At 44.3% G+C, this 117,993-nt stretch overlaps 3 protein-coding genes and 2 long non-coding RNA genes across 13 annotated transcripts; 2 read left to right on the top strand and 3 right to left on the bottom strand.

The window, feature by feature from the left end:
• Positions 1 to 1,558: 1,558 nt before the first annotated feature.
• LOC110499885 lies at positions 1,559 to 3,240 on the bottom strand. Its single transcript, XR_002470035.2, has 2 exons — positions 2,923 to 3,240; positions 1,559 to 2,743 (listed from the first exon to the last, which is right to left on the bottom strand). It is a non-coding gene; the product is annotated as an uncharacterized LOC110499885 (long non-coding RNA).
• A 10,904-nt stretch (positions 3,241 to 14,144) lies between these two features.
• On the top strand, positions 14,145 to 42,795 carry LOC110499883 (inosine-5'-monophosphate dehydrogenase 1b). Of its 8 annotated transcripts, none has more exons than XM_036957139.1 (15): positions 14,145 to 15,138; positions 22,237 to 22,335; positions 22,483 to 22,563; positions 29,265 to 29,313; positions 32,648 to 32,749; positions 33,711 to 33,785; positions 33,925 to 34,219; positions 34,411 to 34,610; positions 35,213 to 35,303; positions 35,480 to 35,575; positions 36,231 to 36,374; positions 37,742 to 37,886; positions 39,225 to 39,368; positions 39,469 to 39,552; positions 40,807 to 42,795. In XM_036957139.1, the coding sequence occupies exons 1-15, from the start codon at positions 14,900 to 14,902 to the stop codon at positions 40,826 to 40,828; spliced, it is 1,866 nt and encodes a 621-aa protein (XP_036813034.1). In that variant the 5' UTR covers positions 14,145 to 14,899; the 3' UTR covers positions 40,829 to 42,795. The 8 variants fall into 8 exon arrangements, with proteins under 8 accessions (XP_036813034.1, XP_036813035.1, XP_036813039.1 ...); XM_036957142.1 differs by lacking the exon at positions 14,145 to 15,138 and adding an exon at positions 19,549 to 19,832; XM_036957143.1 differs by lacking the exon at positions 14,145 to 15,138 and adding an exon at positions 19,561 to 19,842.
• Positions 42,796 to 43,192: 397 nt separating this feature from the next.
• Positions 43,193 to 101,801, bottom strand: LOC110499878 (proline-rich transmembrane protein 4). Its single transcript, XM_036957138.1, has 3 exons — positions 101,632 to 101,801; positions 87,569 to 89,062; positions 43,193 to 46,135 (listed from the first exon to the last, which is right to left on the bottom strand). Exons 2-3 carry the CDS (start codon positions 88,956 to 88,958, stop codon positions 44,076 to 44,078), a joined length of 3,450 nt encoding a protein of 1,149 aa, XP_036813033.1. The 5' UTR covers positions 88,959 to 89,062; positions 101,632 to 101,801; the 3' UTR covers positions 43,193 to 44,075.
• LOC118942894 lies at positions 60,009 to 60,988 on the bottom strand. The gene is made up of 4 exons (XR_005038541.1): positions 60,588 to 60,988; positions 60,487 to 60,534; positions 60,135 to 60,182; positions 60,009 to 60,038 (listed from the first exon to the last, which is right to left on the bottom strand). It is a non-coding gene; the product is annotated as an uncharacterized LOC118942894 (long non-coding RNA).
• A 10,181-nt stretch (positions 101,802 to 111,982) lies between the features above and the next one.
• On the top strand, positions 111,983 to 116,235 carry LOC110499880. 2 transcript variants are annotated; one of them, XM_036957136.1, is made up of 3 exons: positions 111,983 to 112,485; positions 113,384 to 114,048; positions 115,459 to 116,235. In XM_036957136.1, exons 1-3 carry the CDS (start codon positions 112,460 to 112,462, stop codon positions 115,818 to 115,820), a joined length of 1,053 nt encoding a protein of 350 aa, XP_036813031.1. In that variant the 5' UTR covers positions 111,983 to 112,459; the 3' UTR covers positions 115,821 to 116,235. The 2 variants fall into 2 exon arrangements, with proteins under 2 accessions (XP_036813031.1, XP_036813032.1); XM_036957137.1 differs by having other exon boundaries at positions 111,989 to 112,560.
• Positions 116,236 to 117,993: the final 1,758 nt, after the last annotated feature.

Here is a 117,993-nt window from a genome sequence, read left to right as displayed (position 1 = left end):
GGTGTATACTTTGGTTTCAAAGTAGATTTGTTTAAGACTGCCAAGAAACACTCTGTGACCCTGATTTAGCCCACTGCAGTAAAAGGTTAACATGGGCAACATGGGCATGGGAGGCTCACAGGGATATTGGTATCCACAGTACTCCATCAATTATCAATTATTTATTTTTTACATGAATGCACTGCAATTTTTAAATATTTGTTTTATTGAACCTTTATTTAAGTTGGCAAGTCAGATAAGAACAAATTCTTATTTACAATGACGGCCTACACCGGCCAAACCCGGGCGACGCTGGGCTAATTGTGCGCCACCCAATGGGACTCCCAATCACGGCCGGTTGTGATACAGCCTGGATTCGATCCACGGTGTCTGTAGTGACGCCTTAAGCACTAAGATGCAATGCCTTAGACCGCTGCGCTACTCGGCAAAAACTGTACAATGTGTGTAGAATTGCAGGATATTAGCTTTCAAGTTGGAACAACAAACAATCTCTCTGCCCCATGATAAAATGCATTGAACTGCAGGAAATTAGCTAGAAAACTGCTAAATGTTCTCTCCGATGCCAGTAAGTGGGCCTTTAAAATGTTCCATCACAAGGCATGAGACTTGGTTCGTCCAGCCATGTACAACACTGGAGTTGTGTTCTGATTATCAGGGGGGTCCCTTACAAATTTTCTGTCACAAAAGGGTTCCACGGCCCCAAAAAGTTTGAGAACCCGTTATGCCGAGATGCAGGCTGAACAGATATCAACATTATTTTGTCCCCATGTCAATAGATTTTGTAAACAGCAGGGGAAACACAGAGGTTGATTAGGGGGATAGCGATAATGGACTGGAGACTGGCCTGTAGGACTTCCATCATGTGGAACCTAAGTCACAGCCTTGCTGGCATGAACAACATGTTTTTGAGTGGGTGTATGATGGGGTGTTATTCTATGTATGTTGTGTCAATTGATAGTATGTATTTATGTGGAATCAGCATCACTCTTTAATTGTCCAAGTCAAATTTCCCCTCTGGGACAATGAAGTATATCAAATCAAATTATATGCAAGATGAGAGAGAGCAACTTACATCTTAGATGCAAGGACATAGTACAAAATGATGTGGCTAGTAGCAACAGTGGCTAATAGCCTGGCATAAAAGCATCGCATTTCAGTCAACAGTAGCATTGTATAATAGCCTCAGTGGCTAAAAAGGCCAACCTAAGGACTATACTGATTCTGAGTGATGTAAAGGCCTACATCATTACAGAAGTTGGTCGATACAAAACTGATACAAAACTTTCAGTTGAACATTGAGAATAGTTAGACATCTACTTTGTCATGTTTTCTCATCATTTTGCATTTTCAGTTCATTTGCTTTATTCTGTTTCCTGTGATGGAAAACACCTGTAGCCTATACTATGCCCTAGTTTATGCTGTGTGATCAATGAAGCAGGTTACTCATGTTACTGTATATTTGAAAGCAAAGCTATGTAAGGATATGGCATCCGGCTTGGTTTCTCCTGCATCTTCATTCATTCATACAAAAAAAAGGGAGTGGTCAAAAAACAAGCAATAGTGTCTATTCATTTTATTGACAATAGCCTATAAAAGTGTTTATTCTTTACAACTTTCTTTATGACACAATATTACAGTGCATGATGAAGAGTCAATTAGTGCATAATGTAGCCCTTTTTCTTTTACACATGATGTGATCTTCAATATACAACAAATAGCCTACACGATATAGGCAAATACCATGTATACAGATTAGTACATTTTTGTTATTTAGCAGACGCTCCCATCCAGAGCGATTTAGCGTTTGCTAAATTAAGTAACTTGCTCAAGTGAACAGACATATTTTTCCCCCTAGTCAGCTCGGGGATTCAAACCTGCGATCTTTCAGTTACTGCCCCAACGCTCTACCTGCTGCCCTACCAAGTATTAGTATAGTATAGAGTGGATATAACTACATAGTAATACCTGTCAATATGACCTAATACTTTAGTAATAGCCTACTATAAACATCAACTAGGGTGTTCTTCAAATGTGCAAAACAAATTAAACAACTCATCAAATCCGTAGTGACCTGTATAAATCAAACCCCACTGCGCACCGACGTCAGTTCGACGTCTAGTTCTAAATTGCACAATTCAACAAACAAAAAATATCACAATGTCATTGGATTCAGGTTAAAAAAAGAGACAGAGTGCCCATACGTTGATGACTTTTTACAAATCCAATCCACGCTCATTCAACGTCATCACATAGATTTTTCGGGGGTTGAAATGACGTGGAACCAGCGCTGATTCAGCCAGTTTCTGCACAATGGGAGTGGGACACCAACTAGTGAAACTGAAAGCGAACCATGATGAAAGGCTCAATAATGTTTTGTAAAAATCTGTGTACACATTGTACTGTGCAAGCAGTCATTTACAAACGAAAACATAACATAAACCAAGCCTGTTCGTGTTAATTCCACTCCACATGACGTCCTCATCATCATTCAATGCGTTTGGTACTCCCTGAACCTCTCGAATGGGTTGAAGACATCCGTATGTCAGTACTGCTGTCCAACTGTAAATAATCTGCAGGATCCGCGTCTTGGACATACATGAGACCACCAAATGAATCCACCATTCCCATCAGCGCTGCGAGGACAGTGAACGCTGTCCCGATAAAAAACATCTTCAAGACGTCTGTCATCATAGCTTCTCCAGTTAAATGGACGTGGTCTTGGGTTGAACAACCGCAGCGTCACCTTCACAAACAGAAATTATATTAATTACATGTGTTTTGTTGTTTGTACTCTTTTCCATGTATTTTCCTAAACGTATAATAAATTACTATTACATAACCGGGAACGCAACCACACATTAACCGCGTGGTGTGAAAGTAGACTACCAAACGGAACGCTGCCAGAAACTGTTGAGTACTTACAATATGCCTGACGATTTTAAACTTCAACTTGTGCAGAGTAGTAGAACTCTCGCCCCAAGATTGGCGTGGAAGACAGACTTTCCTTGCTAATGACGACACGGGATTTAGATATTCCTCAAGTTTTCTTTAAAACGCTTTGAAAACAGTCGAGGGAAATAAATTACCCCCCTCTTGATATCACACGGCAATGTCGCAATGTCATGATGCATCGCAGCGCTCTCTTGCTTCAAGGCTTGTGTGTACTGACATCATCAAATCGTTGGGAATTTCCAATTCTTGATACATAGGCCTGCTAATGATTTAATGTGAGTCTCTTTCACAGATAACTCACGCAAGATGGCAGAAAAGGCTACTGAAGTCTGATTGTCTGATTGTTATCATCTATGCATAGTCACTTTAATAACTCTACCTACCTGTGTGATAAGACAAGTGCTCTACATATTTTATATTTAGCCTATTCCCATCCCGTCAATAAATAAAATGGCATAGCAGTTAAGGATATAACCACCCTAGACTGTAGTTGTTTGACAATCCACTCAATAAGTAGCTCTGGGAAGTTAGGAGTTGTTGCACAATGCATTCTAACCCACAGTTCTGAGACACATTTTGCTTTAGGCTATTTTCTGTGTGCGTCAAAGAGAGTGATTACACATACATTAATAGGTTCAGCTTCATACTCTGTGGTTTACTTGTACAGTACTATTAATTAACATAAACCCACACCCTCCTCTACCCCTTGAGTGACCTTTTGGCTTTCATATATAATCAGACCGATGTACACTGAAAAGGGAACTTCCACATTAGGCTGATGATTTGGGTACTAGTTTCACCCAGCAAATTTCACATTTTAAGCTTCAGCTTTCTGTAGAATCAGTGAATCAACCAATGAGTCAGTATTGTTGTAGGCCTATTGTGGCCTGTCTCCTGCTATTTGCGGTCAGTCAGTCATACACTCTCATGTTTCCCCAAGGACTTGACATTGACCACAGGAAGCAAATGGATGGAAATTCACTGAGATGCTAAAGGCACTCTGGGTAAAAGTTAACCAAGGATGGGACTTACTGGTTAAATAAAGGTTAAATAAACAAATAATATTCTGAATAATAGCATATCAATTATTTGACTTGGCTTTTTTAAGGTCCCTCTTCAGGTCCATTTTTAAATTGGTGACATTGTTTTGTTTCTGGTTGATTCAAGGTTGTTTCCATGTAATTTAAACAACAAAACATTTAAATTGCTGATGTTGAGTCAATGTGTAAAATTGATTGGATTTGCAAAAAGTAATCAAAATAAAATACGTTTTCCCTTTTTTTCAACCTGTCCAATGACATGGTGACATTTTTTGTTGATTTCAAGTTGAATTCACGTTAGTTCACAACTCAACCAAATGTAAATAAAAACTAGATGTTGAAATGACGTGCCCCTGTCTATCCGTAAAAAAATGAATACAAATTGTGCTGTCTGGTTTGCTTAATATAAGGAATTAGACTTTAGACTTTTAAGTAGTATTTTACTGGGTTACTTTCATTTTTACTTGAGTCATTTCCTATTAAGGTATCTTTAATTTGATATTTTATTCAAGTATGACAATTGGGTACTTTTTCCACGACTGGGCAATCCCCACCAGACATAATATAATGCAGATGACACAACAGTGGCCTGATCACCGACAACAATGAAACAGCCTATAGAGAGGAGGTCAGAGACATGGTCGTGTGGTGCCATGACAACAACCTCTCCCTCAACGTGATCAAGACAAAGGAGATGATTGTGGACAACAGGAAAAAGAGGACCAAGCACGCCCCCATTCTCAACGACGGGGCTGTAGTAGAGCAGGTTGATAGCTTCAAGGTCTTGGTGTCCACATCACCAACAAATTAACAAGCACACCAAGACAGTCGTGAAGAGGGCATGACAAAACCTATTCCCCCTCAGGAGACTGAAGATTTAGCATGGGTCCTCAGATCCTCTAAAGGTTCTACAGCTGCACCATCGAGAGCATCCTGACTGGTTGCATCACTGCCTGCTATAGCAACTGTACGGCCCAGTACATCACTGAGGCAAAGCTTCCTGCCATCCAGGACATCTATACCAGGTGGTGTCAGAGGAAGGCCCTAAAAATTGTCAAAGACCCCAGCCACCCTAGTCATAGACTGTTCTCTCTGCTACCGGTACCGGAGAGCCAAGTCTAGGTCCAAGAGGCTTCTAAACAGCTTCTACCCCTAATCCATAAGACTCCTGAACATCTAATCAAATGGCCACCCAGACTATTTGCATTGTCGCCCCCCCTCCCCCCCCCCCCCCCCTCTTTACACCTCTGCTACTCTCTGTTGTTATCATCTATGCAAAGTCACTTTAATAACTCTAACTACATGTACATATTACCTCAACTAACCGGTGCCCCCACACATTGACTACCCTGTATATATTCTCACTATTGTTATTTTCATGCTGCTCTTTAATTTCTTGTTACTTTTTCTTATTCTTATTTTTTTTCTTTAAACAGTATTGTTGGTTCGGGGCTCGTAAGTAAGCTTTTCACTGTAAGGTCTACTACCTGTTGTATTTGGAGCGCATGTGACAAAAAAATAAAAAAAAATAAAAATGATTTCGATTTGACTGGGGAATGCCCAATGATTAGTAGCTTGTCCTCAGAAGGAATGTGTGGAGGAAATCACAGGGGAAATTGCATTAAAAGTCCATGACCACTAGATGGCGATGATTAACAGTATAACACCATGGGACCAACCTGGGCCCTTTATAAGCGTCTCAGTGTATTAGGGAAAGGGGAATACCTAGTCAGCTGTACAACTGAACGCATTCAACCGAAGTGTGTCTTCTGCATTTAACCCAACCCCTCTGAATGAGAGAGGTTCGGGGGCTTCCTTAATCGACATCCATAGGAGTGCTGGTGTAGGATCAGGTTCCTCTATCCATGTAATCTTATTCATTGTGATCTAAAAGTCTAAACTGATCCTAAATCAGCACTCCTACTCTGAGACACTTGAAACAAGGGGCTCTTATACACCTACCTGTGCCATCTGGTAGAGAGTGTCAAGATGTGAAATGCAGTGCAACATCAGACCAGGGTCTATATTTAACAATGCCTCAGAGTACGAATGATGATCAAGTATCACTTTTGTCTTTCAGGTCACAGTGGATCAGCTTATTATGGACAGGGGTAGAGGACCTGCCCCTAGATCCACACTCCAGCTCTGAGACTCTTGATAAATACTGGCACAGGGGTGTCAAAGTCATTTTTACTCAGATTACTATATTTCTGTTCCAGCTAATGCCATTAGGGGAATAAAGATGCACATTGGGGTAAAACGATGACAACCTAATGTCTGTGCGGTACAAAATAACCCACTGTAACACAATATACATTAACGCAGTAACTCAATGAAAAATAAAATCCCCAACAACACATTTTAAATACTGTATTCAATGAGGCTATATTGCAGGGGAGGTTGGTGGGAGGAACGGGCTGGAATGGAGTCAAACTTGTGGTTTCCATATATTTGATGTTTTTGATACTGTTCCATTTATTCTATTCCAGCCATTACAATGAGCCCATCCTCCTATATCTCCTCCCACCAGCTGTCACGCACTGACCTTAGAGAGACTTTTTATTTCTCTATTTGGTTAGGTCAGGGTGTGATGTGGGGTGGGCATTCTAGGTTTCTTTATTTCTATGTTTTGGCCAGGTATGGTTCTCAATCAGGGACAGCTGTCTATCATTGTCTGATTGGGAATCATACTTAGGTAGCCCTTTTTCCCTCCTTTCAGTGTGGGTAGTTAACTTTGTTTGAGGCACTTAGCACTGTTGAGCTTCATGGTCTTGTTGGCGACATTTATCTTAAATAAAAATAAATGTACGCTCACCACACTGCACCTTGGTCCTCTTCTTCAGATGCCCGTGACACCAGCCTCCTCTGGTGGAGAGATGATGGCCACAAGATGGTGGGCCATATTCAATACCCAACATTAGACAAATCATGGTCAAAGCCGCAAACATGAGGCTCAAGCAGTGAGTGTTTGGACAAAATGTTTGCGTCTCATGGCGATCCAGCGTACCAGTACTTGCATTGAGTTTAAAATTGGAGGGCTGCACCTCTGTGTACTTTTGCTACACAACGTCATTTTGCTTATCTACTTGTAGTTCTTGCATTGCATGCATATGTAAATTGGGCTTTGAGAGATGTGAAGTCCAACAAATAGGATTATGTCTAGAATAAAAGAGAAGAAAGTGAATTTGACAAAGTAGCCTAGTGTTGGCCTAGGGAGTGTTCTGTGAAGAGAGAGCACTGTTCTAACAAAGTGGCTGAATGTGACATGAGTTAGGCAGGGGGACTCTGTATTCAGGTCATCTGATGGAGGATGTCCTCAGTCTACACACACACACACAGGGCTCTGTTGTCGGGCTCGGTCATCGCTGGGTTGAGGAGTCTTGTGCCCGACGTTTGTCTTAGTTCTGCTCAATGAGTGTCCACACAAAGACTGGTCTCATACATTGAGTATACAAAACATTAAGAACACCCGCTCTTTCCATGACATAGACTGACCAGGTGAATCCAGGTGAAAACGATGATCCCTTATTGATGTCACTATACTACTTCAATCAGTCTAGATGAATGGGACAAGACAGGTCAAATCAGGTCAATTGAGACAATTGAGACATGTATTGTGTGTGTGGCATTCAGAGGGTGAATGGGCAAAACAAAAGATTTCAGTGCCTTTAAACGGGGTATGGTAGTAGGTGCCAGGTGCACCGGTTTGTGTCAAGAACTGCAATGCTGCTGGGTTTTTCACACTCAACAGTTTCTTGTGTGTATCAAGAATGGTCCACCACCTAAAGGACACCCAGCCAACTTGACACAACTGTGGGAAGCATTTGAGTCAACATGGGCCAGCATCCATGTAGAATGCTTTCCACACCTTGTAGAGTCCATGCCTGGATGAACTGAGGCTGTTCTGAGGACAAAAGGGATGGTGCAACTCAATATTAGGAAGGTGTTCTTAATGTTTTGTATACTCAGTGTAGAGTGGACGTAACAGTAAATGTAAATCTGGGGCACTCAAATTAGTATGAGATGTTACGTTTGGTATGGTTACATAAGACAGAAGGTTAATAACCTTTTACCGCAGTGGGCTAAATCAGGGTCACACACAGTGACATACACTTTGAAACAAAAGTATACACCTCACACACATGGATATGGGCTTAAGAAAAAGAAGACACCTGTACCATGTCAGATATAGAGTTGACATTTTGAGTTTGCATCCCAATATGACACTTTATATACATCACCGTCACGCCTATTCCCGCTAATCCCCTCTGGCGTTCGACGTCGCCAGTTTATTAACCACCGGTCCTGGCAACCATCATTACGCACACCTGTGCTTCATCATGAGGCACACCTGGACTCCATTACCTCACTTATTACCTCCCCTTTATCTGGCACTCCATTAGGTTCTTTCCCCAGGCAGTATTGTTTCTGTGTTTCATGTCAATACACTATTCCTATGTTGTATAGTTATTTGTTATATTAAACTTACCACCTGCACCTGCTTCTCGACTCCCAGAGTTTGTTTCTACAGCATTAGTGGATTCCGGTGACGTGTTGAACTTTACTGACCAGACTCTTGCCTCCTCTCTTAACATCACCTCATACCTGCTCTCCTCTCCTTTCCATGTTCAAGCCCTCAATAATCGGCCATTAGGTCCCGGGACCATCACACACATCACCGAACCACTCACCCTCACTGTGGAGTCCATCCATCAGGAGAACATTCCCTTCACCACCAGCTCACAAGATCATCCTCGGCCTCCCTTGGTTTCAAAGCCATAACCCCACCATCTCATGGTTGAGGATGAAAATCATGGACTGGGCACCCGAATGCCGAATGGCCTGCTTTCCCATCCCCTTTGGTTCCACGTCAGTTGAGAGTCCTGTGGTTGCCCTTCAGCCCAACATCCCGAAGGTATACCAGGACCTGGGGAAGGTATTTTCCTAAATCTGCTCCACCTGTCTCCCTCCTCATTGCCCCTGGGACTTTGCCATCAACCTGCTTGCAGGCTCTGCGCCCCCACCCAGACGCATCTACCCTCTGTCGGTGGCTGAAACCAAGGCCATGGAGGAGCACATCCATAAGGTGCTCCAACAAGGTTTCATCCACATGTCCACTTCTGCAGGCTTCTTCTTCATGGCCAAGAAGGTTGGAGGGTTACGCCCGTGTATTGATTACAAGAGGACTCAATGACATCACCACCAAGTACCATTACCCTCTCCCATCGGTGCCATCGAACAGCTCCGTGTGGCCCGGTTCTTTACCAAATTGGACCTGTGGAGTGCATACAATCTCATCCGCATCCGGGAGGGGGATGAATGGAAGACAGCTTTTAGCACGATGTCTGGTCACTACGAGTACTTGGTGATGCCATTTGGCTTAGCCAATGCTCCGTCAGTGTTCCAGGCATTCATCAATGAGGTGTTCCGGGATATGCTAAGACGCCATGTGGTTGTGTATATCAACGGCATCCTGGCTACCTTGGAGGATCACATCACTCACGTCCAAGTATTCCTGGAACGCCTCCTGGCTAACCACCTGTTTGTCAAGGCTGAGAAGTACCAGTTTCATCAGGAGGCTGTCTCCTTCCTAGACTACCAAATCAGCCTGCAAGGAGTGAAGATGGACGTCAAGAAGGTAGATGCAGTCAGGTTATGGCCAGTCCCAACCACAATAAACGGGTTACAACGTTTTTTGTGGTTTGCGAAGTTCTAACGCCGTTTCCTCAGGAGCTTTAGCTCCATCGCCGCTCCTCTCTCCTCAAGGGTGGTCCCCAAAGGTTGGTGTGGAGTCCCGGTGTACTACCCACCGGCCTTCTTTAGCTCCATCGTCGCTCCTCTCTCCTCAAGGGTGGTCCCCAAAGGTTGGTGTGGAGTCCCGGTGTACTACCCACCGGTCTTCTTTAGCTCCATCTCCATCTCCTCTCTCCCCAAGGGTGGTCCCCAAAGGTTGGTGTGGAGTCCCGGTGTACTACCCACCGGTCTTCTTTAGCTCCATCTCCATCTCCTCTCTCCTCAAGGGTGGTCCCCAAAGGTTGGTGTGGAGTCCCGGTGTACTACCCACCGGTCTTCTTTAGCTCCATCTCCATCTCCTCTCTCCCCAAGGGTGGTCCCCAAAGGTTGGTGTGGAGTCCCGGTGTACTACCCACCGGTCTTCTTTAGCTCCATCTCCATCTCCTCTCTCCTCAAGGGTGGTCCCCAAAGGTTGGTGTGGAGTCCCGGTGTACTACCCACCGGTCTTCTTTAGCTCCATCTCCATCTCCTCTCTCCTCAAGGGTGGTCCCCAAAGGTTGGTGTGGAGTCCCGGTGTACTACCCACCGGTCTTCTTTAGCTCCATCTCCATCTCCTCTCTCCTCAAGGGTGGTCCCCAAAGGTTGGTGTGGAGTCCCGGTGTACTACCCACCGGCCTTCTTTAGCTCCATCGCCGCTCCTCTCTCCTCAAGGGTGGTCCCCAAAGGTTGGTGTGGAGTCCCGGTGTACTACCCACCGGTCTTCTTTAGCTCCATCTCCATCTCCTCTCTCCTCAAGGGTGGTCCCCAAAGGTTGGTGTGGAGTCCCGGTGTACTACCCACCGGTCTTCTTTAGCTCCATCTCCATCTCCTCTCTCCTCAAGGGTGGTCCCCAAAGGTTGGTGTGGAGTCCCGGTGTACTACCCACCGGTCTTCTTTAGCTCCATCGCCGCTCCTCTCTCCTCAAGGGTGGTCCCCAAAGGTTGGTGTGGAGTCCCGGTGTACTACCCACCGGTCTTCTTTAGCTCCATCTCCATCTCCTCTCTCCTCAAGGGTGGTCCCCAAAGGTTGGTGTGGAGTCCCGGTGTACTACCCACCGGTCTTCTTTAGCTCCATCTCCATCTCCTCTCTCCTCAAGGGTGGTCCCCAAAGGTTGGTGTGGAGTCCCGGTGTACTACCCACCGGCCTTCTTTAGCTCCATCGCCGCTCCTCTCTCCTCAAGGGTGGTCCCCAAAGGTTGGTGTGGAGTCCCGGTGTACTACCCACCGGTCCTGGCAACCATCATTACGCGCACCTGTGCTTCATCATGAGGCACACCTGGACTCCATTACCTCACTTATTACCTCCCCTTTATCTGGCACTCCATTAGGTTCTTTCCCCAGGCAGTATTGCTTGTGTTTCATGTCAAGATGCTACTCCTGTGTTGTATCTGCTTCTCGACTGCCAGCGTCTACATTACAATCACAGAAGACTGAAATATAACAAAACTGTTTGACATAGAAAACACTGGATTTTTGTTGTAATTAAAAAATAATAATAATAATGAATTATAATTAATAACATTCCACCCATGAGACCAAAGAGGGTGCTTTTGATCACTGACTGCAGGAAAGGGGTACGGCCAACACCACCTTTCCACATTTGCACATGAGACCCATTATCATTATGGTAATCCAGTGCATGCATGGGGGGGGGGGGGGGGTAAACAACACAGAGGAGCACATCTGAACTTGAATTGACACACATATCACATAGATAGCAGTGTGTGATTACCACAAAAGTTTAGAGTAACAAGCGTGCTGATCTCACGCTAGGCTTCGGCTCCAGTGTTAACCTAGCTGTGAAAAGAGGGTTCCATGGAGAGGTTGACTGGGGGGGGGGGTTGACAGCACGGACGAGGATGGGGCGTTGCTATGCTCTCCATGGGCAGCATAAGAGGATTTTCCGTCCTCGAGTCTGAGCAACTGTCACAAACACTCAGTCACCTGTTCCTGACCCCTTTCAGACACCAGGTCTCGAGTGGGAGAAAGGGGTGATGGGGAGATACCTCTTTCTCAGTGGTACCTATTTCTTTCCCTTTCTCTTTCTCAGCCTCTTCCTCTGACATTGTTTTTTAAAAATGAAGAGAAGAGCCCATTTAAGAGATGTTTTCCCCATTGCAACTTTCTGTCAACATATACAGTGCATTCAGAAAGTATTAAGACCCCTAGAATTTTTCCACATTTTGTTACGTTACAGCCTTATTCTAAATGGATTAAATCATTTTTTCCCTAATCAATCTACACACAATACCCCATAATGTCAAAGCGAAAACAGGTTTTAGAAATGTTTGTAAATTTATAAAGAATAAAAAACAGAAATACCTTATCTAGAATACATAAGTATTCATACCCTTTGCTATAAGACTCAATATTGAGCTCAGGTGCATCATTTTTCCATTGATAATCCTTGAGATGTTTCTACAACTTGATTGGAGTCCACCTGTGGTATATTAAATAGATTGGACATGATCTGGACAGGCACACACCTGTATATATAAGGTCTCACAGTTGACAGGGCATATCAGAGCAAATACCAAGCCATGAAATCGAAGGAATTGTCCGCAGAGCTCCGAGACAGGATTGTGTCAAGGCACAGATCTGGGGGAGGATAGCAAAAAATGTCTGCAGCGTTGAAGGTCCCCAAGAACACAGTGGCCTTCGTCCTTCTTAAATGGAAGAGGTTTGGAACCACCAAGACTCTTCCTAGAGCTGGCCACCTGGCCAAACTGACCAATTGGGGGAGAAGTGCCTTTGTCAGGGAGATGACCAAGAACCCGATGGTCACTCTGACAGAGCTCCAGAGTTCCTCTGTGGAGATAGGAGAACCTTCCAGAAAGACAACCATCTCTGTAGCACTCCACCAATCAGGCCTTTATGGACAGAAGCCACTCCTCAGTAAAAGGCACATGGAGTTTGCCAAAAGGCACCTAAAGACTCTCAGACCATGAGAAACAAGATTCTCTGGTCTGAAGAAATTAAGATTGAACTCTTTGGCCTGAATGCCAAGCTTCGCGTCTGGAGGAAACCTGGCACCATCCCTACAGTGAAGCATGGTGGTGGCAGCATCATGCTGTGGGGATGTTTTTTAGCGGGAGGGACTGGGTGACTAGTCAGGATCGAGGGAAAAATGAATGCAAAGTACAGAGAGATCCTTGATGAAAACCTGCTCCAGACCGCAGACTGAGGCGAAGGTTTACCTTCCAACAGGACAATGACCCTAAGCACATAGCCAAGACAACACAGGAGTAGCTTCGGGACAAGTCTCTGAATTTCCTTGAGTGGCCCAGCCAGAGCCCGGACTTGAACCCAATGTAACATCTCTGGAGAGACCTGAAAAAAGCTGTGCAGCGACACTCCCCATCCAACCTGACAGATCTTGAGAGGATCTGCAGAGAAGAATGGGAGAAACTCTCTAAATACAGGTTTGCCAAGCTTGTAGCGTCATACCCAAGAAGACTCGAGGGAGTTTGCTTCAACAAAGTACTGAGTAAAGAGTCTGAATACTTATGTAAATGTGATCATTCCATTTCTATTAGCAAACATTTCTAAAATGCTGTTTTTGCTTTGCAATTATGGGGTATTGTGTGTAGATTGATGAGGGGGAGAAATGTGAATCCATTTCAGAATAAGGCTGTAACGTAATAAAATGTGGAAAAAGTCAAGGGGTCTGAATATTTTCTGAATGCACGGTATAGGCCTACTATACAGTATTCATTATGTGGGGCCCATGCCGGAATTGAACCCACTACCTTGGTTGTTGCTATAGCTAGCTCCATGCTCCAGTCAAATGAGGCTTTAACATACTATTTTGTAAGCTTGTAAAACACTGTCTGGAAGATGTTAAGAGTGCAGGCCTCAAACTGTCCTATATAAAGGTACATCCATCCACACACAGTTTTTGGGAGCAGAATGGTTTGTACTGTGCATATACTGTAGATTGTACTGAACATTTGAGGCGTATTTCAGGAGCTATGTAAGAAGCTGTCACCCTTGTGTTAGCTACACTCTCTCCTGTGGTGCAGTGTGAGCACTGTTTGTACCTCCCTGAACCTGTCTGTGCCCAAGGCAAGCCAGGCATCCTCCTCAAGGCCATACTTTGGTACTATCTCAAGCAGTTTGTGGAATTCTTTTATATTACTGTGGGTTTGTCCCACGGCCACACACACACACACACATTTGCAACAGTGCTAGTCTGTTTGGAGTATGTTTAAGTGCCCTCTCTGCCTCCTGCATGTATCTCCTGCCCACTGTATTCTAATTCCCCAATCCTCTTTGTGAAAGCGACGTGTGCCACTGACAGGAAACAGGGGTAAGCTGTACGCAGAGAGATTCATAGAGCAGCACTCGACTGGACAAAAACACACTGAGTATCCCATTCTGCTTCTCCTCTATCCCTGCAGGCATTCTCTTTCTTTCTTTCTTTCTTTCCACCTCTCCCTCCCTCTATTAGTCTGGACCCTTTCTCTCTGCCATCTCACTCCTCCCATTCCCACCACAATCTCCCTTCAGGTCAGTGAGCATTAGTTCTCCCACAGGGGCAAGGGGAACGTTGGGACGGCAACGACACCACGACGACAAGCCTCTCCGGCATCATTTCCACGACGACGCCATCTCGGCAGGAGCATTACCACGGTGACACCCTCTCCTGACACGCCTAGCGGACACTGTGGGTTGGTTTGCAGGTGCACTCTGCGCAGAGACGGGGGAGGGAGGGACATAACTATCTTCTTTCTGTCTCTCTATCTCTCTCTCTCTCTCTCATATCTCTCTGAGTATTTTTGTATCTGACCTGGGATTCGACAACAAAGTTGACGGTAAAGACAACACTGGAGCTATGAGACCAAGATAAGAATGTGTTGAACCAGAGAACGTGTTATGTCTCTCACAAGTAGCTCTGTTTTTCCAACTCAGGTCCTCAGCGACTTTGACTCGTCTGGTTGGTTGGCTGAGATCGTTCTAATTCGTTCTGTTCTGTGGGAATTGTTTTGAGCTGGTAGGTCGGTTCAGGAACACCCAGTCCCTACGTGACTTGAGTCCACTTGAGGGACGTCACCGACAGAAGGGTCAGAGGGCGACGGTGAGGTCACCGACCAGAGTGAGAAACTGGAGCAAGAGAGCTTGGCAATTGGACCCAACATGGAGGGGTACGGCTACGAACACTTTGGGGTGGATGGAGAGCGGGACAGCCACCAGATGGACTACCGGAGGATCGTAGGGGACACAGAGCTACCCCGTCCCAGCTCCAACCCCTCACCCCAAGACGCGGAGCACCTCTTCCGCCTCAGCCCCCATGGGCATGGGCATGGGCACGGGCATGAGACTGCCGCACAGCGATACAGCGCCACCCGCATCCAAGCTGGCTTTGGCCCCGAGAGGTGAGTCGGGCAAAGCAAGATTATGGTTAAAGCTGTACTAGAGTATTACTTAGTGAAATAAACTGGCATCCATTTGAAAAGAACAACATATTAGTGAAGGGCCAGGCAAAAAATATTTTTAGATAATTGCTGAAATGTAGAATAGTTTACTAGCGTAGCAACTCTGGAGCTGACTCATGTTGAAATCCAACCTGAGTTAGAGTTGCACCACAGGGCACCTAATTGGGGAGGACGGGCTCATGGTATTGGCTTGAGCCAATGGTATCAAATATATCAAACACATGGTTTTAATGTGTCTAATGCCATTCCATTTACTCCCTTCCAGCCATTATTATGAGCTGTCCTGCCCTCAGCACCTTCCTGTGAGTTTCACCCCGTTTTGCCCTCGGAACAGTCTCAATTGGTCGGGGCATGGACAAGGTGTCAAAAGCGTTCCAAAGGGAAGCTGGCCCATGTTGACTCCAATGCTTCCCACAGTCAAGTTGGTTGGATGTCCTTTGTGTGGTGGACCATTCTTGATACACACGGGAAACTGTTGAGCATGAAAAACCCAGCAGCGTTGCACTTCTTGAGACACTCAAACCGGTGGCCTCGCACCTACTAGCATACCCTGTTCAAAAGTACTTAAATATTTTGTCGTGCCCATTCACCCTCTGAATGGCACACACACACAATCAATGTCTTAATGCTTAGAAATCCTTATTTAACCTGTCTCCTCCCATTCAACTACACTGATTGAAGTGGATGTAATAAGTGACATCAATAAGGGATCATAGCTTTCACCTGGATTCACCTGGTCAGCCCGTCGTGGAAAGAGCAGGTGTTTCTAATTTGTTGTACACTCAGTGTATATTTGACTAATGAGCATTCAAGCTGTAGCATTAGTTCCTCCCACTTCTTTTGACTACTTTTCATTACTCTGCTTTCACCATGGTTACAATATGTAAATACAGCCCATTGAGTAGTATAAGTTTACACTGCCACATAGCCCTGTGTTTAGCCTGGCTTGTAAATAACCTTGAAGTTAAATCTCCTTGTTAGCCCATAATGAAGCTCTAGGACGCCTGTGTCTTATATGGTTTATGGCAAGTCATTCTGAGGGCGGCCCCTAAACACATTGAAAAGCTATGATTCAGTGGCGTACTCTGATGCCAAAACAACAGAAACTGCCTCAAGGCTATTTTTGGAGTGGCAGGTCCCCCTTATGCCTTGCAGCTAGGGCAGCAGGTGGAGAGCTTAATGGGATCGGGTTTGAATCAATGCTTGAAATAGCCACCGGTGTGCATAGAGGAATCTCTTAGCCATATTGTGGGTGACCCACATTTAAAGCAATGAACTCATGCACAGACACAGTACCCGCCAGATCACCTTGGTACTTGTCAAGGCTGGGAAGGCCCCCTGTGCTTTGCTTAGTACTGGAAGAGGGGCTCCTGGAATAGTGCCACACAGGGAGTAGGCCAAGGGACAATATACAGTGGGGCAAAAAAGTATTTAGTCAGCCACCAATTGTGCAAGTTCTCCCACTTAAAAAGATGAGAGAGGCCTGTAATTTTCATCATAGGTACACTTCAACTATGACAGACAAAATGAGAAAAAATCCAGAAAATCACATTGTAGGATTTTTAATGAATTTATTAGCAAATGATGGTGGAAAATAAGTATTTGGTCAATAACAAAAGTTTATCTCAATACTTTGTTATATACCCTTTATTGGCAATGACAGAGGTCAAACGTTTTCTGTAAGTCTTCACAAGGTTTTCACACACTGTTGCTGGTATTTTGGCCCATTCCTCCATGCAGATCTCCTCTAGAGCAGTGATGTTTTGGGGCTGTTCAAGGACTTTCAATTCCCTCCAAAGATTTTCTATGGGGTTGAGATCTGGAGACTGGCTAGGCCACTCCAGGACCTTGAAATTCTTCTTACGAAGCCAGTCCTTCGTTGCCCGGGCGGTGTGTTTGGGATCATTGTCATTCTGAAAGACCCAGCCGCGTTTCATCTTCAATGCCCTTGCTGATGGAAGGTTTTCACTCAAAATCTCATAATACATGGCCTCATTCATTCTTTCCTTTACACGGATCAGTCGTCCTGGTCCCTTTGCAGAAAAACAGCCCTAAAGCATGATGTTTCCACCCCCATGCTTCACAGTAGGTATGGTGTTCTTTGGATGCAACTCAGCATTCTTTGTCCTCCAAACACGACGAGTTGAGTTTTTACCAAAAAGTTATATTTTGGTTTCATCTGACCATATGACATTCTCCCAATCTTCTTCTGGATCATCCAAATGCTCTCTAGCAAACTTCAGACGGGCCTAAGCATGTACTGGCTTAAGCAGGGGGACACGTCTGGCACTGCAGGATTTGAGTCCCTGGCGGCGTAGTGTGTTACTGATGGTAGGCTTTGTTACTTTGGTCCCAGCTCTCTGCAGGTCATTCACTAGGTTCCCCCGTGTGGTTCTGGGATTTTTGCTCACCGTTCTTGTGATCATTTTGACCCCACGGGGTGAGATCGAGGGAGATTATCAGTGGTTTTGTATGTCTTCCATTTCCTAATAATTGCTCCCACAGTTGATTTCTTCAAACCAAGCTGCTTACCTATTGCAGATTCAGTCTTCCCAGTCTGGTGCAGGTCTACAATTTTGTTTCTGGTGTCCTTTGACAGCTCTTTGGTCTTGGCCATAGTGGAGTTTGGAGTGTGACTGTTTGAGGTTGTGGACAGGTGTCTTTTATACTGATAACAAGTTCTAACAGGTGCCATTAATACGAGGTAACGAGTGCAGGACAGAGGAGCCTCTTAAAGAAGAAGTTACAGGTCTGTGAGAGCCAGAAATCTTGCTTGTTTGTAGGTGACCAAATACTTATTTCCCACCATAATTTGCAAATAAATTCATAAAAAATCACAATGTGATTTTCTGGATTTTTTTTCTCATTTTGTCTGTCATAGTTGAAGTGTACCTATGATGAAAATTACAGGCCTCTCTCAACTTTTTAAGTGGGAGAACTTGCATAATTGGTGGCTGACTAAATACTTTTTTGCCCCACTGTACATCCATTCCCATGATAAATGTACTTGGGGCGAATTCTGTTTTAAGTTAATGCAGGGTGGATCACTAGTCACCATTACAAATGCATTTGGTTTTATTTGCTCTGAATATCTGTGTGTTGGTTGAGTGCACACAGCTACAGCAGTACCACACAATTTCATGCACAGGATCAAGAGTGCATGGGTTAGAATTCCACACTCTCCAGGAAACGATGGTGAGAAGGAAGAACAAAACTTGCTTTATTGCGACATTGCTTGCGTGATGGTAGGTTGCAATTGTCTCAGTGAACACTGTCAGCCACTGATGGTATTGACAGCAATGTGCTGTCCATCCTTCTTTTACAAAAGTGTGTGCGTGTGAGGGTGGTCTACTTCATCTGCCTGTGTATGTCTGTGTACGTGTGTGTGTCTGTGCTCCTCTTCCCAACCCTGAACCATCACAGACATGGGAGAGTGTGGAACTGTTCGGTACGCAATGCTTGTGGATTCACAGGTCAACATACAGTACAATAGGCCAAGCCTAAAAAATTCAGTCTGATTCTCCCAAATCCGTCAGCTTGAATGCCAATGGTCTATTGACTTTTGTGCTTTTATTATCTGAATGGTCTCGACAGATGATAAAGGACGGGGCCATTCTCTCTTTCTGTTTTAAACAGTCTGTCCTGCATTTGAAAGTGAAAGTCATAGGCCATGATATATAAGATAAGAAGGAGAAAATGAGGTCAAATTCCATCAACCTGTAGCCTCATCTACTGTAAATGTGTAAAATGTGATCTAGGCTATTTAAGGAGGTATGTAGCCTGGCTGGCTCTACTGGTCAGTTGAGGTCAATCTAGACTAGAAAATGCCACTGTCATCCGTATAATTGGTTACTAGTAACTGGTTGCATGTGACTTGTAAATCTGACAGTGGTGCTGTTCAGTTAATACCACCAAACGTTGCACCTCACTGAACCATCTGAGAATAGTTGATTTGTGGGTTTTGTCAAAATACAAAAGTCACTTTCGATTGATAAGTAGATAAGCATTATAAAAGTTGATTTCTACACATTTTAATGATTTAAGATTCTTGTTGATCCTGATAATAGAAGCCCAAGGCCTAATATTCCAAAAACGGATGGTAGGAGAGCCTGCTGTTTATGTGGTTATATGTGGGTTATAAAATGATAATATGTGGACATTGGCACTGCCAGACTATAGTGCCAATTTCCCTGTAGAATAAATGCATGATTTTCTCCTCCAAAAGATGTATGGTCTGCACTCTGCAGTGCAGATAATAGGTATATTACATAAATTACAAGGACATCATCTCACTAACCTGTAAAGTCTGTGATTGAGTTGAGACGTTTACCCTCACGTTTCCAAATTCAATGAGTGCCCCACGTGGGAGGAGAGGGGATGTGACGCTTCCATTTTCGACGCTTCAGCGAACATATTCTTCTTCATAACGCGAATACACTGTAGCAGCGACAGGCAATCAAATTTGGACCAGCCTCGCATCATCACTTGAGTTTGTAGTAGGGGAATTCATTGTGGGTTGGTTACCTCCACAATAGAGAAAGCACACATTGTTTCCGCTCATTTTGGACTTGCTAGCTAGCTACAGCTGGAAAGTTCGCATTTCCGAACACCTTCAACGTGGTCAGCTTCAAGAGGTAGAAAACGGGCTGGAATTTATTTTTTTGTCACATTTTCTTAACGTAACTGTAAGTAAGACTAAGAACGTGGTGAGGTGGCTAATTGCATAGAATACAGAGCATCTTCAGCAATGAGTTGAAACATGTTAGTTAGCTTGCTAGCCGGCTACCGCTAGCTGACACATGCTCCTGCTGAATAACGCACTGATCATTTTGACCTGCGTGGCAAGAAAATAGATGGCTAATTTATAGTGCAGCTTTGGTGATAAAATACATTGCAAACGATATGTTAAATACATAATATGATGGATGGAAATCTATAAATACTTAGGCTGTGGACAGTTGGCTAGATTCGTCATTAATCGTTAATATAGCCATGTTTTGTTCTCCCTGCATGCATTTTGTGCTCAAGGCATTGTAACCATTGTTAGGTGCTCAGCTGTACAGTAGCCGGTTAACGTTAGGAAGTGCTAGCTAGCTACGGTATTGACAAGCATTGCTCACGGTTGCCTTTCAGCAGCTATCCAGAACACTGTAGGTAGTCTGGATAAATATGTGCTTGAAGGAAACGTTTTGCTGAACAGATCATTGTTTAACATGACTTATTAGCTCATAGTGTCGCTTGATGGCTGTTTTGTTCGCATGGACAGCCACCACAAGCAATAAAGATGTGCTCTATTTTCCTGGTGTTTATTGTGTATATATACATGAAAAAATGTAAAGCAACGTGTTTTATTTAAACATGTAGCTAACATTAGTGCTTCTGCTATTTTAGGCATGGATATTTACACAACCGTGCGTGCATGAAAGGGTTAATTTCGTGAGGCTTTATTTTGCCAGCATGCCCCCTCTAATAGAAAGGTTTCTTATACATGTTAGTGGGTCATCCACATTTTGAAAACGCATAGTCGTTAGTGCGCAGCGATCTGTGTTTGTGAGGTAGGTTTGGTTTCAGTTTGACTATTAAAAAAAAGTCATGATTTCGGGTTCGATAATAACAACACAATGAAACAGTGAATAAAATGTCCATGATGGTAGTGACTATGATTACTGCTTATCTCTTAACCATTTATTCACATTATTTTACTTCAATACAATATTTCAGTTCTGAATATTACATTTGTTTTATTTGATGACTTTCATTTCAAGTCATCTCATCTCTATAGAACTGCTGTCTGACAAAATCAGACAGTTTACTTCAATGTAAACAAGGCATACTTTTTTGACTGCTGAATAACAACAATCAATTTCAGGTAGAGATACTTTGTGTATGTGGACACACCTTCAAGTTAGTGGATTCGGCTATTTTAGCCACACCCGTTGTTGAGAGGTGTATACAATCGAGCACACAGCCATGCAATCTCAAAAGTTAGTTACATTTCTGCCTTGCTAGAGCTGCCCCGGTCATCTGTAAGTGCTGTTATTGTGAAGTGGAAACGTCTGGGGGCAAAACCGGATCAGCCACGAAGTGGTAGGCCATACAAGAACACAAAGCAGGAGTGCTGAAGCGCATAGTGTGTAAAAATGCTGTCTTCGGTTGCAACACTCACTACCAAGTTCCAAACTACCTCTGGAAGCAACGTCAGCACAAGAACGGTTCGTCGGGAGCTTCATGAAATGGGTTTCCATGGCCGAGTAGCCGCACACAAGCATATGATCACCATGCTCAATGTTAAGCGTCAGCGGTGTAAAGCTCGCTGCCATTGGACTCTGGAATGATGAATCATGCTTCACCATCTGGCAGTCCGATGGACGAATCTGGGTTTGGCGAATGCCAGGAGAACGCTACCTTCCTGAATGTATAGTGCCAACTGTTACGTTTGGAGGATGAATAATGGTCTGGGGCTGTTTTTCATGAGTGGAGGCTGTTGTAGCAGCAATGTGTGCGTATTAATGCCCATGATTTTGGAATGAGATGTTTGACGAGCAGGTGTCCACATACTTTTGGTCGTGTAGTGTACCTCGTGAAGCAACTGCTCTCCTTTCAATCAAGCTTTCTTGTCTCTTTAATATAACAAGCTAAAAGAAACACAGATGGACAAGTAGGCATGCAATGGATTATGGTCATTATATGTAAATACCACATTTTCCATGCTAAACTATGTAGAATATTGGCCTTTTGGAAACTACAACTCCCTACTACATCGAGCAGTTCGGGCTTGATATCATTTGTCTCTAGAGAAACTGCACAATATGCGCATTGATATCACAGAAAAAACCTGAACGAAATGCCTTGTTTAAAAAAAACAACTGGGTTTCGGGTTAATCACTCAGCACTAATAGTCATTCACAGGCGCAAAGCGTCGTCACCTTTTAACCCTTCATCTATTGATAGCTAGTTATATTTGAAAATGCATCTGATGTTACATTTTAAACGATGTCTACAATCTAATGCCTGCTTGTCATCCTTTTCATTTGACAGCATGGCTGATTACCTGATCAGTGGTGGTACGGGCTATGTCCCAGAAGACGGACTCTCCGCACAACAGCTTTTCTCCGTTGGAGACGGCCTCACCTACAAGTAAGTTTAGTTCAACCACAATACAAATGCCAAATAGAACCGTATTGTGCAAGTACGCTCTCGAACTGTCCAAACCTAAGCGCAAGCGATGATGGACAATATGCGGGCGGCGCTTTGTAATGATGGCCAACACGTTTTGAATCGCAGATCTGCTCAACAACAGTCTGTTGTCGCTGATGGTCAAACGGCAGAAGAGCTATGCTCTAAAGGCGACGGGTTGACTTACAAGTGAGTAAAACGGTTGACTTTTCAACCATTTTGACACTATATACACTATACTGTAAAAACCTATTGTCTCCAAACGATGAGTTCATATAGGGGAAGCAAATGATTGTCCCATTAAAAATAGATTTGAATCAATAAAGTACCTTGTTGATGAATTTGGCAGAAGTAAACACCACATTCGTCACCAATTGTATTATTTAAATTTTTAGCTGGCTGAGAAAAACACTGATCTGTACAGATGAATGAGTAGGACAGGGGTGGTGGGGGTTGATTGTTTATTAACCTGATCTGTACAGATGAATGAGTAGGACAGGGGTGGTGGGGGATGATTGTTTATTAACCTGATCTGTACAGATGAATGAGTAGGACAGGGGTGGTGGGGGATGATTGTTTATTAACCTGATCTGTACAGATGAATGAGTAGGACAGGGGTGGTGGGGGATGATTGTTTATTAACCTGATCTGTACAGATGAATGAGTAGGACAGGGGTGGTGGGGGTTGATTGTTTATTAACCTGATCTGTACAGATGAATGAGTAGGACAGGGGTGGTGGGGGATGATTGTTTATTAACCTGATCTGTACAGATGAATGAGTAGGACAGGGGTGGTGGGGGTTGATTGTTTATTAACCTGATCTGTACAGATGAATGAGTAGGACAGGGGTGGTGGGGGTTGATTGTTTATTAACCTGATCTGTACAGATGAATGAGTAGGACAGGGGTGGTGGGGGATGATTGTTTATTAACCTGATCTGTACAGATGAATGAGTAGGACAGGGGTGGTGGGGGATGATTGTTTATTAACCTGATCTGTACAGATGAATGAGTAGGACAGGGGTGGTGGGGGATGATTGTTTATTAACCTGATCTGTACAGATGAATGAGTAGGACAGGGGTGGTGGGGGTTGATTGTTTATTAACCTGATCTGTACAGATGAATGAGTAGGACAGGGGTGGTGGGGGATGATTGTTTATTAACCTGATCTGTACAGATGAATGAGTAGGACAGGGGTGGTGGGGGATGATTGTTTATTAACCTGATCTGTACAGATGAATGAGTAGGACAGGGGTGGTGGGGGATGATTGCTTATTAACCTGATCTGTACAGATGAATGAGTAGGACAGGGGTGGTGGGGGTTGATTGCTTATTAACCTGATCTGTACTATAGGATGATATTTGCTTCCGGTAATGATATGACTGCATCTTGAACTGCTCTGAAGAATCATAGTGCATGAACTGCTATTTGATTCTTTGAGACATTCAATCACTATCTAATCTATCTAGTAATGACATCTGACTGCACTCATATCCTAAGGCCCTTTCTTTATCTGCTCATTTCATATTCACTTGTTTTTACTTTCACTGAATAACCCTCAATTCACTTTCACTCTGTTTAAAACTAACTTGATTTCAACAAGCGAAGCATTGGGCTGCCCCAATATGGCAGACGGTCATTGCATTGGTATGTTGCCACAGCAAGCTACTTCATTAATTTCACCCCTTTGCCCAAGACTGTTGCCCAAAATTCTTTGCATCGTTTTGCTTCTTGAACATACCTCTGGCTAGAGGACTTGACAAAAATGACTAACTGCTATATAAATGCTTCCAACACCTACTTGTTAAAATAGAGTAACATTCACGTCCTTGTGTTGATGTTGTAGCCTATGTCTTCTGACTATATGTGGCTCTGTCCCAAATGGTACCCTGTCCCCTACAAAGTGCATTACTTTTGACCATAGGGAATAGGGTGCCATTTAGTACGGAACCTATGTTACAGATTAAATGGATACCGTAGGGCCTCCCAAGTGGTGCAGCAGTGCTCTGTCGAGCCGGGCGCTTGCAAGCTGACACGGTAGCCAGTTGGACGGTCTTTCCTCCGACTCATTGGTGCAGCTGGCTTCCGGGTTAAGCGAGCAGTGTGTCAAGAAGCAGTGCGGCTTGGCAGGGTCGTGTTTGAGGACGCATGGCTCTTGACCTTCGCCTAAACAGAGTCCGTAGGGGAGTTGCAGCAATCGTACAAGACTCTAACTACCAATGGAATATCATGAAATTGGGGAGAAAAAAGGGGGTAAAAGTTGAAAAAATATATATATTAAATGGATATACCCTGTTCATTCTAAACCGATTATGTGGCGTTTGTGAGACAAACAATATTTAGACAACAAGCAGGTACAACTCAACCATTTTGTTTCTTACAGTTTAACACTAATTGCTGCTGTAAGTTGCTCTGGATAAGAACGTCTGCTAAATGACTAAATGTTATGGTTCAGACTTAACAACATCCACACAATAAGTGTATTCACTATTTACATTACACATTTGAATGGAGAGTTAGACCTAGTTCACAGGGGTTAATTGATTAGGCAGTGTGTGTGATACCGGCGAGTCCCTCCACTCCTTAATGAAGCACGTCCTGCTTAAAGGCAAGGCAGAGCACATGACTAGCCCGAGGTACTGTCATGTGAGCGTCTCGGGGGACGACATCAGAGGAAGTCTGGGCCCGTATTTCCTGTATCATACAGCTGTCTCCACCATGGCAACCACAGACCACTGCCTCACAAACATGGCAACCACAGACAACTGCCTCACAAACATGGCAACCACAGACCACTGCCTCACAAACATGGCAACCACAGACCACTGCCTCACAAACATGGCAACCACAGACCACTGCCTCACAAACATGGCAACCACAGACCACTGCCTCACAAACATGGCAACCACAGACCACTGCCTCACAAACATGGCGACAGTGGCTCAATCTCAATTCATCTTTCCCTATCTCCTCGGCTCCTTTTTAACCCTATTAAAGGAGAGGGTCTAAAGTCACTCCCCTCTGACTTTCTTCTCCAATGTATTTTGAGAGGGAGGCGGGGAGACGGGACGCAAGGAATCAAAGGCAAGATAAATTGAGAAAGATCCAGTGAGAACACATCTGGCTAAGGCCTACTGGCTTTGAGGTGTTTGCTTACCTGTTGCTGCTGTAATCTGGAAGGCTTACTGTCCACACAAACACGCTGGAGCTGAATATACGCTCCCTTATGAAAGTGTTCGCCAGGGTGAGCTGAGATGTTCTGTCAGGGTCTCAAGACCATTTCACCAAGCTGAATCAGGGTGAGCTGAGATGCTCTGTCAGGGTCTCAAGGCCATTTCACCAAGCTGGATCAGGGTGAGCTGAGATGCTCTGTCAGGGTCTCAAGACCATTTCACCAAGCTGGATCAGGGTGAGCTGAGATGCTCTGTCAGGGTCTCAAGACCATTTCACCAAGCTGGACCAGGGTGAGCTGAGATGTTCTGTCAGGGTCTCAAGACCATTTCACCAAGCTGGATCAGGGTGAGCTGAGATGCTCTGTCAGGGTCTCAAGACCATTTCACCAAGCTGGATCAGGGTGAGCTGAGATGCTCTGTCAGGGTCTCAAGGCCATTTCACCAAGCTGGATCAATATTCTTTCAGCAACTCAACATTTTCTAGTACAGCAGACGATTCTGCTGCATGTTATTATCATATATTACCCCTGTCATAAAGTATTCATCAATGCAGTCATTTTCTGTCAATGGCTTCATGGGAGGATTCCATGATGATGTCTTATGATCACAGCCACCTAATCATCCTCGGCTTCTAATTAGCCCCATTCAAGCCCCCTCATCTCTCCAACGCAATTCTCCCCCGGGACATTGGTGTAGAAGACAATGTATTCTCAATCCACTTACGTGGCAAAGGGACGAGAAATGAAAAGATTACAATCGTGACATAATTCTACATGTGCAGTGCACTGCCGTTGCAGAAGTGTAGAACCACGTTATGAAGTAGTGCTATCCAGGCTTGTGTCAAATTGTCTGCATGAAATGAAGATGAATCAAGTCGCACCCAGCATTACTAGGGCCCGAAGCGGTTTTAATAACAGAACTGTCAGGCAATAGATATTTATACATTAATAGTATGCAAGACTAGACAGGTAAGTGCACTCTAAATCAGACCTACCCACTTTCTCTACTTAGTGGCTGAAGGGTCATAATAATGTCTAACTCGGGCAGTTTGTGGTTGTCTACAGCACTTGTGTGGCCGAAATGGCATCATGCATTTGTCCACATTCAACATTCGAATGCACACCATATTGAAAGGTAGCCAGTGTTGTCTTTGGTATTTAAAACCCTAATGTGTCACGTGTGCCAAGTCACACTCTAGTTAGTTCTTCTCGAATGCCGTATATAATTATTTACTCCTGTGGACAAAACATACATTTGAACCTGGACAAAAAACAATTTCATTGCTTTTAGGTGTGCCATCTCCACAAGGTAAGTCCTAATCTAGGTCTTACTCATCAAGATCCCATTTTCCACATATTTTCTGTTGCATTCTGGGTCAACCTGGCCACTTAACTTCTTAGTGATCCCTTCGCACGCCAATCCGTTAACGGGATTGATTTGACAAAACCCAGTGAAATAGCAGCGCGCCAAATTCAAAAACAGAAATACTCATAACAATTCATGAATCATACAAGTGTTATAGATCGGTTCAAAGATGAACTTCTTGTTAATCCAGCCACAGTGTCAGATTTCAAAAAGGCTTTACGGCGAAAGAAAACCATGCTATTATTTGAGGACAGCACCCCATCAAACAAACACATGAAAATCACATTTCAGCCCGCCAGGCGCGACACAAAAGTCAGAAATAACGATATAATTCATGCCTTACCTTTGAAGATCTTCTTCTGTTGGCACTCCAATATGTCCATTAAACATCACAAATGGCCCGTTTGTTCGATAAATTCTGTCGTTATATCTCCAAAATATCCATTTATTTGGCGCGTTTGATCCAGAAAAACACCGGTTCCAACTCACACATGACTACAAAGTATCTAATATAGTTACCTGTAAATTTGATCCAAACATTTAAAACAACTTTCCTAATCCAACTTTAGGTATTTTTAAATGTAAATAATCAAAATTTAAGACGGGATAAACTGTGTTCAATACCGGACGAAAACACAGTGGAGCGAGTTTTCGGGTCGCGCGCCCCAACCACAACAGTACACTAGACTTGACCCTCGTTCTGAACAGCCCTACTCCTTCATTTCTCAAAGGAAAAACATCAACCAATTTCTAAAGGCTGACATCTAGTGGAAGCGATAGGAACTTCAAGCAAGTGTCTTAGAAATGTAGATCCACATAGAAAACCCATTGAAACGAGAGACATCAACGTTTTTTCCTGGATGGTTTGTCCTCGGGGTATCGTCTGCCAAATAAGTTATGTTATACTCACAGACATAATTTTAACAGTGTTAGAAACTTTAGAGTGTTTTCTATATGCATATCCTAGCTTCTTGGCCTGAGTAACAGGCAGTTTACTTTGGGCACGTTTTTCATCCGGATGTCAAAATACTGCCCCCTAGCCTTAAGAAGTTTTAAGTATAGGTTACAGGTTAAACCTAAGTGACCACTGTAACTTGTATTCTGTAATGGAAATTGGTGGCAAATCCAAAAACTCGAAATAAATGAAATGGCTACTTATCAACTGATCCAGTGACACCTTTTACCATTTGGCTCATGCTGGTTAGGGGTAGGTCTGGCTATTGCGAGCTGATCCAGAATCAGCTGAGTTTTGTGGTTTCCTTAAATACTGGCAGATGTTTTCCCCTCTGCCTCCCTGTCCCAGACTGTGTTGATGTTTGTGAGGTGTCTGGCGGTTGCAGCCGGACCCCTCCCTGTCCCGTTTGGTAGACATATTTTAGGCCCCATCTCTTCACCCACACAGGCGGAGGAGAGAGAGGAATGGTCTGATGGATGATAAAGGCCAGGGGGCCATTCTCTCTCTTTCTCTCTCTCTTTCTCTCTCTCTCTCTCTCTGTTTTTGTTTCTCTCGCTCGTTCCTCCCGTTCTATCTGATTTAGAGCCCATTCTCTCCTGCACTCCTCCCTCTTATTATGGTATTCACTTTTTCCCAATCTCTCTCTGTAAGACTCACTTATTCGTCTCTCCCTCTCTGTCCAGTCTGTCTGTTTTCACACCCATCTGCCAAACCACCAGATCCACCCATCTGAAAAACACACATCATCCTTCTTTTTCCCTCTGTCTCATGCTCTCTACCGCTCTCTCTCTGCCTGCCATTGTGTTCATACAGTCTAAGAAATGAAGTTGAACCCCATATGCTTTTGTCAAGCACTGGACGAACAGGGTGAGACAGTGTTTCTCTTTAGACTAGAGTACAAGGCAAAGGGAAGGGGCAGCTTGATCAGCGATCACTAGAGGGCGAACTTATGAACGTACAATTTTTGGGATCAAGACATTTTCTATTAGTTCTTAACGCAAACTCACTTGTAGTTTTAGTTTATTCAAATTTATACAACAGGCAACTTTCGGGTCAGACTCCTCAACCATTGCGAGCACTAGTTTCCCCTATGTCGTTACCAGGCTCGGTCGAAGAAGCAGTTCTAGGGGCTAATTTGCACATATTCCCCTTTTGGCTTTCAACACTTCCTGCTTTGGACCCAACTCCAACATGGTGGAGGTACTTGTAAACGTTGAAATTGGGTGGGGTGAGGGGTTTATAATAGGCCACTTCTGACCCACTGTCACCAGTTGGCTGGCAGTTGCATTGCACTGCACTATGAATATTGTAGTCCTCTTGTCTTAAGCCATCTTTCTTTAGCCATGACTACCTGTGAACCTTGACTCCTGACCTCTTGCTCTGTCTGTCTTTCAGCGACTTCCTGATTCTGCCGGGCTTCATTGATTTTGCCTCGGACGATGTGGTGAGTAGTCCTCTCTTCTCTGACTGTCAAGACCTTCCAGAAAGCTAAGACAATTCAATATAGGTTTTGAGCTACAGGCTACCCTTCGACCTAGCTTCAGCCTACTGTTCTGTTCATGGGCTCAATTCCACTTTGTTCTGAGACCCTCTTCCCTAGCCCATTCCTCTTAAGTGTTCAGAGTAATGGGGTAGAGTAATGGGGTAGAGTAATGGGTAGGTTACAAGCCATACGTTGAAGGCTGCTCTTAGCCTGTTGAACTGGTTAGTGTCCTCCAGTTTTACATTTTTTTTTCATATAACCTTTATATAACTAGGCAAGTCAGTTAAGAACAAATTCTTATTTACAATGATGGCCTACCTGGGAACAGTGGGTTAACTGCCTTGTTCAGGGGCAGAACTACTAAATAAAAAACAACCCATTTTTACCTTGTCAGCTCAGGGATTCGATACAGCAACCTTTCGGTTACTGGCCCAACGCTCTAACCACTAGCCCAATGCTCTAACCACTAGGCTACCTGCTGGTTACTGGCCCAACACTCTAACCACTAGGCTACCTGCTGGTTACTGGCCCAACGCTCTAACCACTAGGCTACCTGCTGGTTACTAGCCCAACGCTCTAACCACTAGGCTACCTGCTGGTTACTGGCCCAGTGCTCTAACCACTAGGCTACCTGCTCGTTACTGGCCCAACGCTCTAACCACTAGGCTACCTGCTGGTTACTGACCCAACGCTCTAACCACTAGGCTACCTGCTGGTTACTGGCCCAACGCTCTAACCACTAGGCTACCTGCTGGTTACTGGCCCTATGCTCTAACCACTAGGCTACCTGCTGGTTACTGGCCCAACGCTCTAACCACTAGGCTACCTGCTGGTTACTGGCCCAACGCTCTAACCACTAGGCTACCTGCTGGTTACTGGCCCAACGCTCTAACCACTAGGCTACCTGCTGGTTACTGGCCCAACGCTCTAACCACTAGGCTACCTGCTGGTTACTGGCCCAACGCTCTAACCACTAGGCTACCTGCTGGTTACTGGCCCTACGCTCTAACCACTAGGCTACCTGCTGGTTACTGGCCCTACGCTCTAACCACTAGGCCGTCCCAGACTGGTTCTTCCAGATCTCTGAAAACTACAAGGATAATGACTATGGGTGCACCAAGTGGGAGCAGTATTGCTTCCTACACATTCCTTATTATTTCAGCAGACACTCCTTGCCAGAGCCACTTCTGAAACCAAAGCCTCTTTACAGTATGCTGTGTCCACACAGATGCACAAAACAACCCTCTGCATTCAAAGCCAAAACCTCATTCTGTAATTGCAGATTTTCCAAAAATAATTTTTACTCCCAGCTTCTTTCGTCATCCCTAACCTCCTAGCCACCCTATTTTTTACCAAGATGGCCTCCCACGCCTGGTCTCTCTGTCTCTCTCTCTCTGTTTACGGTTGTGCCTGGTTGGTTGGTTGCTCACTCTTCTCTCAGGGGATGATGTGAGCGTTAATCTCAGGCTTTATGTGAAATCCCCCTGCTCTTCTCTCTCGTCCATCAGGAGTTTTTAATCTAATTGATATCTCTAATCTCCTTTTTTGTCCAGACTAGAACACAGCCCTTACTGCTGTGGAAGGTGCCTGTCTGCGTTGTTGCCGTGGCGTTGTGGGTAGTCTCCGTAGGGTTGTAACCTGGCCTATTTTCTTGACGGTGGAGTCAGTCTCTGGTAACTTGGACGAGCCTGTGTTTCTGTCTCAACTGTGAATACAGTCAAAGTTCATGCGATAATACTTGTTTAGACTAGTTTAAAATAGACCCCCCCCCCCACCCTCTTCCACACAGGGATGTTTTATAAGTGTGAGGTGGGCTTCTGTCTGGTGTTTCAATGGGGAAATTATTGCTGGTCACACCATGTGCAGAGGTGGTCTCTCCATTTTAAAGGTTAGCCCTTTGTAGAATTTGGCAGGGTGGTGCAGTTGAGCTAACAAAATGGCTGCCAGTGTCCAGTCTTTTTCTTCACCCCCCCCATTTCAGAAACACAATAGTTGGTATGGTAGTTTATATTTGCCAAAGATAAGGGAGGGAAGCTCTTAACGTCATAAAATGCACACTCTGGTTTTCTCATGGGTGAGGAATGCCATGTTTTCCCTCCCAGCTGAGAAGACTGTGGAAGTGGCCGTGATTGTTTTATTTTATAAAAGGGAACTTTCCCAGTGTGTTGGCAGATAGTTTCTAACAAGGTCACACAGCCTGATTGTGCAAAACATCTCCAGAAAGACTTGGGTCCCCTCAGTCACATGCATCAGTTTAGTCAAAGCAACATCGGTCTTGTCTCTCTGATGACAGATTAAAAAGAAATATATATTTTTATTTTATTTAACTAGGCAAGTCAGTTAAGAACAAATTATTATTTACAATGACTGCCTAGCCTGGCCGAACCCAGACGTTGCTGGGCCAATTGTGCGCCGCCCTATGGGACTCCCAATCACTGCCGGATGTGATGCAGCTGCGCCATTCGGGAGCCCATATAAAATGTAGCACCTGATAATTTACATTTAGGCCAGATGGCGATGTCTGCTTTCCAGTTGCATGTTCTTTACTTGCTGTTGCAACTCTCGTCTGAGACTTTGAGACTCATCGTCCAGTCAGCCATGGAAAGCATGCTTCTGATCCTTGACCAAAAGCTGCCATTTTCCTTAGGCCAATCCACAGGACAAACTTGCTTGTTGGAGCATGTCTGCCCCCTAGTGGACAACTGAGAAAGCAACAAGCAAGGATGGTCAAGGTTCTCTTTTCTTCATGAAGTAAATGACTTACCCTCTGTATTAGAAATGAATAATATTGAGTATATTTCCTGTGTGGACATTTACACTCACTGCAACAGATTGTAATACCTCAAATGGGCTGACCAATCAGTGCTCCTGCATAGTGGCTAACCGGGCTATCTGCATTGTGTCCCACTCTTTTACACTACTGCTACTCTCTGTTCATCATATATGCATAGTAACTTTAACCATATCTACATGTACATACTACCTCAATCAGCCTGACTAACTGGTGTCTGTATGTAGCCTCGCTACTGTATATAGCCTCACTACTGTATATAGCCTGTCTTTTTACTGTTTTATAACTTTACCTACCAATTGTTCACCTAATACCTTTTTTGCACTATTGGTTAGAGCTTGTAAGTATGCATTTCACTGTAAGGTCTACTACACCTGTTGTATTCAGCACACGTGACAAATTAACTTTGATTTGATTTAATATCATCTAGTGTGCTGAGTGACTGATTTCCTGAACATGTTGTGGGTTATTGAGCCAAGATGTCCTCCTTACTTTCTCCACCAGGACCTGACCTCTGCCCTGACCAGGAAGATCACCCTGAAGACGCCTCTCATCTCCTCCCCCATGGACACAGTCACAGAGTCATCGATGGCCATCGCCATGGCGGTGAGACCTTGCAGCCTGACATGCGAGCCAGTAAAAAATATATGTGTGTCCTCTATGCTAGAAATTACTGTGCGCTTTCCACATCTGCCCCAATCGAAGTGTTTTGTGTTGCTGGGGGGAAACGTACCATAAACAGTATTCCTTCTCCCAAAAGGGTTTTGTGTTGCTGGGGGGGAACATACCATAAACAGTATTCCTTCTCCCAAAAGGGTTTTGTGTTGCTGGGGGGAAACGTACCATAAACAGTATTCCGTCTCCCAAAAGGGTTTTGTGTTGCTGGGGGGAAACGTACCATAAACAGTATTCCTTCTCCCAAAAGGGTTTTGTGTTGCTGGGGGGAAACGTACCATAAACAGTATTCCGTCTCCCAAAAGGGTTTTGTGTTGCTGGGGGGAAACGTACCATAAACAGTATTCTGGCTCTCAAAAGGGTTTTGTGTTGCTGGGGGGAAACGTACCATAAACAGTATTCCTTCTCTCAAAAGGGTTTTGTGTTGCTGGGGGGAAACGTACCATAAACAGTATTCCTTCTCCCAAAAGGGTTTTGTGTTGCTGGGGGGAAACGTACCATAAACAGTATTCCTTCTCCCAAAAGGGTTTTGTGTTGCTGGGGGGAAACGTACCATAAACAGTATTCCTTCTCCCAAAAGGGTTTTGTGTTGCTGGGGGGAAACGTACCATAAACAGTATTCTGGCTCTCAAAAGGGTTTTGTGTTGCTGGGGGGAAACGTACCATAAACAGTATTCCTTCTCCCAAAAGGGTTTTGTGTTGCTGGGGGGAAACGTACCATAAACAGTATTCCTTCTCCCAAAAGGGTTTTGTGTTGCTGGGGGGAAACGTACCATAAACAGTATTCCTTCTCCAAAAAGGGTTTTGTGTTGCTGGGGGGAAACGTACCATAAACAGTATTCCTTCTCCCAAAAGGGTTTTTTATTTGTCGGGTGTTTTTTAATGCCTTTAGCTCATGGGAGGCATCGGCCTCATCCATCACAACTGCACCCCTGAATTCCAAGCCAACGAGGTCCGCAAGGTTAAGGTGAGACCCCATAAACGCCTATGAAAGCATTTACCCTGTAGTTAATGACTTGCATCATTTTATATTGATTGGTATTAAATGGGTTGCAGTGCATCTATAGACACAATGGTTTATTAACAGATATTTGTTGTTTGTCCAGAGGTTTGAGCAGGGCTTCATCACAGACCCTCTTGTAATGAGCCCGCGTCACACGGTGGGGGACGTGTTCGAGGCCAAGACTCGCCACGGCTTCTCTGGCATCCCTGTCACCGAGACTGGCAAGATGGGCAGCAAGCTGGTGGGCATCATCACCTCCAGAGACATCGACTTCCTCTCCGAGAAGGACCACAGCCGACCACTGGAGGAGGCCATGACTAAGCGGGAGGAGCTAGTGGTGGCTCCAGCCGGTGTCACGCTGAAAGAGGCTAACGACATTCTACAGCGGAGCAAAAAAGGTGAGCCAGTCGGTCCTTCTAGGAGTCTATTGTGGCCTGTTTTCTGGTACATTGTTCTATTGTATCATCCTCAACTTATTATTGATTAGATTGTCTTTGGTTTGCTGTACGAGGTCATTTATGAACTGTTTGAGGTTAGATGGCAGAATTACAAAGTCTCTTCGCTCTCTCTTCCCCCCCACCCCCACCAGGCAAGCTGCCCATCGTGAACGACAGTGATGAGCTGGTATCCATCATCGCCAGGACAGACTTGAAGAAGAACAGGGACTACCCCCTGGCCTCCAAAGACTCTCGCAAACAGCTGCTGTGCGGAGCCGCCATCGGCACCAGGGACGACGACAAGTACAGACTGGACCTACTGATGCAGGCTGGGGTCGACGTGGTCGTACTGGTGGGTTTGAGGTTGGGGTTATGGTTATGGTTAGGATCCAGATGGGGTTTAGATTACGGTAGATGGGAGGGTTGGGTTAGGGGTTGATCATACAGTTTTGGTGGACATGGTGGTTAGGGGTGATCAGGCTGGTCATACAGTTGTTTTTTTTTTTTTTGAATTTTACCCCTTTTTCTCCCCAATTTCATGGTATCCAATTGTTTAGTAGCTACTATCTTGTCTCATCGCTACAACTCCCGTACGGGCTCGGGAGAGACAAAGGTTGAAAGTCATGCGCCACAAGAGTCGCTGGTGCGCGATGAGACAAGGATTTCCCTACCGGCCAAACCCTCCGGACGACGCTAGGCCAATTGTGCGTCGCCCCATGGACCTCCTGGTCGCGGCCGGTTACGACAGAGCCTGGACGCGAACCCAGAGTCTCTGGTGGCACAGCTGGCGCTGCAGTACAGCGCCCTTAACCACTGCGCCACCCGGGAGGCCCCGGTCATACAGTTTTGGTGGACATGGTGGTTAGGGGCGAGTTACGGTTGGGTTTCAGGTCTAAATGGCAGTAGACCGTGGCACTGCAGTGCAGACATGACTTGTTTTCTCTGTTTCTGCAGGATTCCTCACAAGGCAACTCTGTGTATCAGGTCAACATGATCAACTACATCAAACAGAAGTACAGCGAGCTGCAGGTGGTGGGAGGGAACGGTGAGAGAGTGGAGCGCTGGGACAGGATTTATCACTATATGACACTTCCAGCCATCCAGTTTCAGATCTTTGAGAGGCTATCAAGATCGGTCTTGGGGGGGAAAATACATTAGACACTTACACACTAAACCTTTCTTTTCCTGCCTTCTGATGATGTTGTGTTTTGTCTCTTGTAGTGGTGACGGCAGCCCAGGCCAAGAACCTGATTGATGCAGGAGTGGACGCTCTGAGAGTGGGCATGGGCTGTGGCTCCATCTGTATCACCCAGGAAGGTAGTGACCCCACCCCCTGATACTATCAACCTTACAGGATCAATTCACATCTGAATGCAGGAGAGGACTGTTGCTGGTTTTATATTTCAACCCACTTGCGGAATTGAAATGGAATTGACCCAACCCAGAATGCTACACATTGCGTGCGATTTGGAATTGTAGTATTACGTCTAAATGTTATGATATATGAGTGTAGTGATGTTAAATAGAAATGTGATAATTCGCATAGGATTCTCTACCCATAGCAGCTGGCTTTGGATCAGTTCTAATGTATAGGTCAACCGCTGAAGCTACACAGCAAAACTGGAGAAGGATCAGAGCAGCGAGTAACCAACCAAGATGCTACGCTGGTTGCTAGTCTCTGTCGCCGTGGTGATTTATGAAGGCTCTGCTCTTGGTTACCGTGGCGACGACTTTCTCCACAGCATTACGTTCAGCAAATAATGGCAAACGTTTTTCAAGCGCAAAACAAACATCCTTATTGGAAGAACATATTCAATCTGTTTATTTTTTAACTGAACACCTTGATTCTGATATTACTTCTGTAAAAAAATACATCCATCCATCGGGCCCAACCGAACACCGCCTGACTACACCGGTCATAGGATATGTTACCATGGTAAGGTGACGCATTTCCTGTCTCCGTCTCCCGTAGTGATGGCGTGCGGGCGGCCTCAGGGCACCTCGGTGTATAAGGTGGCAGAGTATGCTAGACGTTTCGGTGTGCCAGTCATCGCAGACGGTGGCATTCAGACCGTGGGTCACGTGGTCAAGGCTCTCTCACTCGGGGCATCCACAGGTACCTTTCATTCACTTGTTAATTCATGCGTTCACTCTTTCATAGTCATTCATTCTCTTTCATTGTCATGCATTCATTATCATTCACTCTTCTGTTGTCACTTATTCACCCATTCATTCATTCATTCATTCATTCATTAGCTTAATCCTCCATTAACCCCTTTTATAGCATGCACTAGGTCAATGTGGTTCATTTCATAGGCTAAAATAGGTGTATAGCAGGGCTGTCCAATGTCGGTCCTGGAGGGCCCAAACACTTCTGGTTTTCATCCTCGCCTTCTAATCAGGGACTAATTCAGACCTGGGACACCAAGTGAGTGCAATTAACTACCAGGTAGAACCAGAAACCAGAAGTTTTTCAGACCTTCAGGAACAGAATTGAACAGCCCAGGTCTATAGTATTACAGTATCTTGATGTCTTTGGGCTAGTTTTCTGTTTCCCACTGTTGATCTCACGTCTATTCCTCTAATCCACTGTTGATCTCACGTCTATTCCTCTAATCCACTGTTGATCTTACGTCTATTCCTCTAATCCACTGTTGATCTCACGTCTATTCTTCTAATCCACTGTTGATCTCATGTCTATTCCTCTAATCCACTGTTGATCTCACGTCTATTCTTCTAATCCACTGTTGATCTCATGTCTATTCCTCTAATCCACTGTTGATCTCATGTCTATTCCTCTAATCCACTGTTGATCTCATGTCTATTCCTCTAATCCACTGTTGATCCCACGTCTATTCCTCTAATCCACTGTTGATCTCACGTCTATTCCTCTAATCCACTGTTGATCTAACGTCTATTCCTCTAATCCACTGTTGATCTCACGTCTATTCCTCTAATCCACTGTTGATCTCACGTCTATTCTTCTAATCCACTGTTGATCTCACGTCTATTCCTCTAATCCACTGTTGATCTCACGTCTATTCTTCTAATCCACTGTTGATCTCACGTCTATTCTTCTAATCCACTGTTGATCTCATGTCTATTCCTCTAATCCACTGTTGATCTCACGTCTATTCCTCTAATCCACTGTTGATCTCACGTCTATTCCTCTAATCCACTGTTGATCTCACGTCTATTCTTCTAATCCACTGTTGATCTCACGTCTATTCCTCTAATCCACTGTTGATCTCACGTCTATTCTTCTAATCCACTGTTGATCTCACGCCAATTCCTCTAATCCACTGTTGATCTCATGTCTATTCCTCTAATTCATTCAAAGCTGATTGATGGTAATCAAAGCTAATGTAAAGCCAATGTGAAGCTAATCGATGTAACAAAAACTAGCCGTACAGACAATTAGTTGGATAAATGCTTACCAACCAATGACCTTGGTTGGTTATGACCTCTTCCGCCCCTCCCCAGTGATGATGGGCTCGTTGCTAGCGGCGACCACGGAGGCTCCGGGGGAGTACTTCTTCTCGGACGGCGTGCGGCTGAAGAAGTACCGCGGCATGGGCTCTCTGGACGCCATGGAGAAGAGCACCAGCAGCCAGAAACGCTACTTCAGGTAGGGAGGACATCACACACTAGAGCTGCAGCCCAAATCACATCCTATTCCCTGGCCTGTATAGTGCACTACTTCTGACCAGGGGCCATAGGGAATAGGGTGCCATTTGGGACTAACTCTTGATCAGACACTACTAGAATTCATAGGAGGGTTGGAATGAAGACCAGGTAAACAAAGTTGTTGCACATCAACAGTTGCTGTTAATCGCTGTTGAATGAAATTAATATTTTATGTCTGATTATATACATGTATTTTATTGGTTTGTCCTTCATTCAGACGGTTCACATTGTAATACAATATATGACAAATGTCATTTTCTCAAAACAAATGATGCCAACTTTCCTGGGTTTAAGCTGCTCTCATTTGAGAATTTCGCTGTCCATCAGCAGTGTCTAACCCATCTGTGTTCTGACTGGCTGATTCTACAGCAGTGTCTAAACCGTCTCTGTGTTCTGACTGGCTGATTCCACAGCAGTGTCTAACCCATCTGTGTTCTGACTAGCTGATTCCACAGCAGTGTCTAACCCATCTGTGTTCTGACTAGCTGATTCCACAGCAGTGTCTAACCCGTCTCTGTGTTCTGACTGGCTGATTCCACAGCAGTGTCTAACCCATCTGTGTTCTGACTAGCTGATTCCACAGCAGTGTCTAACCCGTCTCTGTGTTCTGACTGGCTGATTCCACAGCAGTGTCTAACCCGACTCTGTGTTCTGACTGGCTGATTCCACAGCAGTGTCTAACCCGTCTGTGTTCTGACTGACTGATTCCACAGCAGTGTCTAACCCATCTGTGTTCTGACTGGCTGATTCCACAGCAGTGTCTAACCCGTCTCTGTGTTCTGACTGGCTGATTCCACAGCAGTGTCTAACCCGTCTCTGTGTTCTGACTGGCTGATTCCATAGCAGTGTCTAACCCGTCTCTGTGTTCTGACTGGCTGATTCCACAGCAGTGTCTAACCCGTCTCTGTGTTCTGACTGATTCCACAGCAGTGTCTAACCCGTCTCTGTGTTCTGACTGGCTGATTCCACAGCAGTGTCTAACCCGTCTCTGTGTTCTGACTGGCTGATTCCACAGCAGTGTCTAACCCGTCTCTGTGTTCTGACTGGCTGATTCCACAGCAGTGTCTAACCCGTCTCTGTGTTCTGACTAGCTGATTCCACAGCAGTGTCTAACCCGTCTCTGTGTTCTGACTGGCTGAATCCACAGCAGTGTCTAACCCGTCTCTGTGTTCTGACTGGCTGATTCTACAGCAGTGTCTAACCCGTCTCTGTGTTCTGACTGGCTGATTCTACAGCAGTGTCTAACCCGTCTCTGTGTTCTGACTGGCTGATTCTACAGTGAAGGGGACAAGGTGAAGGTGGCTCAGGGTGTGTCCGGCTCTGTTCAGGACAAGGGCTCCATCCACAAGTTTATCCCCTACCTGATCGCTGGCATCCAACATGGCTGTCAGGACATCGGCGCCAAGAGTCTCTCTGTTCTACGGTGAGTTGTGTGTGAGGTAGAGGGGACCAGTGTGTGTGATCTCTGATAGTAGTGTGTGTGTGTGACTGAGTGATCTCTGATATTGTGTTGTTTTCCACAGCTCCATGATGTACTCTGGAGAGCTGAAGTTTGAGAAGAGGACCACGTCTGCTCAGGTGGAAGGAGGAGTCCATGGGCTTCACTCGTACGTTGGACTCTGTCTCCCCCCCCACACACACACACACACACACACACACAGTGGAATTGAAATGTGTGTGTAGCAGTAGATAGCCATGACTTTTCTACGACTGATAGTGTTGCCTCTTTCTCAGACATCAGTCCTCTTTCTCTGTCTTTCACCATAGATGTTCTGTTGTTCCATGTAAGTACACGTACATAGACCTGTGAAGTGAAGGGTGTGTCCTAGTGGTGGGCCCCACATCTCCATTTGCATGTAGAACAACTCTCCCCTTGTTTCTAAATTGAAAGGCTAAGTTTGATTTTGTTGATTTAAATGATCCAGGTGGGAAATGTAAATCTTACCTTTAGATAAGTGCTTCCCATCTTGATGTTTGAATCTGGCAGTTAGCCTATAAGGACGGCTAATATGGCGATGTGACGTTCCCCTTCAGACTATTATCTTGTTAGTGGGAGGAGGGGTGCTCGCCATTACGTATTTCATCTTTGAATGGGGATGAATTATGGGAAGCTTTGTCTCCTCTCTCTGTCCACTAGCCTCCTTCCATCCTCTCCTTCCCCAGTTATCCATAGGGCAGATAACCCTGTAATAAGTATACTGGCAAGATGATGGGGGATTGAATGGGATTTGTCAATCTTTGTTTTATAATTGAATCAGTATCTTATTGCTTAGACAGATTGATAGCTGATGCAGTAAGAAAGGGTCATTGATAAGTTCTATCCGGTTGTTTTAGGGCAGGTAATAGGAGTTATTTTGTGTGTTTTAGGGCAGGTGATAGAACAATTCCTATGTGTTTTAGGGCAGGTGATAGGAATTGTTCTGTGTGTTTTAGAGCAGGTAATAGGAATTGTTTCATGTGTTTAAGGGCAGGTAATAGGAATTGTTCTGTGTGTTTTAGGGCAGGTAATAGGAATTGTTCTGTGTGTTTTAGGGCAGGTAATAGGAATTGTTCTGTGTGTTTTAGAGCAGGTAATAGGAATTGTTCTGTGTGTTTTAGGGCAGGTAATAGGAATTGTTCTGTGTGTTTTAGAGCAGGTAATAGGAATTGTTCTGTGTGTTTTAGGGCAGGTAATAGGAATTGTTCTGTGTGTTTTAGGGCAGGTAATAGGAATTGTTCTGTGTGTTTTAGGGCAGGTAATAGGAATTGTTCTGTGTGTTTTAGAGCAGGTGATAGGAATTGTTTTGTGTGGTTATATTATTGATTATCGTTAACTGATTGATGGTATCATTGTGTTTTCACGATGCCCTCTCTCTCTGCAGTTACGAGAAACGACTTTACTGATGGAGGGGCCAGAAAGAAGCGGACTAGGGCCGCCCCCGACGCCCCCACCCCCGTTGTGACCAAACGTAACCGCCACATCTGACACCCACCTCATCACTCTCCCTGCCGACTCCCCACACACCCCACGGGAGAGGTCTGGGGGGGAACACCTGCAAAACAAACACCATCACCTGGGAAACATAGGATTTTGCACTTACGAAGCGGAACATCAGGGTTTTCACCATAACCCCCTCCCAGAATACCGGTCCCCTTGGTGTGTGTGAGAGCGTGTTGAAGGAAGTATTTGATTGTGTGTGTGTGTGAGAGAGAGAGAGAGTGTGTGAGGATAAACTCAGTGAAGAAGGTGCTGTTATGCTATCTTCCTCTTCCTGGTGAAACTGAGAGAGCCATGCTGTCACCCCTCTGTATTCCCTGGGATCTGCTCGTACCGACACCTCCATCAGAAGCCACAAACATCCCAATCAAACTATATATATATATATGTGGAAAAACACTTGTCTTGCTACTCTGTGTGCAAGTGTATTGTGGCAATCCTCCTTTATCTATGTAGTTAGCTCTGTTTATGCAGAAATATGTTAACTGCTTTGAGAAAAGTAGATTGTTCTGTTAAACTTTTGACTGTGATTTAACTGACAGACTCATTGGCTGGGACTCTAGACTAGGTGACGTTCCCTCGCCGTAGTGGCCATGTCATACCCCCCTTAGTCGACGTGAACCAATAAACTAGTGGCCTATCACAGTGCCGGTAAACAATGGGTAATACGATAATCTTTTAGACTGGAAGGAAACGAGTTTCAAGAAAAATTGTTTGATTTAAAAGCTGTAAAGCAGGGTTCCCCAACTGGCATCCCCCGTGCCAAATTTGACCCACGTTGTTTCATTTGCCCCCGCCCCCACAGTAAATAAATAAATAATTATTATGCTTGGAACAAAAGAGTGTAAAAACACCAGTTAATCAGAACCAAGTGATTTTAATTTGGGATATCTGTTCCCAAGTATTCCTACAGATAATACAGAGATGTCATCGTATACAAAATGTAAGCAGGGTTTGAAATTATTGTTTAAGTTATATTATATCTGTTTGGACCTCCTGCGGTCAATTTGCAGTCTACAAATGATTTGTAATTATGTTCCGGCCCCTGCCCATCCACCCAAGAAATCGTCCCGTGGCTGAATCTAGTTGACGATCTCTGCTGAAGAAAGTCCCAGGGGCTCGAAGGAGCATGAAGGGTTTTGATATGTAGGCTTTTTAGTTTTTTAAAGCCTCAACATGGCTCTATTTATATTCCGCTTTTTTCTAATTCCCTACATACTGCCAAATGTATCAACATGCTCTCTGTTACACTGTAGTGTTATTAATACTAAAAGCCCAAATTTAAAGCTACGAATCGCCAGCAATGTAGTCCCTCGCTCCACCCCTGTCCCAGATTGTGGCACCAATTGCTAGCAGCTTTGACCTGCTCTGATTACCAGAGATATGCCTTGAAATGGGGGTTGTCACGACGGAAAGTCTTAAATTCCCGTAAGAACTGTGTTGTATGTGCATGGCGCTATACATCCTCCTCACCCCCTTTCTCACTGAGATACCGTATCTATATCATTCAGCTTGTGTAGGAATAGATTTTCTAACGTTTTTCGTAAACTGTTCTTTTTGCCAGATGTTTTTTTTAGGATGTCTCGAAGCTGTAGGAGTGACTTTCTTTCCGTTTTGTGCTAATGTACTTTGCCCTACCGGGACCTCACTTGACTATCAGTACTCTTACAGTTGACATGAATATTAAGTAAATATGTACATGAAGATGTATGGAGAATTATATACCTGTATCCTGTTTGAAATGGTTGTTTGCAGTCTCCCACCTTTAGTTATGAGAATCTCCACTGACTATGAAACAGGCCTTGTTTACAATGGGATTACAACAGAAACCGGTCCCTAATGCTGTAAAACAATAAAAGTCCAAATATGTTGATTTGTGGGTTGTTATTAAGGCTGGGAATTCCCAGGGACCTCAGGATACAATATATTATCACGATACTTGTGTGCTGATACGATATGTATTACGATTCTATATGTATTGTGATTCAATGTTCCAAACATATTTCTCACCATGTGTCTGCTGCAGAGGGACAAGAGTCATGAGTTTTGGTCAGTCGTGGAAGTAAAATTGTTGGATACAAACTGTCTACCTAATTTAAAAAGATGGAGATCAAACTATGAAGTAAAAATACTGGTGTTTTGGGGCATGTACAGCCAACTGGTGCAAAAATAATATTGCATTGTCAAATATAACATCCCCAAATGTAACTATAGAAGATACCTGAACTACATGACCTGAAACTTGGTGAAAACAAAACATGCACACTTAATTGTTGACATTTCTCTTTATTTAATCATGTTTTGAGTAAAATATTTTTTAAACATTAATAAAATATCAAGCGGCTTCATATAAAATGTACTGTGTGTCAGTCCGAAGTTAAAGCACAATAGTATCGGTGCTATCCTACCAGTATAGTTCACTGCTGCTCCGCTACAATGTTGCCTTTAGTTCAAATCAAGCTTTCCTTTATTGGATGGATCTTAAAGCACATCTCTAACATGTCTAATTCTTCATGTAGAGGCTCACAAACACAATATATTTGACTGAATTGAAACAACTTGGCATTGAATAACAATTTTACACTATGAAAATGTAAAGTACAGTCCCGTGTAGCTCAGTTGGTAGAGCATGGTGCTGGCAACACCAGGGTTTGATTCCAACAGAGGACCAGTATGGAGAAGGAAAAAAAGTATGAGAATGTATGCACTCACAATCTGGATAAGAGTATGCTAAAATATTAAAACAAGATTTCAGTAGTCGTTTATTAAGTGCTTATTTCAATCACAGTATTATTTATTTGAATGCAAAACGTTTTGTACAAATGTATTTTGCTTTCCTGTGCCCCTCTTGAAATGCACAGGAAAACGCAACTTTTATTAACGTATCAAACTTCATCATTCAATAGCAAATGTGGAAAAAAATGTCACAAATTTCCCCTTGGCATGTGGCACTTAAGACTCTTGTCAACATTCTGAAACAAACCCTCAGTTCATTTACGCACTGTTTTACCTTTCTTGACAATGAAGGCTAGCCTGATGAATCAAACCGCTCGTTGCTCCTTACAGATCGTGACGCCATCTTGAATCCTTCTTCACAACACCTTATTTCAGTCCAGTCCTCAGTCTTTAGCCCTTGACTGTTGAGAGCTCTGCCTACAGGTCAATTGTCTCACTGCAGATGCTCATCGCATCAATCTGTCTGCAGACATTGATGAACTCCTCTTGTACGGACCGGTCCGCTTCAGACTCTAGGTCAAGACTCTCCTGTGAGGCTGACCCCAGTGTGCGATAGTATCTCTGCATGTGTGAGCCCTGGTGGCTGGAGGCTGTAATGCGGCTTGAGCTGCCGCCTAGGGATGGGGGTTGGGCGTGCCCCTCTGGGCTGGAACAGAGGACCAGAGAGGACCCCCCTAATGAGGGTCTGTACAGGGAGCAGGAGGAGGAACTTCCCCTCCAGCGTTCTGGGGAAGAGGAGTTGGAGGACAGGGAGGGAGATGGTGGAGCACCCAGGATGGTGTCGCCTGCCATAGGTCGGTTTGGTAGAGGGGTTGGGGGAGGAGGGGCCATCTCCACGCAGGAGGTCGTCCGGTACAGGCCTGGGTCAGCTGAGAGGGTCTCTCGAAGCACCTGGCCACTATTGGGCAGGGTGGACGTGGAGTAGGGGATGTTGAGTGACAGGTCACTGCAGCAAAAGGGTATGGACGGTCTGAAGAGGCTTATGGGAAAGAGGTCCTCGCTGAAGAGTGCCTCATCAATACTACGGCGCAGGTTGATGGGCGATGGCGGCCGCAGGTCAGCCGTGGAGTCGCTGGTGAAGGAGGAACCCCCGGACGCCTCTCCACCACACCTGTCCTCGGGCTTGCTGGAGCCAGGCAGATCCAAATTCAGGTCCAGGTCTCTGTAAGCCAAGGCCCGGTTGCTGTGGTACAGGAGATCCAGGCCGTTCAAGCTGCTGCCTAGCCTTTCATCCATCAGCGTGTAGAGGGGTAGGCACTCTGTCTCCCCGTGCCCAATGTCGCAGATGGCCAGCTTCTCCTGCTGGCTCAGGGTCCACTGGTAGGTTCCCGGCATAATGGGCGACTTAATCGCCAGCAGCTCCGTCCAGCAGCTTCCAGGCTGGGGAAGGTGGTCAGAGCAGTAGATTGGCTGGGCCACCACCAGAGCTAGGGTGAGACAAACTCCGGCCTCACAAACCCTGCAGCTGAGCTGGAAGGTCCACCAAGGCCAGGGGCGGAACACATCTGCTCCTCCGGCGAGCCCCAGAGAGTGGAGCATGGCGTACAGCTGCAGCCCGGCGCATGCCAGGCAGAACAGAGCTGAAAGGCACACTGTCGCAGCCGCACGGTCCCAGTCCCTGCTCTCTGCGAACGGACAGCGGTTGTATCGCTCAGCTGGCGTGGGCGAGGTGTTATTCAGGTGGTAAATGTGCTTTGAGTCCGCCCGTACGTAGCAGAAAAACACAAAATAGGCGACCGATAGAAAAGAAACCAGCGCCACAAACGTTCCCCGGGAGATGAGCGAGATGAAGAGGCAGAAGGGTGCCCTCCTCTGGTAGAGCCTCAGCAGTGCTACAGGACCAAAAGCTGCTGCGAAGTGCAGCAACACCAGACAGGCCAGGAAACAGGGTCTCTGGAAGGCTGAGTAGGATAGCTGCATCCTGGAGCGCATAGAGAGGAGCAGGAAGACCAGGCCGAAGGCTGCAGTCAGGCAGGGGAACGGGGCTTCGTAGAGCAGCAGGGAGGCCTCGGTGGAGGGCAGCCGGTCCTGGTGGCCGTATGCATCGTAGAGGAGGGAGAAAGCCCTGGTACACCCTGCAGCCAGGAGGAAGACGCTGACCAGGGCGAAGTAGCCACAGCCGGAAGGGCAGTGCAGGGGCAGGCACAGCAGGTTGAGCGCCGAGGCCAGGGTCACCATGGCGAAGATGGAGCCCAGACCGTACACGTGTGCATCCCAGGCTAATCCCCAGGCGGCCATGGCGCTGTTCCAATCAGAATGCAGGGATACGAACATGGGCCGGGCCGGAATCAGGAAGGGGTTATTTGATTGGTTGGTGGAGGGGGTGTTAGCGGTGGGGAGGACGTCAGAGGTGGTGGGCGGTGCCCAGGTGTTGGAGATGTTGCAGATTCCCGAATGTTCCTGATTGCAGTCTGGGAGGTAGGTGGTTTCACTACCCGTTGGGTCGGACAGCCAGTCTTCAGGATCAGGAAGGGGACCTGAAAAAAACATGGGAAAATATAGAATTTCAATTTAGATTCCATAAAATGTTTATCGTTTCCTAAAAAGCCATTTGTCATGAGGTTTGACATGTGAAATCCACCTGTGGCCATCTGACCGTCCCAAATATACAGTGCATTGCGAAAGTATTCGGCCCCCTTGAACTTTGCAACCTTTTGCCACATTTCAGGCTTCAAACATAAAGATAAAACTGTATTTTTTTGTGAAGAATCAACAACAAGTGGGACACAATCATGAAGTGGAACGACATTTATTGGATATTTCAAACTTTTTTAACAAATCAAAAACTGAAAAATTGTGCGTGCAAAATTATTCAGCCCCCTTAAGTTAATACTTTGTAGCGCCACCTTTTGCTGCGATTACAGCTGTAAGTCGCTTGGGGTATGTCTCTATCAGTTTTGCACATCGAGAGACTGACATTTTTTCCCATTCCTCCTTGCAAAACAGCTCGAGCTCAGTGAGGTTGGATGGAGAGCATTTGTGAACAGCAGTTTTCAGTTCTTTCCACAGATTCTCGATTGGATTCAGGTCTGGACTTTGACTTGGCCATTCTAACACCTGGATATGTTTATTTTTGAACCATTCCATTGTAGATTTTGCTTTATGTTTTGGATCATTGTCTTGTTGGAAGACAAGTCTTTTGCAGACACCATCAGGTTTTCTTCCAAAATGGTCCTGTATTTGGCTCCATCCATCTTCCCATCAATTTTAACCATCTTCCCTGTCCCTGCTGAAGAAAAGCAGGCCCAAACCATGATGCTGCCACCACCATGTTTGACAGTGGGGATGGTGTGTTCAGGGTGTTGCGCTGTGTTGCTTTTACGCCAAACATAACGTCTTGCATTGTTGCCAAAAAGTTAAATTTTGGTTTCATCTGACCAGAGCACCTTCTTCCACATGTTTGGTGTGTCTCCCAGGTGGCTTGTGGCAAACTTTAAATGACACTTTTTATGGATATCTTTAAGAAATGGCTTTCTTCTTGCCACTCTTCCATAAAGGCCAGATTTGTGCAATATACGACTGATTGTTGTCCTATGGACAGAGTCTCCCACCTCAGCTGTAGATCTCTGCAGTTCATCCAGAGTGATCATGGGCCTCTTGGCTGCATCTCTGATCAGTCTTCTCCTTGTATGAGCTGAAAGTTGAGGGACGGCCAGGTCTTGGTAGATTTGCAGTGGTCTGATACTCCTTCCATTTCAATATTATCGCTTGCACAGTGCTCCTTGGGATGTTTAAAGCTTGGGAAATCTTTTTGTATCCAAATCCGGCTTTAAACTTCTTCACAACAGTATCTCGGACCTGCCTGGTGTGTTAATTGTTCTTCATGATGCTCTCTGCGCTTTTAACGGACCTCTGAGACTATCACAGTGCAGGTGCATTTATACGGAGACTTGATTACACACAGGTGGATTGTATTTATCATCATTAGTCATTTAGGTCAACATTGGATCATTCAGAGATCCTCACTGAACTTCTGGAGAGAGTTTGCTGCACTGAAAGTAAAGGGGCTGAATAATTTTGCACGCCCAATTTTTCAGTTTTTGATTTGTTAAAAAAGTTTGAAATATCCAATAAATGTCATTCCACTTCATGATTGTGTCCCACTTGTTGTTGATTCTTCACAAAAAAATACAGTTTTATATATTTATGTTTGAAGCCTGAAATGTGGCAAAAGGTCGCAAAGTTCAAGGGGGCCGAATACTTTCGCAATGCACTGTAGATCAATGCTGCACAGCCAAATCGTCCTCAGGAAGCTGTTTTCTGATAACAGCATAGTAATACAATTTACCAGCAGAGGGCAACACCCAAGAGAGTCCATCCTAAACAGGCACACATGAGAATACACAATGTTTACTCAACATTCGAGCCTAGACACTAATGGGCTGAGGGCCAAGTCTGTGAAAGCATGTGGGCTGAGGGCCAAGTCTGTGAAAGCATGTGGGCTGAGCGCCAAGTCAATGCATGTAGGTAAGGTCAATGCATGTATACTGGTAAGATCAATATATGGAAGATGACTTGGATGTGTTTACCTAGTAGTCATTACACACAAACAAATGCATCACGGATGGGCACCAGCGACAGTTTCCCTCGCACGGATTTAGGCTCTTCCTTTTCAAAGCGAGCTTTACAGACTTCGACAGCCAACATCTTACATGACGTCCATAATAGCCATTAGCCAAAGCATTATCCTCAATCAATGCCACTTCAGTAAAACAGATCAGCTAGGACATCAAACAGACCAGCGGGTACCCATTTATTTCCATGCTTCTCCTCACTCTTCCTATTGAAGATGTGAAAACAGGCCGAAACAGGCCGAATTACATCTTGTATCCAGACACAGACACACAGCCTCATCAGTCATTCAAGCCCAGCCCTATCAGATATAATATACAGGAGGTTGGTGGCACCTTAATGTGGGAGGACAGGCTCGTGGTAAAGGCTGGAGCAGAATCAATGGGATGGTATCATTCTGTTTGCTCCGTTCCAGACATTATTATTATGAGCCGTCCTCCCACCAGGCTCCTTATTGGGCTACAGAGACGGAGACAAACGAGCAGGATATCCTGGTATACAGGGAGGTACTAGCAGTTACAGAGCTGCGTGATTTGTAGGCTGCTAGATGTAGAGTACCTTGTGACTCTGTGAAACGTCTGTCTGTGATAGTGGTGTGAAGTGGACTGTGGGTTGGATTTGATTAAAATAAGGATGCTTTTGAATATTGTATAATACAGCCCAGGCATTTGTCAAATGGTCTCAAAATGTGGTCTGTATGGTACTAAAATGCAGTTTGGATGATAAAGACGTGTGGCAAAATGAGATACGTCATGTCTGTTGGCACATTGATTGCATGTTGGTATGCAACCTCGATTTATGTACAAACTTCTGTACCACAAAACTAAGTAATGTATTTATACATTTAAGTTGTCCCTTTTCTCTTGTGATATATGAGACCCTAGCTCCTCTGATTGTGTTGTATGGTAGCTGTCTGTTTCCCCACCCCGTCTCAGTCCCAGACCCGTAATGGACTGTTTTGTTTGTGACGTCTCTTCTATACTGGTCCTGTTTCCTCCCTCGAAGACCATTCTTCTTTTTCTCTCTCTCTCTCTCTGACACACACGCTCTCTCTTCCTCTCATAACCTCTACCCCATCTTTGTGTGTGTCTCTCTCTTCCTCCCGCATTGCCCCTTCTCTCTCTCCCTGTCTAAATACACTGCCTGGCAATTGAGCTCTAATGTGAACAGCTTTGGGTATGGTGTGCATGCATGTGGCCCTGCAATCATATTGAGGATGCTGAAACACAAAACCCAGTGCCCTTTTCTCAGTTTAATGCAAGAGTGCTTCCTGTTAACATGGTGTGTTGTAGAAAGGTTGTCATTAAGACTGTATTCTCCACCTCCCATCAGCCTCGCCGGTCCCTCTCATTCGCCGACCAAAGAAACCTCTCCACTCTATTCAGGAAGCCCAAACCACAACACGGACCCCTGAACATTTCTATCAAAGCCTGACTCGAGTGGCTGATCCTTTTAAAGAGGGGCTTCAACATAAACCTCAGCGCTGTCCTGCAGAGTACTGATTGTCTTCTTTTGACACTCGTTTTGTCTTCATTCCGTGCTCAGCCACCGACTCCCGAGATTCGGTGTGAGTTGATGACGGACCCGTCAAGCTCTGGGAAATATGAACCTGAATGAGCGATCTGTCTCGCGGCACGACGTCACCATTTTTATTTAACCTCTGACAGACGGTTACGAGACGGGCGACTGTGGCTTTAATCATGGCACTAATGCTGTGAAATACTGACTGCCAATGTTTTAAGAGGCTTTGTTTTTCCCTGATGCAGGGTTTTTTAATTAGGTCCGTTGAATCTTTAATGGGCAGAAATGAAAAGTGTTTAAAGAGGTTCCTCCGTGCATCGTTCCATGATGTTTCTCTATCTCTCTCTAGTCCCCTGTAGGATATAGTATACCCTAGCACAACATGGCTATTGATACATTCCCTTTAGGTTTTGCACAGTTGCACATTTAATGAGTGTCCGTTCAGCTGAATATATAGCAGACTCTGCAGTTACAACAGTCTTGTATTCGTCTAAAATCCACTGAGGTGAATCAGCACACTAACAGCTCTGACACAGCTTATTACTCAACTAATCTGGAGGGTGAAATGAACAATAAATTGTATTTGTTCTGACAGGGTTAGAATTACACTGGCTGCCAGGGGTTCTGGGCACTCCCATAACAAATCAGTGCCCCTCCCCAAAAGCAATAACATGGCACCCCCATAGAATATTAATGTTGCTTCAGCCCACTATTTTTCAGCCACTTGTATGAGTCAGTAACTCATTGGAACCATCCCTGATGATGACACCTACAGACAGTAGTTAAATTGTAATAATGTTATGATAAGAGGTGGTGCCTGATATGTTCCTTATCTGTCACTAAAAGATTCCTTTTGAAGATGGCTATTACTACAGGAGAGACGAGAAGTAGTGTCCTAACAATAATGATGTAATATTGTCATACCAGACACCCTGTCTGCACAGTGTGGGAGATGTGGGCAGAGTTTCACACAAACAGGAAGTGCCAGGCGAGACAACTGCCACAGATAAGGGTGGTCATGTTGTGGCAGGCCAGTCGCTTGTTCCACCCGTTTGTTTACTTTCCTGGGCGATGCCCTAGCTGCCCCGCGGGCACAGTGGAAAACGTGACTGGGGTTTCTGGACTAGAGCCAAAGGTTCCTGCCTGTCTCGCTCGGGTCAATTAATCGCCCATCGGAGCGTCCAGCGAGTCAGCCAGTCCGCCGTCCTGGATACCCGCCCCCGTTGGAATGTGGCCGTGTGACGGGGACAGCGAAGTCCGGTCCGTTCCATCGCGTGTTGCTGCCTAGTTATAGTCTACATTCCACTTGTGACAAAACCCCTCAGGTTTACAGTCAGTCACATATATGGATGTCATATTATTGCCCGGATTCAATGCCAACAGCGTGCGTACGTGCGTATGTATGTATGTAGACACTATAGTCAATAACAAGCTACTTTACAATATAGCTTGGACAGAGATGTTTGTAGATGGTTAGAAAATAGAGAAAAAGAAGGAAATTCCAACTCATCAGGTGCAGGACAGAAGAACGTATTCAAGAAAAAGATGACCTGACAAAGATCCAACTCGGATCGAACATACTGTAAGGTTCCCATAGTTCAACAGAAGTTGAGCGATTAGTATCAGACTTACGTCAGAGGTTATGCCTTAAATGCCCAATGCATCTGTTTTTATCTCAATATCAAATCATTTATGGGCAACAATTAAGTACCTTGTTGTTATTTTTTTCAATTCAAATTGTAAAAAAAAATATAAAAAATAGCTTCTTAGCAAAGACACATTTCTCAAGCAAGAATTTTGCTAGGACTATGGTTGTGGTCTGAGTGAGGGGCCTAAGCTTTATGGGAGGGATATGGAACCTCAAAACTAGCTGTTATTGGCAGAGAGGTTTAAAACTCTCTTTGTTATTGGTCAATGGGCGGCAGGTAGCCTCAAGGTTAGTGTTGGGCCAGTAACCGAATGGTCGCTTGTTCGAGTACCGGAGCCGACAAGGAGAAAAGTCTGTTGCTGTGCCCTTGATACTTAACTCTAATTGCTCCAGGGGCACTGGCCGTGACCCTGGCCGTGACCCTGGCCGTGACCCCACTCTCTGTGGGTGTCTCAGGGAGAGTTGGGATATGCAAGAAACACATTCCCATTATACACTTGTGTGTAACAGGACAAATATAAGCACCCCCAAATTATTATTAACTATTGGCTGTCGCCAGGCAGTCCAAAACTCCATCCCACCTGAACAGGCAGAAATCACAGCCAGTCTTGTCAAACAGCTCTTACGTTAATACGGCATTATCGGCATTTTCACAATTTGACACTATTATTCCAACCTCGTAGTGTGGAAATACAGGTAACTGCCAAAATAAATGAACCACCAACATAAAGTGTCATAATAGGGTGTTGGGCCACCACGAGGCACCTGAACACCTTCAATGTGCCTTGGCAAGTTGGCGTAGATTCTACAAGTGTCTGGAACTCTATAGGAGGGATGCGACACCATTCTTCTACGAGATATTCTATAATTTGGTGTTTTGTTGATGGTGGTGGAAAACACTGTCTCAGGCGCCGCTCTAGAATCTCCCATAAGTGTTCCATTGGTTGAGATCTGGTGACTGAGACAGCCAGGGCATATGGTTTACATCGTTTTCATGCTCATCAAACCATTCAGTGACCACTCGTGCCCTGTGGATGGGGGCTCCACTCCCATCAGGATAGACATGATTCACCATAGGTTGAAGGTGATCACTCAGAATGGCTGTGTATTAATTGACATTTACCTTGCCCTCTAAGGGATCGAGTGGACCTAAACCATGCACCCCACAGAGCCACCAGAACCTTCATTTACTCAAGGGTTTCCGTTATTTTGGCAGTTACCTGTATATATAAAACACAGGTAAATCACGTTTTTGACAGCACTGGGCCTTTAATACTCTTAATATGCCCCCCTTTTATTGATTTTCATCACATCAACTGATAGGTAAATTAGAACATCAGTGGTCATGAAGGAAATAGGAGGAAAGGACCCAGTTGAAGACTATTTGTTCCAGGATCCCAGTGTAAACCTTGACACCTGACTGCAGAACTCAACTCCCACCGACATCCTCCCCTCCATCTTTCTAATTGGTCTCCTGTTGTCCCCACGTCAGGAAAATCCAAGGCTTCATTTAGCTTTCATCTGTTTTCCTTCACTTTCAATTTCACTGTCCTCAGAAAGGCAATTCAGCCGGAACGAGTGTCGGAGGAGCTGTCATGCACATTGAAGAGGAGAGAATTGTATTTTGTGGCAAAATGGGTTGAGTGGAAAGATCTGATATGATCCCAAAACTCCTTTACATCAACAGACCCTGGCCTGCTACAGTCCTACATAGGAACATGTTATGGACTGATTTGATATTTGACTTGCATGATAAGGAGGCAGTAAATTCTCTCTCTCACACACACAAGCCTCTGTGGTGTCACGTCATCTGCAGTAGCACATTTAACTAGTCTATTTTTGCTATTTGGCTGAATAGGTCTGCTATTTCTGGGCAGTAATGTGGGTTACATCTGCTGCGGAGAAGTGGGTTTCAAATGAACCTCTTAATTATCACATGATTAATGAATCATTACTGACCATCCACCAGATGTTTCTACTTCCTCTCTACCTGAGATGTTCTTCTGAAAAGGGTTGCTACTAATCAAAAGAAGAGAGGGAGAGAGGTCCTTAGCTAGACTCCGGCTGGTAAATGTTCAACAACACGATTCCAACCAACAGTCACCTCCCTTTGTAGGCAATTAGAGACTGTAGGAAGGGCTGAGGGAAATGTTTCTGCCTGGCTGCTGTGACTCTCAGACAGATTGTAACAGTAATAGGCTGCTTTGCTCTTCAAACTGACAGTGTGTTGAGCTAGATTGGGGAAGTAAGTAAGCGAGGAGTGATTGGAGGGCTTGTGATGTATTCAAGTGTGTGTGTGTGTGTGTGTTTCTAAGGGTGTGTGCGTGCCTATCTTTGTGTGTCCAGTATTGTATTTGTGTTTGTGTGATGTTAAGTGCGATCCAGTTACCTGTGATCAGTGGCTTTGACGTTGTCGTCGTAATGACTCCTGGTGGTATTTGTATTTATTATGAATCCCCATTAGTTCCTGCTAAGGCAGCAGCTACTCTTCCTGGGGTTTATTATGGATCCCCATTAGTTCCTGCTAAGGCAGCAGCTACTCTTCCTGGGGTTTATTATGGATCCCCATTAGATCCTGCTAAGGCAGCAGCTACTCTTCCGGGGGTTTATTATGGATCCCCATTAGTTCCTGCTAAGGCAGCAGCTACTCTTCCGGGGGTTTATTATGAATCCCCATTAGTTCCTGCTAAGGCAGCAACTACTCTTCCTGGGGTTTATTATGGATCCCCATTAGTTCCTGCTAAGGCAGCAGCTACTCTTCCTGGGGTTTATTATGGATCCCCATTAGTTCCTGCTAAAGCAGCAGCTACTCTTCCTGGGGTTTATTATGGATCCCCATTAGTTCCTGCTAAGGCAGCAGCTACTCTTCCTGGGGTTTATTATGGATCCCCATTAGTTCCTGCTAAGGCAGCAGCTACTCTTCCTGGGGTTTATTATGAATCCCCATTAGTTCCTGCTAAGGCAGCAGCTACTCTTCCTGGGGTTTATTATGAATCCCCATTAGTTCCTGCTAAGGCAGCAGCTACTCTTCCTGGGGTTTATTATGAATCCCCATTAGTTCCTGCTAAAGCAGCAGCTACTCTTCCTGGGGTTTATTATGAATCCCCATTAGTTCCAGCCAAGGCAGCAGCTACTCTTCCTGGGGTTTATTGTGGATCCCCATTAGTTCCTGCTAAGGCAGCAGCTACTCTTCCTGGGGTTTATTATGGATCCCCATTAGTTCCTGCTAAGGCAGCAGCTACTCTTCCTGGGGTTTATTATGGATCCTCATTAGTTCCTGCCAAGGCAGCAGCTACTCTTCCTGGGGTTTATTATATTATGGATCCCCATTAGTTCCTGCTAAGGCAGCAGCTACTCTTCCTGGGGTTTATTATGGATCCCCATTAGTTCATGCTAAGGCAGCAGCTACTCTTCCTGGGGTTTATTATGAATCCCCATTAGTTCCTGCCAAGGCAGCAGCTACTCTTCCTGGGGTTTATTGTGGATCCCCATTAGTTTTTATTTATTTATTTATTTAACCTTTATTTAACCAGGTAGGCAAGTTGAGAACAAGTTCTCATTTACAATTGCGACCTGGCCAAGATAAAGCAAAGCAGTTCGACAGATACAACGACACAGAGTTACACATGGAGTAAAACAAACATACAGTCAATAATACAGTATAAACAAGTCTATATACAATGTGAGCAAATGAGGTGAGAAGGGAGGTAAAGGCAAAAAAGGCCATGGTGGCAAGGTAAATACAATATAGCAAGTAAAACACTGGAATGGTAGTTTTGCAATGGAAAAATGTGGAAAGTAGAAATACAAATAATGGGGTGCAAAGGAGCAAAATAAATAAATAAATTAAATACAGTTGGGAAAGAGGTAGTTGTTTGGGCTAAATTATAGGTGGGCTATGTACAGTTCCTGCTAAGGCAGCAGCTACTCTTCCGGGGGTTTATTATGAATCCCCATTAGTTCCTGCTAAGGCAGCAGATACTCTTCCTGGGGTTTATTATGGATCCCCATTAGTTCCTGCTAAGGCAGCAGCTACTCTTCCTGGGGTTTATTATGGATCCCCATTAGTTCCTGCCAAGGCAGCAGCTACTCTTCCTGGGGTTTATTATAGATCCCCATTAGTTCCTGCTAAGGCAGCAGCTACTCTTCCTGGGGTTTATTATGGATCCCCATTAGTTCCTGCCAAGGCAGCAGCTACTCTTCCTGGGGTTTATTATAGATCCCCATTAGTTCCTGCTAAGGCAGCAGCTACTCTTCCTGGGGTTTATTATGGATCCCCATTAGTTCCTGCTAAAGCAGCAGCTACTCTTCCTGGGGTTTATTATGGATCCCCATTAGTTCCTGCTAAAGCAGCAGCTACTCTTCCTGGGGTTTATTATGGATCCCCATTAGTTCCTGCTAAGGCAGCAGCTACTCTTCCTGGGGTCCAGCAAAATTAAGGCAGTTATACAATTTTTAAAACATTATAATTCATTCATAGCAGATTTCACAACACACTAAGTGTGTGCCCTCAGGCCCCTACTCCACCACCACATATCTACAACACAAAATCCATGTGTACGTGTGCGTATGTTATCGTGTCTGTATGCATTGTGTCTGTGCCTATGTTTGTGCTGCTTCACAGTCCCCATTAGGTATATTTCGACCTGTTTTTAAATCTGATTCTACTGCTGCATTAGTTACCTGATGTGGAATACAGTTCCATGTTGTCATGGCTCCATGTAATACTGTGCACCTCCCATAGTCTGTTCTGGACTTGGGGACTGTAAAGAGACCTGTGGTGTCATGTCTTGTGCATAGATGTCTGAGCTGTGTGCTAGTCGTTTGAACAGACAGCTCTGTGTTTTCAACATGTCAATACATCTAACAAAGTAGTGATAAAGTCTGTCCTCCACTTTGAGCCAGGAGAGATTGACATGCATATTATTAATGTTTGCTCTCTGTGTACATCCAAGGGCCAGACTTGCTGCCCTGTTCAGAGCCAATTGTAATTTTCCTAAGTCCCTCCTTGTGGCACCTGACCACACGACTGAACAGTAGTCCAGGTCGACCAGACTAGGGCCTGTAGGATCTGTCTTGTTGATAGTGTTGTTAAGAAAGTAGAGCAGCACTTTATTTTACGGACAGACCTCTCCCCATCTTAGCTACTGTTGTATCAATATGTTTAGACCATGACAGTATACAATCCAGAGTTACTCCAAGCAGTTTAGTCACCTCAACTTGCTCAATTTCCACATGATTTATTACAATATTTAGTTGAGGTTTAGGGTTTAGTGAATGATTTGTCCAGAATACAATGCTTTTAGCTTTTGAAATGTAAAGGACTAACTCATTCCTGTGGTGTCCTCGGTACAGGATCCACCCCATCTTCATCCCCATCGTGCCACTCCTCATCAGGAACCACTGAGGTGATAGAGTTACGCAATTCAAACTCCGAGACAATAAAAACAACATACTGTAGAGTAAAGTACTGCACATGACTTAAATCACGACCGCTCTGAGATCGTTAGAGCAACACAGATTACGGGAATACTGACGTGCCTTGGAAGGCAGTTGAGAGATGGGGATGGCAGAATGGGAGGAAGATTTCATAACCCAGATATGTCAAATGCATCCTTCTCTCATCCGTTTAGCCGTAGCCAGCCATCCGTGGTCCAGTAGTCGGGCCTGTTTAGTCTAATCACATTGACTTCTTCCTCTCTGTGCGTGTGTGTGTGCGTGTGCGTGTGTGGATATGCATCCTGGCCTGACATCAATGTCTCTGCCACATCATCCATCTTACAGATGTAACAAGGGAAAAACAACGGCAAACGATTTCCATTTATCTCAAGTCAAAGCACTCATACAGAACAGACAGAACAGACTGCCTTATTCTAAAGCCATCTCTCTCCTCTCTCTTCTCTCTTCTCACCTCTTGATGGATCTTAAGCACTGATCTAGTATCAGCGTACCACAACCCAAACTCTTAATTCTTAATCTATCGCCAGTCCTCCATTCTAAACCTGTTGGGCTAAATTCCCTGACAGACTGGGGTCTAAAGCAGGGCCCACCCATTCCATGACAGACTAGGTTCTAAAGCAGAGCCCACCCATTCCCTGACAGACTGGGGTCTAAAGCAGGGCCCACCCATTCCCTGACAGACTGGGTTCTAAAGCAGAGCCCACCCATTCCCTGACAGACTGGGTTCTAAAGCAGGGCCCACCCATTCCCTGACAGACTGGGTTCTAAAGCAGGGCCCACCCATTCCCTGATAGACTGGGGTCTAAAGCAGGGCCCACCCATTCCCTGACAGACAGGGTTCTAAAGCAGAGCCCACCCATCACTGCATCACTCTGTTGACCTCTGCACAGCTAGATCCATACCTTGGCCAAATGAGAGGCTGAATTATGTAACACACACTCTGGTATACACAGAGACACAGATGGCATCAATACACACACACACTGGCATACACAGAGACACAGATGGCATCAATACACACACACATACACAGAGACACAGATGGCATCAATACACACACACACTAGCATACACAGAGACAAACATGGCATTAATACACACACACACACACACACACACTAGCATACACAGAGACACACAGGGCATCAATACACACACACACTGGCATACACAAAGACACACATGGCATCAATACACACACACACACACACTGGCAGACACAGATGGCATCAATACACACACACACTGGCATACACAGAGACACACATGGCATCAATACACACACACACACACACTGGTATACACAGAGACAAACATGGCATCAATACACACACTCTGGCGTGCACAGACACACACACTCTGGCATGCACAGACACACACAGGGCATCAATACACACATACACACACACACTGGCATACACAGAGACAAACATGGCATCAATACACACACTCTGGCGTGCACAGACACACACAGGGCATCAATACACACATACACACACACACTGGCATACACAGAGACACACATGGCATCAATACACACATACACACACACACTGGCATACACAGACACACACAGGGCATCAATACACACATACACACACACACTGGTATACACAGAGACAAACATGGCATCAATACACACACTCTGGCGTGCACAGACACACACACAGGGCATCAATACACACACTCTGGCGTGCACAGACACACACAGGGCATCAATACACACATACACACACACACTGGCATACACAGAGACACACATAGTATCAGTACACACACACTCTGGCGAACACAGAGAGACACAGGGCATCAATACACACACACTAGCATACACAGAGACACACATGGCATCAATACACACACACACACACACACACACACACTGGCATACACAGAGACACACATGGCATCAATACAAACACCCACTGGGTAGTGGGCTCTTGGTTCAGAAGCCGACAGCTCTTATCTCTGTCAGGAGAGTATTATCTACAACCCTCAGCAGGCTCAGTTAACTCTATTCAACCCTACACTACTGTCTCACTATAGCTGATACAACCTCAGTTAACTCTATTCAACCCTACACTACTGTCTCACTATAGCTGATAAAACCTCAGTTAACTCTATTCAACCCTACACTACTGTCTCACTATATACAACCTCAGTTAACTCTATTCAACCCTACACTACTGTCTCACTATATACAACCTCAGTTACCTCTATTCAACCCTACACTACTGTCTCTCTATATACAACCTCAGTTAACTCTATTCAACCCTACACTACTGTCTCTCTATATACAACCTCAGTTAACTCTATTCAACCCTACACTACTGTCTCACTATATACAACCTCAGTTAATCTATTCAACTACATTACTGTCTCACTATATACAACCTCAGTTAACTCTATTCAACCCTACACTACTGTCTCTCTATATACAACCTCAGTTAACTCTATTCAACCCTACACTACTGTCTCACTATAGTTGATACAACCTCAGTTAACTCTATTCAACACTACACTACTGTCTCACTATATACAACCTCAGTTAACTCTATTCAACCCTACACTACTGTCTCACTATATACAACCTCAGTTAACTCTATTCAACCCTACACTACTGTCTCACTATAGTTGATACAACCTCAGTTAACTCTATTCAACCCTACACTACTGTCTCTCTATATACAACCTCAGTTAATCTATTCAACCCTACACTACTGTCTCACTATATACAACCTCAGTTAACTCTATTCAACCCTACACTACTGTCTCACTATAGTTGATACAACCTCAGTTAACTCTATTCAACCCTACACTACTGTCTCTCTATATACAACCTCAGTTAACTCTATTCAACCCTACATTACTGTCTCACTATATACAACCTCAGTCAACTCTATTCAACCCTACACTACTGTCTCACTATATACAACCTTAGTTAACTCTATTCAACCCTACACTACTGTCTCACTATATACAACCTCAGTTAACTCTATTCAAACCTACACTACTGTCTCACTATAGTTGATACAACCTCAGTTAACTCTGTTCAACTACACTACTGTCTCACTATATACAACCTCAGTTAACTCTATTCAACCCTACACTACTGTCTCTCTATATACAACCTCAGTTAACTCTATTCAACCCTACACTACTGTCTCTCTATATACAACCTCTGTTAATCTATTCAACTACACTACTGTCTCACTATAGTTGTTACAACCTCAGTTAACTCTATTAAACATCACTACTGTCTCACTATATACAACCTCAGTTAACTCTATTCAACCCTACACTACTGTCTCTCTATATACAACCTCAGTTAATCTATTCAACTACACTACTGTCTCACTATAGTTGATACAGCCTCAGTTAACTCTATTCAACTACACTACTGTCTCACTATATACAACCTTCAGCTAACTCTATTCAACCCTACACTACTGTCTCACTATAGTTGATACAACCTCAGTTAACTCTATTCAACCCTACACTACTGTCTCTCTATATACAACCTCAGCTAACTCTATTCAACCCTACACTACTGTCTCACTATAGTTGATACAACCTCAGCTAACTCTATTCAACCCTACACTACTGTCTCACTATAGTTGATACAACCTCAGTTAACTCTATTCAACCCTACACTACTGTCTCTCTATATACAACCTCAGCTAACTCTATTCAACCCTACACTATTGTCTCACTATAGTTGATACAACCTCAGTTAACTCTATTCAACCCTACACTACTGTCTCACTATATACAACCTCAGTTAACTCTATTCAACCCTACACTACTGTCTCACTATATACAACCTCATTTAACTCTATTCAACCCTACACTACTGTCTCACTATAGTTGATACAACCTCAGTTAACTCTATTCAACCCTACACTATTGTCTCACTATAGTTGATACAACCTGTTAACTCTATTCAACCCTACACTACTGTCTCACTATATACAACCTCAGTTAACTCTATTCAACTACATTACTGTCTCACTATAGTTGATACAACCTGAGTTAACTCTATTCAACCTTACACTACTGTCTCACTATAGTTGATACAACCTCAGTTAACTCTATTCAACTACACTACTGTCTCACTATAGTTGATACAACCTCAGTTAACTCTATTCAACCCTACACTACTGTCTCTCTATATACAACCTCAGTTAACTCTATTCAACCCTACACTACTGTCTCTCTATATACAACCTCAGTTAACTCTATTCAACTACACTACTGTCTCACTATAGTTGATACAACCTCAGTTAACTCTATTCAACCCTACACTACTGTCTCTCTATATACAACCTCAGTTAACTCTATTCAACCCTACACTACTGTCTCTCTATATACAACCTCAGTTAACTCTATTCAACCCTACACTACTGTCTCTCTATATACAACCTCAGTTAACTCTATTCAACCCTACACTACTGTCTCTCTATATACAACCTCAGTTAACTCTATTCAACCCTACACTACTGTCTCACTATAGTTGATACAACCTCAGTTAACTCTATTCAACCCTACACTACTGTCTCTCTATATACAACCTCAGTTAACTCTATTCAACTACACTACTGTCTCACTATAGTTGATACAACCTCAGTTAACTCTATTCAACCCTACACTACTGTCTCTCTATATACAACCTCAGTTAACTCTATTCAACCCTACACTACTGTCTCTCTATATACAACCTCAGTTAACTCTATTCAACCCTACACTACTGTCTCTCTATATACAACCTCAGTTAACTCTATTCAACCCTACACTACTGTCTCTCTATATACAACCTCAGTTAACTCTATTCAACCCTACACTACTGTCTCACTATATACAACCTCAGTTAACTCTATTCAACCCTACACTACTGTCTCACTATAGTTGATACAACCTCAGTTAACTCTATTCAACTACACTACTGTCTCACTATATACAACCTCAGTTAACTCTATTCAACTACACTATTGTCTCACTATAGTTGATACAACCTCAGTTAACTCTATTCAACTACACTACTGTCTCACTATAGTTGATACAACCTCAGTTAACTCTATTCAACTACAATACTATCTCACTATATACAACCTCAGTTAACTCTATTCAACTACACTACTGTCTCACTATATACAACCTCAGTTAACTCTATTCAACCCTACACTACTGTCTCACTATAGCTGATACAACCTCAGTTAACTCTATTCAACCCTACACTACTGTCTCACTATAGCTGATACAACCTCAGTTAACTCTATTCAACCCTACACTACTGTCTCACTATATACAACCTCAGTTAACTCTATTCAACCCTACACTACTGTCTCACTATATACAACCTCAGTTAACTCTATTCAACCCTACACTACTGTCTCACTATATACAACCTCAGTTAACTCTATTCAACCCTACACTACTGTCTCACTATATACAACCTCAGTTAACTCTATTCAACCCTACACTACTGTCTCACTATATACAACCTCAGTTAACTCTATTCAACCCTACACTTGTCATGTTGTCTTGTCTCTGTCCTTTCCCTTCACCCTGTCTCCCTCTGCTGGTCGTGTCAGGTTACCTTTTCTCCCCCGCTTTCCCCCAGCTGTCCCTTGTCTCCTCTAACTACCCATTCACCCCGTTCCCCACCTGTTCCCTTTTTCCCTCTGATTAGGTCCCTATATCTCTCTCTGTTTCTGCTCCTGTCCTTGTCGGATTCTTGTTTGTTTGTTTGTGTCATTCATGCCTGAACCAGACCATCGTCGTGTTACTGTAACCTTGTCCTGTCCTGTCGGAATCTGCCTGTCCGTCTGAGCCTACGTTTTGTTTTCGTCATTAAAGTAACTCTGTTTTGTTAATTCGTTTTTGGGTCCTCATTCACGCACCTTAACAGAAGAATCCGACCAAGAATGGACCCAGCGACTTCGGATCCTCTCCACTCAGCCGTCGAGATCCAGGGAGCGATGCTAGGCAGACACGAGCAGGAATTGTCTGCTGCTCGACATGCCGTTGAGACCCTGGCCACCCAAGTCTCCAACCTCACAGAACAGGTTCACCATCTCCGCCTCGATCCACCGGCCACTTCCAGGGCTTTCGAATCTCCGGAGCCCAGAATCAATAACCCGCCGTGTTACTCTGGGGAGCCCACTGAATGCCGCTCGTTCCTCACCCAGTGTGATATTGTGTTTTCTCTCCAGCCCAACACTTACGCCAGGAGCACTGCTCGTGTCGCCTACGTCATATCTCTCCTTACTGGACGGGCTCGTGAGTGGGGCACGGCAATCTGGGAGGCAAGGGCTGAGTGTACTAACCAGTATCAGGACTTTAAGGAGGAGATGATACGGGTTTTTGATCGATCTGTTTTTGGGGAGGAGGCTTCCAGGGCCCTGTCTTCCCTATGTCAAGGCAATCGATCCATAACAGACTACTCTATTGAGTTTCGCACTCTTGCTGCCTCCAGTGGCTGGAACGAGCCGGCTTTGCTCGCTCGTCTTCTGGAGGGTCTCCGCGCAGAGGTAAAGGATGAGATTCTCTCCCGGGAGGTTCCTTCCAGCGTGGATTCCTTGATTGAACTCGCTATTCGCATTGAGCGACGGGTTGATCTTCGTCACCGAGCTCGTGGAAAGGAGCTCGCGTTCTCCGTTGCCCCCCTCTCCGCATCACTACCATCTTCCTCTGCCGGCTCGGGAGCTGAGCCTATGCAGCTGGGAGGTATCCGCATCTCGACTAAGGAGAGGGAACGGAGAATCACCAACCGCCTCTGTCTCTATTGCGGTTCTGCTGGTCATTTTGTCACTTCATGTCCAGTAAAAGCCAGAGCTCATCAGTAAGCGGAGGGCTACTGGTGAGCGCTACTACTCCTGTCTCTCCTTCAAGATCCTGCACTACCTTGTCGGTCCATCTACGCTGGACCGGTTCGTCAGCTTCCTGCAGTGCCTTAATAGACTCTGGGGCGGAGGGCTGTTTTATGGACGAGACCTGGGCTCGGGAACATGACATTCCTCTCAGACAGTTAAGGGAGTCCACTGCCTTGTTCGCCCTGGATGGTAGTCCTCTCCCCAGGATTCAGCGTGAGACGCTACCTTTAACCCTCACTGTTTCTGGTAATCATAGCGAAACCATTTCTTTTTTGATTTTTCGTTCACCTTTTACACCTGTTGTTTTGGGCCATCCCTGGCTAGTTTGTCATAATCCTTCCATTAATTGGTCTAGTAATTCTATCCTCTCCTGGAACGTCTCTTGTCATGTGAAATGTTTAATGTCTGCTATCCCTCCTGTTTCCTCTGTCTCTTCTTCACAGGAGGAGCCTGGTGATTTGACAGGGGTGCCGGAGGAATATCACGATCTGCGCACGGTGTTCAGTCGGTCCAGGGCCACCTCTCTTCCTCCACACCGGTCGTATGATTGTAGTATTGATCTCCTTCCGGGAACCACTCCCCCCCGGGGTAGACTATACTCTCTGTCGGCCCCCGAACGTAAGGCTCTCGAGGATTATTTGTCTGTAGCTCTTGACTCCGGTACCATAGTCCCCTCCTCCTCTCCCGCCGGAGCGGGGTTTTTTTTTGTCAAGAAGAAGGACGGGTCTCTGCGCCCCTGCATAGATTATCGAGGGTCTTCAGCCTTCGAGATCCTGCAGGGAGCCAGGTTTTTCACTAAGTTGGACCTTCGTAACGCTTACCATCTCGTGCGCATCAGGGAGGGGGACGAGTGGAAGACGGCGTTTAACACTCCGTTAGGGCACTTTGAATACCGGGTTCTTCCTTTCGGCCTCGCTAACGCTCCAGCTGTCTTTCAGGCATTAGTCAATGATGTCCTGAGAGACATGCTGAACATCTTTGTTTTCGTTTACCTTGACGATATCCTGATTTTTTCACCGTCACTCCAGATTCATCTTCAGCACGTTCGACGTGTCCTCCAGCGCCTTTTAGAGAATTGTCTTTTTGTGAAGGCTGAGAAGTGCACTTTTCATGCCTCCTCCGTCACATTTCTCGGTTCTGTTATTTCCGCTGAAGGCATTAAGATGGATCCCGCTAAGGTCCAAGCTGTCATTGATTGGCCCGCTCCTAAGTCACGCGTCGAGCTGCAGCGCTTTCTCGGCTTCGCGAACTTCTATCGTCGTTTCATCCGTAATTTCGGTCAGGTGGCAGCTCCTCTCACAGCCCTTACTTCTGTCAAGACGTGCTTTAAGTGGTCCGTTTCCGCCCAGGGAGCTTTTGATCTCCTCAAGAATCGTTTTACATCCGCTCCTATCCTTGTTACACCTGACGTCTCTAGACAGTTCGTTGTCGAGGTTGACGCGTCAGAGGTGGGCGTGGGAGCCATTCTTTCTCAGCGCTCCCTCTCTGACGACAAGGTCCACCCATGCGCGTATTTTTCTCATCGCCTGTCCCCGTCGGAACGTAACTATGATGTGGGAAACCGCGAACTGCTCGCCATCCGGTTAGCCCTAGGCGAATGGCGACAGTGGTTGGAGGGGGCGACCGTTCCTTTTGTCGTTTGGACTGACCATAGGAACCTTGAGTACATCCGTTCTGCCAAACGTCTTAATGCGCGTCAGGCGCGTTGGGCGCTGTTTTTCGCTCGTTTCGAGTTCGTGATTTCTTATCGTCCGGGCTCTAAGAACACCAAGCCTGATGCTTTATCTCGTCTCTTCAGTTCTTCAGTAGCCTCCACTGACCCCGAGGGGATTCTCCCTGAGGGGCGTGTTGTCGGGTTGACTGTCTGGGGAATTGAGAGGCAGGTAAAGCAAGCGCTCACTCACACTCCGTCGCCGCGCGCTTGTCCTAGGAACCTTCTTTTCGTTCCCGTTCCTACTCGTCTGGCCGTTCTTCAGTGGGCTCACTCTGCCAAGTTAGCCGGCCACCCTGGCGTTCGGGGTACGCTTGCTTCCATTCGCCAGCGTTTTTGGTGGCCCACCCGGGAGCATGACACGCGTCGTTTCGTGGCTGCTTGTTCGGTCTGCGCGCAGACTAAGTCCGGTAACTCCCCTCCTGCCGGCCGTCTCAGGCCGCTTCCCATTCCCTCTCGACCGTGGTCTCACATCGCCTTAGATTTTGTCACCGGACTGCCTTCGTCAGCGGGGAAGACTGTTATTCTTACGGTTGTCGATAGGTTCTCTAAGGCGGCTCATTTCATTCCCCTTGCTAAGCTTCCTTCTGCTAAAGAGACGGCACAAATCATCATCGAGAATGTTTTCAGAATTCATGGCCTTCCGTCAGACGTCGTTTCGGACAGAGGTCCGCAATTCACGTCTCAATTTTGGAGGGAGTTTTGTCGTTTGATTGGGGCTTCCGTCAGTCTCTCTTCCGGCTTTCACCCCCAGTCTAACGGTCAAGCAGAACGGGCCAATCAGACTATTGGTCGCATCTTACGCAGTCTTTCTTTTCGCAACCCTGCGTCTTGGTCAGAACAGCTCCCCTGGGCAGAATACGCCCACAACTCGCTTCCTTCGTCTGCAACCGGGCTATCTCCTTTTCAGAGTAGCCTCGGGTACCAGCCTCCGCTGTTCTCATCTCAGTTCGCCGAGTCCAGCGTCCCCTCCGCTCAGGCTTTTGTCCAACGTTGCGAGCGCACCTGGAAGAGGGTCAGGTCTGCACTTTGCCGTTATAGGACGCAGACTGTGAGGGCTGCTAATAAGCGTAGAACTAAGAGTCCTAGATATTGTCGCGGTCAGAGAGTTTGGCTCTCCACTCAGAACCTTCCCCTTAAGACGGCGTCTCGCAAGTTGACCCCGCGGTTCATTGGTCCGTTCCGTATTTCTCGGGTCATTAATCCTGTCGCAGTGCGACTTCTTCTTCCGCGATACCTTCGTCGCGTCCACCCGGTCTTCCATGTCTCTTGTGTTAAGCCCGTTCTTCGCGCCCCCGCTCGTCTTCCCCCCCCCCCCCCCCCATCCTTGTCGAGGGCGCACCCATCTACAGGGTCCGCAGGATTTTGGACATGCGTCCTCGGGGCCGTGGTCACCAGTACCTTGTTGATTGGGAGGGGTACGGTCCGGAGGAGAGGAGTTGGGTTCCCTCTCGGGACGTGCTGGACCGTGCGCTGATCGAGGATTTCCTCCGTTGCCGCCAGGTTTCCTCCTCGAGTGCGCCAGGAGGCGCTCGGTGAGTGGGGGGGTACTGTCATGTTGTCTTGTCTCTGTCCTTTCCCTTCACCCTGTCTCCCTCTGCTGGTCGTGTCAGGTTACCTTTTCTCCCCCGCTTTCCCCCAGCTGTCCCTTGTCTCCTCTAACTACCCATTCACCCCGTTCCCCACCTGTTCCCTTTTTCCCTCTGATTAGGTCCCTATATCTCTCTCTGTTTCTGCTCCTGTCCTTGTCGGATTCTTGTTTGTTTGTTTGTGTCATTCATGCCTGAACCAGACCATCGTCGTGTTACTGTAACCTTGTCCTGTCCTGTCGGAATCTGCCTGTCCGTCTGAGCCTACGTTTTGTTTTCGTCATTAAAGTAACTCTGTTTTGTTAATTCGTTTTTGGGTCCTCATTCACGCACCTTAACAACACTACTGTCTCACTATATACAACCTCAGTTAACTCTATTCAACCCTACACTACTGTCTCTCTATATACAACCTCAGTTAACTCTATTCAACCCTACACTACTGTCTCACTATATACAACCTCAGTTAACTCTATTCAACCCTACACTACTGTCTCACTATATACAACCTCAGTTAACTCTATTCAACCCTACACTACTGTCTCACTATAGTTGATACAACCTCAGTTAACTCTATTCAACCCTACACTACTGTCTCACTATATACAACCTCAGTTAACTCTATTCAACTACACTACTGTCTCACTATATACAACCTCAGTTAACTCTATTCAACCCTACACTACTGTCTCACTATATACAACCTCAGTTAACTCTAATCAACTACACTACTGTCTCACTATATACAACCTCAGTTAACTCTATTCAACTACACTACTGTCTCACTATAGTTGATACAACCTCAGTTAACTCTATTCAACCCTACAGCACTGTCTCTCTATATACAACCTCAGTTAACTCTATTCAACCCTTCACTACTGTCTCACTATATACAACCTCAGTTAACTCTATTCAACCCTACACTACTGTCTCACTATATACAACCTCAGTTAACTCTATTCAACCCTACACTACTGTCTCACTATATACAACCTCAGTTAACTCTATTCAACCCTACACTACTGTCTCACTATAGCTGATACAACCTCAGTTAACTCTTTTCAACTACACTACTGTCTCACTATATACAACCTCAGTTAACTCTGTTCAACTACACTACTGTCTCACTATATACAACCTCAGTTAACTCTATTCAACCCTACATTACTGTCTCACTATAGCTGATACAACCTCAGTTAACTCTATTCAACCCTACACTACTGTCTCACTATATACAACCTCAGTTAACTCTGTTCAACTACACTACTGTCTCACTATATACAACCTCAGTTAACTCTATTCAACCATACACTACTCTCTCACTATAGTTGATACAACCTGAGTTAACTCTATTCAACTACACTACACAACCACACTACTGAGTAACGAGCTCTGCACAAAGTGAGAAGGGGACAGTTAATGAGGTGCTGGTACTCCCACTACACACAAGTGCACATACACATCCTTACCAATGGCAGAGTTCTGTGCTTATTCCCAAACCCCCAAGGGTGCGAACAAGAGAATGCATGCACACACACACACACCTCTCTCTCTTTCTCTCTTTCTCTCTTTCGCTCTCTCTCTCTCTCTCTCTCTCTTTCTCTCTCTCTCTCTCTCTCTTTCTCTCTCTCTCTCTTTCTCTGCACCAAACACAGAGAGGAGCAGGGCTATTAGAACTGTACTCACACTGCTGATACCATTTTGTCTGGTCATCACAATGTTACATAAACCACTATATTAGCACCTCACATGGAAGATCCTGGTGATCAGCTAATGTTAGGGATAATGAGAGAGGGGGGGGTGTTGAGGGCTGTTATCTTCTTATCCTGATGAATATATATCACACTGTGCCTACGTTCTTATAATCATAGCTTATTGTATCCATATAATTTCCTGCTTAGTTATTACCTTTACCTGAACTGATCTGTTCTTACATTGATTGTCTCTAGGTTCTAATGTCCATCTGTCTGTTAGCAGTGCTAAGGTTTATCACTCTCTCCACTCTTAGAGGAGATTCCTAATGTGTGTGTGTATAATGGGTGGCAGGATTATTTATAGATCTTGTTTGTGTACCCTCTTGACTTGGTTTTCTCTCTCTCTGTGTGTGTGGTGTGTGTGTGTGTCCAAGTGCATATTTTTAGGTGCGATTCGCCACAGCTCCAGTATTAAAAGGATCTGGCTCAGTTCCTCTGCTTTGCATGGTTGGACACACAACCACACACACACACACACACACACACACACACACACACACACACACACACACACACACACACACACACACACACACACACACACACACACACACACACACGCACAGAGAGAGAGAGAGAAAGAGACAGGCTGTGAGAAACCCTAGAAACTTCCACAGAGGAATGTTTCATCAGATCTCTGACACCATGCCCAGACCAGACGCCCACGTCCGCCATCGTTCATAAATAGATTTGGTCCCCCTACACCAAACGAGATCACGACATGCAGGTTGAAATATCAAAATATATTAATTTGGGGACAGGTCGAAAAGCATTAAACATTTATGTCAATTTAGCTAGCTTGCGGTTGCCAGCTAATTTGTCCTATTTTGCTAGATTGCTGTTGCTAGCTAATTTGTCCTGGCATATAAACGTTGAGTTGTTATTTTACCTGAAATGCACAAGGTCCTCTACTCTGACAATTAATCCACACATAAACGATCAACCTAATTGTTTTTAGTCATCTCTCCTCCTTCCAGGATTTTTCTTCTTTGGACTTTATGTGGTGATTGGCATCTAACTTTCATAGAATTATCACGACTGACCGACCGACCTCAGTTCATCTCAATCACCCACGTGGGTATAACCAATGAGGAGATGGCATGTGGGTATCTGCTTCTATAAACTAATGAGGAGATGGGAGAGGCAGGACTTGCACCGTGTTCAGCGTCACAAATAGAACTGACTTCTATTTTAGAGCTTGGCAACGCAGATGCGAGCAGTGTGGGTGCAATGACTGAATAACATGTACAGTGGGGCAAAAAAGTATTTAGTCAGCCACCAATTGTGCAAGTTCCCCCACTTAAAAAGATGAGAGAGGCCTGTAATTTTCATCATAGGTACACTTCAACTATGACAGACAAAATTAGGAAAATAAATCCAGAATATCACATTGTAGGATTTTTAATGAATTTATTTGCAAATTATGATGGAAAATAAGTATTTGGTCAATAACAAAAGTTTATCTCAATACTTTGTTATATACCCTTTGTTGGCAATGACAGAGGTCAAACATTTTCTGTAAGTCTTCACAAGGTTTTCACACACTGTTGCTGGTATTTTGGCCCATTCCTCCATGCAGATCTCCTCTAGAGCAGTGATGTTTTGGGGCTGTTGCTGGGCAACACGGACTTTCAACTCCCTCCAAAGATTTTCTATGGGGTTGAGATCTGGAGACTGGCTAGGCCACTCCAGGACCTTGAAATGCTTCTTACGAAGCCACTCCTTCGTTGCCCGGGCGGTGTGTTTGGGATCATTGTCATGCTGAAAGACCCAGCCACATTTCATCTTCAATGCCCTTGCTGATGGAAGGAGGTTTTCACTCAAAATCTCACGATACATGGCCCCATTCATTCTTTCCTTTACACGGATCAGTCGTCATGGACCCTTTGCAGAAAAACAGCACCAACGCATGATGTTTCCACCCCCATGCTTCACAGTAGGTATGGTGTCCTTTGGATGCAACTCAGCATTCTTTGTCCTCCAAACACGACGAGTTGAGTTTTTACCAAAAAGTTATATTTTGGTTTCATCTGACCATATGACATTCTCCCAATCTTCTTCTGGATCATCCAAATGCTCACTAGCAAACTTCAGACGGGCCTGAACATGTACTGGCTTAAGCAGGGGGACACGTCTGGCACTGCAGGATTTGAGTCCCTGGCGGCGTTGTGTGTTTCTGATGATAGGCTTTGTTACTTTGGTCCCAGCTCTCTGCAGATCATTCACTAGGCCCCCCCGTGCGGTTCTGGGATTTTTGCTCACCGTTCTTGTGATCATTTTGACCCCACGGGGTGAGATCTTGTGTGGAGCCCCAGATCGAGGGAGATTATCAGTGGTCTTGTATGTCTTCCATTTCCTAATAATTGCTCCCACAGTTGATTCCTTCAAACCAAGCTGCTTACCTATTGCAGATTCAGTCTTCCCAGCCTGGTGCAGGTCTACAATTTTGTTTCTAGTGTCCTTTGACAGCTCTTTGGTCTTGGCCATAGTGGAGTTTGGAGTGTGACTGTTTGAGGTTGTGGACAGGTGTCTGTTATACTGATAAGTTCAAACAGGTGCCATTAATACAGGTAACGAGTGGAGGACAGAGGAGCCTCTTAAAGAAGAAGTTACAGGTCTGTGAGAGCCAGAAATCTTGCTTGTTTGTAGGTGACCAAATACTTATTTTCGACCATTATTTGCAAATAAATTCATTAAAAATCCTACAATGTGATTTTCTGGATTTTTTTTCTCATTTTGTCTGTCATAGTTGAAGTGTACCTATGATGAAAATTACAGGCCTCTCTCATCTTTTTAAGTGGGAGAACTTGCACAATTGGTGGCTGACTAAATACTTTTTTGCCCCACTGTATGTGTACATTTATTTTGCAACGCACGCGACATAGGCCGTGTGGTCAGCATGTGAGACTTCACCCTCCAAGGTGCATGATGTCTGGCAGACCAATTGACCCTTTGCTAAGCCCCGCCCCAACATTTTTGGCAACCAATCGCAGCACTCCAATGGATAGCAACTGTCGTTGAGTCCAACGCCTCGGACAAGCTCACGTTTAAATCTCATGAAAGCCAGTGAGGCCTTCATGAGGCCTTTTTCTTCGAAAAAGGTTAACCCTAAACCTAACTAACTGAACAGTGGACCAGGAGTATCCTACTTGCAACTGTGATTCCTGAAATGCAGAGCCAGTTGATGGAGTATTTTTCAATTCTGAAATTATACTTTTGTTATATTGTTTGCTAGCTCAGCTGATTAGTTAGCTCTGTCTGATTGGCCACCAAATAATGATATTGCTAGCTAGCCACTTAATATAACTTGTTTTCTAGCTAAGTTAAGCTAGCTAAGTTAGCAATGACATGAATACAACTTTCATCTGCTGCCGACATCAGGATACCAGAGCACTATACTAGAGCACTATACTAGAGCACTATACTAGAGCACTATACTAGAGCACTAAACTTAGAGCACTATACTAGAGCACTATACTAGAGCACTATACTAGAGCACTATACTAGAGCACTATACTAGAGCACTATACTAGAGCACTAAACTTAGAGCACTATTTAGCTCCAAAAGAGGTTATAGCTTTGACTGCATGCTGACAGTGAATTCAGAGCCATTCAGTGACTAGCTACACGACAAACATCATTTTACCAGGTTCCTGTGAAGCACTTGTAATTAAAGTCCACCACAACATACTGTACCCAAGAGTTTCATTTCATTGTGTATTAGAAACACAGCGTGAGATCATTGTGATGGGATTTCGCCAGTGGTTGATCAGGCAGTATAATTCTGCTCTCACTTCTGCCAGCATACACTATTTAATCTCCATCACTGTCATACACACACACACACACACACACACATATGGAGTTAAGAGTGATGAGAAATTGAAGCCGTTAGGATAGGAGGGTGAAGAGAGACAGACAGTCATATTAGGTTTCATTAAAACTGGATATAGCTACAATACCTCATCCTCCAATTTCCTGCCCTTCCCACTCTTGCTCAATGCAATCAGAATATTGCATCACTGTGCACAGGCTTATTGGGTTAGTTTAGTAGACTTCATACTAATGGGGTTATGTTGCATTCTCTAAATGTATATTTCAATGAGTATTAGTAGTAACCTTGGGCGATGAAATGTGTGTATGTTTGCCTGATCAACAGTCTACTCCCTCAATTTACATTTTGGACCAAACAAACACATGAGCCTCGTGATGCACAGGATGGCAACGGCTAATCAGGGTTACCGTGGTAACACAGTGGTGGCATGTTAGCCGACGATGTCGGGTCTAACGCTGGGTTCAAGTAATTTCCCCAGAGCTGCCGTGCTTCAAAGTAGAGAAACAAACAGGCTAAACCACGCAGTTTATTAAAACATGTGGGTTGAATCACCTCGGGGTTGCTTCGTGGTCTATTTGTGATTGAAGAGATTGACCATACTGTACTGCATTTCTGACCCCGGCTGACCTCCACGGTCTGAATTGCCATTGGTGCTTTTAAGAGCATCTAAATGAAATCAGCCACGGTTCAAATCACATGGTTGATGTGAAAATAGATCTAGCTATATATATGTGTAAAACCACTAATCAATCCAACCATTGAAATTACATTGGTTCAAGGCCTCCCGAGTGGCGCAGTGGTCTAAGGCACTGCATCGCAGTGATTCTGGGTTCATGTCCAGAATCTGTGGCAGCCGGCCGCGACCGGGAGACCCATGGAGCGGTGCACAATTGACCCAGTGTCGTCTGGGTTAGGGGAGGGTTTGGCTGGCAGGGATGTCCCTGTCCCATCGCACACCAGCAACTCCTGTGGTGGGCCGGGTGCAGTGCACGCTGAGACGGTCGCCAGGTGTACGGTGTTTCCTCCGACACATTGGTGCGGCTGGCTTTCGGGTTAATTGGGCAATGTGTCAAGAAGTAGTGCGGCTTGGTTGGGTTGTGTTCCGGAGGAACGAAGGGTTCTCGACCTTCGCCCCTCCCGAGTCTGTACGGGAGTTGCAGCGATGAAACCAGACTGTAACTACCAATTGGGATACCAGGAAATTGGGGAGAAAAAGGGCTAAAAAATAAATAAATGATACATTGGTTCTGCTATAAGTCCTACGGCTGTCCTACGGCTGTGTTGTATGGTATCTACAGTGCCACTGTATCATAAGCAGGTAGTTATGGAGTGTGTATGGTTTAGTCCATTAGGCCATTAGTGTTGATGATAATGGTAATGTAGGGACAGGTAAAGGTAAAGGGGTAATCTGTTTTGGGGGGGAAATGAGTGGAGATGGGGATCTAAAGCAATTGCCGCGATGGGTTTAAAGAGACTAATTTATCATCCCCCACACCTCCTCAGCCACAACCCCCCTTCTCCTCCTTTACTCAAGCCTTTCTTTACCCCCTCCTCCACTTCCCTCTTATCTCATTGACCTTGCTTTGCTCTCTGCAGCTGGAGTGTGTCTTTGAAAGGAATGAGATTGGCATAGTGTTACTGTACACACACACACACACACACACACACCCGTCAAGGGCGAAGGTGACACAGCAAGCGTATTCTGAATCAATGGAAGCTCATTGGTTTTGGTTGTGATTTGCACGTCTCAGTGAAAAACATTGAAAAGTTGTGCCTTACTTACACCTCTCTGAAACAGAAGGATTTGACGGGTGGACATTCTCCTTCATACCCGAGGGATAGGGGATAATGTATTATAGTACCGGGTGTCCTGCACTCTTTTCACATTTAAATCTCCGCTGGGGGTGATTGGCGACGTAGGAGGTTCACTTGTTTTTCGCTGCAGGATTCTGCACAAGACAAATGCATAGATTGTATCTGCACTGGAACAGAAGGAAATAGCAGAGTTCTCTCCCTCCCCAGTTTTCATCCCTGCTTTGATAATCACCAGCATCATCCCTACAGAGACATTTTAGCCCTCCACAACCACCCTTACAGGAGGAGGATAGGAGGGTGGATGGCTGGAGGGAGGGAGGGAGGGAGGGAGGGAGGGAGGGTGGATGGATGGATGGATGGATGGATGGAGGGAGGGAGGGAGGGAGGGAGGGGTGGATGGATGGCTGGAGGGAGGGAGGGAGGGAGGGAGGGAGGGAGGGAGGGAGGGAGGGAGGGAGGGAGGGAGGGAGGGAGGGAGGGAGGGAGGGAGGGAGGGAGGGTGGATGGATGGATGGATGGCTGGACGGAGGGAGGGAGGGAAGGAGGGTGGATGGATGGCTGGAGGGAGGGAGGGAGGGAGGGAGGGAAGGAGGGTGGATGGATGGATGGATGGCTGGACGGAGGGAGGGAAGGAGGGTGGATGGATGGCTGGAGGGAGGGAGGGTAGACAGGGAGAGGGGGAGCCTAAATGACGAGGCGCATGTTCAGCATCCATGAACAGGGGATGTGGAGGAGAAAGGAGCGGATGGTCCCATAGGATTGGGGTTTGCTGTTGGAATACTGATACAGACCACAGAGTATTCCCTCCTACACTCTTAGAACAAAAAAGGTGCTATTTAAAACCTTCTTCGGATGTCCTAATAGGATAACCCTTTGAGGAACCCTTTTTGGATCCAGGTAGAACCCTTTTGGGTTCTATTTAGAACCCTTTCCACTGAGGGTTCTACCTGAAACCAAAAATGGTTTCTCTTATGGGGAAAGCCGAAGAACCTTTTTGTACTTTCCATCCAACCGGTTGACTTTATCTGCACACTGTCTGTCATACCGTGCAGAAACCGGGCCAGAGCACAACACAGTCATAATACAACACAACACAGTCATAATACAACACAACACAGTCATAATAGTAACTAAACAGCAGCCCTGGAGACAACACAGTCATAATACAACACAACACAGTCATAATAGTAACTAAACAGCAGCCCTGGACACAACACAGTCATAATAGTAACTAAACAGCAGCCCTGGAGACAACACAGTCATAATACAACACAACACAGTCATAATAGTAACTAAACAGCAGCCCTGGAGACAACACAGTCATAATAGTAACTAAACAGTAGCCCTGGAGACAACACAGTCATAATAGTAACTAAACAGCAGCCCTGGAGACAACACAGTCATAATAGTAACTAAACAGCAGCCCTGGACACAACACAGTCATAATGCAACACAACACAGTCATAATAGTAACTAAACAGCAGCCCTGGAGACAACACAGTCATAATAGTAACTAAACAGCAGCCCTGGAGACAACACAGTCATAATACAACACAACACAGTCATAATAGTAACTAAACAGCAGCCCTGGAGACAACACAGTCATAATAGTAACTAAACAGCAGCCCTGGACACAACACAGTCATAATAGTAACTAAACAGCAGCCCTGGAGACAACACAGTCATAATACAACACAACACAGTCATAATACAACACAACACAGTCATAATAGTAACTAAACAGCAGCCCTGGAGACAACACAGTCATAATACAACACAACACAGTCATAATACAACACAACACAGTCATAATAGTAACTAAACAGCAGCCCTGGAGACAACACAGTCATAATAGTAACTAAACAGCAGCCCTGGACACAACACAGTCATAATAGTAACTAAACAGCAGCCCTGGAGACAACACAGTCATAATACAACACAACACAGTCATAATACAACACAACACAGTCATAATAGTAACTAAACAGCAGCCCTGGAGACAACACAGTCATAATAGTAACTAAACAGCAGCCCTGGACACAACACAGTCATAATAGTAACTAAACAGCAGCCCTGGAGACAACACAGTCATAATACAACACAAATCAGTCATAATAGTAACTAAACAGCAGCCCTGGAGACAACACAGTCATAATAGTAACTAAACAGCAGCCCTGGACACAACACAGTCATAATAGTAACTAAACAGCAGCCCTGGAGACAACACAGTCATAATAGTAACTAAACAGCAGCCCTGGAGACAACACAGTCATAATACAACACAACACAGTCATAATACAACACAACACAGTCATAATAGTAACTAAACAGCAGCCCTGGACACAACACAGTCATAATACAACACAACACAGTCATAATAGTAACTAAACAGCAGCCCTGGAGACAACACAGTCATAATACAACACAACACAGTCATAATAGTAACTAAACAGCAGCCCTGGACACAACACAGTCATAATAGTAACTAAACAGCAGCCCTGGAGACAACACAGTCATAATACAACACAACACAGTCATAATAGTAACTAAACAGCAGCCCTGGAGACAACACAGTCATAATACAACACAACACAGTCATAATAGTAACTAAACAGCAGGCCTGGACACAACACAGTCATAATACAACACAACACAGTCATAATAGTAACTAAACAGCAGCCCTGGAGACAACACAGTCATAATAGTAACTAAACAGCAGCCCTGGACACAACACAGTCATAATAGTAACTAAACAGCAGCCCTGGACACAACACAGTCATAATAGTAACTAAACAGCAGCCCTGGAGACAACACAGTCATAATACAACACAACACAGTCATAATAGTAACTAAACAGCAGCCCTGGACACAACACAGTCATAATAGTAACTAAACAGCAGCCCTGGACACAACACAGTCATAATACAACACAACACAGTCATAATAGTAACTAAACAGCAGCCCTGGACACAACACAGTCATAATAGTAACTAAACAGCAGCCCTGGAGACAACACAGTCATAACACAACACAGTCATAATAGTAACTAAACAGCAGCCCTGGAGACAACACAGTCATAATAGTAACTAAACAGCAGCCCTGGACACAACACAGTCATAATAGTAACTAAACAGCAGCCCTGGAGACAACACAGTCATAATACAACACAACACAGTCATAATAGTAACTAAACAGCAGCCCTGGAGACAACACAGTCATAATACAACACAACACAGTCATAATACAACACAACACAGTCATAATAGTAACTAAACAGCAGCCCTGGACACAACACAGTCATAATACAACACAACACAGTCATAATAGTAACTAAACAGCAGCCCTGGAGACAACACAGTCATAATACAACACAACACAGTCATAATAGTAACTAAACAGCAGCCCTGGACACAACACAGTCATAATAGTAACTAAACAGCAGCCCTGGACACAACACAGTCATAATAGTAACTAAACAGCAGCCCTGGAGACAACACAGTCATAATAGTAACTAAACAGCAGCCCTGGAGACAACACAGTCATAATACAACACAACACAGTCATAATAGTAACTAAACAGCAGCCCTGGACACAACACAGTCATAATACAACACAACACAGTCATAATACAACACAACACAGTCATAATAGTAACTAAACAGCAGCCCTGGACACAACACAGTCATAATACAACACAACACAGTCATAATAGTAACTAAACAGCAGCCCTGGAGACAACACAGTCATAATACAACACAACACAGTCATAATAGTAACTAAACAGCAGCCCTGGAGACAACACAGTCATAATACAACACAACACAGTCATAATAGTAACTAAACAGCAGCCCTGGAGACAACACAGTCATAATACAACACAACACAGTCATAATAGTAACTAAACAGCAGCCCTGGACACAACACAGTCATAATACAACACAACACAGTCATAATACAACACAACACAGTCATAATAGTAACTAAACAGCAGCCCTGGACACAACACAGTCATAATACAACACAACACAGTCATAATACAACACAACACAGTCATAATAGTAACTAAACAGCAGCCCTGGACACAACACAGTCATAATACAACACAACACAGTCATAATACAACACAACACAGTCATAATAGTAACTAAACAGCAGCCCTGGAGACAACACAGTCATAATACAACACAACACAGTCATAATAGTAACTAAACAGCAGCCCTGGACACAACACAGTCATAATACAACACAACACAGTCATAATACAACACAACACAGTCATAATAGTAACTAAACAGCAGCCCTGGAGACAACACAGTCATAATACAACACAACACAGTCATAATACAACACAACACAGTCATAATAGTAACTAAACAGCAGCCCTGGAGACAACACAGTCATAATACAACACAACACAGTCATAATAGTAACTAAACAGCAGCCCTGGACACAACACAGTCATAATACAACACAACACAGTCATAATACAACACAACACAGTCATAATAGTAACTAAACAGCAGCCCTGGAGACAACACAGTCATAATACAACACAACACAGTCATAATAGTAATTAAACAGCAGCCCTGGACACAACACAGTCATAATACAACACAACACAGTCATAATAGTAACTAAACAGCAGCCCTGGAGACAACACAGTCATAATACAACACAACACAGTCATAATAGTAACTAAACAGCAGCCCTGGAGACAACACAGTCATAATACAACACAACACAGTCATAATAGTAACTAAACAGCAGCCCTGGAGACAACACAGTCATAATACAACACAACACAGTCATAATAGTAACTAAACAGCAGACCTGGAGACAACACAGTCATAATACAACACAACACAGTCATAATAGTAACTAAACAGCAGCCCTGGAGACAACACAGTCATAATACAACACAACACAGTCATAATAGTAACTAAACAGCAGCCCTGGAGACAACACAGTCATAATACAACACAACACAGTCATAATAGTAACTAAACAGCAGCCCTGGACACAACACAGTCATAATACAACACAACACAGTCATAATACAACACAACACAGTCATAATAGTAACTAAACAGCAGCCCTGGACACAACACAGTCATAATACAACACAACACAGTCATAATACAACACAACACAGTCATAATAGTAACTAAACAGCAGCCCTGGACACAACACAGTCATAATACAACACAACACAGTCATAATACAACACAACACAGTCATAATAGTAACTAAACAGCAGCCCTGGAGACAACACAGTCATAATACAACACAACACAGTCATAATAGTAACTAAACAGCAGCCCTGGACACAACACAGTCATAATACAACACAACACAGTCATAATACAACACAACACAGTCATAATAGTAACTAAACAGCAGCCCTGGAGACAACACAGTCATAATACAACACAACACAGTCATAATACAACACAACACAGTCATAATAGTAACTAAACAGCAGCCCTGGAGACAACACAGTCATAATACAACACAACACAGTCATAATAGTAACTAAACAGCAGCCCTGGACACAACACAGTCATAATACAACACAACACAGTCATAATACAACACAACACAGTCATAATAGTAACTAAACAGCAGCCCTGGAGACAACACAGTCATAATACAACACAACACAGTCATAATAGTAATTAAACAGCAGCCCTGGACACAACACAGTCATAATACAACACAACACAGTCATAATAGTAACTAAACAGCAGCCCTGGAGACAACACAGTCATAATACAACACAACACAGTCATAATAGTAACTAAACAGCAGCCCTGGAGACAACACAGTCATAATACAACACAACACAGTCATAATAGTAACTAAACAGCAGCCCTGGAGACAACACAGTCATAATACAACACAACACAGTCATAATAGTAACTAAACAGCAGACCTGGAGACAACACAGTCATAATACAACACAACACAGTCATAATAGTAACTAAACAGCAGCCCTGGAGACAACACAGTCATAATACAACACAACACAGTCATAATAGTAACTAAACAGCAGCCCTGGAGACAACACAGTCATAATACAACACAACACAGTCATAATAGTAACTAAACAGCAGCCCTGGAGACAACACAGTCATAATAGTAACTAAACAGCAGCCCTGGACACAACACAGTCATAATACAACACAACACAGTCATAATACAACACAACACAGTCATAATAGTAACTAAACAGCAGCCCTGGACACAACACAGTCATAATAGTAACTAAACAGCAGCCCTGGAGACAACACAGTCATAATAGTAACTAAACAGCAGCCCTGGACACAACACAGTCATAATACAACACAACACAGTCATAATACAACACAACACAGTCATAATAGTAACTAAACAGCAGCCCTGGAGACAACACAGTCATAATAGTAACTAAACAGCAGCCCTGGACACAACACAGTCATAATACAACACAACACAGTCATAATACAACACAACACAGTCATAATAGTAACTAAACAGCAGCCCTGGACACAACACAGTCATAATACAACACAACACAGTCATAATAGTAACTAAACAGCAGCCCTGGAGACAACACAGTCATAATACAACACAACACAGTCATAATAGTAACTAAACAGCAGCCCTGGAGACAACACAGTCATAATACAACACAACACAGTCATAATAGTAACTAAACAGCAGCCCTGGAGACAACACAGTCATAATACAACACAACACAGTCATAATAGTAACTAAACAGCAGCCCTGGACACAACACAGTCATAATACAACACAACACAGTCAAAATACAACACAACACAGTCATAATAGTAACTAAACAGCAGCCCTGGACACAACACAGTCATAATACAACACAACACAGTCATAATACAACACAACACAGTCATAATAGTAACTAAACAGCAGCCCTGGACACAACACAGTCATAATACAACACAACACAGTCATAATATAACACAACACAGTCATAATAGTAACTAAACAGCAGCCCTGGAGACAACACAGTCATAATACAACACAACACAGTCATAATAGTAACTAAACAGCAGCCCTGGACACAACACAGTCATAATACAACACAACACAGTCATAATACAACACAACACAGTCATAATAGTAACTAAACAGCAGCCCTGGAGACAACACAGTCATAATACAACACAACACAGTCATAATAGTAACTAAACAGCAGCCCTGGACACAACACAGTCATAATACAACACAACACAGTCATAATACAACACAACACAGTCATAATAGTAACTAAACAGCAGCCCTGGAGACAACACAGTCATAATACAACACAACACAGTCATAATAGTAATTAAACAGCAGCCCTGGACACAACACAGTCATAATACAACACAACACAGTCATAATAGTAACTAAACAGCAGCCCTGGAGACAACACAGTCATAATACAACACAACACAGTCATAATAGTAACTAAACAGCAGCCCTGGAGACAACACAGTCATAATACAACACAACACAGTCATAATAGTAACTAAACAGCAGCCCTGGAGACAACACAGTCATAATACAACACAACACAGTCATAATAGTAACTAAACAGCAGCCCTGGAGACAACACAGTCATAATACAACACAACACAGTCATAATAGTAACTAAACAGCAGCCCTGGAGACAACACAGTCATAATACAACACAACACAGTCATAATAGTAACTAAACAGCAGCCCTGGAGACAACACAGTCATAATACAACACAACACAGTCATTATACAACACAACACAGTCATAATACAACACAACACAGTCATAATAGTAACTAAACAGCAGCCCTGGAGACAACACAGTCATAATAGTAACTAAACAGCAGCCCTGGACACAACACAGTCATAATACAACACAACACAGTCATAATACAACACAACACAGTCATAATAGTAACTAAACAGCAGCCCTGGAGACAACACAGTCATAATAGTAACTAAACAGCAGCCCTGGAGACAACACAGTCATAATAGTAACTAAACAGCAGCCCTGGACACAACACAGTCATAATACAACACAACACAGTCATAATACAACACAACACAGTCATAATAGTAACTAAACAGCAGCCCTGGAGACAACACAGTCATAATAGTAACTAAACAGCAGCCCTGGACACAACACAGTCATAATACAACACAACACAGTCATAATACAACACAACACAGTCATAATAGTAACTAAACAGCAGCCCTGGACACAACACAATCATAATACAACACAACACAGTCATAATAGTAACTAAACAGCAGCCCTGGAGACAACACAGTCATAATACAACACAACACAGTCATAATAGTAACTAAACAGCAGCCCTGGAGACAACACAGTCATAATACAACACAACACAGTCATAATAGTAACTAAACAGCAGCCCTGGAGACAACACAGTCATAATACAACACAACACAGTCATAATAGTAACTAAACAGCAGCCCTGGAGACAACACAGTCATAATACAACACAACACAGTCATAATAGTAACTAAACAGCAGCCCTGGACACAACACAGTCATAATACAACACAACACAGTCATAATACAACACAACACAGTCATAATAGTAACTAAACAGCAGCCCTGGACACAACACAGTCATAATACAACACAACACAGTCATAATACAACACAACACAGTCATAATAGTAACTAAACAGCAGCCCTGGAGACAACACAGTCATAATACAACACAACACAGTCATAATAGTAACTAAACAGCAGCCCTGGACACAACACAGTCATAATAGTAACTAAACAGCAGCCCTGGAGACAACACAGTCATAATACAACACAACACAGTCATAATAGTAACTAAACAGCAGCCCTGGAGACAACACAGTCATAATACAACACAACACAGTCATAATAGTAACTAAACAGCAGGCCTGGACACAACACAGTCATAATACAACACAACACAGTCATAATAGTAACTAAACAGCAGCCCTGGACACAACACAGTCATAATACAACACAACACAGTCATAATACAACACAACACAGTCATAATAGTAACTAAACAGCAGCCCTGGACACAACACAGTCATAATACAACACAACACAGTCATAATACAACACAACACAGTCATAATAGTAACTAAACAGCAGCCCTGGACACAACACAGTCATAATACAACACAACACAGTCATAATACAACACAACACAGTCATAATAGTAACTAAACAGCAGCCCTGGAGACAACACAGTCATAATACAACACAACACAGTCATAATAGTAACTAAACAGCAGCCCTGGACACAACACAGTCATAATACAACACAACACAGTCATAATACAACACAACACAGTCATAATAGTAACTAAACAGCAGCCCTGGAGACAACACAGTCATAATACAACACAACACAGTCATAATACAACACAACACAGTCATAATAGTAACTAAACAGCAGCCCTGGAGACAACACAGTCATAATACAACACAACACAGTCATAATAGTAACTAAACAGCAGCCCTGGACACAACACAGTCATAATACAACACAACACAGTCATAATACAACACAACACAGTCATAATAGTAACTAAACAGCAGCCCTGGAGACAACACAGTCATAATACAACACAACACAGTCATAATAGTAATTAAACAGCAGCCCTGGACACAACACAGTCATAATACAACACAACACAGTCATAATAGTAACTAAACAGCAGCCCTGGAGACAACACAGTCATAATACAACACAACACAGTCATAATAGTAACTAAACAGCAGCCCTGGAGACAACACAGTCATAATACAACACAACACAGTCATAATAGTAACTAAACAGCAGCCCTGGAGACAACACAGTCATAATAGTAACTAAACAGCAGCCCTGGAGACAACACAGTCATAATAGTAACTAAACAGCAGCCCTGGACACAACACAGTCATAATACAACACAACACAGTCATAATACAACACAACACAGTCATAATAGTAACTAAACAGCAGCCCTGGACACAACACAGTCATAATAGTAACTAAACAGCAGCCCTGGACACAACACAGTCATAATACAACACAACACAGTCATAATACAACACAACACAGTCATAATAGTAACTAAACAGCAGCCCTGGACACAACACAATCATAATACAACACAACACAGTCATAATAGTAACTAAACAGCAGCCCTGGAGACAACACAGTCATAATACAACACAACACAGTCATAATAGTAACTAAACAGCAGCCCTGGAGACAACACAGTCATAATACAACACAACACAGTCATAATAGTAACTTAACAGCAGCCCTGGAGACAACACAGTCATAATACAACACAACACAGTCATAATAGTAACTAAACAGCAGCCCTGGACACAACACAGTCATAATACAACACAACACAGTCATAATACAACACAACACAGTCATAATAGTAACTAAACAGCAGCCCTGGACACAACACAGTCATAATACAACACAACACAGTCATAATACAACACAACACAGTCATAATAGTAACTAAACAGCAGCCCTGGACACAACACAGTCATAATACAACACAACACAGTCATAATACAACACAACACAGTCATAATAGTAACTAAACAGCAGCCCTGGAGACAACACAGTCATAATACAACACAACACAGTCATAATAGTAACTAAACAGCAGCCCTGGACACAACACAGTCATAATACAACACAACACAGTCATAATACAACACAACACAGTCATAATAGTAACTAAACAGCAGCCCTGGAGACAACACAGTCATAATACAACACAACACAGTCATAATACAACACAACACAGTCATAATAGTAACTAAACAGCAGCCCTGGAGACAACACAGTCATAATACAACACAACACAGTCATAATAGTAACTAAACAGCAGCCCTGGACACAACACAGTCATAATACAACACAACACAGTCATAATACAACACAACACAGTCATAATAGTAACTAAACAGCAGCCCTGGAGACAACACAGTCATAATACAACACAACACAGTCATAATAGTAATTAAACAGCAGCCCTGGACACAACACAGTCATAATACAACACAACACAGTCATAATAGTAACTAAACAGCAGCCCTGGAGACAACACAGTCATAATACAACACAACACAGTCATAATAGTAACTAAACAGCAGCCCTGGAGACAACACAGTCATAATACAACACAACACAGTCATAATAGTAACTAAACAGCAGCCCTGGAGACAACACAGTCATAATACAACACAACACAGTCATAATAGTAACTAAACAGCAGCCCTGGAGACAACACAGTCATAAAACAACACAACACAGTCATAATAGTAACTAAACAGCAGCCCTGGAGACAACACAGTCATAATACAACACAACACAGTCATAATACAACACAACACAGTCATAATACAACACAACACAGTCATAATAGTAACTAAACAGCAGCCCTGGAGACAACACAGTCATAATAGTAACTAAACAGCAGCCCTGGACACAACACAGTCATAATACAACACAACACACAACACACTATATTTCACATAGGGGACATCTAGATATAGAAAAACAATGCATCGGTGTACTGATTCAAAATCAGAACACATACAAATACTTAACAGATCCAAATTTTGCACATGACCAAAAATATCCTAAAACGCTGCGTACTACCACAGCTATCCCTAGACATAACGAACGAAACGAAAGCTGCCAATGGGATTCTCCTCCAAAGTTGTGCTCATGCCCAGACACAACACAGTGTGCTGTGTTGCAGTAAACACAACCAAATAAACTATTCTTCTCACTATCGCTCATCCGTATATTCATCAAAGATAATCAGTCCCTCAGGATTGTTGCTGATATTTGCAGGCTAAGGTGCTTGATTTAGCTGCAGCAACTCTGACATTCTGCACTGATTCTGTCTAATTTATTGTGAAACAGAGCTGAGGAGGGAAAATGTTTGTTGACGTGTCGGTTGATTGAACCATATTATGCAGTAAATGTACGGGTGGTGATTGGTTGAAAATGTGTGCCTTCTTTTTGTACTGCGGCGATGGGTCAGTGTTATGCGATAACATTGCGGTGATTCGACTGTTTTATGCAAAAATAGTGCAGTGATTGGTCAAATTTGGTCAAATGTCCCTGGGAACTGTTGATTTTTCCAAAACATTTGCGATCGGGGAATCCTGTAGGGACTGACTGACGGCATGTCAAGTGGCAACATTAAAAGGCGTTACGGGGTTTATGCACCAACGATATGCTTATGCTCTCTATCATACGTAGTTGGCTTTTAGTAATGGTGTGCTGAAAGTGACAGAAATGTGTAATGATGATGATAATTGCATACATTCCAGTGCATAGATATATGCAATAGTAGGCCCCTGTACCATTCTACACAGCCTTCTGGTTGGCCATAATCGTCTCATCATTGTATCACCTGACCTTTGACCCTCCTATGATTGATGCGCCTGTACGGGGGGGGGGGGGGGGGGCTTCCTGAGGTTTATTATGAATACAGACTCCAGACAGAGCCAGCGTCGCTACAGTGGCGGTGGGGGTTGGCGCCGGGCTACTCCCTCAATGTCATGTGAAAGTGATACTAACTACCCCCCCCCCCCCCCCCCACACACACACTACAGTACCTCTCTCTCCTCCCCCACCCCTTCAGGCACAGTGGAGCGTTCCAATATCATCTGTTTATAAAAAATAAAACAACCACTGCATCATTTTTAGGGTCTGTTCTAAAGAGGGCGAATTGCGTCTTTCCTTCCTTCCGATCTTCCTTCCTTGGAGTGATCATGTATGATAGGGACATGATAGGGGACAGTGTGGTTTCCACTACTTTGCGTTCACCAAGTGATTATCTCAAGGAAGGAGAATAATAAAGATGCAAAAGAGATGTAAGTATTTGAACTGGGACTTGGGCTATATTAGCTAGAGAGAGGTTTGTGGCGACTCATGGCTGCCATTTCAGAGATGCCATCCATCATTCACTTTCTTCAGCCTTTTTCTTGAACAGACTGAAGACCCCCATTTGGTTTGAATGATTGATCACATCCATTGATTGTCATTTAGCCTGCCCATCACTAATACTAAATCAATATGTCTGTTGATGTGTTGGAGACTTACCTCCGGGTGTTGGTGAGTTAACCCTTAGTGTTCTATCGTCTGTCCTGGTGGTGGTGTTTGCTCCCAGTCGTTCCTCCACAGGCCCTGCTTTGGCCTCGGAATCACTCAGGTCTGGTGAACTCTGACTTGGCTGAGTTTCGGTGACCGGGGCCTCTTTAGTTCCAATGTCGGTGCTTACGGTCGAGGCCAGACGTCTTGTGGTGACCCTGGTTTGTGGGGAAATGGGTGGGGTGCCAGAGTCAAAGGGTTGTCTGGTCAGTGTGGCCTCTACCTGTGTTAGGTTGACGGTGATCCTTGGTGGAGTTGTGACCAGGGTTGTGGGGACTGTGGTTTGTGGGGACGTTAGGTATGGGACAGAGGCTGTGAGAGGGTCACCCTGGGGAACTAGTTCATTTTGGATCTTCGTTTCCTTGGGGAAAGATTTAGTGGTGACCTTCCAACTGTGCTTTGGCGTTTGGGACGTTTCTGTTGACAGGTATGTGTGTGTTATTGTCTTTGGCAGTATGTTTGTGCTGGTGAGACTATCGGAGGATATATCAACCCCCTGTGACATAGAAATAGAGGATATGGAATCTAAGACAGCGGTTATAGAATCTAAGATATCTTGGGTGTTTGGTTGTGTGTTCTTGTTAGGAGTGACTGTCTGTGGGTTTGTTACTGTTCTTATCTCAGTGGAGCTGGGGTGACCTTCAGTCCAAGAGGTGATGGTGGAGGACTGAGGGCTTTTATTAATACCCTCCTCCACAGACCCTGAATGTCCCGGTGAATTCTCAGGCTCTGTTCGTCCCTCCGTTCGTCCCTCCGTTCGTCCCTCTGTTGGTCCCTCTGTTGGTCCCTTTGACAGTTCCTCTGTTGGTCCCTCTGTCGGTCTCTCTATCAGTCCCTTTGACAGTTCCTCCGTTCGTCCCTCCGTTTGTCTCTCTGTTGGTCCCTCTGTTGGTCCCTCTGTCGGTCTCTCTATCAGTCCCTTTGACAGTTCCTCCGTTCGTCCCTCCGTTTGTCTCTCTGTTGGTCCCTCTGTTGGTCCCTCTGTCGGTCTCTCTATCAGTCCCTTTGACAGTCCCTCTGTTGGTCCCTCTGTCGGTCTCTCTATCAGTCCCTTTGACAGTTCCTTTGTTGGTCCCTCTGATGGTGTGGTCCTTTGGGGCCCTGCATTCTTAGTCTGTGACTTCCCTCCAAACGGGTTGAGCGAAGAAAACGGAAACGACGGCGCCGCCGGGAGTGATGGCAAAATGGACAAGCTGGGCCAATAGGACCATCCCTTACTGGCAGGCGGTCCTGTCGGCTTCGTAAGATCCGCCTCTTCATCCGCAAACACCGTCGTGTGGAGAAGAATGGCGAGGAGAGAGCACCATAAGCACAAAGCCATCATCCGGTGAAGGTGATGCATGTTGCCGACAGTGAAGCGGAGCGGCTAGTTAGGCACCGGTCACATACTGTCCTCCATTCCCCGGGCCCCCTAGGGCACGTTGGCTCGCTCTCCTGTGAAGTGACCTAAAACACAGATGCACACAGGACATTGAGTGACATACTTTCACTTTATCACAGTACAGTTAGTTTGACTTGATACATGGATATGTGTTGTTGAGCTGAAATGTGTCTGCTGGCTTGTTTTTACTGGAGAGGTTATTTAAACGGGACGTTTCTGCTCTGTTTCATTTCGTGCTTGACCTGTTTTTTGTCTGTTTTTCCAGAGAATATAATATCACATGTTGATGATATTATACGACCCACAATACAGCAGGGCAGCCATTAAAATGGACTGCTGAAGTTAGCAGGCCGGGAAAATGTTGTCCACCACAAACCGCCACAAGAACGACGGTGTTATTGGACACATATACTTAGTGGTGTCAGATTCTGAGGTCAGTATTTATGTGAGGAAGTTGTGTGTCATTCATATGTATACTTGGTAAGAGTCTTGGGACAACCAAACATGAAATATACTTCTGACCAATCACAAAAGAGACTTTCCAGATGTCATGTATTTTCTCAGCCCTTTAGTTAGCGCTAACTTTTACATAATGTGTGTGTGTGTGTGTGTGTGTGTGTGTGTGTGTGTGGGGGTGGGGGGGGTGGGGTCCGTCCTCTGTATAGAAATGGAAGGGGAACTATTTTCTTGGAGGGGAGGAACGGGTGGTTCAAAGTCTCTGTCCAGTTGCCTCAGTGAAGAGATTGGAGCACCGATGGAATTTTCCATTGAGAACAACCTGTGTGCTTTAGTTGTGTTTGAACCCACCTCCCTCCAACTCTCTTTCATTCCCCGTTTGATTTGTTCTTTAAAACGGGGAGAAACCCTCTGCTTAAGTGAGAGTGTGTTTCCTGTAGTGAGAGAACAACATCAGTATTCAAGACAATCAGCCATTTACTCTCTCCTGATCTTCATCAAGCTCTTTCCTTCTTTCCCTGCAAATATATTCCTCTGCTTTTTCATCTCTCACCCCGTTTTCAGTACCTCCCCCTCTATCTCCTTCACTCCTTTACACCTCTCCATTTATTATCCCATACATCTCTCTCTGTCACTCTGTCCTATGCTACATCTCTCTCTGTTACTCTGTCCCATGCTACATCTCTCTCTGTTACTCTGTCCTATGCTACATCTCTCTCTCTGTTACTCTGTCCTATGCTACATCTCTCTCTGTTACTCTGTCCTATGCTACATCTCTCTCTCTGTTACTCTGTCCTATGCTACATCTCTCTCTGTCACTCTGTCCCATGCTACATCTCTCTCTGTTACTCTGTCCTATGCTACATCTCTCTATCTCTCTATTACTCTGTCCTATGCTACATCTCTCTCTGTTACTCTGTCCCATGCTACATATCTCTCTGTTACTCTGTCCTATGCTACATCTCTCTATCTCTCTATTACTCTGTCCTATGCTACATCTCTCTCTCTCTGTTACTCTGTCCTATGCTACATCTCTCTTTCTGTTTCTCTTTCCTATGCTACATCTCTCTCTCTCTCTGTTATTCTGTCCTATGCTACATCTCTCTCTCTTTCTGCTACTCTGTCCTATGCTACATCTCTCTCTGTTACTCTGTCCTATGCTACATCTCTCTCTGTTACTCTGTCCTATGCTACATCTCTCTTTCTGTTACTCTGTCCTATGCTACATCTCTCTTTCTGTTACTCTGTCCTATGCTACATCTCTCTCTCTCTCTGGTATTCTGTCCTATGCTACATCTCTCTCTATTTCTGCTACTCTGTCCTATGCTACATCTCTCTATCTCTGCTACTCTGTCCTATGCTACATCTCTCTCTGTTACTCTGTCCTATGCTACATCTCTCTCTGTTACTCTGTCCTATGCTACATCTCTCTTTCTGTTACTCTGTCCTATGCTACATCTCTCTTTCTGTTACTCTGTCCTATGCTATATCTCTCTCTCTCTCTGGTATTCTGTCCTATGCTACATCTCTCTCTCTTTCTGCTACTCTGTCCTATGCTACATCTCTCTATCTCTGTTACTCTGTCCTATGCTACATCTCTCTCTCTCTCTGTTACTCTGTCCCATGCTACATCTCTCTCTCTCTCTGCTACTCTGTCCCATGCTACATCTCTCTCTCTCTGTTACTCTGTCCTATGCTACATCTCTCTCTCTCTGCTACTCTGTCCTATGCTACATCTCTTTCTCTCTCTGTTACGCTGTCCTATGCTACATCTCTCTCTCTCTGTTACTCTGTCCCATGCTACATCTCTCTCTCTCTCTCTCTCTTTCTCTCTCTGTTACTCTGTCCCATGCTACATCTCTCTCTCTCTGTTACTCTGTCCCATGCTACATCTCGCTCTCTCTGTTACTCTGTCCTATGCTACATCTCTCTCTCTCTGTTACTCTGTCCCATGCTACATCTATCTCTCTGTTACTCTGTCCTATGCTACATCTCTCTCTCTCTCTGTTACTCTGTCCCATGCTACATCTCTCTCTGTTACTCTGTCCTATGCTACATCTCTCTCTGTTACTCTGTCATATGCTATATCTCTCTCTGTTACTCTGTCCTATGCTACATCTCTCTCTCTCTGTTACTCTGTCCTATGCTACATCTCTCTGTTACTCTGTCCTATGCTACATCTCTCTCTCTATCTCTGTTACTCTGTCCTATGCTACATCTCTCTCTCTCTCTGCTACTCTGTCCTATGCTACATCTCTCTCTCTCTGTTACTCTGTCCCATGCTACATCTCTCTCTCTCTGTTACTCTGTCCTATGCTACATCTCTCTCTCTGCTACTCTGTCCTATGCTACACCTCTTTCTCTCTCTGTTACTCTGTCCCATGCTACATCTCTCTCTCTGTTACTCTGTCCGATGCTACATCTCTCTGTTACTCTGTCCCATGCTACATCTTTCTCTCTCTGTTACTCTGTCCTATGCTACATCTCTCTCCGTAACTCTGTCCTGTGCTAAATCTCTCTCTGTTACTCTGTCCCATGCTACATCTCGCTGTTACTCTGTCCTATGCTACATCTCTCTCCGTAACTCTGTCCTATGCAACATCTCCCTCTCTCTCTCTGTTACTCTGTCCTATGCTATATCTCTCTCTGTTACTCTGTCCCATGCTACATCTCTCTCTCTCTCTCTGTTACTCTGTCCCATGCTACATCTCTCTCTGCTACTCTGTCCTGTGCTACATCTTTCGTGCTCTCTGTCACTCTGTCCTATGCTACATCTCTCTCTCTCTCTCTCCTACTCTGTCCTATGCTACATCTCTCTCTCTCTCTGTTACTCTGTCCCATGCTACATCTCTCTCTGCTACTCTGTCCTATGCTATATCTCTCTCATTGTTACTCTGTCCCATGCTACATCTCTCTCTTTGAAGTATAGCTCATAACACAAACAGATCAATCACCTTTTAATAGCACTATCCTAGGCCTGATCTCTCTGCAGGACATTCAGGGACTTGACCCATTCTCTGTGCCCCATGTAGTGTTGACCTTAGTGGGCCTCACTACCTCTCTGAGCCTTCCTGGGGGTAGTTGGCTGCATTCTGAAGAATGAGTTGTGGTGCTGAGGGGCACACTCAGAAACATACAACTGCCCACACATTACTGCCTTCTATCAGGACTCTGAGTGTACATGCTTGAAATACATTTCCATTGAGGAATGGTTGTACTTAGAGACCCACCCACGTCCACCCACATCATAGTCATGAGTGTGTGTAACACACACACACACACACACACCAAAGCCCCCAAGACGTTAAAACCTTTCGCCAGAGTTGGTTAATTCTTGGTGTGTTACAGAAAGACAAATAAACGGTACTTAATGCCGTCTTTGTAGAACACTGAGATATTTGTTGTGACATTCTGTTCTTCAGAAGAAACACGTTGCCTTTTTAGTTCCACGCTAAACCATTCGCTAAACCATTCGCTAAACCATTCGCTAAACCATTCGCTAAACCATTCGCTAAACCATTCCAATTAGCTATTAACCTTGAAAAAACTATGCCTCTGCCCTGATCGGGTTTCTGTTCAATTTGACACATATTGATCAATTATTTACACAAGGGGGATTATGCATCATTTCATTTGGCTAACATTCTCAAATTTCACTTCCTCACTATCAATTACACAGGCATGCCAGCTTCCTGTTTCAGTCAGAAGATTACCTGACTAATTAGTGTCTATGCCTTTCATAGAGAGCAGAGTTAAATATACCCCCCCTTCACCCACATGGTGAATCCCTAATAAGCTTATATAGGTAGATAGACAGCCCATTTTCAGATAACAGGGGGTTGGAGTTCTCAGTTACTCTCACACATAATCATTAGGTTATTCTATGATTTTATCTACATGTGTACCATCCTGCCATGTGGAAATTGTGTATGTCTCACAACTGTCAACTGCATAACGCTTAAAACACAGGATATCAAGATTTGAATTTTTGTTTGCCTCCGTTTAGTCCTCTGTGAGCAATCAACTCAGTTTTAGTGCGCTTGTGGTCAGTTGTAAAAATGAAATATGTCTGTCTGTTAGGGAGCCCTCTGTCTTTCCTGACATGCAGCAGAACAAGTGGAAAGAGAGAATGAGAGATAGTAATAAGATAAACATGTCTGTGGGGACATTTACAAGCCTTCTCTTTCTTCACTGGTGTTTTGTTCCACTGCACCTGACAAAGACAGGTCCTGTCCCACTGCACTGTGCTCAATGGAGCAGAAAGAGAGAGTGAGAGAAGGAGAGAGAGGGTTGGAAGTCATGTCACGACGGGGATATAGATGGAGATAGAGAGAAGGAGAAAGAGGGTTGGAAGTCACGTCACGACGGGGATATAGATGGAGAGAGAGAAGGAGAGAGAGGGTTGGAAGTCATGTCACGACGGGGATATAGATGGAGAGAGAGAGAAGGAGAAAGAGGGTTGGAAGTCATGTCACGACGGGGATATAGATGGAGAGAGAGGGTTGGAAGTCATGTCACGACGGGGATATAGATGGAGAGAGAGAGAAGGAGAGAGAGGGTTGGAAATCACATCACGACAGGGATATAGATGGAGAGAGAGAAGGAGAAAGAGGGTTGGAAGTCACGTCACGACGGGGATATAGATGGAGAGAGAGAAGGAGAGAGAGGGTTGGAAGTCACATCACGACGGGGATATACAGTGCCTTGCGAAAGTATTCGGCCCCCTTGAACTTTGCGACCTTTTGCCACATTTCAGGCTTCAAACATAAAGATATAAAACTGTATTTTTTTGTGAAGAATCAACAACAAGTGGGACACAATCATGAAGTGGAACGACATTTATTGGATATTTCAAACTTTTCTAACAAATCAAAAACTGAAAAATTGGGCGTGCAAAATTATTCAGCCCCCTTAAGTTAATACTTTGTAGCGCCACCTTTTGCTGCGATTACAGCTGTAAGTCGCTTGGGGTATGTCTCTATCAGTTTTGCACATCGAGAGACTGACATTTTTTCCCATTCCTCCTTGCAAAACAGCTCGAGCTCAGTGAGGTTGGATGGAGAGCATTTGTGAACAGCAGTTTTCAGTTCTTTCCACAGATTCTCGATTGGATTCAGGTCTGGACTTTGACTTGGCCATTCTAACACCTGGATATGTTTATTTTTGAACCATTCCATTGTAGATTTTGCTTTATGTTTTGGATCATTGACTCGTTGGAAGACAAATCTCCGTCCCAGTCTCAGGTCTTTTGCAGACTCCATCAGGTTTTCTTCCAGAATGGTCCTGTATTTGGCTCCATCCATCTTCCCATCAATTTTAACCATCTTCCCTGTCCCTGCTGAAGAAAAGCAGGCCCAAACCATGATGCTGCCACCACCATGTTTGACAGTGGGGATGGTGTGTTCAGCTGTGTTGCTTTTACGCCAAACATAACGTTTTGCATTGTTGCCAAAAAGTTCAATTTTGGTTTCATCTGACCAGAGCACCTTCTTCCACATGTTTGGTGTGTCTCCCAGGTGGCTTGTGGCAAACTTTAAACAACACTTTTTATGGATATCTTTAAGAAATGGCTTTCTTCTTGCCACTCTTCCATAAAGGCCAGATTTGTGCAATATACGACTGATTGTTGTCCTATGGACAGAGTCTCCCACCTCAGCTGTAGATCTCTGCAGTTCATCCAGAGTGATCATGGGCCTCTTGGCTGCATCTCTGATCAGTCTTCTCCTTGTATGAGCTGAAAGTTTAGAGGGACGGCCAGGTCTTGGTAGATTTGCAGTGGTCTGATACTCCTTCCATTTCAATATTATCGATTGCACAGTGCTCCTTGGGATGTTTAAAGCTTGGGAAATCTTTTTGTATCCAAATCCAGCTTTAAACTTCTTCACAACAGTATCTCGGACCTGCCTGGTGTGTTCCTTGTTCTTTATGATGCTCTCTGCGCTTTTAACGGACCTCTGAGACTATCACAGTGCAGGTGCATTTATACGGAGACTTGATTACACACAGGTGGATTGTATTTATCATCATTAGTCATTTAGGTCAACATTGGATCATTCAGAGATCCTCACTGAACATCTGGAGAGAGTTTGCTGCACTGAAAGTAAAGGGGCTGAATAATTTTGCACGCCCAATTTTTCAGTTTTTGCTTTGTTAAAAAAGTTTGAAATATCCAATAAATGTCGTTCCACTTCATGATTGTGTCCCACTTGTTGTTGATTCTTCACAAAAAAATACAGTTTTATATCTTTATGTTTGAAGCCTGAAATGTGGCAAAAGGTCGCAAAGTTCAAGGGGGCCGAATACTTTCGCAAGGCACTGTATATAGAGAGAGACAGACAGACATGTTGCATTCTGACTTCATGGCAGTCCACTAACTCCTTTCTATTCTCTCTAATGCTTCACTCAGTTTATTGCTAAATCTCTCCTTTTGTGTGTGTGTGTGTGTGTGTGCGTGTGTGTGTGTGTGTATGTGGTGTGCACTTCCATACGTGTGCGTGTACCCTCACCCACTCTCTTAACCACCACCCATCACCATGCCAATCACATCACATCCTCAAACACACTATTTCCCCATGAGGATTATCAGCATTATTCTGTCATTATCCTTTCTGTCATTTACATTCATCTCCAGGACAACGGCTTTAGTGGTCTGCTGTGTGACCGCTGTGGTACTGAGAGGATAGAGATGGATATCTGATTGGAGACCGGTCCTTCAACAGCCTTTTAACATTTTACACTAATGAAGTGATTTTAAATTAAGAATGTTGGTTAGGTTTATGATAGAGGGAGAGAGAGAGGGAGAGCAAAGGCTATGGAAAGGTAGAGCTAGCAAGAGAGCGCAGAGGATGAAGGGAGAGAGGGCTGGAGCGAGAGAGAGAAAGAGGGAGGGAAGAAGGCGGAAGGGTGTGCAGTGAATTAGAGGTGTGGACTCTTGTCCTCCCTGAGAGATTTAAATGGATTTCTGCTGGATTTGAGAGGATTCGCAAATGGAGATGACTTGATTCTGGGCGATGCCACTTATGTTTAACAGGTTGACCATAGTCTCACGAAGGCACAGGGATTGATGTTTCACACTCCTCGGCAATGGACTGATTTTCGTGCACGTCTCAGATTTGCTAAAGTGTGTGTGTGTTTGTACAGTGCCTTCAGAAATAATTCAGCGTGAGCGAGCGAGTTGGAGAGTGAGGAGGGCTATATTAACAAAGCCCTGACACCCCAGTCTCATCCTATCTAGCTCACTTCACTGGCCTTGGGTCTGGACAGGAATGTCAATAAAACAGACTGAATCAAACTGGCCACGTCATCTTTAGCGAGTACAGATTTATTCAGTCATGTAGGTGGGCGACACTTCATTTGAAGGTAGAAACATTATTATCTGAAAGTATACTTTATGGGCCAGTTTCCCAGACACAGATTAAGACTGGTCTTGGACTAAAAAGTGCTTTCCATGGAGAATCTCCATTGCGAATCCTTTTTGATCCCAGACTAGGCTTGATCTGTGTCTGGGGAAGCTTCACTATGGGTAATACTCCTGGTTTCATTCCGGGCGATTGTTGAGAAATAATGAGACATTATTATCCATCATTTAATCCTACATTTGACTGAATATTACGATTTGTCCTCAGTATTTCACAGTACAGTATCTGTCTAATATGTGCATACTAGTACACTTGATTTATTGTTTAAGTATTTCCTAATGATCAAATATATTATTCTAAAAGCTACACTATTTCTAAAAAAAACATTTCACGTTTGACCTGATCAGTTACATCAATGAGTGTATCCAAGTATGAAATGGCTTCTTCAGGACCATGTTTTACAATGTTACTCAGATAATGATCTAGACGTAAAACAAGGGGGTCCATACTAAAGTCTGGCAGGTCTGATGTTGTTGATGTAAAACATGGGGGTCCATACTAAAGTCTGGCAGGTCGGATGTTGTTGATGTAAAACATGGGGGTCCATACTAAAGTCTGGCAGGTCTGATGTTGTTGATGTAAAACATGGGGGTCCATACTAAAGTCTGGCAGCCCGGATGTTGTTGATGTAAAACATGGGGGTCCATACTAAAGGCTGGCAGGTCGGATGTTGTTGATGTAAAACATGGGGGTCCATACTAAAGTCTGGCAGGTCGGATGTTGTTGATGTAAAACATGGGGGTCCATACTAAAGTCTGGCAGGTCTGATGTTGTTGATGTAAAACATGGGGGTCCATACTAAAGGCTGGCAGGTCGGATGTTGTTGATGTGAAACATGGGGGTCCATACTAAAGTCTGGCAGGTCGGATGTTGTTGATGTAAAACATGGGGGTCCATACTAAAGTCTGGCAGGTCAGATGTTGTTGATGTAAAACAAGGGGGTCCATACTAAAGTCTGGCAGGTCTGATGTTGTTGATGTAAAACATGGGGGTCCATACTAAAGTCTGGCAGGTTGGTTGTTGTTGATGTAAAACATGGGGGTCCATACTAAAGTCTGGCAGGTCGGATGTTGTTGATGTAAAACATGGGGGTCCATACTAAAGTCTGGCAGGTCAGATGTTGTTGATGTAAAACAAGGGGGTCCATACTAAAGTCTGGCAGGTCTGATGTTGTTGATGTAAAACAAGGGGGTCCATACTAAAGTCTGGCAGGTCGGATGTTGTTGATGTAAAACAAGGGGGTCCATACTAAAGTCTGGCAGGTCTGATGTTGTTGATGTAAAACAAGGGGGTCCATACTAAAGTCTGGCAGGTCGGATGTTGTTGATGTAAAACAAGGGGGTCCATACTAAAGTCTGGCAGCCCGGATGTTGTTGATGTAAAACATGGGGGACCATACTAAAGTGTGGCAGGTCGGATGTTGTTGATGTAAAACATGGGGGTCCATACTAAAGTCTGGCAGGTCTGATGTTGTTGATGTAAAACATGGGGGTCCATACTAAAGTCTGGCAGCCCGGATGTTGTTGATGTAAAACATGGGGGTCCATACTAAAGGCTGGCAGGTCGGATGTTGTTGATGTAAAACATGGGGGTCCATACTAAAGTCTGGCAGGTCGGATGTTGTTGATGTAAAACATGGGGGTCCATACTAAAGTCTGGCAGGTCTGATGTTGTTGATGTAAAACATGGGGGTCCATACTAAAGGCTGGCAGGTCGGATGTTGTTGATGTAAAACATGGGGGTCCATACTAAAGTCTGGCAGGTCGGATGTTGTTGATGTAAAACATGGGGGTCCATACTAAAGTCTGGCAGGTCAGATGTTGTTGATGTAAAACAAGGGGGTCCATACTAAAGTCTGGCAGGTCTGATGTTGTTGATGTAAAACATGGGGGTCCATACTAAAGTCTGGCAGGTTGGTTGTTGTTGATGTAAAACATGGGGGTCCATACTAAAGTCTGGCAGGTCGGATGTTGTTGATGTAAAACATGGGGGTCCATACTAAAGTCTGGCAGGTCTGATGTTGTTGATGTAAAACAAGGGGGTCCATACTAAAGTCTGGCAGGTCGGATGTTGTTGATGTAAAACAAGGGGGTCCATACTAAAGTCTGGCAGGTCTGATGTTGTTGATGTAAAACAAGGGGGTCCATACTAAAGTCTGGCAGGTCGGATGTTGTTGATGTAAAACAAGGGGGTCCATACTAAAGTCTGGCAGCCCGGATGTTGTTGATGTAAAACATGGGGGACCATACTAAAGTGTGGCAGGTCGGATGTTGTTGATGTAAAACATGGGGGTCCATACTAAAGTCTGGCAGGTCGGTTGTTGTTGATGTAAAACAAGGGGGTCCATACTAAAGTCTGGCAGGTCGGATGTTGTTGATGTAAAACAAGGGGGTCCATACTAAAGTCTGGCAGCCGGATGTTGTTGATGTAAAACATGGGGGTCCATACTAAAGTCTGGCAGGTCGGATGTTGTTGATGTAAAACATGGGGGTCCATACTAAAGTCTGGCAGCCCGGATGTTGTTGATGTAAAACATGGGGGTCCATACTAAAGTCTGGCAGGTCAGATGTTGTTGATGTAAAACAAGGGGGTCCATACTAAAGTCTGGCAGCCCGGATGTTGTTGATGTAAAACAAGGGGGTCCATACTAAAGTCTGACAGGTCGGATGTTGTTGATGTAAAACATGGGGGTCCATACTAAAGTCTGGCAGCCCGGATGTTGTTGATGTAAAACAAGGGGGTCCATACTAAAGTCTGACAGGTCGGATGTTGTTGATGTAAAACATGGGGGTCCATACTAAAGTCTGGCAGGTCGGATGTTGTTGATGTAAAACAAGGGGGTCCATACTAAAGTCTGGCAGGTCGGTTGTTGTTGATGTAAAACAAGGGGGTCCATACTAAAGTCTGGCAGGTCGGTTGTTGTTGATGTAAAACATGGGGGTCCATACTAAAGTCTGGCAGGTCGGATGTTGTTGACTCAGAGTGAGGATCTACAACCATCTAATTTTCCACATCACTGCTTGTCTTTCTGAAACCAAGCTAGCCAAGGTTTGGCTGTCCTTTTAGGAAAACACCTGGTGTTGTACGTATGTCATTGAAGCTTGAATGCTTCATAGTCCAAATTGAGGTCATTTCATTCCAACTTCAAATCCAATCCATGAGTCGGATAAAATCTTAATTGAAAATAATGGTAAACTCTCTTATTTCTACAGAGTCAGTTGAATTGTGTTGAGATGGAGTTGACCCCAGCCTGCAGATGCAATATGTCGGAGAATGGATTTGACATTGCCGGGCAGTCACGGTCAATAGTCCCCAGTGGTTATTGACTGTGACCACTCCTGTGTCCTGGTTTACCTACTGGTCAGAACAGCAGCCAACCACCAGGCTAGGATCCAACAGGTCTGAATCACGACTGACCAGGTCCAGAGGAGTCACAGTCATGGCAGCTAGAGGAGCCAACACCCAACCATTTCCTATTATATCCAGTGGTACTTCAATCTGATCAGGTGTCGCACTTAAATGAACAACTAAACATCTTGCCATCTGTGGTCTATCAAATGTAACTAGGTTCATCTCGGATCATGACTGAAATCTGCTCGATTAACATTAGTATCTAAGTAAGAACAGAACCCGTTTTATACTCCCCAAAGAGTTATATTACATCTCAGGTATTCACCTAATCTGAATACCGTTCCCCCATGACGTATTCAACCATTCAACCTGCTTGATCATAGATCCTATGTTCATCCAGCCTTTCTCTGGTATCCATTTCCCCACTGCCCTTACTACTGACAGAGTGAACAATAAGCCTACCTGCCTGTGAATACCTAGTTATTAGAACATCACACCAACGTTAGTTTTAGCCTTTGAGTCAATGAATGTGACGAACCTGCCTATGACAAGCGTCACCCACTCAGACACCAGCGTTCCACTGACTAGCTTTGCCATGGTGACGACCGTAGCAAAAGACGTCTTGCTAATCCTGTGATGTGAGGGTCTTAGTGGTCTGCTATGCTGCTTTTACCAGAGTGCTGCTACCGCTGATCCTACTGGTACATATGTGCTTCACACTAACCCACACAGGGGACATATGCACACAGCTACACTCGCACAAAAACACACGCAAACACACAAATGCTTGCCACGGCAACCCCTGCTTCAGTTCAAACACCCTACACGCATGCACGCACATACACACACACACACACACACACACACACACATACACACACACACACACACACACACACACACACACACACACACACACACACACACACACACACACACACACACACACACACACACACACACACACACACACACACTGCTGACCATGGCTGTGCTGCAGAATTAGCCCAGAATGATTCCTTCCCTCCGCTCCTCCTGATGCTAGTCAAACAGCCTCAGCTGCTGCCTCCGTGTGTGTGTGTTTATGTATGCCTGGGATTGCTTGTCTACACAGGTGTGTGTGTGTGTCTACCTATAAAGGCTGTAATAGAAGAGTGTGTGTCGTGTCATCTGGAGATATTGAGCAGCTGAATCCACACCCTCAAATGTGAGCTTGTAGAAATTGTGTTTTTCTGTAAGAGTGAGTCTACCTATAAAGGCTGTAGAGGAAGAGTGTGTCGTCTCGGTGACAGTGTGTGTGTCATTCTCTAACAGCTCTTTACCTTTTTTCTCTATACATGAGGATCATAAACTACACACACACGCACGCACACCATCGAAAGTGTTCAGAATAAAAGAGAGCCACTCACCCAACCACAAGTGAAAGGGAAGAGGTTGTGAATCCACTAAATCCAGCAGGGAGCTGCAGCAGAGAACCGTCTCCCTGTGTGTGTGAATGTGTGTGAAATTGTGTTCCAGGCACTCACTCTCTCACTCTCTCCCTCCCTCCTATTCTCTCTCTCTCTTATATTCTCTCTCACTCTCCCTCTCGTACTCATGTTGGCTCCCCCTCTCTAATTCTCTCTCTTCTTGCTCACTCTCCTCTCTGTCAGCCTCTCTTCTCCCTCCCGTCTCTCTTTCTGCCCCTAACCCCCTGCATAAGTAGTCCAGTGTGAAGCTCTGTGACAATGCCTGTGGCCACACCTCACTGAGCAAATTGTTCATTAGGAGAGTCTCTCTACAGTGTGGACACTGGCCACTAGATAGTTAGACAGGCAAGAATGTCTAGTACACTCAATCCCACACACTTACAAGTACACAACAGACACAAATGTATTAGCAAGCTAATGTACATGCACACACACTTTGACAGTGTACTCTATTGAACATAATCAAGCATGCATGCACACACACACACACACACACACGTTATGTTCTTCTATCTTCTATCCTCGTGGGGACCTAAAATCCTATTTTCCCTAACCCTTACCATAACCTTAACCCTAACCTTAACCTGTAACCCAAACCCTAAACCTAACTCCTAACCTTAATTGTAAACTTAACTTAAACTTAAACTTAACCCCTAAGCTTAAAATAGCCTTTGTCCTCATGGAGACATGGGAAATGTCCCCACGAGGGAGAATGTTTTACTTGTTTTACTATCCTTGCAGGTACTTTTGGTCTGCTATCCAGTTGCAAACACACACACACACACACACACCACGCTAAACCCTCACATTATGTCATGCCTCCAGGTCTGTGAAGTTCACCTTTGACATGATTCAGAAAGGTCCATATCTCAAACTCTGGCCGCCTTATCTTTGATGCCAGTCTGAGATCTAAGATGTCCAATCAGAAATGTCATTGTAAAGTCCAACATTCCCCAGATGATTGTTCCTGTCCCGTCTGTAGATCCTCAGGAATTGACTAAATATAGAAACAATCAGAGGTTCCCAGCCCAAGGAAACATAATTTCCTGAACAGCCAGGTCTCCTCCACGCTGAATTCCTTCCTGGTTTGGACCCTTTGGACATATTATGGTCTCAATAACGGATTTGACCTTGAGCCACCTTTCTATTCTTACCATTTGACCTTTGTCCATTCCATTCCAGTTATGGTAGCAGCTTAGAGGTCTCCTAAAAAATGGCTATGCTGATTTGTATTGTTGAATAATACCCCTTGAAGTTGAATAGTACAACACATTAATTGTGTTCACTGGTTCAGGCTAATCTGCTGTGCCATACAAAACATTACAGGTAATTGTTCAACATCAACTGTTTCAGCTTTTATTAGCTAGTTCTAGTCGCTACTGTTGAACAGTTTGATTGAACTATCCAGAATGTTAACGTTAGCTAACGTTCCACAGACCTGTGCCTTGTTGAACGCACTACTGATGAACATCAAATTAATTGAGCATTCCAAATGGTACATCCAACATGGCCGACCAGCCCACCCACCACTGGATGTCTGTGAGGGTGCGGACATCTTTGATGTAGCTGTCTATTGAGGTATGAGCTCTCGTGTCTAGGTTTAACTGTGACCTGTATGCTCTAGTCGGCTGGCCCTCGCTACATATTCGTGGCCAGATCCACTGGCTCCAGGTCATCTATAAGGTTATGCTAGGTAAAGCTCTGCCTTATCTCTGCTCTCTGGTCACGATAACAACACCCACCCGTAGCACGTGCTCCAGCAGGTATATCTCACTGGTCATCCCCAAAGCCAACACCCCCTTTGGCCTCCTTTCCTTCCAGTTCTCTGCTGCCAGTGACTGGAACGAATTGCAAAAATCGCTGAAGCTGGAAACTTATATTTCCCTCACTAACTTTAAACATCAGCTAACCGATCGCTGCAGCTGTACATAGTCCATCTGTAAATAGCCCATCTATCTACCTCATCCCCATATTCTTTTTATTTACTTTTCTGCTCTTTTCCACACCAGTATCTCTACTTGCACATCATCATCTGCTCATTTAACACTTCAGTGTTAATCTGCTAAATTGTAATTACTTCGCTACTGTGGCCTATTTATTGCCTTACCTCCTCTCGCCACTTGCACACACTGTATATAGACTTTATTTTTTCCTATTGTGTTATTGACTGTAAGCTTGTTTATTCCATGTGTAACTCTGTGTTGATGTTTGTGTCGTCACTGCTTTCCTTTATCTTGGCCAGGTCGCAGTTGTAAATGAGAACTTGTTCTCAACTAGCTTACCTGGTTAAGTAAAGGTGGGAGAAAACAGAAATCCAACCTGGCTACAGCTCCATCTCTTCATTAATTCATATCTACTATTCGTAACAACATAATACGAGTCTGCCTCCCCCAAACTCTCCTTTCTGATAGTGCCGTAATACAAATCCTAAGTAGTACAAGCAGCTTCAAAGGGGCTTGATTTTAAACATCACACCGCTGTTATGTAGACCTCCTGTGCAGAGCATGTTAATGGTAACCAGGGGCTCAGCAATGGGCTCCCAGCCCAGCCTGCGGTCCCTGGTGAGGTGAAAATGTAATATTTCCCATGAGGCCGTAGTAGTCTGCGTTGGAAGTTTCAGCTTCTGTCTAGAGCGATCTAGTCAAACAAGCATTGATCTGCCTGTGTGTGTGTGTGTGTGTGTGTTTAAATGCCAGTGTTTAGGCCTTCACCATGGCTCTAACAACGATCATAATCCAACCCCAACACACATCTACAGTATGTACAGTATGAAGATGTATTGAACAGTTGACCAAGGCACTGACTTTCTGAAGACAACAACATAACCCATTGACACACAGTAACCTTTGCTGAGATATGGAAGACCCCTTTGGCCTATGGTATGTTCATGTGATTGGTATCTGATGGAGTTGTTGTGCGTGCCGGGGTGATTCTACTGCCCGACAATGACTGGCGTCTTTAGGACACGAGGAGGTAGACAGACGTTTTCCCCAGAGAATAGGCAGTGTGTGTGTGTGTGTGTGTGTGTGTGTGTGTGTGTGTGTGTGTGTGTGTGTGTGTGTGTGTGTGTGTGTGTGTGTGTGTGTTCACTCTCTCTCCGACCCGTCCCTAGGCTCCTTGCATCCGGACAGTATAAAACAATGGAAGCCTGTGAGGTTCATAAAGTTGCTTTGTTTGAAGGAAACAATAGAGTCAAACGGTCCATATTAGCTGTGCCATCTATAGCTCCACTGCCCCTTCCTTCTGTTCCTTTTATTAGAACACAGGATAACATATGGTTTTGTCACGGAACTATTCCAGTAGTGTTTTGATGCTGTTGAAGTAGGCCTGAAGTCTGTTTTTATGTTATCTGTTGTTGTTGTCTAGAAGGGTAAGGGGTGTGTGCGTGTGTGTGTGTGCATGTGTGTGCATGTGTGTGCGTGTGTGTGCGTGTGTGTGTGTGTGCTGTTTGTGTGTGTGCTTTACACCTGCATGTCTCAATATATACGCTGGTATCTGTGGACATTGTAATGGGATTCTATTCAATATTAAAATATCCTGTGAATATTGATGCAGTTCCTTCACACACATGAATACAAACACAGTCAAATGAAAGGAGAGGGTACTTTAAGCTTCTTAAATACAGGTGTGTGTCTTCCCTACAGCAATATGTATGCATACTTTGGAAATAACATAATATTCTCTGTACATTGTGTATGTGAGTGTGTACTAGTCAACTAAAAAAGAGTTGTGGCACCACTACCACGGTCTAATACAACTGTCACAGTCTACATGGAACCTTTCATAAGGACGATCTAAGGGAGGAAAATCCAATATGTGTGTGTACTGTGTGTGTTTGTGTGTACTGTGTGTGTGTGTGGTCTCTTAAAATGCACAACAGTGTTCCAGCATATGGCTTATGTCTCATGCAAGGGCAAAGTGCATATGTATCAGTAAGATTGATTATGCAAGTAGACGCACGTGTGTGTGCGTGTGTGTGTGTGTGAGAGAGAGAGAGATGGGGAGAGAGAGATGGGGAGAGAGATAGAGATAACATACAGAGATGGGAGAGAGAAATAGAGACAACATACAGAGAGGAAGAGAGAGATAACATACAGAGATGGGAGAGAGAAATAGAGATAACATACAGAGAGGAAGAGAGAGATAACATACAGAGAAGAAGAGAGAGATGGAGAGAGAGAGAACATACAGAGAGGAAGAGAGTGATGGGAGAGAGAGAGGTAACATACAGGGAGGAAAAGAGAGATAGGGAGATAACATACAGAGAGGAAGAGAGAGATAGAGATAACATACAAGGAGGAAGAGAGAGATGGGGAGAGAGAGAGAGAACAGAGAGAGATGGGGAGAGAGATAGAGATAACATACAGAGAGGAAGAGAGAGAGAACATACAGAGAGGAAGAGAGAGAGAGAGAGAGAACATACAGGGAGGAAGAGAGAGAGATAACATACAGAGAGGAAGATAGAGATAGAGATAACATACAGGGAGGAAGAGAGAGATGGGGAGGGAGAGAGAACACAGAGAGAAAGAGAGAGATTGGGAGAGAGATAGAGATAACATGCAGAGAAGAAGAGATGGAGAGAGAGAGAGAGAGATAACATACAGAGGGGAAGAGAGAGATTGGGAGAGAGATAGAGATGACATACAGAGAGGAAGAGAGAGATGGGGAGAGATATAGAGATAACATACAGAGAGGAAGAGAGAGATGGGGAGAGAGATAGAGATAACATACAGAGAGGAAGAGAGAGAGAGAGATAACATACAGAGAGAGAGAGAGAGAGAGAGAGAGAGCACATGCAGGGAGGAAGAGAGAGATGGGGAGAGAGAGAACATTCGGGGAGGAAGAGAGATGGGGAGAGAGAGAACATACAGAGAGATTGGGAGAGAGATAGAGATAACATACAGAGAAGAAGAGAGAGATAGAGATAACATACAGAGAAGAAGAGAGAGATAGAGATAACATACAGAGAAGAAGAGAGAGATAGAGATAACATACAGAGATGGGAGAGAGAAATAGAAACAACATACAGAGAGGAAGAGAGAGATAACATACAGAGATGGGAGAGAGAAATAGAGATAACATACAAAGAGGAAGAGAGAGATAACATACAGAGAAGAAGAGAGAGATGGAGAGAGAGAGAGAACATACAGAGAGGAAGAGAGTGATGGGGAGAGAGATAGAGATAACATACAGAGAGGAAGAGAGAGAGAGATCGGAGAGAGAGAGGTAACATACAGGGAGGAAAAGAGAGATAGGGAGATAACATAGAGAGAGAGAGAGAGAGAGAGAGAGAGAGAGAGAGAGAGAGAGAGAGAGAGAGAGAGAGAGAGAGAGAGAGATTAAGGAAAGCTTTGACTATGTACAGACTCAGTGAGCATAGCCTTGTTATTGAGAAAGGCCGTCGTAGGCAGACATGGCTCTCAAGAGAAGACAGGCTATGTGCTCACTGCCCACAAAATGAGGTGGAAACTGAGCTGCACTTCCTAACCTCCTGCCCAATGTATGACCATATTAGAGAGACATACTTCCCTCAGATTACACAGATCCACAAAGAATTCGAAAACAAATCCAATTTTGAAAAACTCCCATATCTACTGGGTGAAATTCCACAGTGTGCCATCACAGCAGCAAGATTTGTGACCTGTTGCCACAAGAAAAGGGCAACCAGTGAAGAACAAACACCATTGTAAATACAACCCATATTTATGCTTATTTATTTTATCTTGTGTCCTTTAACCATTTGTACATTGTTAAAACACTGTATATATATAATATGACATTTGTAATGTCTTTATTGTTTTGGAACTTCTGTATGTGTAATGTTTACTGTTAATTTAGATTGTTTTTCACTTTATATATTCACTTTATATATTATCTACCTCACTTGCTTTGGCAATGTTAACACATGTTTCCCATGCCAATAAAGCCCTTGAATTGAATTGAGAGAGAGAGAACATACAGGGAGGAAGAGAGAGACATAACATACAGAGAGGAAGAGAGAGATGGGGAGAGAGAGAGAACATACAGATAGAAAGAGAGAGATTGGGAGAGAGATAGAGATAACATGCAGAGAAGAAGAGAGATGGAGAGAGAGAGAGATAACATACAGAGGGGAAGAGAGAGATGGGGAGAGAGATAGAGATGACATACAGAGAGGAAGAGAGAGATGGGGAGAGATATAGAGATAACATACAGAGAGGAAGAGAGAGATGGGGAGAGAGATAGAGATAACTTACAGAGAGGAAGAGAGAGAGAGAGAACATACAGAGAGGAAGAGAGAGAGAGAGAGAGAGAGAGAGAGAGAGAGAGAACATACAGGGAGGAAGAGAGAGAGAGATAACATACAGAGAGGAAGAGAGAGATAGAGATAACATACAGGGAGGAAGAGAGAGATGGGGGAGAGAGAGAACATACAGAGAGAAAGAGAGAGATTGGGAGAGAGATAGAGATAACATACAGAGGGAGAGAGAGAAAGAACTTACAGAGAGGAAGAGCGAGATGGGAGAGAGATAACATACAGAGAGGAAGAGAGAGATGGGAGATAGAGATAACATACAGAGAAGAGAGAGATGGGAGAGAGATAGAGATAACGTACCGAGAGGAAGAGAGAGAGAGAGATAACTTACAGAGAGGAAGAGAGAGATCGGAGAGAGAGAGATAACATACAGAGAGGAAGAGAGAGAGATAAAGATAACACAGGGAGGAAGCAAAACAGCTCGAGCTCAGTGAGGTTGGATGGAGAGCATTTGTGAACAGCAGTTTTCAGTTCTTTCCACAGATTCTCGATTGGATTCAGGTCTGGACTTTGACTTGGCCATTCTAACACCTGGATATTCTGCATGCAGAATTCTGTTCAAATATTCTGTGTACAACGTAAAGCACCAAATAATGCATACAGAGCAGAATTAGGCAGACTCCTCTAATTATCAAAATCCAGAAAAGAGCCGTTCAATTCTACAACCACCTAAAAGGAAGAGATTACCAAACCTTCCATAAAAAAAGCCATCATCTACAGAGAGATGAACCTGGAGAAGAGTCCCCTAAGCAAGCTGGTCCTGGGGCTCTGTTCATAAACACAAACAGACCCCACAGAGCCCCAGGACAGCAACACAATTAGACCCAAACAAATCATGAGAAAACAAAAAGATAATTACCTGACACATTGGAAAGAATTAACAAAAAACAGCAAACTGGAATGCTATTTGGCCCTAAACAGAGAGTACACAGTGGCAGAATACCTGACCACTGTGACTGACCCAAACTTAAGGAAAGTTTGACTATGTTCAGACTCAGTGAGTGTAATTTGTGAGTGTAATGTTCACTTATTTCACTTTTGTTTATTATCTATTTCACTTGCTTTGGCAATGTAAACATATGTTTCCCATGCCAATAAAGCCCTTCAATTGAAATTGAGAGAGAGAGTGAAAGGGAGAATGAAAGAGGGAAAGAAAGGGATAGAAATAGAAAGCAGGAAGCCACAGTGGAATGTCCACACCCCTCTGTGGGTGGACCCTCTAGCCAAAGAATAGACAGGGCAAATGTTCTACCTCTCCACCCCCATCCCTCTCACCCTCCCTCTCTTTCTCAACAATAGGGGCCATGGAGCAACAATGATGTCACGCCCTGGCCATAGAGAGGCTTTTATTCTCTATTTTGGTTAGGCCAGGGTGTGACTAGGGTGGGCATTCTAGTTTCTTTATTTCTATGTTTTCTATTTCTTTGTGTTTGGCCGGGTAGGTTCTCAATCAGAGGCAGCTGTCTATCGTTGTCTCTGATTGAGAATCATACTTAGGCAGCTTTTTCCCACCTGTGTTTGGTGGGTAGTTGTTTTGTGTTTGCACCAGACAGAACTGTTTTGTTTTGTTCCACTTTGTTATTTTTGTTCTAGTGTTCAGTTTGAATAAATAATCATGAACACGTACCACGCTGCACTTTGGTCCTCTTCTTCGGACGAGCGTTACAAATGCTGGGGAAAAAGTCTGGTTGACTATGCGAAAGCAACAGGAGTGGTCTGGGTTGAAGGGGAGGGGAGGGGGTTGAAGGGGACGGGGGGGCTGAGGGGAGTCCGGAGGGAGTGGCTGGGGGGGGCGTGTGTTGTTGGAGGGTGTGTGTGTGAGGTGGGGTGAAGGCATGAGGGCGGAACTTCTCGGGCAGGGCCAAGGGGGACTAAGAGGTGTTTTCTGGGACTCTGACATTTATCTGCCTGACTGCTCCTGAAAGTAATCCTGCTGAGTCCGACATAGGAAATCTCAGGCTTTCAAAAACACCAACGCCACGGAATAACAACACACACACACAGCCAAACTGACCACACACATACACACACACAGCTCCACTGGAAACAGACACACAATCCAACTGACAACACACATGGCCCTGGTGAAACCCCAATGAGTAGAGTGATAAAGCGGGATGGGGGTTTTGAGGTACATGGGACCCTCCTCAGCTAAAGCACAAAATAAACCTTTAATTAATGGTATTATGATAAGCTCATTGCATATGTTATAACCAATTTCAATATATTCTTGTAAATTATCTCCAAATGAAGTATAACAATGTAAGTCAATGGTTTTAACATAATGGAGCTAATTACATCATCATCGATTAAAGGTTAAACAGAGGGATTTTCTTTCCTTAGCAACAGTAACTAGGGGCTTGGTGTTTTTCTATGGAAATGAAGAGGTTGGGCGTGCCCAGGTAGCTATATTTAAAAAAAAACATTCTATAAGGAGTTTGAATTAATTCAGTTTCACTTGCTTTCAAAGCAACGGAAAGAGTGTTGCATTTGGACATTTGGACTACCTGTGTGCACTTCATTCTGATGTGAGTTTAGACCCCCCCCACACACACACACACACACACAGTTCAAGCTTTTGATTAAATAGGCCCAGCCATTCCCAGTTGTAGCTCAAAGGCTGCAGCCTAAATTGCTGTGGTTCTTAAAACAAGCTAAATTCTTTATGGTCCATTTTCACAGAAGTAGATGAAATAAATCCAAGGTAAAATTGGGGTTTAGCCGATGACTAAAAATAGGATTCCATTGAGAACATTGGTTCCATCTGGATTATGCCTCTAGCTTCCAACTTCTTCTGGATTATGCCTCTAGCTTCCAACTTCTTCTGGATTATGCCTCTAGCTTCCAACTTCTTCTGGATTATGCCTCTAGCTTCCAACTTCTTCTGGATTATGCCTCTAGCTTCCAACTTCTTCTGGATTATGCCTCTAGCTTCCAATTTCTTCTGGATTATGCCTCTAGCTTCCAACTTCTTCGACAGTGTATATTTAACTTGCATAAAATGAATAACGATGGATGGTGGTAGACCCGAGAACGCAATGTTAACTTTTATGCCTTTCCTTGACCCTTACCTTAACCTCACTGAAACTATACCTAACCTTAATCTAACCCTCACTCATAAAATTAAGCTTAACCCTAACCTTAAATCATTTAGATCCCAATGCCTAAACTTAGTCATTCTGCCGGTTGAATATGAACTTCCTAGTCCAGGAATAGTTGCAGCCATAGAAAGCATATCCTCTGTGATGCCTCCATTTTTCAATGTTCTTCAGTTCCACATGTGCAGGCTTTTGTTCAAACCCAGCATTAAAACAGCAGACTCAACAAAACAACTAATAATCAGTCACCTGATTCATTGAATGATGTGTGTTAGTACTGGGGCTCGGTCAAAAGCCTGCATACCTTGTGGGTCCCTAGGACCAGAACTGAACAACATCAGTTCTACCAATAATGAGACATAGGCCTTGTTTAAATCCACTAAAAATGCAGTAGCCCACCCTCCCTTCCTTGAGGTAATGATAGGATAAGTGAATGCTAAGTCTCCACTCTTCATTACTGTAGGAAAGGAGAAATCCTTTCTATATTTAAACGAGGCCTGAACTTCCACTTTGACTACAATTGACAAAGTAATGTACTTGGTGTCTGGCACCACCATGTGGCAGCACAGGGAATTGCTTTGGTATGCATCTAGAACAGAACAAGTACTTTTCTCCATGTCTGCTAATGACCAATAGAATAACACATAATGACAGCATTATGTACTGCGGTGTGTGCATACTGTCGTGTTATTATCTACTTTGACGACGGAAGGTCAAATTAGGTGAAATGACATAGGCCTACTTTTCCAGTATGACCCGTCAGCACAGATCTGCTGTCATGGCCTAAATAACATAGGATATACACCGACATTCTTGGCAGGAAGAGGAGGTCCTTTTGAAATATGTGCCTCTGTCGAACAGCCAAGCGAAAAACGGTATTTTCCTCTTGTTCAATAGTTCACTGTCCACAATGTATGAAGCCAGAACGTGCAAGAGCGGCGCGCGCCCGATGCCACTTGTGAAACTATGATAAATAGGTTATCCATTTACACTTATTTACAATGTAATGATGACAGTTCAAACAGTCCCAAAAATGCAACGGAAAGACAGGTCCGATAATATTATTTCTGTCCGTGGACCGCGACACCGTGACAACCGACCGATATCTTGACATTTAACGGCAAACGGGAATGCGCATGTAAATATGCAGTTGAGTTTTTCCGCACCCACTAAGTGAAACGAGCACGAGCAAAAACAGGACACGGAAGAGGACTGGGGTGGCGTAGAATGGAATAAACTCACGATCTTGAAAGTTGTGGTTATTTCCAACCCTATCGAGTTCGTTTATAACGGACGGTTCATGAATGCTCGAATCTATTAAAGAGGTTAATTCACAGAAAGAAGACCGTGGAGGGTGGGCAGATTTTCAACTGCTATGAGGATTCTCAAATTCTTCATGGGGTACAGTTGCAGAACTCTATGAACGCTGCCTGCTGTGTGACGTTGGCTTTGTTTGAAGAAGTTGCATGAAACTGGGTATGTTGAAATGACAGATGCTGAGCTATTTAACCATTTCATTATTTGCCTAATATAAGTTATTTGGCATGAAGTAGTAGAGCATATTAACAAAGGTCTGTTTCTGATCTAAATGGACCTGTATTTGTGTTTTTATTGAACCTTTATTTAAGACTGCTGTAAGACTGACACATATCACCACATGGACAGGCTACACCCTTGGTTGTGTTGTTGAACTGTCCTAAGCTTTAAAAGTTTGTGTGAACTTTCCAAAGTTTACAAATTCATATACTTTCTTTGCTTTAAAAAAAAGTTATAATACGGTCCAAGGCAGGGCTGTGCCTACAGACCTTTTGGGAGGCATGTGCTAAAAAAAAAGGGTCACCCCCAAAAAAGGTTCCCCACAACCGCAGTCACAGACTGGTTGAGCAATTATTACAAGAAAAGGGGAATGCAGCTGCACAGCCAACTGAGTCTGTATCTGTAGACTACTATCTACATCTAACCAAATGAGAGTCAAGCCTGATCCCCATAAGCTGGATCCCACAACCTTGCATGTATGTCTGTGTGCACATGACTATGTATGTAGGGTATACATTCATTTAATTTGAGGTATATTGGTTATGCCTCAAGTGAATTTCAGATTTTTTTGTTTTGCTCATATTTCCTGACCTGGTCCCAGATCTGTTTGTGGTTTGCCAACACCTGTCATCGTCAAGCCAAACATGACAATGAGTGACAAAGAGTTGGCATGATGGCACAGACTGACACTCAGGCAGTTTTCTCCCTCTGTAACTTAACTTCCAATCCTGCTCTAATTCTTTCCCCCTTTCCTTCACCACAGTAACTCCCACTCTGGGTCAGACATGTCTGTGATAGTGGGAGAGGGGCGGTTCATAGCCCAGAGGGTCACCAGAAGCATCACCTACTACTACACCAGCCGGACACCAGGGGGCGATACCCCTGCCCCCTCTCCTCCCATTATCTCCCCCACCTCCTCCCATCTAGACACTCCTTTTCCCTCACCCTCGTACTCCCTCTCCACCCCCTTGCTCCCAGACTTGCCCTCTCACCACAATGTTTCCTCAGTTCTCACCCCTTCCACTTTGGATGTACCAACCCTCTCTCCATCCTCGCCCTCCTCCTCCCCCCGTCCCCTCCTCCTGCTTTTCCCGTGGCTGGGCGCCCGACCGGGGGCCATGGCGAAGTACCGGGACCTCTACCTGGAACGTGGCCTGGACATCCTATCAGTGGAGAGCACTGTGTGGCACTTCCTGTGGCCTCGCTGGGGGCTGGAGTACGGGGCTGAGGTCCTGGAGGTCCTGGGAGACCCGCGTTTCAAAGGTCGCCCCCTTCTGGTCCACGCCTTCTCCATCGGCGGGTACACCTTCACCCAGCTGCTCAGCCAGATGGTCAGGGAGCCACACAAGTACCCAGGCCTGGCCCAACGGGTCGTAGGACATGTCTATGACAGCATGGTGGTCGGGTCGCTGGAGCATATGGCTAAAGGTGAGAGAGGGGAAGGAAAGGAGGTAGGATTGTCAGTTTGGATTATTACTCTGAGAAAGGAGAGGGATCTGTTGCTGAGACAGTGTGTGGGTGTGTGTATGGGTTAGTTTATGTGTGGGTGTGTGTATGGGTTAGTTTATGTGTGGGTGTGTGTATGGGTTAGTTTATGTGTGGATGTGTGTATGGGTTAGTTTATGTGTGGATGTGTGTATGGGTTAGTTTATGTGTGGGTGTGTGTATGGGTTAGTTTGTGGATGTGTGTATGGGTTAGTTTGTGGATGTGTGTATGGGTTAGTTTATGTGTGGATGTGTGTATGGGTTAGTTTATGTGTGGATGTGTGTATGGGTTAGTTTGTGGATGTGTGTATGGGTTAGTGTGTGGATGTGTGTATGGGTTAGTGTGTGGATGTGTGTATGGGTTAGTTTGTGGATGTGTGTATGGATTAGTTTGTGGATGTGTGTATGGGTTAGTTTATGTGTGGATGTGTGTATGGGTTAGTTTATGTGTGGATGTGTGTATGGGTAAGTTTATGTGTGGGTGTGTGTATGGGTTAGTTTATGTGTGGGTGTGTGTATGGGTTAGTTTATGTGTGGGTGTGTGTATGGGTTAGTGTGTGGATGTGTGTATGGGTTAGTGTGTGGATGTGTGTATGGGTTAGTGTGTGGATGTGTGTATGGGTTAGTGTGTGGATGTGTGTATGGGTTAGTTTGTGTGTGGGTGTGTGTATGGGTTAGTTTGTGTGTGGGTGTGTGTATGGGTTAGTTTGTGTGTGGGTGTGTGTATGGGTTAGTTTGTGTGTGGATGTGTGTATGGGTTAGTTTGTGGATGTGTGTATGGGTTAGTGTGTGGATGTGTGTATGGGTTAGTTTGTGTGTGGGTGTGTGTATGGGTTAGTTTGTGTGTGGGTGTGTGTATGGGTTAGTTTGTGGATGTGTGTATGGGTTAGTTTGTGGATGTGTGTATGGGTTAGTGTGTGGATGTGTGTATGGGTTAGTGTGTGGATGTCTGTATGGGTTAGTGTGTGGATGTGTGTATGGGTTAGTTTGTGTGTGGGTGTGTGTATGGGTTAGTTTGTGGATGTGTGTATGGGTTAGTGTGTGGATGTGTGTATGGGTTAGTTTGTGTGTGGATGTGTGTATGGGTTAGTTTGTGTGTGGGTGTGTGTATGGGTTAGTTTGTGGATGTGTGTATGGGTTAGTGTGTGGATGTGTGTATGGGTTAGTTTGTGTGTGGGTGTGTGAATGGGTTAGTTTGTGGATGTGTGTATGGGTTAGTGTGTGGATGTGTGTATGGGTTAGTTTGTGGATGTGTGGCAGAGAAAATCATTTGAAATGTAATTAACCTTGACTGGTAAATAAAATAACCTGTGTGTGTCTGTGTGTGTCTGTGTGTGTCTGTGTGTGCCTCAGGCCTGGGCAAGACCCTGTTCCCTCGTATCGAGCCCCTGGTGCAATACACTGCTCTGCTCTACTTCTGGCTCTTCAAGTCCCAGACGGTGTACTACTACGACAAGTCAGTCCAGGTCTTCTACAACAGCCCCGTCACCGCCCCGGCGCTCTTCTTCTTCTGCGAGAACGACGCGCTGTGCGACCCCGTCGCCATGGAGGCGATCCTCGACTTCTGGAGGAAACGGGGCGTTGCTGTGGAAACCAGGAAGTGGAAGGAGTCTGTGCACGCTGCTCATCTGCGCTGTCACCCGGAGGAGTACCTCTCAACACTGGAGACATTTTTTCACTCGCTCAACATCGCCCCCCTCAGGGCTAAGATGTAAATGGTTCATGTGCTAATCACATTGAGGGGTTTGATAATTCAATAAATCCGGCATACTCATGCTCCAAAACAAATGTTAGAACAGATGTTATAACAATATTATAACATAGTATAACATAGTGTAGTCATGTAGCATGTAAACGTTTATCCATAGAAACTTGTTTGACACAAACTCAGCAGATGGGTCACGAGGGAATCAAACCCTCAACACACTAGTTTTACTTCCCTGTTGCTATAATAACAACATATCCAATCCTAACTCCTAGCATGTGTTTTGACTGTGCTACGCATTATTATCTATTTGGACAGATATAGGATCTTAATTTGACCTGCATTGTCATAGCAAAATAATGAATGTTTAGTCCATAATGTTTCTTGATCAGTGTTCAGGCTATTAAAAGTTGGCAACATGAAAAGTGCAGTACTGTTAATATAATTGTGTTAGTGTGGGTTTTCAGTTAATTTTCTGTGAATGTATGTTAATCACGAAGCTCATCTTCATTTCCTGAAAAATTCTCAGCAACAAGAGTGATCAAATTAAGTTACTATATCTGTATGTGAGCTTACACAATATTGTCCATGACACAGTCCATACGCACCAGTTAACAGCAAGGTCACTGTGTTTATGGTGAAACACATGACAGACACAACTCACTATACGTTGATTCGCAATAGATTTATTTAGTATTTATTGTAAATATTGATTGTAATTGTTTTTACATGAGTAAATATTCATTCTCAATAGCTGGTGACAGGGAGTACAGAGCGAGGGAGAGGAAACATTTTGAAGATGAGGAAGAACTGAAGAGGAAGAATACAGAAAGGAGTGTGAGGGTATGACGAAAGGAAAGATATAGAAAAGAAACACAGGAGATAAGGAAGAGATAATATGAGAGAGATGGAAAAAAAGAGAGAGTTCATGCCTGTCAATTCAACGAGTAGTGAGTGCCAAACAATCTGTGGGGGGTTTTCATATCAGGCATTTCTGGCACCTGTTGCATATTTCATCTACTTTGTATTCAACTTTTTAAGTCTGTTTTGGTCTCACAAAACTGAGTGTTCTTTATGAGGAAGCGAAGTTAAGTATGTGACGACGTATCAAGGCCAAGGGTACATGCTGTGAACTCCCATGTGATGTTGACTGCACACACATGGGTTTGGCATCGAGGAACAACCTGCGCCTAACCTCGGGCACCGGCACAAAGAGACTTTGAACCATGCATAAATATAGGCACACACACACGCACGCACGTGTAACAGGGTAGAACCGTTGATATTGTGAATGTAGCCTTGTTGGACTGTCAGTCCCAGGTGTGGCTCATTGTTGATTAAGGGTGCCCACAGTATTTACGTAAGCTCTGTTTGTTTAGTCAGGGGTTCCCCTTTACTATGTTAAGGTCGTTGTGCCTTGGGTGTTTGGTAAATCCTGTCCTAGACTTCAGGCTACAGGAATAGTATTTTGTACATTTTTCCTACGTTACACACAGTAAGTGTGCAGAAAGAAGACTGAATAAGGATAGAAAATAAACTAATGGGTCAAATAGTATCAGAATAACATTCGTAGACTGTTAGACGCATGAACACTGTTGTTACAACTGGTCTTAGAGCAGTTTGATTATTCTGTAGGCAAATCCAAGACACTCCATTTAGTATGCCATGTCATGTTTAGTATGGTTGCATGAGACAGATGTTTACTTACGGCAACCATGAAAGTAGGGTAGCTGGATGGGTGGGCGTATAACATAAACGTCTAGCAACCCAAATGTTGAGAGTTCGAATTTCATCCCAGACAACAAACATTTTAGCTAATGATCAACTTACTCCTCCCTATTTTACCCATATATTTTGTATGTATTGATATGTAGGCTATGTGTGCTGTTTTTAAATGTATGTAGTTCAGTCCTTGAACTGTTCTTGTCTATGTTGTGTATTATGTCATGTTTCATGTTCTGTGTGGACCACAGGAAGGGGATGAGACCTCTTCAGAGGACCACCACCAGCCCCTATGATGGAGGGGATGAGACCTCTTCAGAGGACCACCACCAACCCCTACGATGGAGGGCATGAGACCTCTTCAGAGGACCACCACCAGCCCCTATGATGGAGGGGATGAGACCTCTTCAGAGGACCACCACCAGCCCCTATGATGGAGGGGATGAGACCTCTTCAGAGGA

Source organism: Oncorhynchus mykiss, chromosome 21 (genome assembly GCF_013265735.2).
Source record: "Oncorhynchus mykiss isolate Arlee chromosome 21, USDA_OmykA_1.1, whole genome shotgun sequence".
Classification (NCBI taxonomy): Eukaryota; Metazoa; Chordata; class Actinopteri; order Salmoniformes; family Salmonidae; genus Oncorhynchus; species Oncorhynchus mykiss.
This window is presented reverse-complemented; position numbering and strand designations above follow the sequence as displayed.

What these genes read in the sequence shown, in the direction of transcription:
- LOC110499883 (XM_036957139.1), top strand. Translation starts at nt 14,900, where the DNA reads ATGGAGGGGTACGGCTACGAACACTTTGGGGTGGATGGAGAGCGGGAC. An exon ending in ATTTTGCCTCGGACGATGTG is followed by an intron (nt 29,314 to 32,647) that starts GTGAGTAGTCCT and finishes TTTCTCCACCAG; the next exon opens with GACCTGACCTCTGCCCTGAC. An exon ending in GGGTCGACGTGGTCGTACTG is followed by an intron (nt 34,611 to 35,212) that starts GTGGGTTTGAGG and finishes CTGTTTCTGCAG; the next exon opens with GATTCCTCACAAGGCAACTC.
- LOC110499878 (XM_036957138.1), bottom strand. Translation starts at nt 88,958, where the DNA reads ATGCATCACCTTCACCGGATGATGGCTTTGTGCTTATGGTGCTCTCTC. An exon ending in TAACTCACCAACACCCGGAG is followed by an intron (nt 46,136 to 87,568) that starts GTAAGTCTCCAA and finishes TGTTTTTTTCAG; the next exon opens with GTCCCCTTCCTGATCCTGAA.
- LOC110499880 (XM_036957136.1), top strand. Translation starts at nt 112,460, where the DNA reads ATGAGGATTCTCAAATTCTTCATGGG. An exon ending in ATTCTCAAATTCTTCATGGG is followed by an intron (nt 112,486 to 113,383) that starts GTACAGTTGCAG and finishes CCTTCACCACAG; the next exon opens with TAACTCCCACTCTGGGTCAG. An exon ending in GCTGGAGCATATGGCTAAAG is followed by an intron (nt 114,049 to 115,458) that starts GTGAGAGAGGGG and finishes TGTGTGCCTCAG; the next exon opens with GCCTGGGCAAGACCCTGTTC.